Source organism: Anas acuta, chromosome 5 (genome assembly GCF_963932015.1).
Source record: "Anas acuta chromosome 5, bAnaAcu1.1, whole genome shotgun sequence".
NCBI classification, from domain to species: domain Eukaryota; kingdom Metazoa; phylum Chordata; class Aves; order Anseriformes; family Anatidae; genus Anas; species Anas acuta.
Genome location: NC_088983.1, coordinates 3,876,407 through 3,984,546, shown reverse-complemented (window position 1 = coordinate 3,984,546; position 108,140 = coordinate 3,876,407). Strand labels below are relative to the sequence as shown.

The following is a 108,140-nucleotide window of genomic DNA, read 5'->3' as shown; positions in this document are numbered from 1 at the left end:
CCCATTCAAGCTACATACACAAATCCCATATAGCTCCCGCTCTACAACAGGAGCAGGTAGACACAACTGGACCCACAAAGCATCTCAAGTCCTTTTAGGCTCATTTAAGTGGGAGGAAACATCCAAAGTCAACTCCCACGAGAGTTTTCTGGCTGGTTTCAGAGAGCTGGGTGTTTGCAATCATGCCTCTCTTCTGAACAAACACACCAAAGTTCTCTTTTCAGGGAGACTCCTGGATTTAGTGGACGAATTCATGGAAATAACTGAGAGGACGTCAGGCTCCAGTTGCAAGTCCCCAGCTCCTGTTTGCTTTTCTCCTGGCTGATTTTTTGCTGTATAATGTTTGTGGGTTTCATCAGACCTAATGTCCACGGCCTGGGGGTCATAGTCTGGGTCTCGCTGCTGTCCATACATCTGCTTAGAGTCAGCAAAACTGCTTCCCACATCTGAGCTGGAATCTTCCCTCTGGGGGCTGCCTGCCCCACTCGGAGCTGGGTGCCTGGAGGTGGTGGCTCAGCATAGCAGGGAAGAAGGGACCTCCATCCTCATCCCTTAGAGCTGTTCTCTGCTCAGAGCAGCCCCGTGGAGCCCCACACTGCTGCAGGTCTGAGCTGTGTCAGAGAACAGGGCTTGGGAGCCCTGTCCTCTGTCTGCTGGATTTCTGATGCTATGAAAGATAGCCGGGGGCTATTGGCACTTGCTTGAAAGAATTAAAAAAAAAAAAGAGATTTTTTTTATTTTGGGGTGAAGACAGCTGCCCTTCTTACCATCCCTTTTTCCACCCTGCAAAACAGCAAAATGGTGGAGAGACGCCAAGTTGAGCAGCCTTTGTAGCAGTGACGTTTAATTACTAAGCAGTTGCTGCTGTCCACAGCAATAAAATTAACAGCCAACAGCAGCCCCCATCTGTCTCCATGCCCCAGCGCGGCTGCTGTTGCCTCTCTTCCCTCGCAGATGCGGTCTGCTCCATTACCCAGCTGCGGGCAGGGCTGCAAATAGACCCCCGTCACCTGGAGACTTCCACGCGGCTGCACCGTGCCAAATGGAGCAGGGCAGGCTCATCCTCACAGCACTGAGGCACTAGGACTTCATCAGACTTCATCATCCTTCTGCTTCCACCTGAGCAGGAGCCGGAACCCCCCAGAAAATGTGGAATGGATTTTAATGAAAGCTGTTAAATCTCAACTAGCTGCTTTTCTGTAAAGATGCTCCCCGGAGATGTTTAATGCAATTGCGCTGGAATCTTCAGAAATGCCCGTTGGTCCTGAATTTGTTCTTTCCAATTAAAAAGGAGGTTATTTAGAAAAAAAAAAAACAGCCTGGGAATTATGGCAATGCACCTGCCTGCTGCTGTTTCTTCCTCCTTTTGCTCAGAAAGCCAGACATTTGTGCGCCTGGCCCCGAGGCAGGGTTGGACCACAGAAACACCCAACCTTTGCTGCGGGTCCTTTCCCAGTGGGTCCCCATCTGCTGACCCCCCCGAGGCCGTGGTGTGATGGGAAGTGCTGCTGCATCTCAGCCCTGCTCCCCTGCCCAGCTACTGCAGCTCCTTTCCAAACCCCAGGAGCACAAAACATCTTCTCTTCCTCACTCCCTGCTTCTGCGTCTGCTGCATTCTTCCGTTTCACTGAATAATGTGACCTTAAATGAAAGCCTTTTCCCATGCACTTTTTCTGGAGGAAAACAAAATCATCCAAAAATAGCAGATGGAAGTGGATAGCAGGTGATGGAGGCTGCGGAAGAGAACATTGGTGAATATTGCCCGGCTACCTCTCTGCTCATCCCACACCAAAACCTGATTCACATATTGTGTTTGGGGCTTTGTAGGGTCGCAGTTGTGTTTCAGCAGAGCCAATTCATGCAACAAGCTGCCCTCACTCCATGTCTAACCCAGGGCTGCTCCTGGCTGGAAAGATGTGACTACTAAAAACCAGCAAAAAAGACCCAAAACAACATGTAGAGTCTGTTAGCCTTTTGGGGGGATATAATTCAAAGCAGCAAGCGTCCACCTCCCTTGTTCTGTAGCTGTGAGAGCATGTCAAGCCCTTTATCTGAGAAAAATATCTGTAAATGGACTACTTGGCGTGCTGGAGTACTGCGATCCTGTTTGACTTCAGAGGGAGTGCCGGACTCGCAGGAAGCTAGACATTTATTCAGAGAAAGAACATTTGTACTAGACATAAATAAAATGTGTGCTCACCTCCTAGAGAATATTTTCTTTGGCTTTGCAAGCACTTGCTCCGTAATATAATTCTGCTACAAAGGAAAACAACTGCACACCACCACCCAGCCACGCCGCCTTGACTGCTGCACGATAAAAACCCGACAAAATCGGCCTCTGTGTGCCAGCAGGAGCTCAGCCTGGAGGAGGATGGCCTTACAGAGCCACTCACCTCGGTGCTGCAGCTGGGCTCCAGCAAGGAGCAGAAATAGAGGTGTGTGTACTCTATTTTTTATTTATTTTTATTTTTTTCATGGCATGTAATGCCAAAATCCTGAACAAAATGATAAAAATAAAGATCATCCCTGCTATTCCCATCTCTGCTAAATCACAAATCTGTGTTGTTTCGGATTTGGAGAGTTTTCAGCAAATTTATCTCTTAAATATACTTCTTCCTTTTACTTTGTTTAAATCGCAGCCACTGCCGAGGGTGCTGGCTGCGCATGGGACAAGGCACAAAGCAGCAGCTGATTTCAAGTCAGTGCTCTAAAACGCATCGCTGGCTTTTGTACGAGGAGTTTTACCTTTTTGTTTTCCTGTTTTTTTTTTTTTTTTTTTTTTTTTTTTTTTTTTTTTTTCTGTTTTATGTGGTGGTTTGGATTACAAGGCCCACTTGCAGCGCAGTTTAGGACAAGTTTCTCTCTAACACTTGATGCTGGAGTGTGCTCACAAATGTTTTGGGGCAGTGCGATTCTACCTGAGGTACTCATCTCCAACAGGGACAAAAAACATCTCCTCTTTGCTCCCTGAGATGTGTGGAGCTCCCATGTCCTCAGTCCCTGCTGGTGACCTGATGTGTCCTCGGGTTTGTCCTGCTGGTGTTGGGAGCCAGAACCCCCCGGGGCTCCTGCTTCACCCCTCACCAAGAATTTCACCCACCTACAGCAAACTTCCCCTGGCTCATCTGTCACTGGCTCAGAAACCCATTAGAAACCAGTAGAAACCATTAGTAGATCCCTCATTAGAAACCCAGTACCTGTCGACTATGACTTCTCCTTCCCCCTTTGCTGTGGCAGCAGTGAGCAATGCACTCAGACTCGTACCACAATTTCCTTCCCAAACCTGACCTAAGTCACTTCATGGACATAGTGCTCCAGCCCTGGTTTTGGGTGGGAAAGCCAAGAAAACTCAACTATCATGGATGCCTGGGTGGAGCTGGGCACAGGACAGACTATGCTTGGAGGAACTTTCCCTCTTAGGCACTTTCTATCTTCAAAATTCACCTCAGCTTCTCTCTGGTGGGTGTTACAGTGCCTGTGGTGGAGCAGCTCAGAGAGAGGCCTAGAGAAAGGCCGGGGCCCTCCCCGAGCGCTGTCGTAGAAATACCACGCTAATTTATTTATTTACAGGCAGGCCAGACGCTAATATCTACCCAAAAGAGCCCCTCGATGGGATGTGAACGGCCAGGAAATTTGGGTGAATAGTTTCGAGCCGCGTGTTGCCAGGGAACAGCCCGGGCTGCAAATCGTGTTATTGATCTCGGGGATATAATGCCGAGAAGCAATTGAGCAGAGAGGTGCGGGGCCACGGCTGCTGTCCCACTTTGCTCAGGAATCGAAACCCATCCTCGGGTCAGAAGTGGGCTGGAGGGACCCAGAGATCCCCAGGGTGTCGCTCAGCTCCTGACCGGGTCATTGGAGCAAGAAATGGGGCACATCCCAGAGCTGTTAATTACAGGTTAATTCTGTTTTGACTTGAACCTGCCTTCTGTGGCCGCAGCCCATCTCCTCTGTGGGTTTTGGGGAGCTAAGGATGGAGGAGCCTCTGGGTGCGGGATGCTCTGTGCCCAAAAGTGTTCAAGAAAAGCTGGGACGGGGCAAAACTGCTTTTTTGCTCCATTTTCAGCTCTAAAACTTGAGACCTGACCAGATCAGTTAAAACAGAGAAAGTCCCCCTGTGGAAATCCTCTCAGACCTCAGGGATCTGCTGTCCCCACAGAGGAACCAATCCCTCTGGGAGAGAGGTTAGGATCTTAGGAGCCTGTAATCAATTTTGCTTGTTATTCCGGGTAAACCGAATTAAATTGCTTGTGATTCACTGCTTAAACTGACGCACTTGTGATTCCAGCGGCCGATAAACCTGTGCTTACAGGGCCCAGGACGGATGTCAGCAGGCCGTGGCGCTGTGTGGATGCGTGTAGATCCCGTTGTTTGAGGATCACGCTCGGGCTTGCTGTTATTAGCAGTATCGATTTGCATCTCTCTTCTCCTGCCTGAGCGGCTAATGATACGCTGGGTCAACACAAACTGCTGCGGATGGTTTGAGAGGGTGGAATTTGTCAGTTCTTAATCTCTGAGCCTGGTCCCAAACACTCCCACTTTATGGGCAAGGGAGGAAAAGCAGACGTCTTTGGTGTGTGATTTATCTCAGCCGGTGCTTCGCTCATTCTGGATGTATTCAGATACAGCACAGAAAAATTTATTTGGGAAGGCTGCATGAAAGCATGGGGTGTAATTTGTAGGGGACTGTTAAAAAAAAACTTAGCACGAGATACTTAAAAATAACAAGCTTTGGTGCTGCTGCTGTCCGGCTGGAAATGGAGCTGTAACACATCCTGGCCCGTATCTAAATGACCTAGAACAGAAAACTCGGTGCTTGCAAATGCTGTTAGCAAACCTGCTGCCCTCGGCTCCTGTGTGTGACCTCTGCTCTCACCCACCCCTAAAACTGGTTGTCTGCAGGTCCACAGGGTGCTCACAGCAGCAATAAAGGAGTAACTGCCCCTCTCTTCCTGCACACAGGGGAAAAATTACTGCCGACTTGCTAAATTTAGACCATTATAAAGTTCGGCCGACTGTAGATACCTTATCTGCCGGTTTTTCTAAATGAATCAGTGAAGCACAGCCCAGGGAGTGCCGCTCCCTCGATACCCTTTGCTAACCCTTTTTCCATACGTCCCATTACGTCTCGGCAGCTCGTAGTTCCTAAGAAATCCACCCTTTGCACCGTGCAGGTCAAATTCGTGCAGTCACCGAATTTGCTGACTGCTTCTGGCACGTTTCTGGCAGGGGAGCCAACACAGCTCACGTGGAGAATTCGGATACCAATGAAGGGGTGCGGGGCGGTCAGAGGTGCCCAGCTGCAGCCCCGGGGTTGTTTGGGGAGGAAAAGGGAATGGGGATGGGGGCTTCCAGCCCCACTGCCCGCTGCTCCCGCAGGCCAGCACCTTCCCAGTGATTTCACCTGAGTCATTCTTTCTTCCGGTAAAACCTGTGGTCGGAAGCCAAAAGATAAGCGTGGAGTGCCTTATTGCCGCTGGGGTTGTGTTTTTTTTTTTTTTTTTCCTATGCACGACAGGGAGGATTTTTCCCCGCTGCCTTCCGGATGGACCTGCACGTGGGAACAGGGCTTTCTGCCCGGGTGATGCGATCCTGAGGATCTCAAGCATTTATTTTGAAAATTATGAGGAAAGTAGTGCTTACCCCTGAACTGTGAGCCTCCCTTTCCACCCTATATAAAACCCCAGAAAAGCCTCAGCGGGGGAACTTTGCTTCCCACTACCCAGCCGTGTAGGTCTTTGCCAACCCTCAGACCCACCAAACTTTCCCCATTTCTTGGTGTTTTTCCCCCCTTTTTACCCAACCTTATCCCACCAGCACCTGCCAGGGCAGCCATGCTGCCTGGTCCCAATCACGGTCCCAATCCCTGTCGCGATCCTGATCCCAATCCCTATCCTGGTCCTGATCCTTGTCCGATCCTGGTCCTGACCTGAGTCCCTGTCCTCGTCCCAGTCCCCGTCCTGATCTGGATCCCAACCCTGGTCCCAATCCCTATCCCAATCCCAATTCCAGTTGCGATCGCTATCCCAGTCTTGATCCCCATCCCAATCCCAGTCCCAAACCCAGTCCTGATCTCTGTCCCAATCCTTATTCCAGTCCCAATCCCAATCCTGATTCTAATCCCAGTCCCGATCCATTATGCCAATCCCAATCCTGATCCCAATCCCAATCCTTATCCCCAATCCCAATCCCCGATCCCAATCCTTGATCCCCAACCCTGATCCCAATCCCAATCCTGATCCCAGTCCTGATCCCAATCCTAATTCCAATCCCGCTCCCGGTCCCTTATGCCAATCCTGATCCTGATCCTTGTCACTATCCCAATCCCAATCCCCAATCCCAATCCTTGATTCCCAACCCCGATCTCAGTCCCAATCCTGATCCCAGTCTTGATCCCAATCCTAATTCCAATTCCAATTCCGGTACTGGTCCCTTATGCCAATCCTGATCCCAATCCCAATATCCAATCCCAATCCTTGATCCCCAACCCCAATCCCAATCCCAATCCTGATCCCAGTCCTGATCCCAATCCGGATTCCAATCACGGTCCCTTATGCCAAACCCAATCCCAATCCCAATCCCTGTCACAACCCCAATCCCAAACCCCAATCCCCAGTCCCAACCCCAATCCTGATTCTAATCCCAGTCCCGGTCCCTTATGCCAATCCCAATCCTGATCCTGATCTTGATCTTGATCCCAACCCCAACCCCAACCCGCGGCGCTCCGAGTCCGGCGGGCTCATGGCAGGGACTTCTGATGACGTCGCGGCGGCTCCAGCCAATGGCAGCGGCGCGGGCGGTATAAAGCGGGCGGCTGAGGCGGCGGCTCCTGAGTCCTGAGGCAGCGCCGGGCGGGCGGGATCCGCGTCAGGGCGGGGGGGACAGTGCCGGGTGCCGGCACTTGGGGAGGGTCCTGAGCCCTCAGGGGGGTGCCGAGCCCCACCGCAGCGCCCTGCCCGCACCGCTCGGGGCCCGATCCATCCCCTGATGGCGGCTGCACGGAGCTACAACGGGTACCCGCGGCAGGACGTGCCGCCCTCCCCGCCGCTGGGCTCGGACCCCAAGCCTCGCGTCCCCTCCTTGCCCGGCGGCGGTGGTGGCGGTGAGGGCTGGAGGGGAGAGCGGCCCCGCAGCGAGGAGGACAACGAGCTGAGCCTGCCCGGCCTGGCGGCTGCCTACACCTCCATCCTGCGCTCCCTGGGCGAGGACCCGCAGCGCCAGGGGCTGCTGAAGACGCCCTGGAGGGCGGCCACCGCCATGCAGTTCTTCACCAAGGGCTACCAGGAGACCATCTCCGGTAGGAGCCCGGGGGGTGGAAAGGGGAGAAAAGGTGTTTTTTTGGGGGGATTTGTGTTCCTATGGGGTCGGCTGTGGGCTGGTAGCGTCTCTTTTGGCACCTTCAGGTGGTTTTTGGGGTGAGGTGTGAGGAGATAGGGTTCAGTGGTTTTGTGCTCCTCCTGCCCTTTCCTGTAAGGACAGCACCCGGCACAAACTAATAAAAGCTTTGGGGCACCAGGGAATTCCCCCTTCTGCTTCCTCTTACGGTGAGAGGCAGGTTCCTGGTGCTGGCACGGGGCTGGCTGCGGGTCAGGAGGGTGCTGAGCATCCCCAGAGCACTGCTCATGTGTGAGCCTACCCCAAAACCGCACCGTGTCCCTGAATGAAAGGGCTGAGCTGCCAACCCATCCTTCTGTGTGCTCTGCTTCACCTCAGAGGCTGGCTTCCTCGTCTACTTTCTCTTTCACTTCTCAAAATCGCTGCCTTCTCTGAAATCCCATTGCATACAACTTCCAGCGTTAACTTACTCACGGCTGGCGGTATTTGTGCCAACGTCATGCCCTGGCTCCCCCCAGGAGCAGCACTTCTGCCTTGACCTTTGTCTTTCTTTATGGCTAAACCTGGTTTTCAGGCTTGTGTCTAGCTCAGGGCTGTGCTGGCTGTCATCCCCCTCCTGTTTAGCCTTGCTGCATGGGGTGTTTGGGATGAAGCTTTGGGGTCTCACAGGGTGATCCTCTGTCTGCTGGGAAAAAGTTCCTGCACTTGAGGACTGCACTTGTTGCTTTATCTTGTTGCTTTATTGCTGTGAAACATGGGATGTGTCATAGTCAGGAGGCTTTTTGGTGATAATCTCTGAATTTCTGTGCTGAGTTTGCTGCCTACCTGAAGTCCTCTCAACCTTGCTATGGGTCTCATGTACAGGGAGAGTTGAACCAAACTGATTCCTTAATTTTCCAGTAGCTTATTTCTTCTCCAGTGGGTACTTTGGGACCCTGGTTAATCTGTCCCAGTCTCATGCATTTCATTGAGCAGAGTAGTTCTGGACAGTCCCCTGCCCTGAATGCTCATCATGGGGGAGCTGTGTTGTACTGGAGAATAGAAAGTGTTAGTGCCACTGCTAGGTGCTGTACTCCTGAACTGCTTTTTTGCTCCTTTCCTAGCAATTCAAAGGAAGCTGTGATGCTAGCATCCCTTCCTGTGTCAGATCCTTTTACTTGTCAGCTACTCATCTCCTTACACAATGCTTAGCTTCCAGTCCTCCTACTCTTAATAGTGTAATGGGGAGGGGAAACGAGCTGTAGTTGAAGGACAAACTAGGAAATAGTTTGGGAATGGTGGTAGTTGTGGGGCTGTTGCTCCTGTTGCTTGTCCCTGCTGCAGCATCTGTTTGTGCTGTCACTTGGTTGTACTCATACAGCTGGCTGCCTAGCCAGGCTGTGAAATGGACCAGCAACTAGATTGTAAAAAGAGGAAAGAGGGGACAAATGTCCTTTTTCTGCTTTATTTTGAAGCTTTTGTTCCCTCACATGGAACTACCTGGCTATACATATGTTAAAACAGTGGTTTGTGGGATATTGAGGTGTGGGTTCAAGTCTATTCCCCAGCAAGGAGAAAACAAGATGTGAAAAAGACTTACTGTTACAAAATCTCTGAAATAAATACAAAGTTTCTGAAATAAAATCTCTGTGGTGGTGATTATACAGAGGGCTAGAAGCAAGGTGTGCTGCAACAGGTACGTGGCCCCAGCTGAGCTCCCAGCCTGTGTGAATGGGGCTTGGCTGTGCAGCCAGGAGAGTGGCAACAAGAAATTGGGGAAGGGAGTAAGGTTGGTACAGCTACAGGCTTTACAATCAGCATCCTGTCTGCTTGGGTGTCTACCCTGGGTAGGCAGGGGAAAAAGCAACTCACTTCCGATGACATTTTAACTTATTGCATCACTTCTGTGTTCCTGTGTGGGAAATGTATTCCCAATTTACGAAATCTCTTGAAGGCTGGACGGTGTGAAGCTGAAAGTATGCCAGAGGAGGTCTGTGGTGTTCGGTGAGCTTGGCCACAAGCTTTGCTTGAGGGAGGTGAGAACGTAGGGGTGATGGGATTGGTCCCAAAACTAAGCTGCCTGACTGCCTCAAGTGCTGCCTGCTGCTCTTAGAGGTTTGTGATGAGTGGTGTCGTGCTCTCGCTTGTCACTGAATGTTTCTGGGTGCAGTCAGGATGCCTGAAGCTTTAGGTATGGTGAGGGATGATGGCCTCACCTGCCCTGCAGCAGTCTGTCCTGCGGTGGCCTTGGAGGTGGAGAACTGATGGTACCTGTAGAGAATCGGATATGAGGAACTCTGAGTGCTTTGGGAAGCTGCTGAGCTGATGTTTGCTGACTTCTGTGCAAGCCACACAGGTATTGCTTTTCCTTCTGAGCATTAATTTACTCTTAAGAACAAAACTCCTACTTTTTTTTGTTAGGGTGTCTGAGAACATCAATACTTTTGGGGTTTGTTAGGGTGTCTGAGAACATCAATACTTTTGGGGTATGCATAAATATGCTGGGTGTCTGGTCTCCCTTCCTGGGTGATGTCACTCTGCTTCGGTGCCAGCTGCTCACATTTGTATTTCTGTACTCCCCTAACTTAAAGTAGTGCCGTAGGGAAGATGGCATCTGAGTTCTGTCCCCTCTCTCCCCTGGGATTTCTGTGAGCAGCAGAGAACCAGACTGTGTTACTTCCTAGCTTGTTTTTGACAGCGCAGAGTAAGTGTTCCTGCTTTACCTTCATTCATCTTTGCTATCGGTGTTCTGCAGCTGGCCAGTGTTGTTTCAGAGCCATTCGTAGAGTTTACTTGCTAAATATCTAAATCACTCTTACTGTTCTTTCTGGATGCGTTCTATTAATCCTGGCTTTACAAAAGGCTTCTGCCCTTAGCTCTTTCCTTGACAAAATGTATTCACATGTATTGATCTCATTGCCCATGGAAGCTGTGGATGCCCCATCCCTGGAGGTGTTCAAGACCAGGTTAGATGAGGCCCTGGGCAACCTGATTTAGTGGGTGGTGTCCCTGCCCATGGCAGGGGGTTGGAACTGGGTGGTCTCCAAGGTCTCTTCCAACCCCAGCCCTACTGTGATTCTCATTCTATAGTCCTAATAATCAAACTCTGGTTCTCATTCTGTACTGCTAATCATCAAACTTTCTTTGGAGGTGTGAGAATGCCTCTAGGGATTTAAAGTAAAATCCCTCCTGGAGAGCTGACCTAAAAATGCTGGCAGTTCACACCAGGACATGTAGTAGCCACTACAGGATACCAGAAGTTTTACTCTTCAATTTCATGCAGTGCTTCTGCATCAGCATTCAAGACCATCTTTTTTTCCTGAGCCAGGGTCAGATTTATTGACTTCTTAACTCTGGGAATAAATTATAATAAAATAGTAACCTGTTCTCTTGGGTAACAAAAGTAGTCTGCTGTTATTAGCAGGCTGCCTTGAACACTCTTACAGCTTTCAGACAACTGCCTGCCACGCAAAGATGAAACCTTGGGAGATCTGTCCTTCCACCAGTGAAGTCCTCATGTCACACTTGGAGGTGCAGTCTGTGGGACTATAAATGCTACACAGGTGTGTGCAAATGCAGTGAGTGAATTTGTGGAAATAAAAGGCTGAGGACTGCGCCAGCTTGTAACTGGAGCTGAAGACTCGATCTTGCTAAGTGGTGAGTTCCAGAGGCACTGAAAGTCAAGGATGCTGGCTTCAAAAACTAAACTCCAAAGGAGTTCGGATTGTGCAGTCCTGTAGGAGACATCAGGCACCAAGCTGAGCAAGCTTCCTGTGCCTGCAGAAGGAAGCTGACTTGTTCTCATTGTACCCAAGTCCTTCAAGCAGAATGGCACAAGAATTAAATGTTGGTTGTTACATGAATAAAAGCTGAAAGACCTCACTGGTCACTGTGCTGGCTTCCAAGCAAGCTGGGAGGTTCACTGTCCTTTCAACATAATAGGGAAATGACAATTAGAAACACTAGAGGATAACTTTGCTTTCTGAACCTGTGTGGTTTGAAAGGCTGCATGTGTTTTATTTGCCTTAAAGCTAACTGATACTACTATGCAGCTTTTTGTTTTAAAGCAAACAACACCTGAAGCCTAATACCAGTAGGTTAACACCTGCTGCAATGCGTATTTCACTGCCTCTCATTAGTTTGTGCCCTCTTATGGTGGAAGGTGAATAAATGCAACCCTAATACTTCACCTTCTTCCCTCTGTGGTTTTATTTTCATAGATGCAGCAATAGAACAAGCTTACAAGTTTTCCAAGCCTACTCAGTTTGCTGTGGGTGAGAGGTGCTAAGCATCCCTACGTAATAGACAGGCAGCTCCTTAAACAAACAAGGCTGTTTGATCAGCAGCACTGCCCTTTGCTGAGAGCTGGTGAGTTGTTTCTTTCGTTTCTGTTAGTGGAAGCAAGATGCTGCTCTTCTCTTCCTTCATATAGGTGTGATAGTCTAATGTATAACTTAAATATCTGCCTTATTGGTAGCATGGCCATGGCTTGTTTCTTCCAAACTGGAGGGTGGGAGAGACAGGATTGTTCACAGTAAGGTTCTTGGGGGTTTCTTTCCTCTACCCCGACCCCTTGTGTGGGTGAAGCCTACTGTGAACTTACCAGGATGGTCTCCCTGACCATTAATATTCAAGCAACACCAAACTTGATAAGCTTGTTTGGGTTTTGTCAAGAGTTTATTAAATATCTTAACCTCTTGGATCGTACGCTATCGAAGAGGTCTGATCTTTTCACGTTGCTTTTTCAAAGCATTGTTTTGTCTTCTGATTTTTCATTTGTTTTGATTACAGAAAGGAGTGTGGATGGGGAACTTCCAGCACCTTCTGTGACATGAGATAGTGAAGTAGTTATTGAAATCCTGATGCATTTTAATGAGCATCTCCATAACCCTGCTTTCCCTCGTATTAATAAATCTGTTGGTAAAGGAAACAGATTAGAGCCTAATCTGAGTTTCATCTGAGAGTCTGCAATAACTGATCTCTTAGGAATAGACTTAAATCTCACTGCAACGTGGAAAGTGTCTTAAAGTAAACGAATCAGTAAAGATGATGGCCAAAATTAGTTGAATATCAATGCTGCATTTCCTCTATTTGCCTCTACAAAATGAGCTGTAAAAGAGCTGGACCAGATGCATGATTTCTGGTGGCTGAAGAATGACGTTTTGCTGCAGAAAATGTTCCTTTCTGGAGTGGGTTGTCTATTTCCAGCCCTCGGGTGTGGCAGTGATGAAATCTGAACCATTAGTCATCAACTTGTAACTTCTTACAAGGGGGAATGGGCTCAAGTTGCGCTAGGGGAGTTTTAGGTTGGATGTTAGGAAGAACTTCTTTACCGAAAGGGTTGTTAGACATTGGAACAGGCTGCCCAGGGAGGTGGTGGAGTCACCATCCCTGGAAGTCTTTAAAAGACGTTTAGATGTAGAGCTTAGGGATATGGTTTAGTGGGGACTGTTAGCGTTAGGTTAGAGGTTGGACTTGATGATCTTGAGGTCTCTTCCAACCTAGAAATTCTGTGATTCTGTGTGTGATTCTTCTGTCTGGTGTCCCTTCCTTCCTGGTAGGAAGGTACACGATGGTGAGGAAGCCACGTGGTGCTAATGCCTCAATTTTTCTCTGCAGCTTTTGAACTCTCCTGCCTGTTCAGGGTCATGCTGCGGCTTAGGCTGTGTCTCCTTCCAGAGTGCTTCAAGGCTTCCTGAAGTAAGTGCTAATTCTGTTGTGAATTGGCACACCCAGACCATCCCGAAGCCATTAGCTTCCTGCGGGACTACAGACTCTGTATGAATATTTGTAGCCTGAGTCTCCTCCCTGTATGTGTAATAAATTCCAGTACCTTTCTAGTGCAGTAAGTCTCTTGTTGCTTGTCTGCACCATTTTTTCCAACTACAGTTCCGTAGTATCAACACACAAATAAATGCAAAGCTTCAGTTTTGATTCTGTCTTAATATTTGGCAACAACTGAGAGCTTTTCTAGCAGTTTTCTTCCAGATTTGGTTCAGACCCTGTAGCCTCCTGGCTTCCCTGCCACACATTTGGCTGTTAGCTCAGGCTTCCTGCTCTGTTACATCTCTCCTTGGATGAAGAGGAACTTCTTCCCAAGCAAGCCAGCCAAAGGTATCTGGCAGTGTACCTGAGCTGAGTTTTCCACCTCAGCAAGCAGTTGCTCTGGTCTCTGGCTCATCACACTGCAGTTTTGGAGCACCCTCCTGCTCCCTGCCTGTTCCTAGGTCACACCAGGTGTTGTGCAGGCTGTTTTCTGCTCCTGGCAGAGCAGAAGGAACCTGAGCTCTGCCTGTAGTCTGTTTTTCTCATGTCCCCATCAGGATGGGTGAGCTCATGGGACAATATCAGTGCATGTGAGAGTGACTCCATCCTCTTGACAGCAAACAACCCTCGATCTGTCTCTTTTCTAGAGAGAAGCAGCTCATCATGAGAACAACCTGCGAGCATCTCAGTCTTTTTGTCTCAGAGCCAGAAGCAGACACCAGGTGCCGTGAAGCCGAAGCAGTGCTGCTCTGCGGAGCGCTGTCATCCCTCATTCCCTTCACCTCCCGAGCCAGCTGCGGGGTGGGCTCTCTCTGGTTGCCAGAGGTGCTTCTGCTTTCCTGTGTCACATTAAAGCCATGCAAATAGTTTCTATAGCAACAGGTCTTTTTTGCTTAGCTCTGACGCAAAATACCGAAAGGTCTTTCTCGTTCTGTCTTCATCCAATTCCGATTTCTGCTTTTATCAACTCGTTTTGAAGATAAAGGAGGAAAACTAATTCCGGTTTGTTTCAGGAGTTAACTTGCAGTAGAAGCGACTGTTTAGTTCTTAACAGCCTGCTGAAGTTTCTGCAACAGGACTTGAACTCTGGGCTGAAAGAAACCTCAGCTGGGACAATCTAGAGATCATCCCCAACTAAACATTTAATGTTTGTTCGTGTTCCCTTCCTCCCAGCCATGTGTTTTTATCCAGATCTTAGCATTTCCTTAACATGGTGTGTCTAGGCTTAGGCAGCAAGCTCCCTTAGTTTTTCTGGGGTGGCAGGGAGCACAAGCAGTGTCATTTAGCTTACAGGGAGGTTGCTTTGTGCCTCCCCTTGCTCAGAGGGTGAGAGGCTCTGAACAGGCCAATGCTGCAAGCAGAGGGGATGTGAGTCCTGTCCTCTCACTGCAGAACATGTGGGTCCTGGCAACAGTGGCTAGGAAAAGTCTGGGGCTGGAGGAAAAGTTTCTAGGGGCTCCAAATGAGGAAGCCAAGAGGAAGCTGAAATCCAGCTGCTGAAGGAGGTGCTGTGGCCTAGGTAGAATGAAAGAACAGGCAAAGAGTACAAAATTGTTCCCAGCTTTGCTTCTGGAGTGGTTAATCCGAGGCCCTGTTTCCCCTTTTGCCCTGTGAGCTCTGTTACACTCTGGAACATGTGCTGCAGGCTCTGGGCTGAGCTCATTGAGGCCTTGTTTGATGCTACTGCAAATTGAATGACTGGAGAAAATAAAAGGCGAAGTTAGACAAAATGGCATTGCCTCTCTGCAAAGCGTTTGAGTCTTTGCCAAGCAAGTCTCTCCCGGGTAATTACTGCAGGCAAGTGCTGCAGCAGGACCTAGCACGGCGTCTTGTCACAGCTACTGCTGCCTCGCTTGCTGGTGATTCAAGGCTTGGATATGAAAGGGTTTCACGTTGGGGTGGGGATGGGAGAAGATACAGACACAGGCTTTGTGCTCTGCTTATTTTTCAGGAGGAGAAGCTTGCAAAGTGTGAGCAGGACTCGAGCAGGATAGGGTGACTGGAGCTGTGTCCTAACATCATAGCCAAGTAGTCAGGTACCCGCCTTCTGTCCCAGCCCTCGCTTTGCCCTTGTCTCCCTGTATGGCCTGGCAGCTGTGAAGGGGTAGTGGAAGGCCAGCACTAAGCTCCTTTCTTCCTTTATGGGTTCCCACCTTCCCAAGCTGTTAATAACTGCTGCTGACTGTTAAAATCAGCACAGCTTGCTGTGGGCACAACTGCAGACATTCTGCAGCTGAGCAGGTATCCTCCACCTAGCTGCTACTTGCTACTAATTTCCCAAAAATCTGGGGTGTAAAATTGTTAAGATGTGCATAAATAAGTGTGAAATACCCCACAGCTCTGTGCTCCTGTTCTTGACAAAGATCTAATTGCCTCCATGCTTCTAAAACTTCCTTTGAGAGGAGGCATTACCCAAACTGCTGTGGCTAAGAGAAGCTACAGAGAAGATAGGCAACAGGATGGGTGGCCTTTGTGTTCCTGGTTAGTTGTTTTAGCCATGGGAGGGATGCATTTTGTTCCTGAAGTTGTTTGTGGGATACTTCACAGGTCTCAACCTTCTTTTCCCATCTCAACCTTCTTAATAGGGCTTCTATAATAGGGCTACCAGCTGTCTCCATAATAAAACATGGCTCTTCAGCACAGTAGATTGTGGTTCCTTAGATGAAGTCTGTAAGGATCCATTCACATATTTTATAGATGAGTGTGTAAATGCACATGTATAAATGCATGTGTGTATATATATGAGGCTCTTCCATGTTGAAATACCTTCTGCTGAGGCTTTGACCTTCTGCTGCCACGCGTTCCTGTGGCTTGCAACAAGAATGTGGCTACTTCTGATTCTCCACGAGTGTGCTGATGTAATTCTGTATCTAGCATCGGGCTCTGATATGCTGCTGGTGATCTAATAACAGCAGCAGTCGCTCTAGAGACTCTTCTCGGGTCTGTTTGGATTTTGTTTTAATAATGCGGGGCGTAGTAGCAGGCTTTGTGAAACCACTGTTTGCCTTTCAGCTCTGGAAATGGCACACCTGCGGAGTGCTGCGTGGAGGAGCCGAGAACCTCGACTGCTGCTCTGTCTCCCCCGTGTCCTGCTCTGTTCCAAATTCTGGCTCTTTCTGGCTGAATTCGTAGTAATACAACTGCACGGTGCTTCCCACGTAATCAAAAATCTCTCCAGCAGTGTCTGGTGCAAGCTGGACCCTAAAATTTAAAGGACAAAATCGTGTGCCTTCACAGCCTTGTTTCCTGGCCCCTTTCATGCCCTCCGTCCCTGTTCTCTGACCTGATCGAAAACCTTCTGGGGTTCAGCCTCGTTGTTTTGCAGGTTGCCAGCCCTTCTCGGGAAAGGACGTGCGTTGCAGGCAGAACATCTTGCGCACAGTTTCCAGGGTTACCTGTGTAGTGCTGATAGCAAGCAGGAAATTAAAATGCTCCGCGATGATGATACGTTATCGGCAACAGATGGTGGCCATTAGGTGTACGTACATGTCAGGGGGAGGCATCGAGGCACGGAGAGCAGACACAACTATTAGGTTTGTGTAATCATCACTGCAGGTGCCGGGCTGCACGGTACATGAAGCCGGGCAGTCCCTGAGCACCTCATCGGGCCGTGGTGTACCCTGCTGTGGTTCCTGGAAGTACCTCCAAGCAGTCTGCGTGGCTTCAAGCGAACTTCCTCGCAGAGTTTCACGTGCTGCTGTCAGCCCTTCTGCCCAGCTAGTTCTCTCTTGCTGTTCTTTTTCTCTCCGTATCATCTCTTCTTTATAGCTGTTCCCTCTCGTCCTTCAAAAGGCTCCCTCTCTTACCTTGTTCTGCTTTTAAGTTCTCCAAATGTGGTCCAGCTTGCTCTAGTTTTTTGTGGAGACCACAGTAATCTGCTCTACCCTGCATCAGGATTGCCTCGGGACACGTCAGGGGGCTGCTAAATACAGAAAATCAACCAAGGGGCTGTTTTGCTGAGCTCTGGGACTAGCAGAGTCCCATGCTATACGGTCCTTTTCTTACTGAGCTGTCTCTTCCTCTTATCTTTATGGGTTTTTCCACATTAATTCTGTTAAGTCTGAGACGCGGGATTCAGATGGGATGTACTTCTGCGTGCCTGTTTCAGTGTGAGACAGCAAATGTCTCTCTGATCTGTGGCTGCAGATCTCTGTACCAAACAGCCTAAACAGCTGCTGGTTGGTGTGCCTCAGGGTGAAACGCTTCCAGGGCACAGAGCTTCCTGGAAGAGAGTGGTGCTGATGTTGAAGTGTTTGAAAAAAAACACTGTGATAGCTAGCTATTACAAATTATAAGTTAAATAAAATATTATAGGCTGAGTTCTGGCATAACACATGGGTAGTCTGATATAGCACCGTGGCAATTGGGGTTGTATGCGCACCAAAGCGTGCTTGTGGTGTTACTCCTTACTTCCCTCATCGTAACCCTGAAATCCGTAGCTCTGGGAGAGCTATGCACTTGCCACAAGATTTGTCAGAACTATCTGGAGGAGCCTTCTGTGCTTGTGCGTGTAACTTTTTAATGCAAATGTTTAATTTCAGATGTTCTGAATGACGCCATCTTTGACGAAGACCACGATGAGATGGTAATTGTGAAGGACATAGACATGTTCTCATTGTGTGAGCATCACCTCGTTCCATTTGTTGGAAAGGTAACTCTTCCTTACAAAGCAAACATGGGGAATACATGATAAAAGACCTGAAGTACATGTAAAAGACTTTGTAGCTAGAACTACAAAGCTTTTAAAGCTGTAAGTATTTACTGCTTACGGCTATGATTCTAGAAGTTAATCTCTAGAGAATACAAATAAGTAAGACCTCCTTAATGTGAGTTTTATTTGGATTTAAAGCTCCTAAAATATAATGCTCAACCTTTCCTGGTCTAAGTAATCTAATGGTTTCTGACATTTCATATCAAAGCTCTTCTTCGTGAAGCAGCAGCAAGCCTTGGGGGCAGACATCTTGATATTAAACCAGCTCACCCTGCACGCTGTCTCTGTCACGGATTTAGCTGCTGGCTCAGAGCTATCTGGTGCACATTCATCTCGGGAGCCCCCGTGAACAGAGTGAAATTCTGTTTAGCAGCCCTGTTTTAATTTGGCTAGCAGGAGACCGCATAGGTTGGGACTCCTGTGAAAGGGGCTGGTGTTTCAGATGCTGTTGAAATCAGGGTGCCAATAGCTTAATTCTTCCCCTGCCATCCCCAACAATGAAAAGCACAACAAAAAACAACAAAGCTCCACTTAACATCTGTAAATTCAAAGAGTTCAAAATTGGTAGCTGTTTCTGCAAGCCTTAGCCTCTTCATTCTCATATCAGCAGAGGAGGATGGAGCTTAGTCTAATCCATATGTTCTACTATTAAGTACTCGCAGGGCAGAGTAGCAGGTGCTTTTGTTTTCTATAAAATCTTATCAGTACCACATATGTTCCAAGTAAACTGTCTCCCAAGAAATAAAATACCCGAACAGAAACCAGCTGCTTCTTCAGTTGAGTCAACTCATCTGCTTTCTTTTCTCAATGTTGGTTTTATACCAGAGAACGAGGTAACTTCTTTTACTGTGGAAGCTTTCTGTTTCTATTACACATGCTGTGTCTATTCTCTTCGTGACTTCTGTGGCAATGTATGCATTCTTTTTACGTCCAGCTGTTTAGCCTGTGTGGTTTGGAGAAATCTGCAAACACCGAATCGGTCCTGCTTCATATAATGGTCTGCTAAATGACTTGGTATGCCTCTATATATTCTCAGGCTAACCATTCCCCTGTTGGGTACATCAAACAGGCTGCAAATACTGAGCAGTAGGTCTTGTGTTTGCAGTTCTATCTTGAATAAAATCAAGATTTTTCACAAAGAAAGTACGGGGAACAAGATTCAATACTTATTTTTAGTTATGTCTCTTAATTTACCTAAAATGTTTCATGTCTTTTCAGGTGTCAGTGGGTTGATTACCCAAGAGAAGTGATAGGAATGAGCAAGTTAGCCAGGTAATTAGGTGCACTGTGGTACCTTTAACTGCAGGTACAGCAATACAGGATTCTGAGATGGGGCCTCTAGACAAAGCACCGAGACACAATCCTATACTGATACTCCCCTGCTGTATCTTGGCTAATTTTTCAAGTCTCTGGTACAGTGACATAAAATGCTGGTTTATAATCTGTTACAATTGTAAACCCACTTGATTTCAGTAGCCCATGTTGCTTTTTAAATATCAGGAAGCTAAGTGCCTTTCCCTTGCTTGTCAGATCTGAGCACTTTTCTGATCTGTAACTTATTTTAAACTAGTACAGTTACCCATTTTTATGAATGTTCAGCAAATCCATATTCAAGCAGAGTAGAAGTCAATTTATTCATACAGTGATCTATGGTATTACCAATAACACGTGAGGTGGCATTAAAAATAGTAAAAAATCAGTACGTGCAGCCTGATTTTGGTGGCAAGGTACTTGCCATCAGAACTTCTACCTGAAGTACAGTCCCTCTCCCTCCCTTTTCCTGAATCTGCTTTAGGTCTTGAAAGAAAAGTGTGTATTCTAGAGAAACAGTGCTGTGCTGAGTAATAAAGCCTTCTTTTTGTATCCAAATGTAATAGTGTTCTGGGGCATTCCTGAGACTTGGAACATAAGCCTTGACTCATGAGGAGTTGTGATTTTTCTCTCCCCTTAACCTATTCTGCACACGGACACTGACCTCACCAGGCATTCAGTCTTGGTTAACTCCACAGTTTTTCAGGCTTGCATGGTGGCATGTTCCTCCCACATGCTAAGACTCCTGGACTGTTCCAGAGTTAGTTCTGGGGCAGGTGTGCATCTCATTCTCTGTGCATGAGTTTCACGTGTGTTTTAAAGTCTGTTTTTGGTTCTGCTAATGGCTTGTTCTCCTCTGCCTAGGTACATATTGGCTATCTTCCTAACAAACAAGTACTTGGCCTCAGCAAGCTTGCTAGGTAAGTGTTAATGTAATGAAAGTGATGCTAATTTGTAAAAAGGATTCCAAGCTGTGCTAACTGTGTTAATCTTTCTAATCTGGTCCCCCTGTAAAGCTCAACACACTTTGTGTCCTGGATTTGGATTTAGACCAATCCTCAGCATTGTTTTTTGTGTGGAGAGGACAGACAAGTATTAGAGCTCTGTTAATTCACGTTACAGTTGACTGTAGGAGAGAGCCATAAACTTCTGTGCATTCATCCAAAGCTCTGGTGTCTCAAGGGACTACAGAAGAAAGAACAAGTGGGGAATCTTGGTCATGTTTTAAGGCAGGCCACCAAAATCAGCAGGGACCTCTAGCTGTTACTTCTTTGTTTGTAAATTTACTGATAAGAACAAAAATCCCAAACTGTAAATGAACACATTGTCTGGATAGAAATTGAATCTAAATCTGTTAGCTGACTTCAGGATAAATTTGACATTTCTTTCTTTCACTCCAGGCCTGCTGAGAAAGCTGTGGGGCAGATTCTATAGATAAGGCTCAGCCTTACAAACAAAGTAATTAGGATACACTTGAAAAATCCATTTGTTATGTAAAATAGCTTTTTCCTGAGCCCTTGGATCAGTTGTTGCACTGAATCGTGTTATAAAGTGATAATCCCTAGCTCTGGTGAGGAAGGGGATGGCAGATCCCTTAAATAGATGGATGATTGGGCAGCAGAGTGGAAGGGGTGTCTTTCAACAATCTTGAATCTTGGAAAAAAAAGCTGTCTGTAGTTCAGAAAGACCACATAGGACTTACACTTTCCCTGACACATCTGTTAATCTTTCTGTAGTTCCAATAATGCTAATGAGAATTAGCCTTGTAAATCTGCACGCCTGCTGGGTTTTCTTAGTGGTTAAGAAATGTGCAGGATATGACACTAGCGTGCTTTGAAATCAGTCAGCTCTGTTCTGTGCTCTTTTTGCACAACAATGAATTTGGTTTGGAAGCAGAAGGGCCCAGGTCGCATCTTGGTTAATGTAACCTCATGTTGCAGGGAGACCATCTTCTAGCAGTGCTTGCAAGAGTGAAATTTGCTCTGATTAAAAGTCTGAAGCCATTAAACACTTAATTTTTTTGTAAACGTCTACTGTGACTGCAGTCAACTGTCTCCTGATATTGTAGGATGAGATTCGAACAGTCAGCACTGCTGCTGCTGGGTGGAAGATTGCCTTTTGTAGCTGCTTATGGTTAGGAACACCCTGATGTGTGGCAGTTCAGGGCTCGTGTTGTGTGTTGGCTGGTACTTGTGTGGCTGCAACTTTATAAGTGGTGAGTTTTTAAGGATTTTTTTGAAGCTGGGGTTCTGGAGGTGGCCATCGTTCCTGAAGGGATTATGCCTTCGTTTCTGAAGGGCTTTAGGATCACAGTTGAAACACACATCAGTTGATTTGTGCTTGCTCTGGTCTGCAATTACCTCTCAATTGCTGGTTTAGAAAGGAGCTCAAAACTGTCTTGAATGCTTCTTAATGCAGCTGGCAACGTGGCGCTAAAAGCGTACAATTTTCCCACTCTTTATTCTCAGTATAGGAGTATGCTTGGATATGTGCAAGGCTTCCTGCGTTGTGCTTTAAAGGTTAAATCTTGCCTCTCCGTTCAGGCTAGAGTAAAACTCCCATACGCTACAATAATGAAAAGATTAGATTCTTGTATAACAAAATGTTCTCAGTCCGTGCTTGCTTTTGAGTGCTTACCATGAAGAGATTGGGGGGCCAAATAGTGCTTCTCTTTCTTGCCCTATATAATGCAACTAGTGTTCGAACAAAGATTTGTGAGGCTGTTGGTACTGTGCGCCTAATCTTTCGTAATAGGATTAGTCTAATGTGGTGTGTTTCTGGAGTTGTCATGACCTGTATTCAGTAAACAAACATTTTTCCTTGGATTTTAAGCTCAGGCTTGAAAATATTAATGCTGTTTTTACACAAGCACGCTTATGGGACTTGTAATGTATAATAACAATCTAAAAAAACCCTCAGCATCAACTTTTTCCTATCCATATATTTAATCTAAATATTGGATTGCTTTGTTTAAAATAGCTATAACACAACCATTTGATTTCTGGAGAGGAGTTTCTGCATATAATTCTCTCTCCAAAACAGCAGGCAAGCCTCATTGTCAGAAATGTTTCTTGTAACTAATGCCTCAGGCTGCCAGCCAGCATCTGTTTTTTGTCTAGTCTGACCAGATGGGTATTGAAGCTTTCTATAGCAACTTCTTAACATGGCCACTTGATGTGTAATTAAGCATTTTAGGTCTGCACGAATAACCCACTGAGTTACAGCTATAGGACATTTTCTTAAATGTGTGAATTTCAGTACTGTGGTGACAGATGATCAAAACCATCACTTGAATTGCTCCACAAATGGTTTGAATTTGAGGTCACCTTAGAGAAGGGCACTATGGTGATCCTTTGCACTGAAATGTGAAGGTTTGTTAGATATGTGGGTGGAGAGTATCTTTTGCATAAAAACAGTCATTTCTCATTGTTAAATCTGTGGTTAAATGCAAGAATCTAGAATGTTTCTTGCTTCAGTAGCCTTCTGGGAATTTGAGTATCTGAACTGTCCTTAAAGCAGCATTTGGTTTAAACTGAAGCAAAAGAAGGTAATCTGACCTCAGTTCAAGGATGAGCTTTCAGGGAGTCAGTGGGGATGGGTTCCCTTGGAAGTGTGTGGTCCAGGTAGGTCATGCTACAAATACTCCAAAAGTAACAGCCAAACAGCAGAAGCTCTGAGAAGTGACAGGGTTGCCCCTAAAACAGCTTGTGAGGTGGCAGATATGGGGCACCTGTCACTAAAAACAGTGATGTGGTAAGGGAAGCCCTGGAGCCGTGCCAACCATCACCTGGACTTCCAGGAAGGATGGGGATCAATACAGCGGTCTTGCTTGGTAGTGCAAAGTAATCGTGAAGGTCAGGCCATGGTCATATAGGAATAACTAAAACAAATTGTCTTTTTCCTTTCTCTTCTAGGATTGTGGAAATATACAGTAGAAGATTACAAGGTAAACAGTTGAATCTGGATTTTTTTTGTTGCTTGTACAGTCCTTTTCTAGCTAGCTTAAGGTACCTGTAATTATAGGTGGACTAGAGCTGTATCAATTCTTAAGTGCGTGAAGAAAAACTGTTCTTGAAAAGGTGTTTCTCATCTGTCAACTTATTTTGCCTCTGCATTTCCCTTGAGGGGTAAAACGTGCCTATGAAAATGGATGGAGGCAGTAACTGGTTCAGAGAATAAATGTGCTGTAAGATAGAGCTGCCAGGGATAACTGAACTAGCTGGATGCTGCTGGATATGAACTCCTCCACAGATAATTTGAGATGCCTTCCTGCTCTGAGGAGATGAGCCGACAGCAGGCAGCCCATAATATGGCAGCTGTCCCCTGAGACGCAGAGGAAGCTGCAGGAGTTGCTCCATGCCCTGGGTCAGGCTCAGCCTGCTCTCGTTGTCCTGCAGTTAAATTTGGTCTGCTCATGGCAACAGAAGTCCCAGTGACCATTAGGTGTGAGACTGGGAAATAGCTGCAGGAAGTAAAGCTCTGGAGGACAATAGATTCCCTTAATTTGCTCTTTTTTATCTCAATTACCTTTCCTCAAAAATAAATTTTGTGCATAGGGAATGGATAATGCAGCGGTAAAGCTAGTGAATAAATATGTAAAAAATGAAAGAATAGAGGAAAGCAAGAAACTCTAACCACATAATGAGAAATGCAAGACCTATTATAACAAGTCACGGTAATGCAAATTCCTGCAAACATGTGTAATGGAAAACTCCCAGTATAAACAAGCAAATCAAAGGTCTGTTTCAGGATACAAAATATAAGCTAGGGTTTGTTGCTAACAAAACTAATTTAGGAAGACCAGATCTTGGGCAGGAAGCGGAGGGAACAGGCACACTTGGAAATGAGGATGCTGTATTTTGATGCCATCCTTTCTGTGATGTGTAGTTGTTGATGCATTTAAGTTAGTCAGATTTAACAGTGGTTCTGAACTCCCTGCTCTCCTTCCAGTCCAGGAGCGCCTTACCAAACAAATCGCAATAGCCATCACAGAAGCCTTACAGCCCGCTGGAGTCGGAGTCGTTATCGAAGCTACGTAAGTTGCTCTGAGCTGTTCTGCTGCGATGTATGGGCTGGGGGAGATTCCAGCTGTGCTGCCTTTTGGCTCTCCAGCTGCTGCAGCTGTGTGCCGTGCTTCTCAGAGTGCAGGTAGGCAGGAGGGATCTCAGCCTGCTCGATGAAACGGCCTAGTGGGTTGGAGCTGGTTAAAGTGGGGGCTTGCCTTAAGCATTGTGGAGATGTGACAACTAGGAATGTGATCAGCTGTCCCAGTTGCACTGAATCCATGTCCTGCCTACAATGCATCCCCTACAGCAGAGCTTGAGTCTAGCAACAGGCACGTCCTTGTGATCACGCTGGAAAAATTGGGATTTTGCAAGGGTCTAAGGAGAGAAGGCAGTGCTCAGGAGCTGCAAACTTGATTTTCTCTAGGGAATAACTGAGATCCATTGATTTTTTGACAAATCACCATGCTGGATATGGAGTTTTTTACTTCCACCATATTTAATGTGACCCTGTAAGAATCATCTGTTGTCTTCGTGGCATGGCTTCTGCAGAGTATGTCTGATTTATTGACGTTCCTCTCGTTTCTTCTAGGCACATGTGTATGGTAATGCGTGGGGTACAGAAAATGAACAGTAAAACAGTAACCAGCACAATGTTGGGGGTATTCCGGGAAGATCCAAAGACCCGTGAAGAATTCTTGACACTCATCAGGAGCTGAAACTGTTTTTCTCTAAATGCACTCTGGAGATTGTTCTGTCCAGTGTCACTGTCTGTTCTTACTTGTTCCTACATCTCACTCTAAATTGTTGTGAATTGTTGTCATAGTCTTTGTTCAGTAAAAGACTTCTGATGGCAAATGAGAAGTGTAATGATGAGGTAGGCTCCTCCTGGATTTCCGATGATGCTGATATCACAGAATTACAGGCTACAAATAGGGTTTTGAAAATGCTTTTTCTCCATCTACAGAGCAGAATATACTGCTGTTAGGAGAAAAGCATGGTTTGGGAGTGAAATATGGATATTTATGAAATCGTTCTGTTAGTAGAATAAACACGGTGCAGCACAGGAAACAATTGCAAGGCTGTGGATCCTTGTAGGACCACTTACATGCTGCAGAGACTTTTATCTGTGCTGAAAAGGATGGTCCTGAATTGTCTCTGGCTATACTTTATTACAAGTCCTGCAGTGGCTGTTTCAGTATCTGGATATGTGTTTTACCTCTTTGAGATGTTACCTCTGGTGGTGTTTTATATTCTCGCTAGTATTAACCCTCTTTTTTTTGTTGTTGTTAAATTTGTTTGAGAATTTAAAACACACTTTTCCTACCCTCTTAACATGCAGGGAATTACCTCCTAAGTGATTTGGAACAGCGTTTTATCTCTATATTTATGCACCTTTTTCTCTGTGCCTCAGAAGGTCTCACCACTTGAACTGTCGGTTTCTTACTATTTTTTAAGCAAATTTTAATGGGGTGGGTGGGTGGGGAACCCAGAGTCTGTCTGCAAAGAGCTAAGATATCCAAAGAGTTTTTTAATATTTGTCTTGAGTTTTCCTTCTTGGATTTCCATGAGCTAGACTAAGAAACTAGATCTAGTCTGATCTGAAAATGAAGATTTTTTTTCAAGCATTTCAAGACTTGCATCTCTTCTACGTTGGACCAAAGGTGGGCACTGAAATCCTGGACACAGCACGTTGTACTTCTGCCTGTTGGCAGGTCATTCCAGGGCAAGGTAAACTGAAATGACAACGTATTTCATAAGAGCAATTGAGAAAAGCATTTCCATGGCCATCAAAATGAATTAAACCACAGTTTTCTGTCTATGTGGCAACCTCTGTATGTGGCAGCATTGGTACAAAAAGTTTCGGTCAGCTGGACTTGGCTGAACTTCTTCTACTTTGTTACAATTTTAATGGGAGTTTTGTAACTCTTAATTGGGAAAACATGATGCACAAATGGAAACCACCCTTCTCAAACCAAGCACAGGAGGCAAAACTTAACAAAGGAAATGTCAGCCAGGGTGTCAGATGCCCACAGCGCAGGTTCCCATAGTCACACTAGCTATGCTGAATATGAATCCAAGATGTTCTCTGTGCTAAACCTAAAAGGCAGCTCCTTGTCTGGCAAGCTGTGTCTTACCAACTTGTGTGCATTCCTGCCTGTCACACAACCCTTCTGGGGAAACAATGAAAATCAAGCCAGGTCGAATTTCCATTGAGCCTAAAGAACTTTAAAGAGCAGGAATCAGACAGGCTTAAAACAACAACACAAACACACCAGTTTATTACGGGAACTACCCTCTCTTCTTGCCAATAACCTCCTGTGTTTAATATAGTAGCTTTACCTTGGCCATCTTCACAGGGTTATTGGAAAAAATGTTTTATAATATTCTCTATCTTGGATTCTTTTGGGTTAGGTGCTACAGAAGCTTGTCTGCTAGCACGAACAAGTGTTGCACACTTATAAAATACACTAACTCTACAGCTTTAGTTCTCCTTAAATGATTGAGAGCAGTTATTGCCACTCTTCAGTCTTGGCTTCAAATATTCAGCTGAAAAGCCTTAAGTCCTTCTTGCCTGAAGTTCAGAGTAAAACTCCTTTTTAGCTCAACAGTTGGGAGGTGAATTTGAGGACCAAAGAGGTGCACACATCTGTTTCCCTCTGCTCGCTTTAGTTGCTTGAAAACTGAGTCTCTGTAAACCACGTTCTTACTCCTGAGGTAGTGAAAAGTTTGTGTTTTAACCACTTATCTCTATTCAGGATAAAGTTCATATTGCACCACCGCTGTTTTTTTTATTTCCACGTGACCTGTAGTCCTTAAAACATACCTCTCTACTCGTGGCCTTGGATTTTGTTCACATATTTGTTGTAAGACTTGGTGCATTTTTTGGGAACGTTAATATTGGTCAAACACATGAGCTTTAACTACAACTAGTGTGTATATATGTATAGTACGTACAGCCTACTCCTGTATCACATGTTTGTTGTCTCTAAAACATTAAAGCACAGTATTATCCTTTGGAGTGGTAGTGTCCTTGATGGCTCTGAAAGGTGATGGCATCGTGCGAGGAAGTGGGAGGGGGAGATTTCTGGGCTTGCACGTGCTCCAACCCTGTGATGAGATGCTTGGTTGCTCTTCTGAAGCAGCACTTGTCCCTGCTTGCTGGCAGGGCACCAAAAAAAAATAAATCTCCATCAAGATTGGTGCAACTTTTCTTGTTCTCATCTTCAATGTCATAGGAAGCAGCAAATATCTTGGAGGGGGGAATTAGGGGTTGCTCCCAAGTGTCCTTCTGAGGTCTCTTCATGCTTAACTCTTGCTTTTACATTGCCAGGCAGTTTCAAGGGGTGAGATGGTGTCTGCTGCAGTTGGAGCTGTGGCTGCACCGACATGTGAACATGTCCTAAAAGCTGGCTACCTCCAGAGGGGAACACTTCTTGGGCTCGTCTGCAGCCTGGATGAGAAAACGAGAGGCAGAAGAAATGAAATGGCTGTGTGAGTTAGCAGCCACTTTGCTAATCTCTTACCTATGGATCTGTGTCAAGGGACAAGATGAAACGGGCCAGGCTGGGGAAAAGGCAGCCAGAGAAGTTTTGGGGCTGCAGGCAGGGATGGGGAATGTGCTGGGCGCAGCACGCTGTGTGGGTGAGCTTCGTGGCAGTCACAAACGGAGGAGGAATAATGAATGGAAGCCCCCTCCGGTCTCGTGTGTGTTTTCTAAATGGGCAGTTCTGTTTGGACATGGCTCTCCTGGGAAGCCTCGGAGCACTTCTCTGAATTGTCTTTGTTGTAAAGCTGAGCTGCTTCTGCTTTTCTCACGGCTGTATGTTAAAGCTGGTGATTATGATGGGAAATATGGTGGGAAACAGCCTTTCTGCCAAAACAGATGCTTCTGCAAGAAGTCTTCTATTCCCTGCCTCTTTTTTTTTTTTTTTTTTAAGGTGTGGGATTTGAAAGGAACCTCCCTGGTTTTGTAATCATGTGAAAAATCTGTTTGAGGTGAAAAAATACTCAGCTTGGAAGTGTTTACAGCTCAAAAAACCTGGTGAGAGTGGATGAGACGGCTAAGAACCAAAACTGTAAAAGAACCGAGCTCTGTTAGGAGAATGACAAAACTCCTGTCCCTAAACCACCACGCCCCAGGAGATCCCATCTCTTTTAGCACAGGCTGCATTTATTTCCTGATAACCTTTAGTGCTAACCTTCAGGAAATGGTTGCTTCTCAGGTACTTTTTGATTGCCACCCATACAAGCAGCTCCTTTGTGTCTGCTCTTTCACCTTGATTTTCTTTCCAGTGTCTTCATTCATCTCTTCTGCACGTGACACAGCTGTGGCTCATCAGGGATTCACTGTCCCAGCTCCTGGGCACAGCTCCTGGGTCCTCTCACCTTGCCTTTTGCTTTCAGGTGCAGGTTTTTGCTGTGGTACAGGTAACTTTTCTCCTCCAGGAGGCAATCAGTCCCTCCAGCAAAGAGCTAGGAGCTCCTTGTCATGTCAGGGTGTCCTTACATATCCCAGCCTCCTGTCAAAATGCATCCTCTGGGTTCCAGTGCAGCTCGTGCCCAGCACTTTATGGGGCTGGGCCTCATGCTGCCTTCATGCTCTCAAGCCAACCATGCTTTGTAAGAGAAAATAGAAAATCTACAAGTCCAAATATTTCTTCCTCAAAGCATCCTCTTGTGTGCAACCAGCAGCTGCTGGTGACCAAGCTTGGTCATGCAGGTGGTGAGCACTGGATGCTGCTGCCTGTGGATGGGAGATGTGGAGCCAGAAGATGCTCTTCCTAGCCAAAAATCTCTCTTCCTAGTGATTGAGTGGCTGCAGTTGAGGGCCCTGATAACCCTGGAGGCTTTATGTAGCCATCGCAACCTTCCAGCAGCCCCGTGGTTGCTTAATGAGCTCAAATTGCTCATTACCTGGCCTCTGGTTTCTGCCCCCGCTGTCTCTATCGAGTTATCGGTGTTGGGAAAGACTCCGCAGTCAGCTCTGCCCTTTGAGCTTTAGCTAAGCCCTTCTGCTGAACTCTCGGAAATAACCTTTATGAGACGCTTGCCTTCCAGTTGTATTTAAAGTTGCAGTCATGGTTTGGTAATCAAGAGGATATAAAAGATTAAAGCCCTTTTTAATAAGCCTGGGCCTGGGCTGGGAAGAGGGACATCAAATAAATCATTGTGCGTGGTATTCAAACCAAATTTGGCTGAAATAACCCAAAGGATAGCATAGCAAGGATTATTTTTTTTAACAGCTTTTGCTGTGTGCTTGGTGATGGAGTGTTGCAGGGGAGGCAGAGCCTCACCTCTCTGCAGTGCTGCTCCAGTTGCAACAGGAAAGCAAAGGTTAAAACCCTGCTCTAAGAGTCCTCGAGCTCCACAGGCCTATTTATTAAATTATTTTAAAAGTGCTAAGACAAATTAGAGTCTTGCTTCTTTTCCCTGGGGTGTCCTAATGCCAGAGAGGCAGCGATTCCTGCGGGGCTTCACGAGTAAAGGAGCAGCAGGGCTGTCTGGCTTTGTCCCCTCTGCACCAGGGAGGCACCTGAGGTTGCCCAGAGGCTCTTCCCACCCTCCTCCCCATCACCCACGCACGTCCAAAACCCTTTCAGCCAGGGACTAAGGTCCTGGGGTGTTATCTTTACATTAAAACCAGTGGTACAAAGGACCTTTGGCTTTTACCTGCTGCGGGAGGCAGAGCTCAGCCATAGCACGCTCCTCCTGCTCTAGCCATAAAAATCACCAGTTTTGGGGTCTGTGGGTGTGCTAATTACCAGGAGACAAAAAATTTGCCTCAAACACCTGCCCTGTTGGTGTCACTGTTGTGGTTTACCCATGGGATGAATTTAGGGCCTGCAGGATCTCTATTTTTCAGGTTGTGCAGGGTCAGAGCCTTAGCCCTGTGTCAGCACTTCACATGGGAACCTGAATCGGAGCTCCATGGGGGTGTCAGCCGGGGGCTGTGCACACCTGAGGTCCCTGCACACCTGGCCGGGACCCTCCTGCTCCCATTGTCCCCAGTGCTTGTCACTGGGGGGGTGAAATCGGGGGGCAGTGACTGCTACTGTACGGGAGTAATGAGGATGGAAGGAAGAAGAAATGGAAGACAGGAAAGGGTTTTGTAGGAAAGCAGCAGCAGTGGGAACAAGAGCTGGTTGTAAAGATCCTATTCTTTGGCTCGGTGATGCTCCTGCCATGCCCATTTACACCCCGAGGAGCAACAGGGCAGGAGGACCTGGCTGGGTGGCAGCACCCCGGCACGCACAGTCTGTGGCTCCCTCTGCTGAGCCCGGCCTGGAGCTCTCGCAGGAGAGGAGTGAGAGCTTGCACGGGGCTGGAAGCACTTTTTGGGATGGCTGCGAGGCCTCGAGCTTGCCCGAAGCCAGTCAGGGGGACAGGGATGGGGGCACCCACCCCACCGTGGGGTGATGCTGCATCGGGAGCCCCTGCGCCGGGCTGGAGGTGGCAGTGGCTTCAAAAAAAGCAGGGGTTAAGTTGCCAGGATGATCTTTTATCTCATTAAAACTGGACAAAAAATTTGTTCTCTGTACAAAAGTGGGACATCTGTCTGAGCTGGACAAGTTGTCCTCCAAACGGGATAGAGCAGCAGGAGGTTTTTTTAGAGGAAAGAAGGGAAATGCTGCTTTGCTCCTGCAGGCACCCACCCTGTAAGCGCTGCCCGTGGGTGCAGCATCAGGCCCTGCTCTGTCTGCGCCTGGCTTTCGGCTCCTTCCTAAGCAGGGACAGAGCCGTGGGCATCTCCCACTGCTTGCTGCAGGGAGAGGGCTGCTCACCCCCAAATTAGACAGCGTGGGTCCATGATATACACTATAGGGGCTTCAAAGAGAAAGTGGGGAGCCAGGGAGGGCACAGAGCACCTCAACACACCTGAAATAATGCATGGCAGAGCCCTGGTTGTGTCAGGCACTGGTTTTTAGCATCAAACCCTAAATAAACCTTCCCCTGGCAGTCCCGCAGGCCACGTGCTGTGGGGTGCCGGGGTCCTGCAGCTGCCGGGAGGCTGCCCTGGGGCTCCAGTCCATGCCAGGACCCCAAAACTCAGGATGTGTGCAGGGATCCAAGGGCAGATCCAGAGCCTGAGGGTGCTGGTGCCAGCCTTACGTTACAGAGCTATTTGCAGAGCCCTTGGCTGGCAGGCAGGCAAATAAAAATAGCTCGGGGACACTGCTGAGCCCGGCGGTGAAGGCACTGCCAAACGTCTCCACCACCGCAGCTGGATGGGGCTGGGCTGCACGAAGCTGCAACCAGCCCCCTGCAACCCCCAGTTCGGGTGCTCCGTCCCCAGTGAGGTTTGGCATCGCTGTCCCATCACGAGGGGGTGACAGAGGCCACGATGAGCTTGCAAAACCCTAATGTCCCCGGCTGCGAGCCCCATGCTGCCGGAGAGATCAGGGATCTAATGGGTTTGGGGAGCGGGCTCCTTGCTTGAAGGCAGCCCCTTGTTATCCCCCAGCCAGACACCTTGGGGAATTAATTATTTCCTCTCCACCCAGATTAAACTTTTCTATAATGGGAAATCCCAGCCCTCCACCAGTGATTGTTCCCCTGGGTGGTAAATGGGAGCACTTTGCACCTGCACGGGGAGCCTGAGGTCAGGACATGCCAGGAGCAGGCTGCATCTCCTCCAGCCTCTCAGGCAGGCTCAAAAAAAAAAAAAAAAAAGAAAAAAAATGTCCCTATTATAAGAAAAAGGGGTGTGTGTGTGTCCCACACAGGTGACAGCACACTGCTGTGACACATGCCGGGGACACCGCACAGCCTGGGGCTCCCCACCAGCTCTGAGGGGCTGGGATGGGAGAAAGCTGCAAAACCACAGCCTGCGTGAGCCCGACTGCCCCAGCTCGCTGGCTGGAAGGGGCTCAAACGTGTCGTAATCGCCGAGCCCAGGCTGGTAAAGCTGGGATGGCTCCGCATCAACATCTCCTGACAGCATGGAAATGTTTCTTCCCCAGCCTTTCCTTTTTTAAGCCTGTTTCCAGTTAGCCCGTCAGCGGGCCCTGCGACTTTCCCTAACCGCACGGCTGCTGCAGACTTCCCTTGGAGCCCTTTCAGCCCGTCTAGCTCCAATTTTCCACCCTTTTTTTTTTTATTATTATTCTTATTTTTTTTCTCCTTTCCCTTTTCATTCAATATTAGCGCAACAAACACGTGCTTTGAAACCCAGACTGCAGACGCACGTACGTGGAAAGTCAAACTGTTTGTGGAAGGAAAGAGCATTTCGCTGGGTTTTAGGTGAGGCTTTTCTTAGCCGCCCTGTGAGGGAGAGGCACTGTGTGGTTGGAGGGTGCCGGTCCCTGTGTGCTGCTCTCCCAGACAGGGTAATTCGGGTGGGATCCAACACCTCCGTGAGGCACTGCCCAGGAGCATCTCTAAATGGAAGGAGCCTGAGGAGATGCTGCTGGGGGCTCGGCCTCCTGGTCGGGCTCAGCAGGGTTTTGCTGGGAGTTTCTTCCAAGGAGAAGCAGATGAGGCGCTCACACAACCTGAAGTAGGCTGTACGCACCTCCTGCTTGCAGGGGACAGGGACAGTGTATGAACATCCAGGGATGAGGCTTGGGTAGCCAAAATTCACGTGGATTTGGGTCTGGGGAGGGATGTGGGTATGTACGAGTCCCTGGGACCTGAGGGGAGGCACCCATGGCTGCAGGAGCACCCAATGGGGTAGGCCGCTCTTGGTAATCTCAGGAAGGTCACGGTGATCGGGGAGGTTTCTGAGGCCTAGAACAAAGCAAATGTTACTCCTTCCCTCATGGAGGAGGCACTGGGGAGCTTGAAGGTGCTGGAGGAGCTAATCCTGGGCACAATTTCGACACCTGAAGGACACAGAGGTGACGGGAGCAGTCAGCGGGGGCTCACAGAGGGACGTCGGGCCTGGCCGGCCTTTAATGACGAGGTGGCGGGCCCAGTGGTCGAGGGGCAAGGGCGGGTGTTTTATTTTGGCTTTAGTGAGCTTTTGGCTTTAGTGAACAACTCAGCTGTTGTCCTGGGCTCCCTAGTGCAGGAGAGGCATGAGCACTGTGATGGGCCACGAGGCTGATTTAGGACTCAGGGCGGTTGTCCTTATGGGAAGAGGCCGGAGGAGCTGGGGCTGAGAGCCTGAAGTGGAGGCTCAGGAGGTTCCTACTGATGTCTGTAAGCACCTGATGGGGGTAAAAAAGGCAGAGCCAGGCTCTTCTCAGAGACACAGGGGGCAATGGGCACAAGCTGAAGTCCAGGAAATTCCATTTACGTGCCAAAAAATGCTTCTTTTTTACTGTAAGGGTGGTCTAAGCCCAGAACAAGCTGCACAGCAAGGTTGTGAGGGTGCCACCCCTGGAGATGTCCCAAACCCCATCAGCTGAGGTCCCAAGGGCTGGGTGGGACGATGATGTGCTCATGCCATGTACTGAGCTCTGCCTCTCAGGGTTTAGTACAAGGTTTAGTGCTAAAACAAAAGTTGCTTCTGCCCAGAGAGGAGCTGTTGGGAACATGCCAGCCCTCGTAGACCCCACAAAAGCTGAGAAAATATGGGAAAACCAGAAGTCGTGGTCCTCACAGCGATTCAGCCCAGCCTTATGGCATAACCCAAATGCTGGGGCTCACTGAGAAACTGCTTCCCCCACGTGCAAGGGGAAATTCTGCTGGTGTCCCGATTCCTGGAGCCCCAATTCCTGCTGATTTCCAAAGAAATCTGCTATCAGCACAGCTGCCAGCGCGTGGGCAGCCCAAGGGGACAGATAAGAGGCTGCGTGGGGAATGCCGGGGATTTGTAAGCAGCAAACTCCTACCATGGGATTTATATAAAGCGAAAACAACCGCCCCACAGAGCTGAGCTACTCCTTTCCTCCCATCCTTTACCCCACCAGGCTGGCCATTTATTTTGTGTCTTTTCTTTCTTTTTTTTTTTTTTTTAAGCGACCATCTGCCAACCTGCCAAAAAGAGAGTAAATAAAGAGGCGACACACCCCAGTGTTACAAAACCTTGTATTAATCATCTCCCTTCACTTTCAATATAACGTTGATATGAAATATAGCCATGATTCCTAGTTACATGGGAGGAAATGAGTAATAAATACATTGGAGCAAGTTTAAATCACAAGGGTGTTTCACTGGTAACAACATTTGAAAACTGTACACTTGCAAAGACCAGCATCTCCAAACATTAGTATTTCTTTATATCAGGAAGCTTTTACATGTAACAAACATGCTATTTCCATATATGACAAAATTTAAAAAATATGCATTGCTTGGCAACATTAACTAGGCAAAAATATTTCTTTGTGCACTAACTTTGTACAGAAAAAACAGGACTAAATGCATGCATGTACAATAAAAGTCTGCCCGGAAACGGCATGCAACAGAAGAGAGTTCAAAGCTCTTTAAAGTAAGCTTACAATATGCATAAATACATAAGGGTTATATATTAATAAGGGAGGAAGTTTTCTGTTTAACATTATTAACATTCCTGTTTTTTGTGTTTTTTTTCTTTTTTTTTTTCTTCCTATTCCTCCCAGAGGAATACACATTCACCTTTAAGTAAAGATAAAGGAATACAAAAAATAAAACTCACTTTGCAAACTCTGATGACTTGTATAAAATCAACTTTAGTGTTCTATCGGAGCTGTGTGCAAATTATACGTCTGCAGGACCTACTTTTCCATCAGGCACATCCAGAAAGCCAACCCGGGAGGGGCGCATCCCCGCGCCCCGACATGGAGAAAGGTGACAACAGAAATCCTCGCGCTACGTGCTGACCCAACCCTGGCCCGTGGCGGACCCCCCCCAGCGATTTGTGTCACGAGCCGAGCACCCAAAGGTGCCGGCTCGCATCAAGCGCCCGCGCTCCTGGCTCGGCGAAGGCCTCGTCCTTTTCAGGGAAGGACGGCGACACCTCAAAAGAAAAGGGCTTTTCCTCAGCGTCGCGGCCCCGCGGGGCCATCCCGGATTGGGGTGCCGGGTTTGGGGCCGCGGGCATCAGCACCAGGAGCCGGTGGGAGCCGCCGGGGCCTCGCGCCCGACGTGGGGCGAGACCAAAAATTTGGTGAGCGCCGGCGGGCCGGGAGCCGCAGGGAACAGTTGCACGTGGGGTGAACGGGTGAATACAAAAAAGAAAGGCACTGCCGCTTTATTACTAAATATTTGACTTCACAGCCTCATTCATGCAACTGTTTTTTTTTTTTTTTCAGTTTTATTTTTTTATAAATAATTTTATTATTATTTTTTTTTAATCTTAGGATTTTATTTGCGTGTTTCTTTTTTTTTTTTTTAAACAGAGCTCTGTTACCTGCACTCAGCACAGGCCTCCCACAGAGCCAGGAAGGACTTCCAAAATGTAACTGAAGCCACTTTTTTTTTTTTGTTTTTTCTTTTTTTTTACTTAAAAACAAGGAACAGCAAACGCAACTAAGTAGTTATTAACCTATACACTGTCAATGGAAAATAAGCTTAAAAAAAAAAGAAAAAACAACAACAAAAAAAGAAAAAACAACAAAAAAGAAAAAAACAACGAATTATTTGGTGGTTGTTAATAACAGACATTATCATGGTTACCAGCCATAGCAAGTTCACAAGTAATATATCCAAAATAATCTCTCTAACAATCAGATAACCTCTGTTTCTATATTCAGCAAAGGAATAAATAGAATCTCAGCTTCGGGTCTTCCTTTCCAAAGCCTGGCGCCGCGGTGCTCGCGCTGGCCGCGGGTGCTGGGTGCCCCCCAGCCTCGCCGCGCCCCCTCCCCTGCCCCGCTCGTTTTCAGGCTCCTCGCAACACTTCCCAGCCCCTCCTGGGCTCTGGTTTTCCTCCTCCACTCTCCTCCCCCCGGTAAACATCACCTCAAGCCTTCCGGTAAACAGGAAACCAAGAAATAGCAAACATAAAACATTTGGCACTTCTTTTTTCATATATATATAAAACTACTTCAAAATGCTGCATCAAAAATGGGTTTCCAGATCTGCCAGCAGCCGCCCCCAGCCCTGCTCAGCCCTCAGCCCACTTTGGCAATGCCCCTGCCTAGGGCTTGGCCCCGAAACCCCGCTCCCAGCAGAGGTTTTTGGCCGAGCCCCTTCTGGCAACGGTGCCGTGACCCCGCTCGCAGCCTCCACTTAGCTCAGCCCGGGCTTACAGCAAAACCAACCCGCAGGAGACCACCCTCCTGCCTTGAGCAGTCCAGATTTCTTTAATTGTTATTAATTTCCTCCACCAAGGCTCTTAGAGGAGGTGGGCACGAACCACCGTGACCCACATCCCCTCCCTGGTGCGTTTCGTGCCCCAAACCGGGGCAGTTTTTTGGTGCTCGCTGCGCTCTCACTCGGTTATTTGTGCACGATAAATGTGTGCTCGCTCCCAAACCTCCCCTCACCTGGCGGCCAGGACCCCCCTGGCCATCCCAGGGCTGGAAAAGCCCCTTTTTAACGGTGTTTTAATGGGATTTAGGGGCGATTCGGGCAGGCTGGGCAGATGTGTAAAGCCAGGATGCAGCACCTTCCCGCTACCCACAAGACAGAGAAACGGACACTCACCGCACACAGCATCGCCCCCTCGCCAACATCCCCGGGCCCTTGGCCTCGCCGGCCACCACGAGGGCGGCCGGACAGACGGACAGACGGACGGGCAGACGGACACGACCCCCCCCTCCCCCAGCAGCGGGAGGGGAGCGCGCGCCCTTCCTTCGACACCGCTGCCGCGTAAGCAACAGGCAGGTCGCCATTTCGGTTGCAAAACTGAAAGGAAGGTTTGTTGGATTGTGTTTTTTTTTTTTATTATTTTTTTTTTTTTGTTTTATTTTTTGAATTTGCTCGCCCTTTTTTTTGGCTGCTGGTCCAGCCCCTGAACTCAGCCAAACGCGAGCCGGCGATGCCATGGGGCGTTTTTGCAAATGGCACCGGTGGGACAAGGCCAGGGACCGGGCAGGTGGCAGCACCCACGAGGTCCCCACCAACCCCAGCCCTTGCAAATCCTCCCCAAAAGGGCTTTGGGCACCCGCAGGTGCTACGGATTCGTTGCCTGGTTCAGAAACAGGGTCTGCCCACGGTGCGCTGGTGAAACCTCACTGTCAGCACCTTCCTGCCGCGTCCCCCCCCACCCTCCCCATGCTTTTTGTTTTTTTTTCCCATCATCGCCATTTATTTTTTTTTGCCGTTTCCCCCCCCTCTTAGCATGGATGTAATAAATGACAACACAAATTCCAAGTCTAGTGATATGTTCACAAGGACAATCTACACATTCACAAAATTAAAACAGGAGAGAGAGAGAGAGAGAGAGAGAGAGGAGAGAAAGAGAGAAAAGGATGCAAGCTGTCGCTGAGGCTCCCGCGCGCGCCCGGACCTCGCCGCTGGACCCGCAGCAGTTGTTCTCCCGGCCAGCGCCGCCGCCGTGCCGTCCTCTAGATCGTGGAGGTCCGGTCGACACCATCTGCAAGCAGGAAGGGAAAATTAGAAGGGTCCTGGGGGCTCACACTGCTCCGCTCCCCCCCCCAGAGATGCCCTGCAGTGAGATGGTAGCGGGGTTGTTCCCCTCCTTCCATCCTCGCAGTGGGGTGTGGGAGGGTTTTGGGGTGCTGGTGCTGCCCTCCCCGGTCCCTGTCCCAGCCCTGGATGTTTCTGCCCTGTCCCCAGGTCACTTTGTTCAGGAGCAGAGGGGGTTTGGGCAGCTTGGGCTTGTGGTGATGTGGGTGCGAGTTTGGGACCCCCCAAACTGTCCCAACTGCATGGAGACAGGGCTGGAGCTGGCCCCAGGGTGCTGCCTTGTCCCCATCCCAGCTAATCCAGCCCGGCAACGCCTGTGCTGCAGGGATGGACACACAAAAACCCCACAGGTCACTTCTGGCTACCCCCAGCCCCCAATCCCCGTCCCAGCAGGGCCGCATCCAGCCGCAGCCCAGAGCCCAGCAGTGAGGGATGCGCGACCCACCCCAAAACTGCACAAACGAACCTGCTGTGAGCACCTCCCTCCCCTCCTCCCCAGCGCACCGGGAGCTTTTACTGGGGCACAAAGCACACCCCGACCCCATTCCCAGCCCTCTGGGCCGGCTCCCACAGCACCAGCTGCTCCCCTGCAGGAGCCTGGGGAAGAACCCAAGAGCTCCTCGACACCCCCCAAAGACCCCATCCCAAACCCCCGGGGCGCACAGCGGTGCTGCCCTCTCCTCCGCCACCCTGCACAGTGCAGAAGGGGCTGGGATATGCTCGGGGGGGGGGCACACGGGGACAGGACACAGCGGGTTTTGTCACACCGCCCCGAGCACCGCCGCCGCCTCTCCTTCAGCTCGGCCGGGCGGAATTTCAGACTTGAAAACAAACAGGTTTGTTACTCTTTTTTTTTTTTTCCCCCAAAGGTTTATTATTAATATTATTATTATTATTATTATTTGCAGAGCTATTTATAGCACGACCGCTTCGGAGAGGCTTGGGGTATGCGATCTGGGAAAAAAAAATAACTCGGAGGAGCAGTACCCTGCGGAGGAACAACACAGTTAAGCCTCGCCTGGGCACACGCCGGAGGAACGCTTCGGGTGACAGCAGTGTCCTTGTTTTCACGGCCAGGGGTGCTGCCAGCACCCTGCTGCCTCGTACAGTCCTCGCTCCCACGTCTCTCTCTCTCTCTGTCTCTCTCCCCAGGACGGGCCGTGCCATCGCTGCAGGGAGCCGCGCCGGGGGCACCCGTCCTCCCCGAGGGCTCCCGTCCTCCACCGTCCGTCCGTCCGCGACTTTCAGGGCACGAGCTGGGAATTCGGGAGGGTCTGGGCGCCGCGGGCTGCTGAGCTCGTCCCATTTTTGCAGGCTGGGCTTGGGGATCCCGTGCTATCCGCGCTGGCAGGTCCGCTGCATCGGTCGGGGGTGCGTGCGGTGCCTCCCCGGGGGTCTCCTCGCCCATTTTCCCTGCCCCTGCTGCAGCCTGGCCCCCTCCTCCCTCCCCACACCTCGTCTCCACGGACATCCCGGGCTGCCAGCATCGCTGGCGCTGCGCCCACAACGGGACAGCTCCAGCCCCGGGGTGCCTCGGGGCTCCCGCATCCCCCAGCAAAGCGGGGCCAGGGCTGGCAGAGGGGTAAAATGCTCCAAAGCCTGTGAACCAGGTGGCGTTGCCGCTAACTAACAGCAGACTAGTGAGCTACCACTAATTACGGTTAGCAAGCTAATTAGTGGCTACGAAGCACGGGCTGTGCTAGTGCTGGCCGCGACCCCTGCCTTCGGTTTTACCCCTCTGCCCCGACGCGGGAGCAGCGTCCATCCCGGCCCCGTCCCTCAGAGCCACAGCCTGTCCCAGCCCTTGGGGGGCGCGGGGCAGCTCCCGGGGGGCTCGGTTGAGGCCGCTTGGACGTGCTGGAAGAGCCCGAGGAGGAGGGAGTGCTCACCGCTGAGCGCGTGCTCCGTCATGCTCAGGCACAGGGACTCCAGCCTGTTGTTGATGTCAGGTTCAGTCACCGGCACCTGGAACTCTGCAGGAGACAAGGACAGGAGATCCCGGTCAGGGGATGTGCTGGGGACCCTGCCCCGTGCTCCAAAGAGCACTTATGGGGTGGGAAATGCCCTTTTGGGTGGGTTTCTCCAACTCCAGGCAAGACCCACCCGCATCCCAAGGCCGTTGTTATTGGATTTGGCACTTCACTTTCTGATGCAATAACCTCAGGCAAGGGAAGTTTGCCAAAATCGTCATTTTCGCCCCATATTTGCTAGCAAGGAGGTGTAATTTGGGATTGTGACAGCAGATGAATGGACACGAGGGGTGGGGGGCTGCTGCCGAGCCCCTTGGCTTTTCCATAGGTGGCCAAAAGGCGCCGCTCCTTCCCTTCCCTAAATACCCCGCTGTAACCGATCCGCGGCCCCAGCCCGGGCAGTATTTCAGGGTCAAACGCGCCCCGGTGCAGGCTTTAAATAGCGCACACGTGTGAGGCTGCACTCGGTCCCCAACCCCAGCCAGCCCCGGGGGCTTGCAGGACCCCAGTGAGGATCCGCAGAGGTGCCCAGAGCCCATTGATCCACCCCCGAAGCGTGCCCTTGTCTTGGGGTTTGACCTACAGCCGAGAGCAGGCGCTGCTTTTGTCATACAGGACTTCTACTGCCAAAATCAGGCGGTTCAAACACCACGCTGCCCTGTCCCTCGCGATGAGCTGCTACGGGAAGAGCATCGTTAAGAAAAACCATGCTCAGAGGATGATGAAAAAGGGGACGCGCATCCCCATGGGAAGGACGGTCTCTTTATAGGGTCAGGCACTGTCCCCTCTTCGCTCCGCCCCGTGCTCTGACCAAGGGCACCCCGGTGGCTGCTTCCACGCCGCGGACACTCGTTCCTTTTGAGGTGTGGATAACAAAAAAAAAAAGGTTTGCTTCCTACCTGGCTGCTGGAACATCAGCATGGTCTGCGGGGAGGTGTGCACCGGCAGCGAGCGCGTCCTCTGCACCGAGCTGTGGCTGCGGCTGGGCATGCTGTTGCTGCCCCCGGGGTTGGCAAACCAGAGGTTCTGCGGGGGAAAAACAACGGGACAGCGTGAGGTGTGAAACAGCACGAGGTGTACGGTGATGTAAACGAGATGTAAAAGGTGTGAGATGTTCGACAGTGTCCATAGGGACATCGACTCCGCCATCCCCACGGGTCTGAGCCCCTTCGCCCCGCAGCCCTGTGTTTATTAATTGAGTTTATTCATGAGTTTCAGGCACCCCTACACAAAAACAGCACCCCCGTGGACTCATTTTCCCCCTCCAAGTGGCCGTGTGCCCCCCTCCATCCCTATCCCTTTTCCCTTTTCCCTGCCCCTCTGCAGGGAGGGGAGCGCCCGCAGGTAACCCCGCACCCTGCACACGCACGCCTTGGGCTTAAAAAGGGGGAATCCGGGCAAATTTGAGAAGGAAAAGCCAAGAAACCGTATCGAGCCGTGACCAACCTGCCTGCCTTGCTTGAGGATGGCGGGGCTGGCGGCGGGGCTGCGCTGGGGGGTGCCCAGCAGCCCACTGGGCCCCAGCAGCCCCAGGCGGGCGGTGGGGAGGTTGCGGGAGGGGATCTGGAACTGGCGGGGGTTTCGCCTGCCCAGCCCTGCCCCGGCGGATCCGGCGGTCGGCAAGGAGTTGGACTGGCCAAAGCCTCGGCTGCGGAGAGAAAAAACATCGGGGTGAGGCGGTGGGGGGTTGTTGTGGGGTCCCGCTGCGGACCCCAGCCCGCAGAGCGGTCCCGCAGCATCCTTCCTCCTGTGGGAGCCCCCCTCCCGCACTTCCCAGGTTAACATTCATTTTTTTTAGGGTTATTTTGCTGGTGCGAAGAGCAAAACGGCCCGGAGCTGAGCTCAGACCTCGTTTGGGCAGACCCCGAGCTCAGGACACGAAACTGCCTGAGCCCCCACGGGGTCGGCTGTGCCAGCATCCCTCCCCAGGGTGGTTTTGTGCATTTAAAAGCAAGGAGAGGAACAAGACAAAAACAACCGGATAATCCTCGGGAAGCCACGCAGCGGGTTTCCGACCGTGCTCAGAAGCCACGGGCGGGCTGGGATCCCAAAACTGGATCAAGCTGCTGGGCGGAAGCACGGCTGAGTTTCTTTAAACCTCGGCCAAAAAAACGCTCTTGCCATTCAGTCCACGAGCGCCGTGAGAAAGGCAGAATTGGCCGCGTGGTCTCGAGGCGTCCCAGGAGCAGGAGGCTCAGAAGAAACTCAAAGTGCAACCCACCAGCACCCGGAGGCAGCGAGGGAACCCAAGAGCAGCTCGAGAGCATCCCCCTGGCGGCTCTGCCAAAGGGACTGTGAGCATTTGGGGCTGGCACCTCCACCTTGTGCCAGGGGCCGGACCAAATGGGTCTGTGAAAACCTCTGTTCTTGTCTGTTCTGCTCCTGTGCCTCCTGTTAACACTAAAATTATTAGGATTTCCCATTCCAAAATGCTTCATTTCATTCCGCTGGGGAAAACTCCAGTTCTGCTTTCGTTGTTGTGGCGTCCCTGGATGTCCCAACACAGTTGGTTCTCCCCAGAATTTTTTTTTTTTTTGAGAAGGGAGAACTTGCACAAGCTTACAATTAAATACACTCAGCAGAACGAAACAAAAGGCTGACGTTATTGTTAAAACCGGGCTAAAAATATCCATTCTTGAAATAACCCAGCCGCTTTCTAGGATCACCCGTGTGGGCTCCCAATCTTTTTGCCATTTCAGGGCTTTTTGGTGAAACTCCAGCACTGACAAAACGAGTAAAGGACGGAAGGACAGGGAGGGAAGGACAGGGCAAGCACTGGAGGGTGCTCTCCTCTCTCTCAGCCCCTCACCGGCTGAGCTGCAATCTGTGAAATGGGCGCAGTCGTGCTTCCCTCCTGCTTTTTTGCCAGGTTTAATCCCTACAGTGCCTGGGAAAGGGGCAAGGCTGATGCTCGGCGCAGGGGTAGCACGAAGCAGCAGCATCCCTTGGAGCATCCTGGCCCCAAATGGGAGATTTGAGGCCGGGCACGGGGCCAGGCTCCGTCCCCAACCCCGCAGCCGCCCCCAGCGCCCGCGTACCTCCGCTGCTGCCGATAGCCCGACAGCTCCAGGAGGGATTTCCGAGGGAAAGACCTAAAGAGTTTTTGCACCTGCTGTTTCCATGACAACAGCCGTTTCTTCTGGATCTCTGTAAACGCCTGGCCAAAAAGAGAGAAAACGGGGAAACACGTGAATGTTTTCCTGAGCGGAACGGGGAGGGATGTCTATGTACGTGCGTGGAAAGAAGCAGGCAGCGGTGTGATCCAAACCCCACCAGCGGGTCCAGAAGCAAACCAAGCAAACCCTGGCCTCCCTCGGGGATTCACCCATCTCAGGACAAAGCTGCCACCCCCCTGGGCAGAGCAGGGCGTCCCCAAAACCCCCACTGTGTCCCCTCCCCATACTACCCCCGCATTGGACCCTGTTCCCATCTCTTTCTTGGGGCCAGGCTCTGCTCCTGACCCCAACACCCCCGGGGGGGTCACCTAGGGTGAGCCCCAAACCCTCGGGGCTCCCAGTAAAAGGTCACCCAGGCAGGGGACGGGACGGATCTGTCCCAAAACGGCCGCTGCTGCAGGCTGGTGGTGTGGGTTACGGGGGCACCCACGTGCCCGCCGCCTCTAACTTTAGACACCTCCGCGCCGCCAACGCAGAGGAGCAGAGGTCTCCGGAGGACAGCCTGCAGGCTAATTAGCACCTGGCTTGATTGCTCCGAGCCCACGGGGTGGCTGTACCTGAGCTGTCCCCTTCCACGGCCCCACACGGCTGTCCAAAAAGCCTCGGCACCGTTTCCAGGCCCTGATGCTCCCCAAAAAGCAAATAAGCTGCAGCACGATGCGCTCGCCCCTCCAGCTCCTTGCCCCTGCCCGTGTCTGTGCAAAGCACCAGGAAAAAAAACATCCCCGTGGGGCTGCCCCCTGCTCTTCCACTCTGTATTATGGGTTAGAAACCAGAGCGTTTCCATCAACAGGGATTTTGGGAACGGTTTCGGAGCGGTGAGAAGAGTTTGGTAGGATGTGCTGCCACTCACCTCGTGAATTAGACACTTGTCTATGAGCTGTAAATAGGAGCTTATGTTCTCTTCATCGGGTCGGGAAACTAAAAGCTGTGTGCATACTGCAAAAAAAAAGAGAGGAGAGAAATGGTAACGGGGCTACTGAGCTGGGAGCAGGGCTTCAGATGCTCCATTTCCCTTCATCAATGAGAAAAAAAATGCCCGTCCCCAATTCCTGCCGTGCCGTCCTATCTTTAGGGCCAGATTTTGTTCTCAGTTACGCTGGTGAGCGTCCAGACGGGCACCTTCTAAGTCCCCAAAATTAGACCCGGGCAAGCCAGGAGCGCAGGACCTGCCTGCCTTCCCCTCTCCCCATGACGACATGCGAAAGGCAGCGTCAGCAAGAAGATCTCCTGCTCCCAAAAGCTGCCCCCGCTGCGAACGGGCTCCCAGGGGTGACAGCAGGATTTCAACCTCTTTCTGAGTGCATGCTGTAAAAGCAAGCACAGAGGAATCCCCTGGGAAATTTTACACCAAGTTCCTAGATAGAAAATGTGTTTTTTTGCAGAAAGGGCCTGAAGCAGGGACAGGGCTGGGGTTTCCTTTGAATCCCTACAATTTCTTTCTGTTCCCCGTCTCCCGTGCGAGCCTGTGGATGGTCCCTGTCCCCCTCACCTCTGTGCAACCAGCACCGACACCTCAGATGGCACTGAGGGGAGGTAGGACACTTCTGAGACCGCACAAACCTGCTACAACAGCCCTGTGTATGGCACACGATGCTGCTCCCCACCTCACAAGTGTTAAGCCCAACGTGATGCCCCGCACCCTACACCCGGCGTGGAACAGCACCTGTGCATTTTGGTGTCCTGCATCCAAACCGGGGCTTAAAAAGGATCTCGGACCCAGCTTTTCTGCACTCAGGACGCCCAAAAAACCCCGCACCCACTCACCTTTCCCCATCACTCTGGTGAACTGGCCGGGCAGATCGCCTTCGGGCAAAGGGGCCCCCCCCGACTCGCCCTCGCAGCCCGGCAAGTGGTGCTGCTGCATGCCCCCCGCGGCAGAGTCCTTGCAGTCGGAGCCTTGGCTGTCCGAGCCCAGCAGGGACGGGGGGTGATGCGAGTCCGCGTCCCGGCCGTGCTCCTCCGGGCTCGAGGTTTGGGAACAGTAGGCTTTGATGGGGGTGAGGATCATTTGGTGTAGTTCCTGCAGCGGGACGCGCAGGTTGCCGCCTTCCAGGATGTCCTGCGGATTGAAGAGAGGAGAAAAGGATTTGTAGTGGCAACGGGGCATCGGTTGAGAACCAGACCGGCACCATTCATCCCAGGAAAACCTCCTGTGAAGCCAGCTCTTATGGTGGATGTCCCCATATACACTGGGCCAAACTGGGAGCATGGGTGCAGAGGTGGGAAAAGGTCAAGAGGAGCTGGGTGGGATGTGGTCGGAGACAGAAACGGAGACCAAAATGCTGCAGGTGAGCTGAAGTCCCTGTAGGAAAAGCGTTCAGCTTGGAGATACTGGGATCCCCTTCTCCCAAAGACCTGGAGTCAATCTGTTGGGCACTGCTTTCTGGGGAAAATTCCTGCTATGCTAACCAGCGGGGAGGGGTGGAGCGGCTCTTTCCAAGAAAGCAGCGATCTTTAGCAGCAAGACACTGCCCAAAAAAAAATCAAGTCACACACATGCTCTTGTTTAGCCTCAAAAAAAAAAGAAGAAAAAAAAAAATTGGATAGGAAGCCTGGAAAAACAGAGCCGTATCCTCCCAAATACACCGGGAGCTCACTGGCGGTGCTGAACCCCAGCCCAGCGTGGTACGGGGAAAACCCCCAGCCCAAATTTCCCCTGTGAGCACCCCAAAAGCAGCCCCTGGCACTTCTCTCCCTTGTTCTGCCGTGTGTGTGGCTGGCTGGGCCAGCTGGACCGGGCTGGTGCTCCCGCACCACGACGGGCAATCAATACCATATTTCAAAACCGAGGCGGAGAATGAGGAGAAGAGGCTGTGCAACTGCCTGGAAAACACATCACCGAGGCGAGCTCCATCCAGTGGGCTGTCTCTCTCTCTCGGATTTAATAGTTATTATTAATATACGGGGGTAAATACGGCTTTACCAGCTCCTGCGATACTGAGCACAGTCCCACGTTATAAATAAATAGTGAAGCAGTGAGCTAACGAAAATACCAATAAATAGCAACACACCACAGAAGTATTTAAAAGCCCCTAGTGGGAGGCTGTGCGAGTTGCTGTTTGAGGATGGTGCAATTAAATATAATATAATATCGCAATAATAAATAGCGAGAGGCCAAGCGAGCTGCTCCCAGCAGGTCTGCTGTGCCGGCGCTCCTCTGCTTGACAAAAGCTGAGCGGACAAAGAAATTTCTCTTTGTTCTCCTCGGAAATTCAACGTGCTGTCCAGGCACCGTGATGCATGTTGGATGGTGCCCTCCGTCACCTGGGGTTTGGGTGTTTTTGAGCAGCTGGAGGCACAACTGCTCCTTTTCTCCCAAAATACAGAGGAAAAGGCGAGGCAGGCTGGCAGTCGCAGCTGGTAAGGCGGTAGCTGGGCTCGTGGCAGAGCTGCAGAGAACATCCATCACAGCTCCGTGAGTGCAAGAGACAGATTAGAGCCCACTCTGCAAAACGCAGCCCCCAGAAAAACCTGCATCTGGTACGGAATTGATGTGAGGCAGCGCTCAGATACGGGCAAGGCAACCACAGGTTTCTGCACAAAGGTCCCAGCAACAAGTGTGAGCAGGGAGTGCTGCACCCCAGCTAATCCGTGGCTATTGTTGCAATCAGAAAACAGGAAATATAAAAGTTGTTGTGATTACTTACCCTTTCTAAAGACTTGAGCAGGTTTTGTCTTTCTTTTAGCTTTTGGATACTGATGACTATTTTGTGTCTTGCGCCTTTGGTAACATTCTGCAAAAGCAGCAGAGAGCCTGGCATTAACACTTCCACGGGACAGCTGCATCAACCCAAAGCCCTTCTCCCTGCAGTGGAAGGGGCTGCTACAAATTAATCAAATCCCTGATTTGCAAGGGGGCATGGAAAATCACTTAGAAATTTGCTAGAGGTGCAGATTTCCAGCTAGCCCCTTCCCTGGTACATCTCAAACAGTGAGAGCAAAGGCCTTGAGCAGATCTCTTTATCTTAAAGATAAAGAGATCTGCTCAGGGGTAAATGAGGAAGGGGACATTTTCAAAGGTTAACAAGGAAACCAGCCATCAAAGTCCCGCTGCCTTCAAGGGGATCTAGGTACTGAAGACCCTAGAAATGCTCAGACTTGGTTTATCCAAATCAGACTTGGTTAATCCCAACCAGGCAAAACCCCAAGTGCAGCTCCAGCAGCTTGGAGGAGGATGGTAGTTTCACCCCCAGACTGCAGTTAGAAGTCCTGGACGTGGCCTTTTCCAGGTCCAACATCCTTTTTTCACCCTCCTAATGCTCAATTTTCCTTTTTCTGGTTGCTCCCCAGCCATTAGCGGGCTGAACACCTTCCAGGCAAAGCCATAAGAGGTGCCCAAGGTGAGCGTCGTGGTCCCGGGAGCGACAGAAGGGCCCCTGATGGTTTTAGGACCGACAGCAGACGTACCTGTGCCTCCAGCTGGCATTCGGTGAGGGCCATCATCTCCTCGTACGTCATCTGCGAGAAGAGCGCCGCGTACTTGTGCAGCCGGAGACTCTTCAGCCAGGCTGGAACATCTGCAGCACAACGACAAGAGGAGAGCTCCCTTTTAGTTTCTGCTCAGTGACGCACGGTAACGACAGGAGGAGTCTATCAGGGGCTGGGTTCCCCGTGCCCTCTGCTATCCTATAATCATTACGCTTGGAAAAGACCTCCAAGAGCACCTGGTCCAACCATTCCCTATCACCAATGTCACCCACTAGACCTTGTAGTACCACAAGTGCCTCATCCAACCTTCAGGCACCTTTACTGAACCTCGCGGGACCCTTCAGAGATGAACTGCTGTGGATACTGCTGGCTGAGAGGACCACCGACTGGATGAGGAGACATCCTCAGAGGTTGGGTTTTAGCCTCCTGGCTCTTGAAACCTCTCCAATCCATGCATTATTGCTTAAACCACGATAAAACCATTGAAATCTGCTGCAGCCAAGCATCACACTGAGCTTGGTGGACCTACCGCTACACACCGAGCCCCCTTTATCACCAAGGGCGTCACAAAACGACTTCAAAACCTGTCCAAAAGCTGCCTTGGCCACCTTGATGCCAACACCACCCTGCTGCAGACGGCGCGAGCTCGTGTCAGGAACACGGGAGCCGCAGGAGTGACCGGCGGGGCTGAGCCTGGGATGAGCAAACGGCTGTGCTGCAGACGGCGGGCATTGATTTATGGCGTGAGGGAAGCTGCTATGTGCTGAAAATTTAAACAGCCGCTTAAAGAGAAATAAAGAGGGTTTCATTATATACTTTTGAGTGCGGAGAAATGATGGGTTGTCAAAGGCGGCGCAACTCGCTGCAGTAGCTCCAGCCAGCCGGCAGCTACGCTGGGTCTCGCAGGCCTGGGGGACCCGTGAACACCCCCAAGGGATGCACCCAATGCGTGGTGATGCTTTTGTTCTGCATCCTAAAGGCTTCAAATGCTCTGGCAAATTGGGACCTGCTTCGTTTAGCACCAGAACCTGACAACAGCCCCGTCAGAGCCTAGCCCAAGCACTCTGCTGGCATCCCCGGCCATCACCTTCTCTGTTAGTCCTTATCCCCCCTGCCTTTTGCTCCCACTCTGTCCCCTGACACAGGTCGGTATTCGTGTTTCAATGAAATCCCTCAAATACTGTGTTTGAAGGAGACCAGCCCCTCACCAAACACGAGGCGTAGCAGTTGCCGAGCACAGACAAGCTCAAGAATGCCATTTCCCAAAAGTGTAACCATCCCCAAACCAACCATCAAAGGCTTCAAACCAATTTCTGCATTAAAAGTATAAAGAGAAAGCCCCCTTCCCAGTGCAGGTGGGGAGAGCAGGGACTGAACCTCAACTTCATTTTATGGAAAACGTGCTGTTACAGCGATGACATTAAAAACCTGCCCGTTCCTCTGTCCCCTGGGGACATTTGGCACACGTTTGTGTCAATGGGAAGCCCAACTGGACACTGTCAGGAGAGAGAGGCAACCTCACACACACATAAACCCAGCAGAAAATTCCCCTTTTACAGAGAAGAGGCAACCAGGAGGCTGTTCAAGGTGATTTCATGGCCCTTGGGAAGTCCAACTTCCCAACGATCCCCACGGAGCACTGAGCCAGCCGTCCGCGCACGGAGCTCCTCTTTAATCACCAATTACCAGGACCTAATTGCTAAGTCGTGGCACGAGTGCCAGAAACTCCAGGCCTGAGGCGAGCTTGACCAGCACACACATATCTGGGTGCTGGCATGGAAATCTGGAAGAAATTTCAAAGGATTTATCCTGCAGCCAACACATACACGGGTGCCTGCTGAAGTGTCCTTACAGCATCCCACAGCCCAGCCCGTTTCGAGCCGGCACAACCCCCCAGCTCTACCCAAACTCTCCCCCCGCCGTGCCCCTAGCTGTGCCTGGGGAGGAACGGCTGGATGGACGGACAGACACCGCGGGTCCCCATCCCAGAGGGTCGTCCCATGGTCTTGCCTCGCTGCAGCAGGTGGAGAAACCACGCGGAAAAAACCCAAGCTCGGGGAAGGTGCAGCCGAGATGAAACCACGCGGCGAGAGCCTGCAGGCGGCTTGGGGAGACGTGGCTGCAATTCAGAACGAACTTGGCACACCCAGAAAGCGGTCTGGATGAAATAAGACGCAATCCAATAAAAATGCACGAGGCTGTGCATTGATGCAGGAACAATAACCGGCACAAGCTGAGGGCAGGGAACGGGCAGTACTTTGTGCGGGGAAGATCTGGGGATACGGGGGGTCAGCCGCGGCCAGCGGTGTTGTGTTATTTGAGAACGATGAAGCTGCACAGCAACAGGAGCCCGGTCTGGATGGCAACCCGCTCATCCCTGCTCAGCCCTGATAACGGGTCCAGTTTTGGGCAGCAACGCCTTCAAAAAGATACAGGCTTGGTGGGGGGGAAAGGAGAGAAGCAAAAACGACCCCGAGTTTAGAAAACAACCATCTGGGGACGAACTGGATTGGTTCGGTCTGAAGGAAAAGCAGCCGAGGGGAGACGACACGACAGTCTTCAGGCACGAAAGCAGAGGCTGGAGACATCTGTTTCGCATGTCCCCGGGGAGCAGGACAAAAGCGGAGCGGCTGGCTCAGCACGGGGGGAATCGAGCGGTGGCAGCAGTGGCGAGGAGGGGACAAGAGACCAGGCTGGGGCAGGAGGGCTCCCTGGGCAACGGAGCCTTTGGGTGTCCCATTCGGTTCCCCCAAGGAAATGGGGTGAATTTGGCCCCAAATGGGTTAGGATGGGGGAATTTGTTACGTTTCTTTGGAAAATTTCTGCCCACCCTGGTCCCGGCACTGCGGTTTTGCGTCACCCGGAGCCAAGCGCGGCGCACGCGGTCCCTTCCCCAGCTCCCCCAGCAGAAACCTGGAGGAAGGCCACGTGAAGCAGACCCCTCCGTGCCGTGCTCTCCTGACGATGCTCTCCCCGATGACAAGCTCGTTAGCGAGCAGAGCCCGTTAGAAAACCCTCCTGTCACATCCACAGCCCGCGGCCGCTGCCCCAAGGCTACGTCCCGGTGCAAAGCCCAAGCAGGCAGCGGGCTCAGCACCAAGCATCTGCCTCGCAGGGCAAACCGAGGTGGTTTTCGTGCATTTCTTCCATGCAAATCACACAGAGACAGCCAGGGCCAGCTCGAACACAGCTCCGCGGCAGAGAGACCCGCACGTACCCAGATTTGTCTGATTTTGAATAAAATCAGCCCTTGTGGATATTTAAAAAAAAAACAGATTTTCTTATCACCGGGCTTCACGTGATGGAATTGCTTGGCATTAATAAAAATGTGCTATGTGCCACACACCTGACAGCAGCGGTTTAAATGCATCTCTGGTAGCTGCGGGTCCATTTTCAGTCATTTTCTCTTCTCACAAGAGCACCGGGGCTGTGTGTTCGCCCATTCTGTGCCGTTACCTCTATTTATTCCCCTCCAGCCTCCCGTTTGCTCTCCCTCCAGGACTGCAGCGATGGGGGTTTCGTTTCTGCCTTATTTGCTAACAGGATTACAAAGCTTTAGTGCTAAAAGTCGCGGTGAAAAGCAAGCACGAGGGGGGAAAACAACTGAAAGATGCAGGGTAAATTCAGTCCAAACAAGCATCCCGAGCCAAAGCTTCCCCAAATACTCGGTGGGTTCCTACTCACACCAAACACCACAATGATAAATCGCCCGTGCCTTTGCTAAACTTAACCGTTTTTCACTGTAATTAAAGAAAAAAAAGAGGAAGAGAGCACCACTCACAGCTACAATCCACAGGCTACAGAGAAAAATCAGCTTTTCGGGGAGGGAACACGCACCTCTAGAAGAAAACCTAACTCATCACCCTACACGGCGGTGGCGAGACCAACCCTGTCCCTGAGGCTCCAACCACGACCAAAGCCCGCGTTCCCCAAAACGGCCCCAAAGGGCCCAAAACGTCCAAGCCTCGATCCTGGGGCCAGGCGGGGGCAAGAGGGGGGGGGAGGCATCTCATTTGTCACTCACCTTTCATACCACTCCCTTCCTCCTGGAATGTGTTACGAGCGGAAGGCTGATCTTCTAAATGTTCACTCCCACCACTTCCCGAAGAGGCTACACTGCTTTGTGGAGACAGGGGGGCATGATCGGAAGGGATGCACTGGGGTCCTCTAGCTCGTAAGTCCTCATGAGACATCCATCCATGTCCTAGAGGCTGGTTTGGCACATTCATGGGTGGGGTAAGGGACACAGAGCGTTTCAAAGGGCTGTGGTGTGTCTGGCCTGAGAGAACTGAAAAAAAATAAAAATCAAACAGGTTATTCCCCCCTCGCGGCCCGGGATGCAGCAGAGTCCCCTGAAAAAATAATAATAATAATAATTAAAAAAAAATCAAAATGCGTGGTGGCTCGGCACGGTGCTGATGGTTTCACGGTGCCCAGGGCTGCTCGGATCCTACCCTGGGATGGAAAGGGGACGGGGGGATCTGCGAGAGGATGGGGTTACCCGAGCTTGCTGGGGTTGCTTAAGGAAGGGCGTTGTGTGGATTTCTCCCTAGCAAAAAAAAAAATAGGGGCTGACTGGCTGATGTCTGTCTTGCAGGGAAGCTGCGGATGTTATTTCGGGGGGGAATGGGAATTTTCAAGCAGCTACACCGAGCTCATTAAGGTCGCCAGGATAAAATCATCCGGACACGTATCCTGCCCCAGAACCAAACCTTTCTGGGAATGGCACAGAAATTCCCAGAACGGGGAAGCCACCACAAAGAGGCACGGGGGAAGCCTTTCTCTCCGAGTTAGGACTCGGCTTATGCCCTGAAGCACGAGCATTTCCTCATCCGCCTAAGGTAACCGTGGAGGTCCTTATTATCCAAATAACTGCCTCAGCCTCTTTTGAGTCCTAGCGAGCTCCTGCACGCAGTCAAGCTCGCGTCGGTAATGAGAGCATCCCCGCTCCCCAGCCCAGCAGGCGTGCTTTCATCTGCACGCCGCCTTTCAACCCTCCCGGAGAAGCAAACTGCAAAGCCATGGCACAAACACGGCAAAGAGGGGCGTCTGAGGCCCTCCAGAAGCCTCTTTGGAAGGCTTTGTATTTCTTTTTCCTCCCATTTTTTATGCACGCGTGTATTTCCCAGCTGAACTTTTAATACCACCAAGTTCAACTTGTTTTTAACAAATAATTTTGACAAGGCTAGGAAAAGAGCAATGCACTGACTCCTGCCATTTCACGTTATTTCTTGAGGATTTACAACAGGTAGGTATTTACTTGCCTCTCAGTCAAGTAGATGAGTATGTCTTAAGGCATTTTAAACTACCATCAAAACAAAATCTTAGATTTTCTCTATTTAGAGAAAAAGATGGCTATGGATGAATTAGTTATTTCCTGTAAATGAAAAACACAGGAAAAGTTCGGTCCGTTGGCATAGCAAAATTCAGATCCCATCGTTCACAAAGTCATTAAGAGTAGTCAATGCATTTCGATGTCCAGATTTAGGATAGGAAACGCTTATTTAATGCTTTACTGCAGTTCCACTCAATGAAATCAGACTTCCTGGGAGCTGTTCCCAGATAACCGAGACCCAAAAAATCCCTGGATTTGGTCACTGCTTCACTGTGCTGGTGGGATGGCACGAGCGCCCGAATGAAGAATCAGCTTTCTGAATGAAGGAGCATCGGGAAACGTCACCCAACTGCACATTTAGTGAGAAAATCTGCTGAAAGTCTGCCAAATGATCGCTTTGGGGCAAGAGCCAGGGCTCGCTGCCTGCTGGGGCAGCAGGGGCAGATCCTGAAACCCACGCTGCTTCGCATGGAGCCGAGGTGCTGCTGCTGTTTGCAGCGTGCCCGGGTGTAGATGTGCAGTTTGCATCAGGATGGCTACCAGAAAACATCTTGTGCTGCTCCGTTACAAGAGATTCACGTCTAGAGATTCGAGCAGATCTGCAGAACGACACCGATGTCTCAAAATTAGCAGCCGCAAGCTTCATTGCACGGAAGAAATGAAAAAGGAGATTTTCTGGCCCAGGGAAATCCAAGGGCACAGGGCGTTAAAACGACCTTTCAGCCCATATGGGACTGCAGTGAAAACTGTTCAATTCTTCCTTCAAAACCGATTTCCTTACACCTGTACAAAACCTCGGGGAAACGCATCATTCTTGTTGTTTTTCCCCCAAAAGCGCCGACGTGAAGCGCCTCCCTAACCACCTCGTTCCGCTGCTAGGAGCGCAGCAAAACCTCTCCGCGGGCTCGGCGCCTTATTTCCTAACACAAATGAGTCTTGGTGGAAAACTGGCAGCCAGGTGTAACGTGCCGCAGAACTTAAGCCAGGTTTCAATTCCCAGCTAATGCCCGGGGGGGAAAACACCATCAAAGCCATCTCCGCTGCCCAAAAGCGTAATGAAAACGAGCAGGTAGCTCGTTGACGAAAGGAGGGGAGAGAAAAAAAACCCAGAGCTCGTTTGCTTTTATTAGGCACCTGTAAAAAGCAGCCGGTGCCGCACGCAGCTGATGGATGAGGCTGAAACCCTGCAGATTTCTGCAACGTCTCCATCGCTCCTGCTTCTTTCCCCTCCAGGCACGTACCACGAATGTTGCGCAGCAGGAAGGGCTCACGCTAAAGAAATTGTTCCCTTTCCATTCAGCAACGACAGAAATGTCCTGCAGAAGCCTCCTGGGAGAAAAGGATGTCAGTGAGGACCTCGAATTGTTTTCAGAGCAGCGTTAAGTTTCCTAAAGTTGTGGCGTTTCCTGCCGGGAAAGGAGATATATTTAAGGTTTTCTTGGACGAGATATTTCAGCACTGACAGCTCAGCTGGGAGGGCAAACACCGCAGCTCCTGGCTTTGTGGTGGCGCTCCAAAAGTAGCACTGGCACGGGGCCCTGGAGATGTCACGTCGCCCTCCCAGGGGAAAAAAAGATCTAGCATTAAAAAAATGTTAAAAAATGGGGGGGAAATATGGGATGAAAATGGTAAATGAGCTGAAAAGCATCACCGGTGCTGGGCACTGGAGCTGCATCGTCCCTGCAGCGCCCAGGGGGCTGAAACCACCCCAAATTCTTGCGGGAGAAATTCTGGATGAGGAAATATCCATGCCCTTTGGGTGAAGGAGAGGTGCAGGAAAACGGGCACGGGCAGCTGGGCACCACTGCCTACGAGCTGGCAGGACAGGAGCTGTGTGTGGGGTGGCTATGGGATCGCTCACAGGACGTGTAGGGCTGCTCCATCGGCCCCGCATGACAGCTCTCACCCTGCTGCGCCTGCGCTGTCCTCGCCCCAACAAAACCTTCCAAACAAGAGGATGTTTTTGGCTTCAGTCCAGCCCGGATTCCTTCCTGAGCAGCAATACCCTTGCAAACTGCTGCTCGTCCATCTTCATTTTCCTTCCCCTAATTAGAAGCCGTTGTCGGCTGGTGGAGAAATAATGAACGCCGCAGGATGGTCAGGAACAATTAGAAATCACCCGGTGCAACCTGTGAGAATTAGTTCCACTTCTTTTTTCTGAGACAACGTGAAGCCAGAGTCCGGCAGGCTGTATTTCACGAAGCCATGAGCAGGTTTTCCAACCCCCACTCAATTCACACAGCTTCCCAGCGATGAGGTGGGGGCAATTCCTCTGACGAGGATGCTACGGGCACAGAAAGTCACCAGCGCTTTGAAAGCTCCCCGCCTGCTCTTGTTGCCATCAGCACCTGTGATGCACATTTTAGAATCTGACTTCTCAGTTGTGGTAAGAGAGCCTGGAGCCTGCAGGCGATGCTTTAAGGCAATCACTTCCTAAACAAGCCAGGAGCGTGACACATGCTTGCTGCTCGGTGCAGAGCACGGTGTCCCTGCCCCTTTATTGGCACCTTTACCAATCCTGCTGCTCGCACTCAATTCCTTTAAATAGCAGATGCAGCTAATGATCTTGAAAGTGTCAGCTCAGGGCAGTTCCTTCCCAGCTTTTGGAGCACTTTTTGGATGGTCCGGGGTGAAGCCAAGAGCTGAGCAGGGACAATTTGCTCCTTCAGCCTCTCACCCGAACAAATGCCCCGTGCACGCTTCAGCAGCAGCAGAGACAGGAATGCCTGCTTCATTTTCTCCTGCTCTGTCAAAATACGAAGCTCTAATTTAAATATCAAGCTGATGTGTTCTTCCAGGGCACGACCAGCTTCCACGGTGCAGCCGGAGGAACTCGAGCTGCGAACAAAGAGAGGAAACGCGCCGAGGGGTGGCCGTGGGGCCGAGCCGGCACACGCGAGTGCTGCAGTCCCCAAGCGTGTCCCACTGCAGGGCTGCGAAGGTTTTTCCTGCCTGCTTGTATCCGCACTGGAAAATTTGAAGGATGTGTGAGCAGATCTGTGCAGAGCAGATCTGTGCAGAGTGGAAAACCCAGCTCACCAGAGCGCTTCCGCGATTTTCTGCCGTTTCTCACCCGCCGGCGTATTTGGTTGGAGCCCCGTGCCACTCACTTTTGTCTCCTTCTGCCTTCGTTGACCCAAGAGAGAGCTGATAAATAAATCCGAAGCAGGGCACGACGAGTCCTACCTCCTCTTCTACATCACCACTGCACAGAGTGAATGTCCCACGAGAAGCAGCTCCACCTGGGGATCGCTGCGCTGCCCAGCCTGGCTCCTTCCACCCACTCCTAACAGCCCCTGCTCCACGTGGCAGCCCATTTTTGTGCAGATTGGCACCACCTGCTTGCACCTCAACCCCAGCTCTGAATGTCCATGGGTGCTCAGGCCACGCCAGGCCGTGTTTCCCTGCAAAGAAAGCCCCCCTGGCCCACCCAAATGCACCCGAACTGCGGCCGGCCACAACCTGGCAGTCACTACTAAATGTATGTCCTCTGAGATCAGCCTGAGACGTGTGGCATCCTGGGGAAAAAACGTAATAAATAGCCTGGAGCCAGCACGGAGAAATGCGAGGTGCTGCCGAGGTGCTCTTAGGTTTCCGACCGAGCCAAGCTTCAAATTTCCAGGGGACAAAAATAAAGGGGTAGGGATGGAGCCAGGGTTACGAGCGAGCGCTCCCGAGCGCGGCCGGAGGAGGATGCTGAGGATGCAGGAGAGACTTTGCTCTATCCCCGTGCCTCCCCAGGTAAAACCACCTTTCTCTCAGCCCGAACACTGGCCAGGTAGAAGCCACCACGAGGGATTTAGAGAAACTCAGGGGCTGCAGGGTGTGGGATTGTTTCCCCTACAAACCAGGCTCCATTCGGCCCCGGGCAGCTCCGGCTCTCGGGCAGCCGAGCCCGGGGTTTATTTTTTCTCTCTTCCTTTTTGAAGTGGTGTTGCCTATTTTGGTACACAAGGGCTAATTTCAAGAGTGTTTTTGTTCACCAAAGACCGCATGGAACAGCGTCAGACATTTGTGTTGTGGTTTCTCAGGGTTTCGGGCCAATTTCTCAGCCGGTGCCTCAGAAGGAAAAAGCCACCCAATTCCTGTAATTAGAGCAGAGGAACTGGGCTCTGCACTCAGACCTTCCTCCAAGCAGCTTGCGACAGCTGGAAGACACCCGCTTTCCCTCTGCCTGGTGTACCCGGTGCAAAATCTGGGTGAAAATGCTGCAAAATCTGGCTTTAAAAAATGAAAATGCTGCAAAAATGCCTTTGGAGCAATACACCAAGCTGCTGGTGGGAGTGTTTCCTCCGAGAGCAGCCTCACACCTACCCGGCAATGCCTTTCACTGGCTGGCAAAGCAGAATATTGTCCCTCTGTCACCGCTGAAAGAAAATAGTGCTGCGGGGTGCACATCCAGCTCCTTTGGAGATGAGTTTCTGGTTTGAGTCCAGGAACGGCACCTCCTGGCTGCAAAGCTTGTCCCGGTGCATCCCCAGACAGTGTCTGGTCGTGTACAACTCGCTTGCTGCTCTGCAGGTATCTGAAGCAGCAGCTCGACCCTGATGGATTTGCTGTATGAACGCGGATGTCCTTAATCCACCAAGGCTGGGCAGGGGCTGCCGTCCTCCTGCAACCCTCACAAAGCAGCCGGCAGCTTCAGGTGGGTGCTCTCCTCCTGCCTGCTGCCACCCCGGTTGGGAAGCATCCCCCAAAAAGCAGCCAAAAACCCCTCCCGTGCACCTCAAGCAGAATTGAAAGGAGCTTTTTTCAACACGATGAACCTGGGACTCTTTTCTTTGTGCGTTTTTTCCCTTTCAGCTTTTGTGGCTGTGAATTTAGCTTTGTGCCATGCCGGGTAAGCCTTTCCTCGCCTCTGAGCCATGGGCTGATATAAGCCACTGGGGAAGAAACGGTGCTAAGCGCAAGCTCTGTGAGTTAGGAGAAAAACCAAAATATAAGCACAGCACTGCCTGGAGCAGAGAAAAGAGGAAGAAGCCCGGACTGCCGAACACCACGTCATGCAAACTTTAAAAAGCAAACAAAAAAGACTTTTTAAAGCGCTGTTTCCTGCTCCAGAAGAGGACTGGACAGCGCAACAATACCCCGTTTGTTCGTGCCGCCGCCACTCTTTTCGAGCGGTGCGTGCGGGGCCCCATCCAGGCTCGGCCGGGGAAGGGGACACGTCTGATGGCTCCGGAGAGGGCTCTGCTCTGCGTGCAGGAATTGGGCTGAGCATTATTCACTCCTTCGCCTCGCAGCAGGAGCAGGGCCCCGGGATGCTCGGCGCGACCCGCCCCTGCGTGCCGCGGGCTGGGCGTGCACGCAGCCCCAGCTGCCGGCTGGAAATGCAGCTCGCTGCTGCTCCCCCGTCCCGTGTCTCTCATTTCTGGAGGAGAGCCCGGCTACGTCCCGTTGAGGAGCAGCAGCCCGGAGCTGCTGTTGAGGTTTTTGCGCGGGGTTTTCCCCAGCCCATCCGTCCGGGCTTGGATGTGCAGCACGAGGCCGGAGAGGGGAAGCGGCGCTGGGGTGGAGGAACGCTGCAGCGGGCTCTGCCCGGAGCCAGGGTGAACGAAACGCCCCCGATCTCCAGGCCAAGAAACGCGGTTTCTCTTCTACATTTACAGGCAAACCACAGAAAAACAGCGTTTGTCCCTGGGGAATCCCGGCCTGTTAATAACGACGCTGCTGTGCTGATCCGCGCCTCGCTCGTTAGCCCACAACTCACTGATTTCTGCTAGGGGCTCCCGGGGGAAATCCCTCCCCTGATCGCTCCCCAAGCCAGATAAATCGTGGTGTGACACCGAAGTTCTCCTTTCTGCTGTCCCCAAACTCCAAGAGATGCCCAAATCTGCTCTGCGGTCTGGCTCTGTCACCCCTCGGTGGCACCGAGGAGGTCGTGGGGGTGCTGCTGCCCTGTGCTGGGTGCTGTAGGGTCCCCAGGCTGAGAAGCACCTGCCTGATGAGACCACTGACAGCAGGAGCTGCTACGACACATTACCCTACAGATGGAGAACGCCTTCCTTCCACTAAATCACTTCTGGAGACCAAGCTGGAAGAGATAAGTCAGCAACGTGCCTCTGTGTAGCCATATGCAACCTGTAGGGTACGAAAAGAGGGACCCCGAGGCAGTGGAGTGGAAGGGGTGGAGGAATCGCCCTCTCGAAATGCCCCAGGACCGGTGCCCTAAAGGATCCACCCTGCAAAGGATCCAGCAATCCTAAAAGAGTCATTAAAAACACAGGACAATGTGTGGTTTATGTGATGTACATCACACCTGAAACACTTTTTTCATCTGAAAAGGACAGGACTGGTGGCTTCGCTGTCCCAAGCTTTGCCGTGCTCCCCAGCCAGCCCCAGCAGCAACGGGGCAGTCACCACCAAACACTTCTTCCCTAATTTTCCCCAACTTTTCCCCATTATTGCCCCAAATCGACCCAGCTCAGCTTTCTACCCCCCCCTGCAAACAGAGAGCTCGTGTGTGCCGCAGATCCGCCCTGCGAATATCCTCCGAAACATCCCCAATTCCTTAGGCAATGAGATATTCCCAGCTCCTCAGGCACCGAAACATTCCCAAATCCTCAGGCATTTCCTCAGCAGCCAGGGCAGGCTACAGCTACAAGCAAACAGCGAGCACCCAGCCTCCGGGAGGATTGCGTAACGAATGGGAACAGCAAATTTGAGGGGAGAAAAAAAAAAAAAAAAAAAAAAAAAACAGGCTCAGAGCTTCGAGGCTGCCAAAAATGAGCCATTGATTACAGCGCATTTGAGCCATTTGCATTCAGAGAGCTTTGCTTTGGAGCCGAGATGGAAACAGAGTCTTAATATAGCTGGAGAGAAAATATCCTCCTTGCACTCTCCTAACTGCACTTTGATAGGAAGCAGCCACAGAGCAGATGGTGCCTATATATAATCACTAGACCTATTATCCCAGCCTCTTTTAGTAATTTGAAGGATGTGATAACCACAAGGAGAACGGCAAATATTCCCCCTCCTTCCCTCCCTTCCCCCCGCTACGAAAAATACCCAAAAAAAGGAGCAGGAAGCTGTAATTATGGGAACGATTAAAAGAATTTCCAAATGAAGTAAATAACTATTTTGCACGCCGCTCCTTCAAGCCAGAAGTCAGAAGTTAATTAAATAGCAGCGTGTTACTGAGGCGGGATAGCGCGGCGAGTCCCAGCCGCAGCGCTGCCGTCGGGAGGAACTGGATTCACTCCGGATTAACACAAACCAGAGCCTCCCCCTCCCCGCTTCCAGCACGCGTGTGCACGCACCGCTGCTCTCCTGCAGTCCTCTGTAGCTGCTCTTTGCTGATCCTTCTCTTTTTATTTATCGGATCGGAGAGTTTTGGGGTTTCAAGAGGTGAGCGGTGGGGGTGTGATGCTCTCCAGGGCTTCCTGCCCCATGGGGATGCTCAGGAAAGCATCACAAAACTGATTGCTGTGATCTTGTGAGGGGAGGATGGGGAAATGGGGTGTCTGCAGGCTGTCGTGGAGGGGCAAAAAAGGGTTTTTTGGGGGGAATGTGCATGCCTTGGCCAGCACGGCCCCTTCCTGCATGGGTCCAACAATCCCAGCTGGCTACAGGGGCTGGAAAGCAGGGGTGGGAAGAGCCAAGCCTACTTGTGGGCAGCTGGAGGGATTATTCCTCAGATGCTTTAAGGGTCCAAGGCAGGAGCTGAGGTGCTGGGGAGCATCCCTGGGTATGGGGCTGGCGGCTGTGGCTCCTGGTGGTGTCGCTGACCGCAAATTGGGACCAAGGGTGCTGTGGGGCATCAGGAAAAGCAAATCCTCCCTTGAGGGAGAGACAAGCTCAGTGCAGGGAGTAACCACAGCTTACTGTCGCCTGTCCCAGCGTCCAGCAGGCACTAGAGCGGCTGGTAAAATACACCCAGGTCTGGGAGGGTCCGTCCATCATGAAAACCTCTGGGTTGAACGCCACGAGGAACAGCCGAGGGGGCTGCAAGAATTACCGGGGACGTCTGACTTCACTCCCCAGCTCAGCGAGCATCAATCAGCCCTGCTGGCATTTTCTGTGCTGCTCCGGAGTCAGAAGCGTGATTCACTGGTGACGGGACCACAGGATAACGCACAAAACCACTGCTGGATCCCACCCAGCCCCCCCCAGAGCCCACCCCTGGGGCTGCAGCGGTGCCAGACCCACCTGTACAGCAGCAGCTGGGATTGACCCTCCTCTGAGGAAGAGCAACACGACAGAAAGCCAGGACAGCAGTGTCCAGGGGCTGGCACTGGGCTTGCTCAGAGCAAGCAGCCGCCGTGGGATCTCCACGGGGCCTTGAAGTGCCCTGGCCCTACACCACGGGTGAGAACCCAGCAAAATCCCACCTTAAATCACCAGAAGAAGCAAGGCCGTTATCCCAGCTCCTATCCTGGGAGCAGAGGAGAGGAAAGCACGGGGTTAAGCAGCACTGTGCTTCCCCCTCCACAAAGCAGACCAGGCGTGCAGCCAGATCACCCCCAGGTGGAACCAATTACATGGGGAGAGAGAAGGGGTCCGAGCCGCCGGGCTGCAGCCTCCACCGCAGCCCCTTTGTCACAGATCTTTGAGCAAAGAGCCAAAGGCTCCTGCTGCTCTTATTAAACCACATTTTTAAGAAAATGCTGCAAGTGAAGACGTTCTGCAAGCCAGGCGTTTGGTAGCTGCTTTCTGTGCCGGACACGGCACCGGGGCTGCTTCACCCATCCCATTGCACCCGGGGCAGTTTTGCCTTTCTGCCTGCTTTCTGCATGCTCACACCTTGGCTAACATCAGATGCCATCAGAGAAAGCTAGAAATGAACTCCAAGCCTGAGCAGCCAGCAGAGAAAGCCGGAGCTGCTTGCACCATGCCAGCCGGGGTCTACATTGAGCCAAAGAGACGCAGACAAGGACAGCACAGGGCGAATTTTCATGTGAACATCAGCTACCCACGTTGAAACCCAAATTTAAGCCCTTCACCATAATATTGTTCCGTCTGATTGTGCCACCACGCCAGGCACAAGTACCTCGGCCAAGATCAGCACGCGGCTCCCCTGGGAAGGGCTTTGCCCCTGGAACCTGCAGCTGGGTGAAGCCCCTGCCCAGATCAACACCTCCAGGTGAGAGGAGAGCTCCAAAATAACAGCAAGGAAACCTAAACAAACAGCGAGGGCTTGAGGGCTTTGCTCTGGAATAAAGGGTTTGTGGACACATTGAGCGACTCAAGGGGCTGGGACAAAGGCTGCCCAGCCGTGTTTGTTTTTTGGCATCTATTTGTGGACTTACTGCGCTAGCGTCCAAGCAAATATTGCGTTAGGGAAGCTCCCGACCTAGCACACGGAGCGTGGTCTCTGGCTGATTTTTGAGAGGCGTCCTTTAAGGCCCGGTGCTTCTTGCGGAGCTTCAGCCACCATCAATGATTAACCTGCTGCACCTGGTGCGAGGCCCGTTTAGTCGCAGGCCCTTTTCCTGCAGGCCCCGTTTGGCGTCATTCAGGCCTTTCCCCTCTTAGGTAAACACCCCAAACCTCACTGACATCTCGGCTCTCGTCCTGTTGCGGAGCTGGTGTCAGCACAGCTCAATCCCAGCTCCTCAGCAGGGCTGGGAAGTCACCTTCACCCATCATCATCCTCCTCCGTGGATTATGCTTGGTCCTCCCTGCTTTTTGCTCACGACGCGAGGACCCAAATCCCTTCTGAATCCACCTGTTCTAATCCTTTCCTGGGGAGGAGAAGCCTCTGAACCACCAGGCATGCAAAAACCGTGAGGTGGGACCCCCCCGAAAAGCCCCCAGGAGGTCATTTTTCAAACCAAACCTCACACCACTGCACCTGCCAGCCCCATGCTGTCCGACTTTGCTCCAAAGCCACCTGTGCTGCTTGAGACATCCCGACCTACGCAGGGCCAGGAGAGGTGCACAGGAATATTGTTCAGAGCCTGTGGAGAAGCTGAGACACTTCTGCTAAATCCCTGGGTGACAAGGACGAGATCAGAGAGGCAGGGACGGGGCCGCTACGGCCATAAACCCAGAGCCACATCTCGTATCATCGTCGATTTGAAACGCCTCCTAAAAAAAGCACTTATTACAGGAAAGGAAAAAAACAACCAGAAGCCTTAAGTGAGCGTTTTAAAGCTTCCAGCTATTCAACTGTGGCTTTCCACATGCTGATAGAAAAGCCAGCGCCCTTGCCACAAGGAGCCTCTCCTCCCCGAAGCGCTCTCCGCATCCCTTACGGCATCGCCAGGGATAACGTTGTCCCAAGGACAGGTGGAAAGGGCAGGTTGAGAAGGCTGCACTAAAATGGGGGCAAAAAGCACGTTTTGGAGGAATGAAGCTTCCCAAAGCCCAGCATAGCCCATCAGGAGTGACCCAGAGATGTGTTATGAGAGCCAAGGGAGGTCTTTGGGCATTGGCCGTGTCTCCTCAGGACAAAGGACCCAACAGTCTCCACTCGAGTCCTCCTCAGAGAGCATGGGTGGGCAGAGGGGCTCCCGAGCCTCATTAGGAGGCCACGCTGCTCCTCTTCTCCCCAGGACAACTTGCAGGCACCAACAGCTGCTTTAAAAAGTCCTGGCTGCACCACATCTCCATGCACGACCACCGGTAAAGCTCCAACAGCAGCACCCCGCAGCATCGCCGAGTGTCCAAGCCTTGGGCTGGGCTCGGCACCATCCAAAGCCTGGCACTCCCCAAAGCCTGGCAGGGCCAGAGGAAGGGGAAGAGCTTCCCAACTCTCCACCTCCTGGAAAACGTGGAGGAATGTGCGTTTACATCCCCCGATCGCCATCAGCTTTGCACCTCTACGCACTGCAGATAAGGGGAGATTTTTTCAGATACACCCTGAAGATCCCAGATCCCAGCCCCTCTTCCCAGAACGATGCCTGTGCTTTGGGGCCCCAGTCCCGTTCCCTCAAGGGAGGCTCTCATGTCCCCAAATCACTTCTGGAAGCGAAGCATTAGCTCCCCGCTCGCTTTGGGAACTTTTGGAAAGTGAGCTGCAAACCTAGCTGGAGCTGCATGAAACAAAAGGGGCCGCCTTCCATAACGCGCGTTTTTGCTCTTACAGCTTCTTGGCTTGTTTTTCCCTCCTCTCCGGCTGCCAATTCTTTGAAAATCCCACAGGATTAGAGAAAAAGAAAAAAAAAAAAGGCAAAAATAAAAAAAGGCAGGAAATAAAAGTTAAAAAAAAAAGCAGGTAGGGAAAAAAAAAATAAAGGGGAGTTTTCTATGGCCCGGATGAAACTAGCCCCTTTGCTAAACAAGGCAAAGAAATGTTTTCTAGCGGGACGAGGGGGACCAGCTCCCCCGCTGCCGTCGGTACTTACTCGTGCTTGTGCTAGTGCCGATGGTGTTGATGGTGGTGGGGACGGAGGAGGAGGAGTAGAGGGGCAGATGGCCGTTCTCGCACGCCAGGTTTTTGTCCTGCCAGCTGGAAGCGCTGACGCTTATGCCCGAGTCTCGAGAGTTTTGCCATCCGTTGAGTTTATCGTCGGAGTTCTGTCTTTGGTGATAGTAGTGTGTCTGCCCGTAGTCCACCGAGTCCGACCGGCCCCGGCTCTGGCCGCCGAAGCTCCCCGACGTGCGGTCCTCCAGGTGGTTGAGCCACATGGCGAGGGCGCTCCTGTCCTCCAGCGAGGTGGCGGGGTGTATCAAGGCGTAGGACAGCAGCTGCCGGCTCTCCTCGATGTGTTGGTTGTGTTCGATCGAGTGGGCCAGGATTTTAGGCAAGAGTTTCATGTATTCGACTTTTGCTTCGATGTTTCCGGGCTTCAGTAAAGGCAGGTGGGTTAACAATAGGGAAATCACTTTATCCTTGGATTCCTGTTGCCATTGGTTAATGATTCCTGTCGAAGGAATTAATAAAAAAAAAAAGAGAGAATTGAGAAATCAGCAAACAGAGCAAATAAATAAATAAATAGACTCAAGCGGGGTAAATACACAACAAAGGGATCCCTGCACGCTTGATGCCACTGCACGAACGTCTCCTAGGCTCCACCAAACATGCCTCTCCCAGGTAGGAGGTCACTGCTCTCTGACAACCAAGTTCAAGGCAAAGTGTGCCAAATTCAGCCCTGAGAGCTACCGGGCACTTCTGAAATTCCCTGGCCATACCTGCCTCTGTGGCCACGCAGCTCTGCTGCTGCTCAGTGAAGTTGTCTTATTGTTAATCCAAGTTATAATTTGTCTCGATCCCAGGATCGCTGCAGACTACGCAAAATATTATGCCAAAACTTTTCATTGGTAAGCTTCACCTTTTAAAAGCACTGGTTAGGAAATAGAAAAGGAGCTGGCAAGAGCCCTAACAGAAAGCAGGTGTCCCGCAGGGGCATTGGGAGAGGGACGACAGCCGAGCCAAGGCGCTGGTCCGCTCACCGGCCCGGCGTGACGACCTGCCCCCGAGGAATTCAGGGAAGGGCTCAGTTGTAGCAACCGCAGAGCTGTTGCTGGTCTGTGAGCTCACGGCAGAGAGGAGAGGCTTTAGAAGACAAGCAGAAACAAATGCAGGATCTAGCTTTAAAAATATGCAAAGGGGGAAGCCAGGGAATTACAAACTGGTCACTTAACTCGAACTCGCGGAAAACTGATGGAACAAATAATGAAACAAGCTATTTGTAAGTACTCAGAAGATAACAAGATGATAAGTGACTGCTGACACAGATTTGTCAAGAACAATTTAATTTCCCTCTGCGACAGAGTAACTGGCCTGTGAATAGCTGGAGGAGCAGTAAGCGTCATATATCTTGATATTCATTAGACACTGCTGCACATGGCTTCCTCGCCAGCAAACCAGAGAAACACGCTCAGACGAAACTACTGTAATGTGGGCACACAACTCATCAGAAAACCATATGGGAAGAGTCGTTACTGGTGATTCATCGTCAGACGGGGAGGATGCGCTGAGCAAGGAGTCCTGTCCCGGGTGCGACACTACCCGGCGTTTCGTTGGTGATATGGGTGATGTGATAAATGCATTCAGCAGCGCGGGTATCGCACTGGGAGAAATGAAAACACTCCAGTAAACTAGATTAGAAGTCAAATAATCTTGAGACCCAGAGGCAATGCAGAAAAAAAGAGCAGCACTACATAGGGAGCACACTTGTGCGTGCAGGTGGGAAGGAACCGCTGCGCTGCAGCAGCCGGAGAACAGGCCCACGGGGAAGAGCCCGGGGTTGGGAAGTGTCACAGAGTGAACATCAGTCAAAATGCCACATTGTGCACAAAAAATGCAACAGCCAGGCTGTCATTTGACGGTGTGGGAGACGGACGCAGACAAGCTGCTCTCCGTGTCTCCCGAGGATGCCAGCAATAGGTTTGAATTGCAGCACGGGAGAATGCGGTCAGACAAGAAAATACTTCATATGGGGATGGGGACACCCAGGGAGAGATTGCCTAAGGATGTTGTAAATCTCCACCCTGAGGTCTTTCTGGACAGTTTATAAAATAACAGCCTGGGACAGCTCAGGATCTCCCTCGAAGGCCCTGCTGAGCCTTGTCAGCCCATCTCACGCAGCCCACCAAAGCCCTCTGTGGAGCCCTTTTCTGTCCCTGTAGCAGGTCACGCCTGAGGGTGCCTCTGAAAAATTATTTCCTTCTGTTTCCTTTAAACGTCCTGACCCCAAATTTTACCAAGTGAAATGCTGAGTTCACGCTATAAAAAAAAAACACCACAGAAATGCAGACTTTCCTCTGCGCGTTCTCTGTCTCTGCCAGACATCTCCTACCCGTACTGTAGAGGAAGCTGCCCTAAATCTTTGACTATGTATTTCTGAGGTAACCGAACCCCCTCCCATGAAATGAAGCTCTGGATATTCACCTGTAGGTTCTCTCCTGGGAAGTCCCAAGCACAGCAGCAGCAGCTAACCCTACACTCCCAACACCCATTCACACCATGACCCTAAAAAGGGCCGCCGCTTCGCATTTGGCCACCACAGCTGGGGCCAAACCCTGCAGGCCGGCCCTGCAATGGCACTCTCTCCACTTCACATTCCTGTTTCGAGGCGTGCAACTGTTTTAATAGCAAGCCACTAGATGGCTTGCTGGAAACGCCAGTGGCTCCCGCTGGAACTTTCTGTGGCAGTCGCCCTGTATTTCTCCACAGCCCCGGCCTCCTCCCGGCCGCTCGCCGGGCTGGTAGGGAAGGGACCATGGTGTTTGTGGCAGGACAGAAACATCAGAGCCTGTGGAGATGCTGTGGATTCACACCCTGTTTGCTGTTGTTTTAGTGTCTCATAACTGGATTTGGAAAAATGAGCTTGAACTAAGCGAGCTTGTGAAGAACACAGAGGTGTAGTGGGACTCCGGCTCCTCTCTGCGATGGGCACGCCACACACACAGTTTATGAGGCAATACAAAGAGAATTGTATCTTGGGTCTTAACTCACCATCCTGAGCTCAGCCAGCTTGCCACCCGCTGGGGGATCCACACACAACCCCTCTGACCTGAGCTGGCCACCGAGTGTGGGGTATTTTGACAGGATTGCCCTCAAAACACCTTGGTGCAGCTCCGCTGTTTCACAGAGTAACTAAACACACATAAAGGCCAGGAAAGCAGCCTCAGTGCTGAAGACCCTTTGCTTTCGGAAATGGCTAGGTGGGATGCAGCACCTCAGGCCTTCCACAGGACTCGCTGTCACCTCCCTGCCACCCCTACCTGCCACCATTCACCCACTGATGGGGGTCCCACAGAGGGACAAGGCTGCAGGCAGAGAAGCATCACCCAACGCCTTCAGGCATCTTTGCAGTGAGGAGGGTCCCATCCCTGCTTTCCCTTCTACCCTTGCTGGTGGGAATTTGGGATAACTTCCTCTGCGCGAGCAGCCTGTGCAGCTTTTCTCCGCCTGAAGCACTCGGTCTTGGCCGCAGACCAGTCTCATTACTATTACTCGTTGCTCTCGCTATTTTTCCCATCGGTTCCAGAGTGTGCATAAGTCCACACGAGTCTGAAGCATTATTTTACAAAGCTGACGAAGGCAGATTTGTGCTGCAAGGACGACAGGATGACTGCAAACAGCAGTGGCTGCAGCTCAACACGAGCCCCTTCCCACCACCCCTCCTGTGACCACCTCCGAGCCCCCACTGCTAGCACCAGGAAACCAAACACAGGCACGACACGGTGCCTTTTATCACCTCCTGTGGACGAAGGCAATTGCTTGGCCAGGTTGCTCCATTTTTAAGAGCAACTGGTTGTGCACGACACCTTCTGCCCATGCTACGTGCTTTTCAGACCTGCAGCAGGATGAATCTCTGGTGCAAGAAACCCAGCTTGTTTTCTCCCATCCTCCTACAGAAGGATTTCAGGTCTCTCCTACCATCCCCACATGTCTCACGGCTGTCAGGTCAACTTGGCGGCCCTTTTAGGCAGGCACTGCCGGCCCCTGGCATGGCACAGCCTGCAGGATTCTGCAGCAGCACGAATTAGCTGAGAAATACAAAAATCACTAAAAAAAGGCATGCAACACACTGCTAAGGGAAGTCAGTGCATAGGAACTACAGATGTAGCAAAACCTGTAGGAAAAGCAGAGCCCAGTGCAATTCCTTGCAGAGGGGGAGGAGGATGGGGGGGATGAAGGTGGCCCTGATCGGGCTCCTCTTCCCTGCACAGGGGCTGAGTCTGAAGACACCACTGGAGAGACCCCAGACAGTGCCAGAACCACTGCCTGGGAAACTTGCTTTGGACCTCCGAGAGATACAGGGGGTTTAATAACAACCCCCAAAAGATGGAGAGCTTATCCAAAAGCCCGCTGTGGACGAGGGGCGGGCGTCTTTCCCGGCCCCGGCAGGAGCCGTGCTCCTTTTCAGCCAGCAGCAGGATGTGCACAATTAAACAAAAATGAAAAATAATTAGATCCGAAAGAGGTTTGGCTCTCTCCGAGACAGGGCGGAAGGTCAGGCGTAATCCTATCTGCCAGAAATCAGGGGATCTGGAGAGGGCAGCACAGGGTGGGCAGCTGGGGCTGCCTCTGTGGGGGGCAGAGGGGCTGACGACCCCCAAAACCTCCCCCCCATTGCCTGCTGCAGCTCCCTGCCTGTTGTCACACATGCCCAGACCCTGCAATGCCTCTTCCTTCACCGCTAAAATCAGCCCCCCACGGTCGGATGGGGCTAAGACACATCCCAGCCTCTGGCTCCCACGGTCCCTGCACACTACCTGCGGTGTTCACGGGGTCGCAGGTGTGGACACTAATGAGGTAAGAGCCTCATTAGTTCCTCTGGTTGCTGCTTCAAGGATGCCTGATGCTGTCACAAAGAAAAAAAAAACACCAAAAACACAAACCAAACCAAAAAAAAACCACCTTTTGCTGCACTAAGGGATGGCAGGGCTGTGACTATTTGCAGCAGCCCGATGAATCTGAGCATAGGGGAAACCCCAAAGTTAAAAAACGCGAACCACATATGGCGGTATGTGAAACCACACCAGGTGGTTTGTGAAACCGCCCTCTAATTTATCATTACTTAGCCAACGTGATATCTTTGCCATACAGCACAGCCCGTGCACGAGGAGGGTGCTGGTGAATAACCACAGCACCCGACGGCGCTGGGACCTCCTCCCCAGGCTGAAGCTCGTGCTGCCCTATAGTGACAGCAGGACACGGGTGCTGTGATGTTTCCTGCCACGCTGTCCCTGAGAAAAGTGACTTCTGGCTTGAGCAAGAGGTGACGTTTGTCCACCTACTAAGCATTCATCCAATTCCCCTTTCACAACCCCGCTTATCATCACTTCTGGATGCACGCAAGCTGCTAATGCCCTCAGCATCCCGTGGCGGGGGATTCCACACTTTCCTTGACTCTGAACCTGTCTCCTGCTGGATGACTCAGTTATTTCAGCCTCAAGAAGCTCCCGGAGCCATTAAAGACGTGCAGGGAAGACACAGGAGCAGTCTGCAGAGGGTAAAGCCAGTCTGGGTGGACAGACACACAGAGATGCACGGTCCACAGTCGCTGTGGATGGGTGCAGAAACCAACACGGGCAGCACAGCACGCTGGTGCAGGGGCCTGCATTTGGAAACCTCGAGGTGTGTAAACACCTATTTTTTTTTTTTTTCCTCTGGTTTTGATTTTTGCACACAGATCTCTCTGGCTCCTGCTCCGAAAACAGAGACCCTGCACAGAGGGATGGGCGAGCGGAGCTGCCAGCGCACGCACGGGGACGCATTTGTCTCATCAGGCGAGGTGTCTCCAAGGAACAAAGGAGAGGCACGGTATCTCTCAAGTGCTTAAAATTAAAAGCAAAACACCACCACCCTCAGCAAGACAAACCCTTTCATTCTGAAAGCAGAGCAGAGAGCGCTGCGGCAGAAACTGGGTTACCCCATTGTCATATCGGAGTTAGCGCATCTCACAAGTGAAGCAGACAAATAAGTCAGCTGGGGCTTTGACAAGGCGGGTGATATGAATGATGTGTGATTTCTCAGCCAGACAACAGCCCATAATGAGTAACAAGGACAACAATTAAAGACTGGAAGTGTTTTAAAAACTGCCCAAGGATTTTCGGAGTGACAAAGAGTGTGTTTAAATAGCAGGCTCGGTATCATCGCTCCACAATGGTAAGTCAGTGCATTCAAGGGCTCCAGTTGCCAGCAAATTGCTCTTAAATTACTGTTTTATTATACCCTTGTTTTCAGTTTAACAACATTTTCCATAAAAAGTTCTCAAAAGCGCATTCAGATAATTTATTCAAGCAAGAAATGACTAAGAGGTAGCTGCGCGTATCTGAAGGGCACTGACTAAGCAGTTACCTCGGCACAACGGCACTCCCTGATGTACCCAAGAAGTAAAAAAAACAGAGTTTGTACCAAAAATTGAGGCTGGATCTTGCAAGGGATGGACTACACAGAGCAGTGAACCCTAAGAAGAAATTCACTCTGTGTTTATGCCACTGCAACAACCTCACACGAGCCCGTAGTCGGCCACCCTGGTGCAGGCGATGGTTATTTCGGGATGTGCAGGAAGGGTAAAAATGCCCGTGAAGGGGAGCCCTTCCTCGGCGGCGCTCCCAGAAGAGCTGCCCATTGTTTGTGGCTTCCTGAATTGCCGATGCGGCACCGGCACCGGTGCGGGGCAGAACTAAGCTGAGGCACCCACCCGCTCTTCTCTGCATACAAATTAGCACTTGGACTCCTGCTTCACGAAGCTCGGGGCAAAAGGGATCAAGAAACCTCACCCTGTCTATTGCCGCAGCCCTACAACCTCTGCTTGGCCAAAAAGTCATCCTCCAGGGACGTGCCACCAACCAAGAGACAATCCCCATCCCTACGCTTACTGGCCGTTTGTTCCCAACCACTTCAGTCTGCCTTGATTTCCAGTGGGATTTAGGTGATTTAAGCTTGAATTTATCTGGTTTTAGCTTCGGGATAAATTGCAGGCTGATTTAAGGAGAGCTCTGATGTCCTGCATCTTCCCGAGCAGTGGCACTTGGGAATCTGCCCTCCTCCGGTCTCCTTCCACTCCTGTTTCTGATAATGTCACTAGAAGCTAAATGTTGTGTCCCAGGAAGGTTGTGGCTCTGTGTTTGTTAATCCCGAGCCCCTTACAACACTTCTGCTGCCTCCTGTCATCTCCAGTCAGATGTTACTCAGCTGGGTGGAAATCTGAGTGGTGCGGGGTGACCGTACCCAGCCCCACGCAGCATGTTTTGGGGCAAAGTTACACCAAAAGAGCAACAAATAGCCACATTTCAGACTGAATTTGGTCTGATCAAGGACTTGGCAGGACTTATTGGGTCCGCAAGGTGGTCTGAGCCCACGTCACCCACCCCACAGGTCTCCTCCTCCCGCTGGGGATGCGGTGCCCGCGCTCTGACCTGAGGGTGCAGCGTGCTTCCAGAGGCAGGGATTTCAATTATTGTTTGCGGTAATTAGCACCTGCACGCAGAACCGCTTGCAGCACTTTGTTTGGGTGAATTTACATCATTCTCTCCCTAAATCACTCCCAATCAAAAGAGCAACATTCAGGCAAACAGAGCGAGAACCCTGCTGGAAACCTTCTCTGTACCCCATCCAGAACACATCAATACCCCCGCCGCCGAAAACTGGCAGCCTTCCCCTCCACGAGAGGCCAATAATAAGCATTTCAGCATGTGCCTTTTCTTTATGGCAACCGACGCTAATTAAAAAAAAACCTATCTCAACGACAAAGATTTTTGCAGCCTTGCCAATGGCAGCAGACAGATGCAAGCTGTGAGCGTGGCTATTGCGGGAGCGCTGCTGGAGCCCAATCCTGCTCCTCTTCTCACCAAAACCGATGCAAAACCGTGGCTAGGACAGGTGAGACAACACCAGTTCCCCCTGCTGTGTTCCAAGGGGTTGAATTTATTCCTGCTCAGCAGCAGGACCTCATCCTGTACGTCTGAAGCATGTGGGAGAGGTGCCAGGCAGCACTCGAGCCTGCTGGAGCCAGCTCTGCACCCTGGGGACTGCTCATCCCAGGGGGTGATGGGGAACTCGACAGGGAAAAAAAGCCAAGGAAACCTCCCAGCTTGCTTTCTGCTCCCTCTCCTTCCCATGCAGGTCCTGGGGAGACATTTGGGAAGCAGTGGCTGTGATTTTTTCCCATAACAAGTGGTGGGTAAGAGCTGGGGAAAGGCAGGAGGTCTTAAAATGAGGATGGGACACCAGGAGGGTTTGTGCTCTGCTCTCCACAGCCATCTGGAGATCCCCTCCTGGAGAACCCACCCCATCACCTACAGACCCAGGGGTCCCACGTCACCCCAGGGCAGGGTCTGACACAGAGGGAGCCGGCCGCAGGGGTGAGGTGGATGGGGAGAAGCATCGCAGAGCTGGCTGCTGCTTCTCCAGCGCACTTGGCTTTTGAAAACAAGCCAAGTTCTCGCAATTCTCCTTTGGAAGCCAGGCTACGGCGCTGGTGACCATATGACACGCAGCTTGTGACAAAAAAAACCACAACACAACAGCAGCAACGGCAGCAAAACAAAGAGCAAGAGGACGAGACACGAGCCCTGCTCGGCTCTTTGCCCTTTTGAAGGCAGCTCTCCCCGGGCACCACCTTCAGCTGTGCAGCACTGGCAGCTCCAGAACTCTCCAAAACTTCTCCACAGCCCCGTCAAGGGTCCATTTTGTCGTGTATGGGTCCCCTCGTTGGGGTAAATAAAGAGATCGGTGCAAAGGATGCTCCGGTGTCTCGAGCTCTGGTGGCACTCCTTGATCTCACAGCAGCTTAGGGACAACGTCACCAAAAAGGTGACACCGAGGCACTGCGGTGACCTCCAAAACTCCCCAACCCCGTTAGATCTCCTCGTCCTGCCACCCCCTGCAGCCCAACAAAGCCCCAACCACACCAGCAGGCACAGAGCAGGGCAGGGAGCTCAGCGCTCCCCGTGCAAGTTGTAAGCTCAGAAGGGAGCAAAACGCCGATTATTTTGCTCAGAAGCAGAATGAACTGGGAGGTCCCTGCACAAAAACATCCCTTAATTCGTGTGGAGCTGCAAGGACAGAAGAGCCTGGCTCTATTGTGCTGCAGAACGAGTAAAAGGGGGGAAAAAAATCGCTTTTTTTTTCACACTATTTTCCCCCTACACCCGGCGAGCTTGCCAGAGCTCCAGTTATTGTGAGGCCGTCCGTACGCACCCAGAGGCGATGTATTTTTAGCGCTGGAGAATCGCATGGCACAATCATTAAGTGTGCAGACGGCAACGAGAGCAGGGATTTTTCCTTTTCTAAACCCGCTGCAGCCACTACAGCTTGCAGCCCAAAGCAGATTTCCAGGAAATTCAGGAGCGGGAGTCTTTTTTCCATGACATATTTACCAGCGAGCAGAAGCACGCTCTGTTTTCATACCATGCATCGGGTGGGAAGTTTTATGGGTTTGTTTTCTCGCCCCTCTCCGCTGCACACTTTTGCTGGAGAGCAGAGTACCAAGTATTACCATAACACTCCCTAGCAACGTGCCTTTGAATTCGGTGCAGAGCTTTGCGAGGCTGAGAGCATCTCACTGAGTCACAGCAAAGCTGACGCGCTGGGGAACCTCAGCAAAAGCCCCACGGGTGCCACGGGGACCTGCACAACGCCGGTGCACGATGGCATCAAGGTGAGGTTCATGCACGGAGGACACCTGGGGAGGATGACTTCGTGTCCCCAAATTTAGCAGCACGGCCTCGTCGAGCAATGACTCCACGGAGGGAAGCGGTGCCAACGGGTGTGCAACAGGGCCACTGGGTGGAAATCCCAAAGGTTCTGCCTGAGCTTGGGCAGAAAAATGTGGGAAAAGGGATCAGCATCAGAAACGGGAGCCCGGAGCCAGCTGAGGGACGAGAGCTACGGCAGCAGAAACCACACCACAGCTGCCTCGGGGCTGGCTGCTGCTCGCGGGTCAGAGGAGGAGGAGAGGAAGGGAATGGGAATCCATCGCATCCTGCGCATGCGGCACGGAGACAGAAATACCGAGCCGGCCGTCCCTCCCTCAGGACAAAGATATCCCCGCGAGGGTTCGGGCCAGATGCCTTTTGCTGGCTGCTGGGCAAAGTTTCACAGGCAGAGGCAGCCTGGCCCGCGGCGGTGCCCATCTCCTCTGGGAGCCGGGAGCTCAGCAGCAGCAAAATGTCACCGCTTTTGGTGCTTTTGGGGAGCTGGGGTAGGTGTGGGAGGTGGGCTCGGTGCCTGCTCCCCCTTGTCTTGGGGTGGCATCGCTCGCGTGGCGCCGTGCGCCTTCCAGTCCACATTTTGAGGAGAATTCCCCAGGGCGCAGGAAGGCACCAAACAGCACCAAAACGTGTGATTTCTGCAGCTCTCCTGCAAGCCTCACCCGTCAAAAAGCCCAGCTCCTCCCCGCTTTCGCTGCTCATTACAGGCACAAGCACACGCGCTGAGGAAATACTCCTCTGACTTCTGAATCTCAATCGGGAAAAGCCTTTTAGCCAAAGCTCGACTGAAACGCAGAGAGGTTTCTTCAAAAGGCTAAAAGAGGAAAAAAAAAATCATCTGATTGTCATAACTGTGTTGCCTAACATGGCTAAAGGATTTAGGAGGGGGGAAAAAAATAATACTAAAAATAAGTTATGAAGGGTATGCAAGGTATTGATATACAGCACATGGTTGAAACTGTTAATCATTGAACAGATTCCAGTACAAAAATAAAGAGACTGAAGCTGCACATAATGGAGGAGTTGCTCTATTTATAAACTTCCCTGTGCAAAGGGCAGGCGAGGGCCGGGGCGAGCAGGCAGCGAAGGCAGAGGGCTGCTGCTACCGAGCCTATATTTTGAGGGAAAATAAACAGATTCTTCTTTTTTTTTTTTTCTTTTTTTTTTTTTTTTTTCAGCATTGTCAACAAAACCGAAGCGAGTTGTACAAGCGGCTGCGTGCTGCGGCCGTGTGACCAGCAGCATTTGCAGCTCCTGCATGTGACAGCTCTCCCGATTTAGCCAGCAACTGACTCCCTCTGACCTGTAATAACACCACTCCCAAATTAGAGCCCTCAATTTGACTTGGCTTCGGTCCTTCCCTGGGAGCGACATAAAGCATCCTTTTTCTGCCTCCCCCCGCCTCGAGCATTCATAATCCCGGCCTTTCGCACTGCCAGCTCGAAGCCCAGCTCGAGTCACTTTTAGCCTTTTCCTCCTTTTTTTTTTTTATTTTTTTTTTCTCTTTTTTTTTTTTGTGCGGGGGCGAAGGGAGCGAGGGGCAGCGGTGGAAAAACACCAAGAGACAAAAAACAAAATCAGACGCAAAATTCCAAGTTGGTGACATTCAGCTGGAAAAGCTCAGTGACTCACATGCAAATAAAACCTGCCGAAAAAATTCACTGCTGCATGACGCAGGCCACTGGCTTCGACATAAAAAAAAAAAAAAAAAAAAAAAAAAGGCCGGGATGAAATCATCCGCAATTAAATCCCAGCTTGGAAGGCTGCAAAAGCAGCCGCATCAGCGCGGCTCCCCGGGCTTAATAGGAAACACAAAGGAAGGAAGCTCGGCGGAGTGGGAACATCCCCGTTTTCCCCTCCTTCCCACCGGCACCTCGCGCCATCCGTCATCCCCAGCCGTCCGCGTCGCAACGCCGGCGCTCGGCTGCCAGCTTTTAATGGGCTTTCCTGGAACACTGGCTCCAAAGGAAAAGCCAAAGAAATGTGGCTACGTAGGAAGGCAACCCCCCCGCTCCTCAGCGGCTTCTGCCCGAGGTTCCTGCCCCCTCTCCTTGTTGCGCAGCGCGGCGATCCCAGGGAATTAACGGGATCGTTATCCAGGCCCTGCCAACATCATCCCATGCACGAGGAGGGTGAGAGGGATGTAAATTTTAGCTCTCAGGTGTTTTCTTGCACTGTAGAGGAGCTTTGAAATGCATTTTTCCAGGGTGCTCCTGGCGTGGGGCGCATGGGGCTGTGCACCCCAAGCCCTCTGTGGGGCTGTGCCACGGAGCATCCAGCTAAAAATAACAGCAGGAAGGGGGGCCAATAAACTCCAAAAGGTCATTTTAACCTGGGTCGGGCTGCTGATGCTCAAGGCTTTTGCTGCTCCAGCTGAGAAGGGGAAGCAGCTCTTTAAACAAGCTCCTCTGCACCCCAAAGCTCTGCTCCGGGGAACAGCCAGCGCGCATCCACGTGGGACGCAGGAGGACAGAGCCCGAGCACCCAGCGTGGCCACAAACCGTGGCTCCCTGTGCTTCGTTTTGGCTGGGATATCCATTTGGCACCCCAGCTCATGCACCGGGCAGCCAGGTGTGAGCCTCTGTAGGGTTTTTCCCGGAGCAGAGCACCCGGGCGCTGCCGGCAGGTCCCAGCCCGCAGCGGGGTGATGAAGGGCCATAAAAGGGAACCGGGAGAAGCCAGCCTCCTGCCAGCGAGCCTGCATTTGCTCCGCAGGAATCCGCACCTCCCCTGGAGGAAGAAAAAATATAAATACCCGGAGGTCTGCGAGCGGGGAAAGGTTGAAAACACCCTGCACGGGGCCGCACGGGTGGCCGAGCCGGGGCCAGCTGGTCACCCCCACGCCACGGGACGCTGCCCGACCCTCGCCACCAGATGCTAATTCCTTTCATCCCCGTCCCGAGTCATTTTATGCCCGTTAATAGGCCCATCTGCCGGGGAGATGCTCGGTTATTTTTGGTGGAGCCCTCCCCTCTTGCTGCTCCCTTCTTAAGGGAAATCCAAATTTCTCTCGTCCCGTCCCCTAATCGCCACGCGTTAACAAGCTCTCCGCAGCGCGCACCCCAACGCCGGCACTCCTAAAATAAAGCCAGGCTGTCATTATCTTCAAAGCATTTTGCAAACACTTTTTTTTTAATTTTTTTTGGGTGCCTCCCCACATTACGATTACCGCAAAGCGGCGATTATTCAATTCCCTCTGACTCCGGTGGGCTCGGTCCGGCGTCCTGGAGCGTGGCCAAGACGCGCTCAGCAGAATTCAGCGCGGCCAAAAGGAAAGATAAAACAACCCGGCTCCTATCTTGGGATGCTACGGGCCGCCACTGTTGCTTCATGTCACACAGCAGACATGGAAACGTTAAAAATAAAACGAGTGCTGGAACCACGCTGCCCCATAATGTAATTTCCACGTACTAAGAGGAAAAGCAATGCCTGGAGGAAAAAAAGGAGTTTTAAGGCAAGTTTTCCTTGCCTGCACACCCAAGTGCTGCTAACAGAAGGCACCAGCGCAATCTCCTGCTCGAAAATGCTGCACAACATTCTTGGGACTGAGCTGCCCTCAGCCCTGGGGGCTCCCCTGCGGAAAGAGGAGACCTGGAGCTGTTGAAGGTTTGTGCCACGCCGTGCCCACACCTGCTGGCACTCTGCTTCTTGCACCCCTATCCAACCCGGGGTCCCCGCTGTGCCAGGGTTCAGGACGGACACCAGGTCCCCATCCCTATCCCAGCATCTGGGACCACCCAGGGGGACCGTACATGGCACAGGCCGAACTAAAATAATGATTTTCCCTTCTTCGTTAGCATTTTCGCAAGCTTCTGGACCGGGTGGGGAAGCGTCCCTGCCCGCCAGGTGACCCTTCTACGACAAACTCCTTGCGCAAAACCCGCTTGCGCAAAGATTGCGCAGCTCTCCCGGGACTTTTTCTTTTTTTTTCCATTTAAAAAGATGAGAAAGGTTGCGATTCAGCCTGAGGTTTGGCTAGATTCTCAGTTCTGAATTGACTTATCGTGCTGGAAAGCAGCAGTATGCGGCACAGGTGTGCCGGGAGCACCTCGTGCTGCGCGCACCCTGATGCGCCTTACTGCCCTCGGGACCCTGCTGGAGCCTGCTCTGCTGGATGAAGGCATTCCCTGTGGAAAACAGAGCTGGGGTTTAAAAAAAAAAGAAAAAAAAAAACATTTCTGTACAGCGCTCGAGGTGTAGATTTCACTGCCCTGCAGGAGGTGTGGGGAAACGGCTCGACTGCTCATTGCTTCACGCTGCGCGGGGAAAAAAAAAGCAATTAGGGCCGAGCTGCCCGTGCATCGATCCGATCGGATCCGAGATCCGACAACATTTCCTGCCTGGGTAACGAGCTGCGCGCTCGGCTTGGGCTCTGCACGGGTGATGAAGGGAAAATGATGCTGGCCAAGGCCAGCCGAGAGACGGAGGAGAAGGAGTTGGGCAACGCGGGCATCCCTCCCTCCCTCCCACGGGCATCCTTCCCTCCTGGTGCTGAGTCACGGCACAGGCAGTGGGGGCAGCCCTCCTGCCACCCCCTCCATCGTGCCCTGAAGTGACAGCGTGGAAGAGGAGGGAAGGGAGAGATGGGGCTGAGTCAGAGAGGACACGGGGAGAAATCTGTGCGTCTGCTGCAGAGGAGGAATTAACGGAGCGGGATGGGGCTCCTCTTTTTTAGGATAACCCTCGCTAACGGCTCTGAAAGACAAAAAACTGAAATGTGCACGGAAAGCTGAGCACGATCAGTTTGTAGCTTGTACCAGAGCAGTGCTCCCTGCATCTTTCCCAGATTTCTTTCACTCCCAAGGTGGAGACAGGGCCGAAAAGGCGCCCCTCACCACTGGCGGCTGGCACGCTGGAGCCCTTCCCGCCCAGCACTTTCACATTCTGCTCCTTGCAGACCCACGAAACGCTGCAGGACCTCCAAACAAAGAGCAATATTGTTCCTCTGGAGTAAAACTGCTGCTCGCCAGGTTTTGATTTCTGTTTCATGAAAGCATCCCCGGAGCTGCATGGCTTGGTTTGGGGATGGGGGGTGCAAGGATCCGGCAGCGCCGCTGGCACAGGGGAGGTTTCCTGGTGCTCTGCACCCCAGGAGCACACCACAACACACAGGGGTCAGCACGGACATTGAGCTTAACGAAAACCAGCATGGCGATGCCCTTGTAAATTAATTACACCTTTAGGGAGCTAAAGCCAAGACCGTCCTTCAACACCTGCTGAAACAAGGCTCCAGCGGGGCAAGATTTTCTGTAGGGTGGTAAAATCTCCATTTAAAAGCACTTTTTGAGCCCGAAGACTAAACACAGAAAAGCACCTGCTCTGTTCGCTCTTACCAATGGAGATTTCAACACTTCTCAGTGCCTGAAACCTGCCAAGCTCCTTCCAGTTAATGAAATCCTTCCTCCTCCTCCCCTGCCATAGGTTTGTTTTTTTCAACTACCAAGAAACCGCAAGAAGAAGGATTTCAGTTTTCATTTTCTCGACCGAATTACGTCGTATTTGGGAAGAAACTTCCAACAAAAAGGGAGCCAGGTGCTTTTGAGGAGGGAGAGGGAGGCACAAACCTTCCTGCAGAGGAAAATCTCCTCCCGGGCATCCTGTTGCTCTCCCCTGGGCAGCAGCAAGGTGTTGCAAAAACCCGCATGGAAAGAAAACAGCCCACGCTGCTGTGCACAAGTGACGACCACAGCCCCAGGGCAACACGGTGAGGAGCACAGAGAAACCTGGTACATCAGGAGAGCAGCGAAATGGGGTTTTGCAATGGGTAAATCCGGCCGTGCATCTCCCACGGGTGACTGGAAGCTGCGTCTGAGATGCCCAAAGCCCTGATCGTGTCTCTGCAAGCAGAGCGCAGGACGTGATCAGAGAGAAAGAAAATGTGTGAATGCTAAAAAATGGGAAAAAAAAATTAAAAAAAAGAACTGGGAGGCTGACAGCACTTCTGCCACTTGCTTTTGTTTGAGGTGTTTTCTGGGCAAACCCATGGAAATCGGAGGCACCCCATAAGCCCGGCAGCATCTTGTGCAATTCTCCCCTTCGGAGGAGCTCCCTCTGCCCCTGCTTTTGCAAGGAAACGCCGGTTTCTCCAGCCTGGCCAAGCAGCTTCCCCGCTCTGAAATGCAACCCGCTTCCAGCCCCCCGAGCTCGAGGGATTACGGGGTTACAGCGACGTGGCCTCGCCACACAGCCCAGCTTCCTGCAGACTCGCGCCGCAGCCCCTGAATTCTGTTGTGGTCTGCGCTGCACGGGCTGCTTGTCATATTTCCTGATGCATGCAAGCCCCAGAAGTTCTCTTTAACTCTTCTCCTGCAGATTTTCCGGGTGGCAGGACGGGCACAAGGCACGGTGTGAAGGCTACAGAGGAGGCTCACGGAGGGCTGCGGGGCACGGCTGGCTCCTTCTGCTGACCTCTGCTCCTAAGGATGGGATGGGCTGCCTCAAAATGCCTTTTTTTTCCTTATTTTTGGCCGTGTAAGACAAAGCAAAGTTACTTTTCATTATGCAAACACGTCTATTATGAAAATAATTCACGGCCTGGCGTTACTCACCGAGATTAATGAAGCATCCTTGCTGCTGAAGATGAAGCAGCTCCCCAGATGCTTCCTCTAGCAATATTGCTTATTCAGACTTTGTACATTATTCATCCTTAACGTCCTCGTAATGGCTCGCCATCAGCAGCACCCTCCACGAGCAGCGGGGACGCTGCAGGATGGGGACAGGAGACCTGGGCCCAAACCCTCCTCATCTATGGGGCAGCAGAAGTCCTCTGGGATTCTCCAGGTGAGCGGGGCTGGGGCTTCTCTGTGGCATTTCTTTGGAGAAGTCTCCTAGCCTTTGACTTTGGGGGTATCTTCAACCTCCTCCTGAAGGATTTCTGAGGGAAAACCATACTGGTAAGGACTCCCATCGGATCAGCCAGCGCGGGAGGATGTCTGTCATTTCTTCCTGGCCTTTGTGCAGGCTTTGTGGCCACTGTTATACCCCTGGCACCTTCACGGCACACAGGGAGAGGCCTTAAAGGTAAAAAAAAGGTTTTGGGAACGTGATTGCAGCCAGATCAGAGCTGTTGGCACCAATTTCCTCCACACTTCAACGCCAAGAAGCAAGAAGGCCTCACCTAAGAGCCAACACCACAAAAGCCAGCCTTGCTGTGGGCTTGGTGTAGAGAGCCCCAGTGCTGCAAAACACTGGGAAATTTTGGTTTTCTAGTGCTGTGCCCAACAAATTAACATGGGGAGACCGGACAGGGCAGATTATTACTTCAGGAACATCCACGCCAGCCCCACAAGCGGTCAGTGGGGTGGGAATAAGGGAACAAGGCGCACGCTCTGTGTGAAAACACACAAAGCCTGGTGCAGCTCTTGGACGAAACCCATCTTTCATAAACAAACTCTAGCCTGGGGGACAAAGCGGGTAATTAAACAGCTCAACCTGTTACTGGATTTCTCAGAAGCAGCAGGTTCACTGTGTCAGCCCCAACCCCTGCTCCTCCTCCCCAGCTACCACCAGCTGAAGGCGTTTGCTCACAAAAAGGGGACTAAAACCAACGTTTCCTGAATTCCTATCACAAAAATATACACTACAGAGCACAACGAGGCCTTCAGCAGCAGCGTGAGCCCCTGCATTGCTGGAGCAAGCCAACACCTTTGCCCTGGCCAGGAGCTCCCCATGGTGTGTGTGTTATCACACGGGATGCAAAGATAACGCTGGTCCCAAGGCGAACACGTCTCAGCAGAGCTCCTCATGATGCTGAGGAGCAGCAGTGGAAGACGTCACCTCTGTCAACCACCATCCAGAGCACCAAAAACGCTCCCAGGGAGCTCCCACGGAGCTATTTCCAGCTGAGATGCTGTAAATTCCCTCTCCCATCTGCAGATGACACCTGCCAGAAAGACAGACGGACATCTCCAGGCTCCTTCCAGTAATCCACACAGGAGTTATCTCCAGTAGCTTCACGTGGACAGCAAAATATTCAATCAGAAAAAAAAAAAATCACATTAAGGGGTGGACGGGGCAGCTGCTCTGCCTCAGGACCCCGCACACATCACCCCATTTCCCCCCGCAGAGCAGGGCAGGGCTGCACGCCTTCACCTGCATCTTCTGCAGGGTCAAAATTAAAGCCTGCTCCACTCAGAGATGCACGGATCCTCTTGGCTGAGCCCGACGATCAGCTCCGGCCCCTTCAGCAGGAGCGGGGTGATTTCCACCTGCTGAGACAGTTCCTCACCGCCGGCAGCAAAAACTGCCCAGTCGGTCAGATGCCTGCCATCAACAAGTTTCTCCGTCTCCTTTGCACTTCAGCAGAATCGTTCTGCAGATCCTTTGTCTGCAGCGAGGGCGACGTTTACCTCAAAATAAATATTTAGAACAAAAAGCGCTTTTTCCTGCGCTTCGCTGAGACACGCGGGTTTGATTAGAAGGCAGAGGGCTGGTGGGGAGGGAAGTCTCGCTGATCAAATACAGTAGGTGATAGGACTGAACATCTGAAAGGCTGGAAAAATTGCTTTAGAAAGCATTAGCTCCCACACTTCCATGTAATCAGATCCGATGCTAGCCAACAAAACCCGGGTTTTAATGGCCAATCCAAGTTTTGCTTGGCTGGCAGACAAGATTTGCTTTCTGTTTTTTAACTCCAGCATAAGTCACTCTTGAGAAACAGATTTTGCCTGCGTCGTATTTTAAACAAGTCAATAAAAATGTAATCCAGAGGAGTCGCTATTAAAGGGTTGGGGTGAGGTTTTTCCATTTCTTACTCCCGAGCAAACGGTGTGCTCCCATCTCTCTGTCTGCCCTGCACAAAGCCTGTCTGGAGCAGCTCCTCGGGAGCATGTGCCGTGCTCTGGGGACTTGTGAATGATTTTCCATCTCGTGGAGTGGATATGTTCGGGTTCGTAGCTATCCTGTCAACATGCTTTGTACCACGCTGCCCTTTTTTTGAAGATCTTCATGCCTGCAGAGGTGAGGCAGCAGCTTATAGGGGAGAGGAAAGGGCGTCCGTCCTGCCAGCCTCCTCGTGTTGAATGGGAAAGAAATTCGAGCTCCTGCCATCAGCATCTTTCCAAAAACCCCTGCTTCCAGGGCACAGGCAGGAAAGGGACACCCAGCACCTGATTATTTTTATCTGATAAACAGGGTTTTGGGGAAGGAATCTGCAAGGAGCAGAAGTAAGCAGGCAAGATCCCCATGACTAGAAGAGGTCAGACAAAAAAGCTCGGAGCAGCACCGACTATACGTACATGTATGTGTGTATATGTGTGTTTGGACAGTTACACAAGTTTCCTAAGAAAAGATGATGCTAAACATCAAAAACCAGAGCACGTTTGTGCTGCAGTGTGTTTCACAATACATCAGTACGGGCTGCGTCGCCAGAAATGGGATTTTTTGTCTTCGCAGGTCATTGAAAAACCCAGCAGGCTGCTTGGAGCCCCGCAGGGCTTTTTTTTTAGCTGTGGCTTCCAGGGAAAAGCCCCCTAGGGCTGGCCACCGGATCCATGGCAAACACAACCTAAAAATGTGCTCCTGGTATCGTGGCAGAGCCAGAACAGCTGGGGCAGTGAGCCTGATACCGCTGGGCTTCTTAATTTTTTTGCTTGGCTCCTTGCAGCATCCAGCATCTGGGGCATGGGGTGAGTGATGGCACCACTACCTGGGCTCATTTTGGCTCTTTCTGCATGAAAATGAGAGCTGGAATTCGTGCTGTGACATGCTGAACAGCTCTTCTTGGGCTGAGGCTCTCACATCCCCCCCTCATCATCTCTGTGAGCACCCCAGACCTGCTCCCTGCCCTGGTTCCCCTCTGGGAGATGGGAGCCGGCAGGGATGGACGCGGTGGCGGCACGTGGAGAGAGAAGATGAAGGAGATGAAGGCAGGGATGAAGGAGAAGCACAGAGCTGCGGCCACACCAGGGACCGGTGCTCCATCCGTGCCCCCAGGTGCCGACGGGATGGGCACGGCACAGGGCTAGGCTCTGTTTTTTCTCCCCCCTCCTCCTTCTCCTTCTTCTTCTTCTTTAAGAGCTGTAAGTGCCTGAAAATAGAACATTTCGCGATGGCAAAAAAAATAAATAATAAAAAATCCAATAAGAACTAGGTCAATCAGATAATAGGCGTGATTTAAGAGAAAAATCGCAGCGTTCGTAATGGGCTAAAAACGGCGCTGATGCGTTGCCGAGAAGGAATATAATTAAGAGTATTTTTAAAGCGGCGCTTCCCCGCCCCAGTCACAGAAATCACAGCTCACACTACCAGGATTGCTTCCACCTCATGGAGCAGGAATGTGCTGGCATGCCGCAAGCTGGCCGAAGAATGTGGAGTTTCCGTAGGACGCGAGAAGATCCCGGCCGACAGCGGTTAGCTGCATTCTTTCACTGGTACATCACTGCGAGCCATTTGTGCAGCACGGCGGCGGAAATCGGCTCCGGGGGGGTCGATCCGATGCTTTAATTCCTCCGGTGGTTAATGAGGAGGGGGAGAGGTCGGAAAGGCGCAGGTGAAAGTGAAGAAAATGGGAGTTGGGGATAAATCGGATGGGCGATGGGGAATCTCTCGCTCGAGGCTCTCCGGTGATGGTTTGGGGTCGGCCACGGCGCTGCCTCGGGGCAGGAGCTCACCTTTCAGCAGCGTTCATTGAAAAGGAGCCCCTTGGAAGCAGGCTCTGCCCTAATTAGGTGCACATGGCCCAATTCAAACACGCCCGGGACATGACTCAGGAATTACCGAGTGGAAGGCTCCAGCCCCGCGTTATGCAAGAGGTCACGCCAGACAAACCCTCTGGCTCCCTTCGGAGCGAAAATACCAAAACTGCGGGGGGTGGGAAGAGGACGACGGGCTTTTTCCTCGCTTCTCCCGGGGCTGCAGAGAGCACGGGGCAATCCTGTGCCGAGCAAAGGCGAGAGCATCCTCAGGCAGCCCCAGGGATGCCGGGCAGATGGCTCGGGCGAAGCCTTCGCCCCGCGTCCAAGGACACCGTCAGACGTGGGAAGCATCTCTGGGGACATTCCCACCCACTGCGCTCTCAGCGCTGCCAGAGAGGAGCAAAGGGGATGAGTCAGGCCCAGAAAGTTCATTCCTTCGACTCCTGCTCCTTGCTATAATTAGCTTTCGGGGGTCATTAGATAAGCAGCCCTTCCCCTCGTCTCGCCACGGTGAACTCGCACGCGGCACCATCCCGCCGGAGCTGCTGCCACCCTCCAGCCTCCCCATCACCCGGTGCAAACACCAAGCTGCTGGGGACCAGCAGACCAAACTCTGATCATTTTGAGGAGCTTCCATCCCTACAACGTCAGGTTAAAGCCCCCAGACCCACCTCTGAGCCACCCCACCACCCCCTGGGTGCCCCAAAAAGCAGCCGGCGCATTGCTGCCTGCCCCCATCCCACCAGTGCTCCTCTCTCTCCCCTACAGGCACGCACAGGGAAAGGGAGGGAGAAAAAAAACACAAGCAAATGTTCCGGTGCATTATTTTCCCTCGTCAGACTTTCATACTTGAAACTTGAATTGGTTTTTAAGAAAAAAACAACAAAAGGAAGAAGAAAACGTCCTGCCCCTATGCCCAAGGCAGCTCCAGGGGATGCGCGGCTCTCGCTCCGGGGATGCCCCGCGGCCGCCCGGCGCTAACTCCTCCAGCAGAGCTTAAATTAATTGGAAAATAATTAAACGTTACTGGCAAATTTAACTTTTTTTTTTTTTTTTTTTGCATGGAAAAACTAATCACGGCACACGATGCACACTGGGAAACCTCCAAGGCTTTGACCTTTAAATTAGCAGCGAGGACAAACAGCCAAGTGTGCGTGACAGCTCCGTGTACACGCAGCACCCGGGAGCCCCGGAGGGTTCCTCAGCCCTACCCGAGCAGCCACACACCTTGTTTTAAGTAAAGAGAAATCAGTTTTCTTCTCGACTCTCACGTTTGGGAAGGCAGATGCTCAAGCCAGCGTTAAGCACTGCGTTACCCAGCCCTGAGCTGCACCGAGGAGGATTTTATTTCGCGTGCAGCCTGAGCTGGACAGGAGGAACGAGCACTCCCCCCTGATTTAAGGAAGGAAAGAGACAAGAAAAATGAAGGGCTAGATTCCTAATTACTCCAAGGAGCTTTTACGTTGCTCTGACAATGAGAGCGAGCATAGGAAAGCAGGCAGAAGAAATCCATTCATCTTCCGAGGTCCTCCGCTCAGCCAAAATGAAATGATTTGGCTTGAAACACAAATCCTTGGGACCGAAGGGACAAACAAGCCCCACTCTGCTGCCATACGATGCGGGGGGGCTCAAACCTTATCTCTGGAAAATCGGTATCAGAGGCAACCCGGCTCGGTTCGAACGTTTCCACCCCGCCTCACGTCTGGTAGCTGCGGCCGCACGATGTTTCCAGCGCTTTTGGAAAAACAGTTTCAGAGGCAGCAGGACCTATCTTGGCACCTAAAACAAGTTTCCATTAGTTAAATGCTGAGGGATGATTTCACTTCAGGGCCGGCCGAGATGTGGAAACCAGCAAAATGAGTAAGATGCAGCTAAACAGCCACTTGTGCCTTCCCTTAAGCCGGCAGCACCGAGGCACGGGGCTCCAGCAGCTTTTTGGGGTGGGCTCCTCACCCTATATGCACAGGGAGCTGCCTCCGAGGTGGGTTTCTGAGCAAAGGCAGCGCTTTTGGGGGGATCCCTGGTGGGGATCATACCCCATGTCTGTGTCCTGAGGGCGTAGGGGTGCTCCAGGACCCCCCAAAACCCTGATCCCACAGCACTGGTGCAGGGCTGAGCAGAAATTCAAGGGGGGTTCCAGGTGGGCTGGAGGCAGGTGAAGGCATTGGGATGCTGAACATTGGGTGCAAATAATTCTTCTATAAATAACACCGCCGATCGTGCTTCTTGAGCAAAACGCATCTTTGGGGGAGCTCGGAGAGGTGGGAGGAAATCCCACAGGTGGGGGATATTCCAGCGCAGAACAAGATCCATTTTTCTTGCTTTTACGTAAAACTTGGCATCTCAGAGATGCGAAGACCCAACTGCTTCTCCTCCTATTCTGTAGCTACGACTGCACGTGGGATCCCAAACGCCCGAATGTCTGAGTCCCGCTGACGTGCAACAGGTGGCAGACGTGAAGTTATTTAAAGCACTTCTCCAAAATTAATTGGCATTTTCTTTACAGAAGGTAAAAAAAAAAAAGGGAAGAGACAGCGATAGGACCCCCAGGGACCCAGGCGATCCAATTTCAGGCACCTAATTAAAATTAAATTTCAATTAATTTCCAATTACTTTTATTTTAAACTTATTTTTTATATATTTCCTTTTTTTTTTTTTTTTGGTTGGGTGCCTAAAAACGAGCGCGTCCCTTTGGTTGCTCTCCCATTAAATATCACCTCGACACTAAAATCAGCGCTTCTCTTTGCGAACTCGGAGGTTATTCAGAATCCCTCCACGTTTCATTCCAGGACGTGCAGCGCTTAACAGGCATCCCCACCTCCCCTTTTCACTCCGGCAGGAAGGATGAATCACCGTATTTACTACGGGATCACTCAGGGATGTGTTACACCTCACTCAAGTGGAAACCCAAGCGCTGAGCGACAAGGTGACTTCGGCACCGTGAAACACGTGCGGGAAAAGTAAGCGGAGTGAAGCTCACTACCTGCTTTTGTTATTTTTTTCTTATTTTTTTTAATTATTTTTTAACAGGTGATCTTCCTGGTCGGAGTCTGGAGGTTTCAGGAGGAACCGATCTCACCTCTTCTTAATTTTCACCTGCCCCGCTGTGTATTTCCATCCCGCCTTTTGCCTGCACTCTCCAGCGCCACGCCGAGAATCCGACAAAACCCGCGGGCGTCTCGAGCCTCCTCACCTCCGAAAGACCGAAGATTTGGTTCAAAAATTGGCCAAAACATCATTCTGCAGAAGGCCAAATCACAGATGGATGCAGTTGGGCCCAGACACTGCCTGGGAAAGCACACGGGGACGTGGCAGCGGAGGGGCAGCAGCTCCCTTTAAAATTTTATTTTTTGCTGAAGGCATCCCTGACACATCATGCAGTTCTTCTCTGCCTCTTGGCTTTTTCTCCTCCAAACTACAGAGGTCTTGTTTAAATCTGACCTTTATTATTGTTATTAATACTACTACTGCAAGCAGGCATTTCTTAGCCACATTTGGAATCTCTCCTCCTCCCTTGGCACCTTACTGTCACCACTCCAGGGTCATAGCAGGTACAGTTGGAGCAAAAACTGAATATCCACTAAAAAATGGAGCACAACGACTCTTGCGTGCTGATGCATCTTTTATTATTCATTGCCTGTGCTTGGGTTTGCCCCCAGGGAAGCGTTGCTGGTACCTGGTGGAGCCCGGCCAGCTTTGCAGAGAGCTGGGAAGCCCTCGATGCCCCGTTTGTGCCTGGCAGCTTGTTCTGGAGCCAGCAGCCCTGTAAGCAGCCTGGAGGGATGCTTGGGGGCTGGAAAAGGTGAGCTGGATGCAGGATGTAGGGCTGTTTGGTTTTTATTTTTTAAGGGAGAGAAGTTTTTTAATCTTCCCTGTGCTCATCACAGAGCGACCCAGCCTGATTAACATCACCTCTCACGCTTTGGTTGAGCCTGCTCTGATAGAGATGGGCGCAGAAGGGAACACAAATCTTCCAGGAGCACAGGAGCAGGTCTTGGGGTTTTGGGGAACCAGGCGAGGGAGAGCACAGCCCCAAACAGGCTCGAAAACCCGTGGCAGAGCCAAGAAGTTGGCGCTGCCTTCAGGTCCTTAACACAGCCTGAGGAATAACGTCAGCAAAAGTGCAAAGAGAAGGTGATTTTTCTTCTTAAACCAGTCGTTCTTAAAAAGTCAGCTTTTCCCCAGTGGTGTTTTCATTTTGAAATCTGCCAGCCTGAATCACTTCTCCGGTCCGGGCGAGGGCTTTGCGATCCTCCACCCCTAAAAAAAAAAAGGCTTTTTGCTCCCAACGCCTTTAGAAAGGAAGAAAAAAATCTTTATGTTCTCTCGCTCTGTCCTCACAGAGACTGTTTGATTCCCGATGCTGCGGCGTATTTCTGTCTCTTGCCGTACTTCGAGGCTATTTTCTCGCTGCCAAAACATGCACTGAGAAGCACCACGAGCCCGGCGGCTCTGGGGGAAGGGCTCGCCTGCGGCTCTTGTTATCTTTGGACGGGAAGGCAGAGACAGGCAGACACGGTTAACGCCTCGGATATTTCTAGATCCTACCGCTGTCCTACCAAGGAAGTCAGAATGCCGTCGGAAGCATCACACGGAGCATTTAAAACAACAGCATGGAAGTCTGATCGGATTTATTGTCAGCATCCGCAGCCTCTCGGACGTCGCCCACTTGAAGACTGCACCGCTTGTGCAGCTCGTGGGTCGCTCTTGATGAATTGAGACAGGAAACCTGGGAGCTGAGCAGCACCGAAGCTTCTCCGGGAGGGTCACGGCTTCAAAGCAAGCCTCTGGCATCAAAGGTGTCACGGAGCCAAATGTTTCCTCGCCTCTGCGCTGTGATGGAGCAGCGCATCAAGGCAGAGGGTGAGCAAGCCCTAGGGTCTGCATCGCTCCCCTACAATTCACAATTTGGTCCATATGGCTGATGCTAAACAGCTCACAGCCATGGGATGCTTTGTGGATGCTCCATCCGACCGTCCCCGTCCCCTGCCCACCGCAGCCCCCACTAACAGAAGGTGCTGAGCACTGCCAGCATCACCCCAACTGCTGCAAGGCACCAAGCCTGACACCACAGGTGCTCCTCACTGCCAATACCTCCAAAATGGGGCATCTGTCTTAATTGCTGGGCTGAAAAGTCAGAGACAGCACGCCAAGCTCCAAGGACTTGTTGACTTCCCCCAGAACGAGACCGAAGTCCTTCGGTCTGTTTTCCATTAGAAGAGTCCATAAGAATTCCCCCAGAAATGCAGATTTTTGGAAAACGAGGGTTTAAACCAGAAAGACATCACTTTACAGGCTGTGCTACTACTACTATTTCCTACGTGTCTGCTAGTGGCTGCCGAGGGCACGACACTGCTGTTATCAGCGGGGCTGGCCACGTGCCCTGTCCTGAGGGGACGACCCCAGCCCAGATGTGGCATCAGGGCTGGGTGACACAGCACCAAGCAGGCTGCAGGATGCTCCCACATAGGTGCAGCTCCTGTTATCTTCCTGGATTTCCATCCCAAGGGTGCCAGGAGCACCCATCGGGGCGCTGGGCTAATAACCCGTGTCGTTTGCTGCTCGCCCTGCACATCACCAGCTCCAGCAGGATGCAAATCCAGACCCCAGGACAAAGCAATTCCTTCCAAGATGAAGAAATTTCCCCCCTAGGAAGGCTGGTGACACCGTCTCCCCTTTCACAGACGGCAACACCGAGCCTGGCCGGGGTCAGCCAGGGGCAGGACTCGCGTTGCTGGTGGAACTGGCACAGGAGGGAGGGAAGGAAGCCTCTCCGCCTGCTCACAGATGTCCCTCCAAGCACTTCGCTAATTGAATTGACACCTCCACGCTCAGTTACACATATGGCTTTTGTACCAGCGCTGCTTTCACGTTAATAGTCCTACAAGGTGCTTTAAACCACTGAACTACCATTAGAGACCCTTTCATGAGGAGAAGAAAAAAAAAAGGCGTTAGGGTAGCCGATTTCTCAGCATCACAGCAGGGTCTGGGTGTGAGCCCTGGCCCAGGTGCCTGTCCCCAGGATATGCCACCCCGTGCTTCCAGGGCCACGGTGCCCACGTCCAGCTGGAAGAGGGCCAGGGAGCTCTAATTAACCAAACCGCTCGCTTATATGTACAGAGCCGCTCTTCCAGCGGGCTCCAGAGCTCGTGGAAGTGCTGCTTTAAAGCAGCCTGAGCCCTGTGCTGGTTTGGGGACAGCCAGGGGGACAAACGGGAGAGGTGACAGGTGACGGGAGCGCGAAAGCTGGCCGAGTCCCCATGAGCTCCACCAAATGGCACACGCGACAGTCCACGGATGCATCCTCCTTCAGGCCCAGGTTTAACTGCACACAAACTCAGCTCCTAGCAAAATACACTTGGATGTATGAAAAAACACCAGCAGGATCCAGCCAAGGCTGATCCAGCTCTGCTGGGAGCAGGGGGCCACCAAGGCGCTGCTCCCCAGGGACACGGATTTGCCTTTGCTAACAGCAACGCTGTTGGCTCACAGGGTTTAGCTGAGTTTTGGGAGAGGGTGGATAACAGGGTGGGCATGGACAGAGGGAAGGAGGGGGTATACTTAATGAAAATAAATAAATAAGAGCAAAAGGCAGGAGAGTGGTACCAAAAAAGAAGCCCCCATTAGGAGCGAGGCGGAGCTGATTTTCAGGGCTCCGGGCCTTGCATTTTCTGGCCTTATTTATGAAACACAAATAATCCAGCCTTCTCCGTAAGCAGCCAGATCCGGTGGAATTACATGTCTGAATACTCTGTAAACAGACTGAAAGCTGTGGAAACATAGCTCGAGGCAAAACCCGCCTTAACAAGGGGGCCTTTATCGTTCGACCTGGCGAGAGAAAAGCCGCCGGGCCCGGCCGAAGCAGGCGGGCCTGCCGCGAGCCTGCTCGGGATAGGGACACCCAAGGGACGGGGAGAACTGGTGCTGAGATCCATCCCTGTCCCCTCCTGGGATGGGATGGGGTGGGATGAGCCCCGGTGTGGTGTTCCTGGAGCAGGAGCTGCCATGCCCTGAGGTGCAGAGCTGCTAAAGGCCTGTGTGCTGCTGAGGGGGGCACCGCTGGTGAGGCGAGGATGAGGTCCTGGCCAGAGGAGAGCAGTGCCCACCACAGAGAGATGATTCCTGGTTTATAAAGCTGACGGGAAATGCTGAAATAAAGCACAGCTCCCACAAAACGTGGGAGTTTGGCTGCGTTTGGGGTAAAATCGTGAGGAGGAAATGGAGGAAAGCCCTGCTCAGGGGCACGGAGGGGCTGTGGAGCCCCTTCCCCTGCACTCAGCAGCTACGTGTTGATGAGGAACCACGACAAGAAGCAATGCTTCTTGCAGGCTGGAGAAACCGAGGGTCCTGTGAGATTTTTGGCCAGAATGTGTATGGCCAGCACCAGGCAGAACCACCCGTCGCCATTTCTTACACCCTTCACCTAGGGGGCCTATGGGAAAGCTCAGGAGGGATTCTGTCAGGGAGCATACTGACAGCACAAATGGGGATGGTTTTACACTAAAAAAGGCAGTATTACATTAGATATGAGGAAGAAATTCTTCACAGTGAGGGTGGTGAGGCCCTGGTGCAGGCTGCCCCGAGGAGCTGTGGATGCCCCATCCCTGGGGGTGCCCAAGGCCAGGCTGGATGGGGCTGGGGGCAGCCTGGGCTGGGGGCAGGGGTCTCTGCCCATGGCAGGGGCTGGGATTAGATGGGCTGTGAGCTCCCTGACAGTCCAAACCACCCTGTGAGTCTGTGACCGACCTGCAGAAGAAATGCACGAAGTGCCACAGCCCAGCAAAGCTACTGCAGCCCCCTGCTTCCACGTGGTGATTGAAATAAGTTCCTCTATGCTACTCAGGCACCTCAGTCCTTATTTTTTGGACCATTTCTTCTAAGCTATTCTTACAAAAAAAATAAATAAAAGGAAATTCAGGTGGGCACCTTCTTTTTTCCCCCTGCCCACAGAGGCCGATAAGCAGTGCTCCAGGCGCCCATCCCCAACAGGGCTGCAGCACCCGGCAGGGACACAAGCACAAAACGAAAGGAAAAAGCCAGCCCTGCTTCGGAAGTGGAGGTCAGAAAGAGCAACGCTGGGCTCATTATTCTTCCTCTATTTACCCTTGCGACGGCACAGGCGATTTTTAAGGCTCCACTGAAAGGTCTCAGCACATTTGTGTGCGTACGTTAGCGCGCTGCATCTGAGCCCCGTACAGCACCGTGCCTACACCCCCACTTTGTGCTTACTGCAGCGCTTTCTATCTAAAGACCTCAGCGTGAATTCATTTAGCTTCCCAGCACCCTTGCCAGGTAGATTATCTGCCTCTTACGAACAGATAAGGAGGAGAGGACTAGGAAGCAAAGTCGAAACCAGCCACAACCCAAGTCCACAAACTGCGGACCCGATTTTATTCCTCATCAGGACAAAACCACCCAGGGGTGACAACCACCGAGTGCCCCATCCTACAGTGGTCTCAGCAGTCCCACACGAGGGCAGGAGGGGATCTGATGGTATATCAGAGCAAGGAGCCGTGGTCCCAGCCCGGGCTCCCACATGGATGCCCCAGGAGGTGGCAGAGAGCTGCCAGCGGGTCCCTGGGCATGATTTATAGGCTGAGCACAACCCGGGGACATCTGCACCATGGGACACGGGGATGCTGGAGCATGAAGCTCAAAATCCTGCAAGAGCAGCTCTCGGCACTGCTTCTCTTCCCCGGTGTGATAGATTTGGGTGGTGGAAGGCAGCGGGCTCAGCAGCACCTGCTGTTGCAGATGCCTGCTCCTGCTCCACGGCACAGCCACTGGCCCCAGCCGCCCGCATGCTCCGGCTCCTAAATTTAAAACAGAGAGAGGAGCTTTGAAACAAGAGCCAAACCCAGAGCTGGGTGGAAGGAGGGAGGGAATCCGTCCCCGTGCTCCCCTTCGTCTAGCTCGACATCTCCACAGCCTCTCCTTGCTCCAGCAGTGTGAGACAGAGTAAGACTTTCCCTTCTTTTTTCTCCTCTCTGCCGCATACCTGCAGCCAAAGGGGCATCCCAAAAGCAATGAGATGTTTCCTTTAGACTTGGGGACAGTGCCAGAGAGCCGGGCGGCACCGGGGGGAAGGCAGGAGGGAAAAGCACTGCACGTGGCCCCCAGCTCCGGGAGCTTTTTCTAACTGTTAAAACACAGAAATCCTCAGCGCCGAAAATCCCTGAGCAAAATTTAGCCAAACACGTCAACAATTTTTGTGCTGTAACCCTGGCACATGTGTTCTCCTCGCTAGGAGGAGAGGCATTTTTAGAAACCTTCTTTTGCAGGAACTGTTGGTGTTGGTGGGCCTTTTGTTTTCCTTCCTAGCACTAAGTCTTCACAAGCATCCTGGAAACTAAAAAAAGACCATTTTTAGACTAGCACGCGCCCAGAAGATGGAGAGGGTGTCACCACGTGGCTGAGCTACATGTGAAATTCTCAGAAAACCATATGCTGGAGGATGCTATCACCACAGAGACGTGCAGTGGGAAAGGGAAGCCTCATGTTCAAGCACTGGGGAGTCGCTGCATGATTAGAAATGAGCTCACTGTCCATCTCTAATAGAAAGGGTTTAAAAGGACAGGGTTCCTCCTTCATGTGAAGGCAGTGAACAGCTATTTGTTATTTAATTATTCATTCAGATTTAAAAAAAAAGAGCAAATCTTGTTGTCTTTGGGAGTGACAAGAGGGGATTGCGGGGAGAAGGGTCAAACATTGCCCCCAGGACTGCAAATATACCCCAGGGGTTTCCCACCTGAAGCCTGCTCCTGCTGGGCCGGTGAATTTTGGGTCATGGATTTACTGGTGGACTGAGGCAGCATATCCCCAAGGCATTTAACGATGAGATATGGAAAAGATGAACCCCCCAAAAAAAGGAAAGATAACGTGCAGGATGAGACTCGGATATCGATAAACCAACGCCAGGCATGAGCTGCTGGTTCTTTGCCTCGGATCTGACCCCAGTGCCCCAGGGCTATTTGTGGCGCCTTGCAGCACCCTAAATATATCCATGCCGAAATTACATTTTGCTGTGGAGGCAGGAAGCTCCCGTCTGCCACCGAGCCCCTCGGTGAAGGAAGTCGGGCCGAGGAATCCCACCAATGCTTCCTCGCGCATAAATCTTCCCCGATCATCTCCCAGCAACTGCAGCCGGGAGCCCCGCTCGACCCGGCTGCCCTTCATCCCCAGCCTCCTCTTCCCAAAGTTTCTTTCCCAAAGCTTCGCTGTCAGGCAGAAGTTGTTCCCCAGCTGCCTCTCGTTAAGCACACCCCGTATTTCCTCCCTGCAAAACCCAAAGTTGGGGCCACGTGGGACAACACGAGGGATGAAGCTCGAGCACATCTCCCCAAGAGACAACGTTCCTCTAGTGGCTGTGTGCCAGTGAAACGCAGCCGCCTGGGGGATTCACGTAAAATAAGACCAGAATGACCAATTTCTGGGGTATTCCTCAGAGAAAGGCAACAGGGGAATTTGTGTGAGCAGGCAGAGTAAGGAACACAACAGCCGTGCACACCCTAACGCCTTCCCCTCCTATCCACAGGATCAACGCGTGCACAAATTTGCAAGGGGCTGACACCAACCCCAACGGTCACCACGCCACGCACAAAACCCCAGCTCACCCCCCAAAAAAAATCCGAGATGCTTTTTCAGGGCAGAAAGCACTGAAAACAAAATGAAGGGGGGTATTTGGGTACCCGAGCTTCCCTCGGAGAACCCAGTCCTCTCCCACGGCTGCTTCCAGCACCGGGAGTTTTTATTAAGCAGAGCGCCGAGAATCAAACAGTTTGTGCTCGGGTCGTGGTTTATCACCAAAAAAATCCATCTTTGGCAAAACCAGAGGGTTTGTTGCAGGGTTGGATGCACTTATCACCGAGTCGTGCCGTTATCTGGTTTCACCATCCAGTTCCTCCGCGCTGCGGCGATAAATCGTGAGGGCATCCTCCCAGGCATCGCTTCTACGAAATAGCCATCTTGGACAAGAAAGCAAGCCCACAGCAGGAAAAGCAGTTGAAAATTTTAAAAAAGAGGAAAAAAAAAAAAAAAAACAACATTTCCTTTGCAGGATTTATTTTTAAATGCCGGTTGCCTGAGCCTGCTCGGGGAGCTGGTATGTCAGGAGCTGCTCCCGTGCAAGGGGCTGAATGGTGACTCAGCAGGTAAAAGCTGTCAAAAACGTGTCCAAAATTGGAAGGATAAGAATCAGAAGGGAAAACTATAAATACCGCAAGCAGCTCTGCTTTGTGCGCTGGCTGGGTGCCTGTCACTGCTGAAGATGCTCTGCAGGGCGAGCGGGGGATCCCGTCCCCAGCCCGTCCCCAAACCCACGGGGGGATTCCTGCCCCCAATGGGTCCCGGGGCGCTGCAGAGCCCCCTCCTGAACCCCAAACTCATCCCCAGCAGCTGCCAGCGCAGCTTTTTAAGGCATATCCAGAAAAATGCCTCTTTTTGCACTGGCTTCTTCTTTTTTTTTTTTTTAAATACAAGTCAAAAAGCCCAGCCAACATGAAAGGCTGGGTAAACACTCCTCCTTTCCCCAGAAGAAATTACAAAAATGCCTTTGAATTTGTTTTGGCAAGAAACAATGTTTTTTATGAAAGAGCTTCATTGAAAAGTCACAATTTGGAGGGTAGGCATCTCTTCTGCATTTTTAAAGTTTTAATTACCACCTTAGCAGTATTTTGACACAGTTTATGGGTTGTTAGCTCGCGCTATGTGCTCCAAATGCCAAGCGCACCTTTTGGAAGCGTCTTATTACCGCGCTGATGCTAACTGCCGAGGTTGTGCTGCCGAGCCTTGTTTCGCTAATTTAAAAGTAATAAATTAATTCCATTTGGAGAAACGCTGCCATTTATAAGCCAGCAATTAAGAACAGATTTAATTCCAGATATTGCCGCATTCTTCAGCTTATTGAGTTATTGGGGACTAAAACCGGTGCCGTCGGTAAGGACGCGCTCGATTCCTAAAAGCAAAACCCCAAGGCACTTTCTCGCTGCCCAAATTAGTGCCAACAGCAAGCAAAAGCTGGGGCTGCCTTCGTGTCCCCCGGGAGCAGCAGCACACGGCCTTGCTGCCAAGCAAAGCGCGCAGGCACCGAGCTCAGGCTGGGATTTCCACCCCAAGGGGACGCTCCCAGCCAGCGCGCCCCAAAAGCCCAGCCACTGCGAGAAGCTCTCAGGACCCTGCTCCCATCCCTCCTGGGTGAAAAACACAATAAAGTGAGCAAAACGAAGCATAACCTGGGCTTCTGCAGGGTTCCTCCTTTTGCTCTCCCCAAAAAAAGGAAAGAAAAAATCCCCAGGCGTGTGTTTTTATTTACAGAGATCCCAGAGATCCGCTTCCTGCAAGGGCCTTCTCGGAGGCAGGATCGTTTCCCTAATTGTAAGCCTGTTGAGAAGCAGGCTGCCCTCCGCTTTCAAGCTGGAATTAGTTACGCTCAGTCTGACCCTGCATTATTTTGAGGCACAGCAACATTAAGAGAAAATTAGAGCGACTTGTTAAATCCTGTAAAAGGTAACGCAGCCCTGTTACTCCAGGTTCACACGCCAAAAAAAAAAAATAAAATAAAAAATTAGGCTCTTAGCAAATCACGACTACTGCTTTAATGTGGCAGCATTTAGTCATCTTTTAAATTCATTCATTTCTCATTTGCTTGAACAATCAGGCTGGCTTTAACGAGCCCTCCCTGCGAACCCGGCAACAACAAAGGATGAGCGCTGCTTACATTACAGGGCTCCGCACACCTAGAAAGGAAATCCTAAAACGCAGCCAGATCACCGCTTTGTAACCCTCTCTGCCAGCCATGTTTGTAATCTTGTAGGGTGTAATAAAGCCAATCGGAGTAACGGTGCCTGTGTAAACCACTTTTTGCGAGGCAAACCACGGGTTTTTAGGGAGTCGGTGTGGGTGGCAGCACAGATCCAGCTGGGGCCAAGCTTCTGCACGTCCTCCTCGCGTGCACCGAGCACAAACAGCCCACGAGCAGCGTGCCCAGGCCGGGAAGGAGCACTTGCCACGCTGCACAGGCCTGGGGCGAGGAGCCCGGAGCCTTTTGCCAGCAGAGTTACTAATTAACTCGAGCACAAGGATTTAGGGAAAGGTTTTCACCCAGAGGGTGGCCAGGCACCGGGACAGGCTCCCAGGGCAGTGGGCACGGCCCTGAGCCTGTCCTGGAGGCTGAAAAGCGTTTGGACACCGCTCTCAGACATAGGGTTTGGTTTTTGGGTGGTCCTGTGGGGAGCCAGGAGTTGGACTCGATGCTCCTCGTGGGTCCCTTCCCACTCGGGATATTCAGCGAGAGCATCGCTGACTTCAGCAGGGCCGTGCTCGGCCACCAGACCACGTCCTCGCAGAAGAACACGGTCTGATCCTATAAATGGTGGGACCAAACCCACCAAAATGACAGCGTGACATCAGGAAGGAGCTGGATCACCCAGATCCTCGGACATCGGGAGGCACCGAGGCCCCAGCAGCACCACAGGCATCCGCACGGAGAGCCCCGACTGCTCAGGGTTGGGGGGCAGAAACGGGCAGTTTCTATTTTAACACCCCAGAAAACAACTGAGCATCGGTGCAAACACCCAGTCGGGCTTTAGGAGGGATTTAAAGAACTCGGCTCCTTGGCTCTCTAATCCCACACGATGCTTCCCCGCTAGCCGCCAGTATCGACTTCTAACAATGCAGAAGCATCTGCCCACATTTTTGCAATTATTTCAGACCCGGCAAAGAGCACCCTCGCCTTTCTGTAGGGTTAATCTAAAGAACAGTTGCCAAAACGCTGAGAACACAGCCGAACAATAGCTGCTCTGATGAAATTCCTCCGTTCCATAGAGAAACCAGTATCCTCCAGCTGCTGCGGCTCGTCCAGAGAGATCTCCGAGCGCTCACCCGCTCCCGTTTAAAAAAAATAATTAAAAAAAAAAAAAAGGAATAAAATAAAGATTCAAGCACAGCTTGCAAAAATATCAATGCGGCCTCTTGCACTGCAGCACAGAAGTTTTATTAATGCAACATTTGCTGTGCCTGAACCACAAACCCTGGGTGCAGGGCGGCAGTGCCGGCCACCTGTCCCGGCCGGGGAGGCTCGCTCCTTAGCGCAGAGACCACTTTTAGGAACCCAACCTCTTTAAATACCCCTTCTCGGTGGAATCTCTGCTCAGTCATTTATAAAAACTGGCTAGCTGAGGCGGACAGCTGAATTACAGCAGCTCTTATCCACGTCCGCCTGAATGCAGCAGCCACCTTTATTTATAAAGGCTCTCCGGCTGACCGAGATTTGACATCGGCTACAAAGAGCGTTCAGCCTCCAACTGGCTGCTTCGGGATAATGCGATGAAAGGTTGGCGAGTGCAGCCCAAGAAGACACCTTTACGCCACGCTACGAGCTATCGTTCAACGAAGCCGTGCTGCTCTGACGACTCTTTTAACCAGCCGGGCTTCAGTAATTGATTTCCCGAGCACGCTGAGCCGCACGCCTTTGCCTCTTTGGCTGATAGGTATTCAAAGTGGGTTTATATAAATATATTTTAAGACCTTGTTCTAAAATATTTTGGGTATTTTCTGCCATATCAGGCCTATGCCTTCTCCTTCCAGATCTCCAGGGTCTCTGCCCTTTGCTGCTGGTTGCCCGGTCACCTTCTGGCTCAGCCTCGCCTGGGCACCACGAGGACGGACGGACACCTTCACGACACACAGACACCACCTACACATGGGCAACGCAAAAGCAAGGGGATGGGGGAAGGCAGAAAGCAGGTGGCAGGAAAAAACAATGGCTCCCAGATGGTTTTCTGCTGCTCCATCCACCACAGCAGCCACCGGCGACAACAGAACGTGACCACCTTTGCTGGCAGACGTGTGAATCCTGCTTAAAATTGCCAGCACCCCCAGGATGGGCACATGCAAACACACAAAGCAGGGCTCAAAGGAAGGCTTCAGGTCCGTGCACGCTCCCACCAGGTTCCCAGCACCCTTGGAGCAGCCCCGAGTTTGGGGGCTCCATCCTCGTACCCACAGGGAGGACCCCAAACAGCATCCTCCAAAGCACCCCCCAGCATCCTCCCCTCACACCCACCACACTCACCAGCACAGGGCCGAGCCCGGCACCACTCCAACCCCAATTTGCTGTAGACGGGGAAAAATTTGGGGGCTGGCACCGATGGAAACAGCCCCACGAGCTGGGGGTGTCGCTGGCGGCACCGACCCCGAGCTCCGGGGAGGTTTTGCAGCTCCCTGGGATCCTGACGGAGACACCCTCGAGACGCCAGCGCCCGCCTCTGTCTCCGAGTCCGTTGTTATGGTTACTGAAGGGTGTTTTCTTTCCTTTTTTTTTTTTTCTCCTTCTTTTAAAAAGATTTCTTATCAGTTTAACATAATACCGGTGCTCAATAACAATTCTTATCTTAAAAGGTCACTCAGGTGGTTATAACCCAGCACCGCATCCACGCTCACACTATCTGGAGGGAAACAGCCTGGGGACTTTTTTCTTTTTCCTTTTAAAAATAACCCACCTCTTTTGAACTGCAAGATTTCTTTAAAAAATAAAAATAAAAACACAAAAAACACGAGCTGACCCCACGGGGGATTGGAGCTCACAGGGGAACAGACAAAAAGAGGGAGAAAAAGGAAAACACGCTGGCTGCGAGAGAAGCAAAAGGAATATCCCAACAGAAAAAAAAAAAAAAAACACAAAACTACAAAACCCGGGGAAATGCATGAATGTAGAGTCCAGCTGCTGCAGAAACACTATGTTCTGCTTGCACGAGCGTGACTAGCCAAGTTTCCCCACACCAACCGAGGTCGTGGTTTTTCTTATTCCACATCACCCCCCCCCCCCAGTTAGTGAGAGGGACAAAAGAGCAGGGACGCAAAAACCAGGGTGAGGACAACTGATCCATGATGGCTGGGGTTTGCTCTTGGCAAACACAGGAATAAAAATGCAGTAGGGAAAGGGGATTTTAGGGTGTTTCACTGTGCTAAACCCGGTCAATTACTTCTTACAAGAAAGCCACCAAAGGTAACTCCGGCCCCTCTGTCCCATCCGGCAGCGACGCGAGGAGCAGGAGAACTAACAGGTTAAAAGCCAGGCAGGTTTGTGGTTTGTCTGAACGAAGTTTCATCCAAAAAGAAAAAAAAAAAAAAAAAAAGGAAAGCAAAAGCAATCTGGAAGCAATTACTGGTGGGGATCAGGCACAGAGGAGCTTTGCAGCGCCCTGTGCTTCCCCCCCAGGGCTGCCTCTCGCTCCAGAGCACAGAGCGAAGCTGCCGAGCCCTGCAGACACCGCTTGCAGTATGAACGCTGCTCTACGCACAGTAACATCTCCAGGCGTGCCAGCTCGAGGCGCTGGGCCCCATCCAGCTCCTGCAAATGTCAGGAGAGGCTCGCAGGGACGGCGGCAGAGGCTGGCTTGGCCCCGGGTGCCACACACCCCAACCATCCCGGCGATAGCTCACACGTAAAATGTCCGTGAGTTCGTCCGAGCACATTAACGCGCCCAGCAGGAGGTTTTTTTCCTGCCCTGGGGGTTTTTAGTCGTGTGTAACACGAGCTGCACCGTGCCCCAGCAATGGGTATGCCCAGAAAGGGCCGCAAAGGGCAGAGGAATTAATAACAGCAGAGCCGTGGCTGTCGCCCAGGCGAGGGCCTGCAGGTGAGAGGAGCCTTCAATCGCCACAGACAGGGGCCACGAGCCTGGAAAGACCCAGGCCAGGTGCTGTGCTGCAAGCTGGATCAGAAAAATCAAAAAAAAAATGCTACAAGTGTGGCAACTTTGTCAAAATCTTCAACACAGCCCTAGCGTGCAATGGGGTCGCCACACACAGGCAGGGCTGGGAGGCAGGCAGCTGATGGGAGCCTGTGCTGATAAACCCTTCATTTACAGCTGCTTATTCGCCTCCTGCATGGGAAGGGTAAGAAATGCCCACACACCTGTGGCCAACAGCTACCCTGCCAGTTATAGGGACATAAAAAGGACAGGGATCTCCCAAAAAGAGTCCAGCAGAGGGCCACGAAGATGGTACGGGGCCTGGAGCTTCTCCCCCGTGAGGAGAGGCTGAGAGGCCTGGGGCTGTTCGGCCTGGAGAAGAGAAGACTGAGAGGAAATCTCATTAATGTGAACATAAATCTCATAAATACCTGAGGTGTGGGGTACAGAGGGGTCTGGCCAACCTCTTTTTGGATGGTTTGTGGGGACAGGACAAGGGGCAATGGCCACAAAATGGCGCACGCAAGTTCTGCACCAAAATGAGGAAGAATTTCCTCACGGTGAGGGTGACGGAGCACTGGGCCAGGCTGCCCAGGGAGGCTGTGGGGTCTCCTTCTCTGGAGATATTCAAGGCCTGTCTGGACGCCCACCTGGGCAGCCTGCTCTGAGGAACCTGCTTTGGCATGGGGTTGGACCCGATGATCTCTCCATGTCCCTCTTCCAGCACCTCTCAGGGCCCTTGGGCAGCTCTCGGGAAAGCGAGAGTTAACGGCAAAGCAAAGCTCTTGTTTATCCACTGAAAATAGAAGGAGAAAACGCGAGGGGCGATGCACACTCAGCCGCACACGCATGCACACATGATTCATGCAAGGCTTCGTCCCAGCTGCAGCCCGCGGTGCCGAGCCCTGCTCCCATGCACCGAGGGTTTCACACACCGCCGTGCTCAGCCCCGGCCTCCCGAATTCATGCAAGAAGTGGGGTGGCCGGGTGGGAACCCCAAAATATTGCCTGGTGGCTGCTGCAATCCCACAGCACCTGCACCCCGGTGGAGCCGAGCCCCACGGAGCTCCCGGCTCCGAGCCCTGCAGCTCGGGGCGCCGGCGGCGCGAGGGGTGCCCTTTCCCTCACGGTTATCTGCCGTAACATTAGACCCGAGCACGAAGCCCGAGAGCTGAGGCACTGACGAATGTATCTTAAAATAAAGCAAGTGTTCACGCTAATTACTATTTCAGTGAGTCACACTGATTGCAAACATAACTCCCAGCCTGGAAAAAATTGCGTCCATGGGCTACAAATTAAATTAATAATGGTGGTTGGGTTTTTCTTGTTGTTTTTGTTTTCTTTTGTTATTTATTTTTTTTTTTTGATGGGAGATTACAAGAAGGAAGAGCAGGGCCTGAGGAACCGCAGGAAGCTGGGGACTCATGCCACGATCAGCTCGGTCCCCAGAAACCATCACCGACCGCGTCAGGGTGCGCAAAACTTTGCAAGGAAAAAAAAAAAAAAGAGGAATAACCTAGGTGGTGGAAAGCCAATTCCTCCTCCTGCAGCAGCTACAGGTCAGTTGCACCCTGGAAAGAAAAAGGCCAGTGGTCCTGTCACCGCCTGCTAGCTCAGCACCTTCACTTTCCACCCACAGATTGGGGTCTCGAAGCAGAGCCCTCCACCAAACGGGTGCATCGTGACAGTGGTTTGGTCCCGAAGGGTCTTAGGTGGCTGACTGGGGCACCAAACATTTTAAAAACAAGTGACCTGAGCAAAAAGATGGACAAAATGAGCAGCCAGAGCAGCACACAGCATCGGTCACACGGCAAAGACCATGAAAACCAGCACCCACCAGCACCGGCTGAGAGGCTTCCCCGCTCCCCCACGTAATCCCATTTGAGGATAAATGCATTTGCCAATTTGATTATTTGGACTTATGGCTGCACAGTTTGTCCTTATTCAGCTCCCCATGTAAAGCCATCTCCCATCCACCCACCAGAAAGCCTCAGAAGATGCCCGGCACAGCTTCTCCTCGCCCTCCTGCACCCACCTCTTGGGGGACAGCCCTTCTCCATCCAAGCACGAGCACAAGGTACATGCACAGGAGGCTGCTTTTGGGTAGAGATCAGACAGGATTCTCTGACTCTGCTCCGCAATGATGCCCAAAACACTTCGCCAAGCAGCCCAGGAGATTAAAAGCCAAGAGATTAAAACGCAGAAGGGTTAAGCACGAGTCCAGGAGTGCCTCCTCTAGGTCCCATCAACTCGTGGGAGGGAAGAGCAAAGAGGGCTCCAGCTCACAGCGTGCTGCCCACCCACCACCAGCCAAGTGCTTCCCACAGCTCCTCTGGCGCTTGGAAAAGCACCTTTAAAGAATCAAAACCCCAAATAATTCCAAAGAATACTGCAAGTGCAGACCACGATCTGTAAGGACATCCTCCCCACACAGACACAAGGGTGCGGGGGGCACAGGAGACGCCACCTCCCACCCCATCCAGTGCAGTGCTTCCACCCAGGCTATCCCAAGAGCACTCAAACCGGAGCCCAGCACCACAGCAAAGCCAAGAAAAAACCCCAAAGCTGTGCCCCGGGGTGGTTTTCCACGGGTGGGGGCCGCTGTGGGGACACCACGGTGTTTGCCTCCGATGGGAGCCCGCAGCCAGGGGAGCAGCAGCAGCCGCAGGGCTGGTGCCGCAGCCACCTAAAGGTACCCGAGGTCTGCAGGAACATGTAATGCCTTTTATTAGAGCAGCTGGAAAAAAAATAAACCACACAAGCCCTCCTTTGAGCTTCTGCACCTTCCCGCTTGGCCATTTTTTCCAGCTGCATCACTTGGTCTAATTAAAGGCATTACCCCTGCCTCTTCCTCCGGCCGGCCCTCGCCGGGACGAGGAATCTGGGGCGTTTTGGTGCTCTCACTGCGGCCCTCGACAGCCTGCTGAAAGGAAATCAAGATTGTGGCCTTAACGTGCGGGGGAGCTGGAATCTGGTGGAAAGAAAGCTCAGCGCCCTTCCGACCGAGGGCTGGGGGATGCAGACGGGTGTTTGGGTGCTTTGGGGCACCTCCAGCAGGAATTACAGGAGCTGAGAGGCCACAGCAGCTCCAGCGCTGCCTCCAGTGGGGCTGGCTGCACGATGCCCAAACCCCACAGGTGTTTTTTTGGGGCAGGAGCAGCCCCTGTGCTACAGAACACCTGCGGCTCCTATTTCTGCGCATCGGTGCCACGGTTTCCGTACCCCTGCAGAGCATTCACACTCAAACCGAATCAACAGCAACCCACAGCGTGCACCAGGTGAACCACAAAACCTCGGCGAGGCCACAAGCTGCACATTTCCCCTCCTGCATCCGTTCCTTACTCCCCTTTTACCTTCGCAGCCCCGAATTTTAACGCACCGGGGTTTCAGGTGGCCGTGCGCTGCGCTGCCACATCTCAGGGACACTCAGGGATCCTACAAGACGCCTCTCCTCGGAGGCAGACACGCGGTAGCACCTCCCCAGTGGTACAAACCAACCCCCTTCCCGCACCAAACCCGCTTTTGAAGCCAATTTGGACGCTTGGTCCACTAAATCAGATCCACACGGCGCGCTCCGAGCGGCACCGCTTGGCTCAGGGTGATGCCGCTTATAAAGGCACCCATGGGTGCTGAGCTCCTGCACCCATCCCACCACACGTGGCCCCATCCCATCACACATCACCGCGTCCCCAACGCCCAGGACAGCTCGGTGGGAGCCACCACAGCCCCTACAAGAGGACCACCAGCAAGATTTGGGATCTCCGCAAACCATCCCCGGGGAACCTCGGGGACGTGGCTCCATCCAAAATAAAATCGGAACGATAAAAACACGATGCAGATGAAGGAGGAAGGTGCAGGGAGGGCTGGAGGCCCGGCAGGCAGCAGCAGCAGGGCTCTCCATCCCCAGCCCAGCGGCCGAGCTGCGGCCCTTGGGCTGTTTGCGAGCAGCAGCAGTGCCCGAAACGCGCCCCGCGGCATTCCTGCCTCATTCCCCAGAGCTATATAAGGCAACACGGCCAATTCCAGCTCCTCTCCCTCCTCGCCCCGGGGTGGTTTCCTGCTCCCTGCTCCCCTCCGGGGACCTCGTCATCAAACACAGCGGGGCCAGCTCCAACCACCTCAAAAAAAGCCCTAAAAAAGCCCCAAAACGCCTCGCTGGCCACTCACACTCCACACACGCAGCAGCACGGGGGCTGCCGGCCCCACGAGGGGATTTGACCAGCGGGAATGCTTTGCAGCAAGGCTCTTTTTTCCCTTTTTCCTTTATTTTTTAGGTGTTGGGGAACAGCCACCCAACACCCAGGCAGGTTTCACCCTCCCCTCCTCCTCCTCCACGTTTCAGAAACTCGTGTTTAAAGCAACTCCCATCTCGGCGCAGACACCGCCAAGGAGCACGGCTGGCCCGGGATATCCCACACCCCAAAACACGAGATCAACCCGTAGGATTTGGGGGGCGTTTTCAGCCCTCTGCAGCCCCCCTTTCCGTGCGCCAAAGGCGCTGCTGTAAGCACGCAGCTCGCTGCGCAGCAGCCAGCAGTCGCCTCGGATTTTCTCAAACACAAGGGGGGTATTGAGAGCCGCAGGAAAAAGGAAAAAAATAAATAAATAAATAAAATGCGTCCAAACAGGATCCGAGTGATGAAATCGAAATCGCCGCATTTCCAAAAAAAAAATAATAAAATAATGAAAATAAATAAATAAAATCGAGGAGAACCCAGGGCTTGCGAAAATACCACTTGGGCTGAGGTGGCGCCGGGGCCGCTGCTCCGTGGTGCAGGGAGCCGAGCGAGCCACGTTGGCCAAAAGAAGCCGAGAAAATCCAGACTCTACGTGACCTGACTTGGTTATTGCACAGGAAACTGCATGGAAGGAGGAAGGGGGGTTGGAAAAAAAAAAAAAAAAGAAAAACACAGAAAAAAAAAAAAAAAGAGAAAAAAAAAAAAAAGCAAAGGCACCAATCATTCATGCTACCGTAGTTCCACCACGCAATAGCCTGGAGTAGTTCGCAGCGCGGAGCCCAGCCGAAAGGAGCCGTGGTGGGTTTGAATATTAAAACGTAAGAGAGGAAAAAGCCCTGGGTGCAGTCATGGTGGGGAGCCCTGGCTCCAAAACCTCTTTTTTTTTTTTTAAGGCAGCGTTACAACACCGAGCGGAGACCGAGGCAGCGTCGGAAAAGGGGGGAAATAAATAAGGAAAGGCGTAAAAAGGGGGATTTATTTTTTTCGGAGCGAGGACTCACCGGGGTTGTTGGCCTCCCCTTCGAGGATGTGCAGCTCGGTGCAGTCTGCCAGGGAGTGCTCGAGGCAGAGCTGCAGGAAGCGGGCTTGGGTCCGGCTCACGCGTTTGAGCAGGGAGAGCAGCGCAACAGTCTGCTCGCACTCGTTCCAGCCCTTGAACCAGCCGGCCAGCACGCCGACCTGGTCTCGAAACATCATGGTGAGAGGGGCAGGGGGGAGAGGAGAAATAAAGGGGGGAGCCTCCGGCCCCCCAGCCCCTTCCTCGGATCTCGGCGCCGGGCTCGGAGGCGGAAAAATCTCGGCGGCGGAGCGAGGGTGGGCCGGTGGCGGGGGGTTGCGGGGTTTTTGGCGTGGGTTTTTTTTTTTTTTTCCACCTTCTTCTGGCTGGGGAGCGGCGGTGGGGTGTCCCCGAGGTGGTTTAGGGGTTGGGGGGGGGTGGAAATGGTCAAAAAGTGGGGGGGGGGATGGAAAAAATAAAAAAAAGGAGGAGGCCGGCGGAGGCTGCGTGAGCGGAGGTGGCCCTTGGCTGGGCGGCGAGGAGTGGGCAAGGCACGGAGCGGGGCTGGAGCTGCGGCGGGGGGCTTCAAACCTGGAACAGAAATGGGGGGGGTCAGCAAGGGGGGGGGGAGGAAGAAGAGGAGGAAGAGGAGGAGGAGGAGGAGGAGGAAGGCCCGCAGCAGCCCAGGCACCGCAGCCTCCTGCTCCTCCAGCCCTGCTTTGTGCCCCCCCAGCAGGACAACCCCATTTTGTGCCCCCCCCCAGGACCCCCTCATTTTGTTTCCCACCCCCGGGACCCCCAAAATTTGCGCCCCCCCCCCCTATTTTGTGCCCCCCCCCCCCAGGGCACCCCCTCCCCACACTCCCCACGGCAGGGTGGGGGGGTGCCTAAACCCCCCTCCCTTTCCTTTTAGCGGGGAGGGCGACCACACCAAACCACGTCACCTCCCTAAAACCCCCAAATTAACCAAAATAACGCTTTTTTTAAGAAAAAAAGTTGCCCCCCCCAAAAAAAAAAAATAAACAACACTCACCTCGCTCAACGCGGGGCCGGGGCCGGGGAGGGGGGGGGGCGGCGCGGGGGGGGCCGAGCCATGGTTTGGGGGGGGGGGGGGGTTGGGAGGGAGGAGGAGGAGGAGGAGGAGGAGGAGGAGGAGGAAGGCCGGGGGGGGGGAGGGGGGCGCGGGGCGCGAGCGGCGGCGGCTCCGCGGCGCGAGACTGAGGCCGGCGGCGCGCCGGGCCCCCGCTCCCCACATGCCGCTCATTTGCATACCGGTGACGTCATAGAGCGAGGGGGCGTGGCCTCTGCGGGGGGCGCGCCTTTTTTCTGCCCCCCCCCCCCCCCCAATTCCGCGCGCAATTTCCCCCCCCCCCCATCCCCTACTCCCCGGGGGAGTTCCCCCCCCCCAAAAAAAAAAATAATTAAAAAATGCTAAAAAATGAGAAACGAACCCAAAGTCGCCCCCACCCCCCCCCCAAGCTGGATTGTGGCCCCCCCCCCCCTTCCTCCCAGCCTCCACGCGTCCAGGAGGCTGGAGGAAGCCTCCATCTAGCGGAGAGCGGGGGAACGGCGGCGGATTTTTGGGGGGTTTTGGGGGTTTTTTGTTTTTTTTTGGGGTGGAGGAGAGCAGCCCTGCTTCGTCTCGCAAGGAAGGGTGTTTTTTTTTCCCCATATATTTATTTTTTTTAATTTTTTTAAGGCCGCTTTGTACGCCCGGGGTGCAGCCGATGGGGGGGTTGTAGGGGCAGGGGGTGGGTTTGGGGCTTTGCCCTGTGGCTTCCATCTTTTTGGTGTGCATGGGGTGAGTGGTACGGATACGGCTAGGAAGGAGGAAAAAGGGAAACAAGCACCCGCAGGGAGCTGGCAGATGTGGGGCAGGGTTTGGATAACGCCCCGCAAAGTCAGGGTGCTGAGTGGGGGTCTTTGGGGTCACGGGGAAAGGAGGTCAGAGCCTTGATCCATGCCCAGCTTGGGGACAAGGGACACGGGTACCTGGCCACCATCCCATACCCCTGTTGCTTTAGGGGCCCTCCAGTATCAGGAGTTGC

General features: G+C 52.0%; 2 protein-coding genes across 6 annotated transcripts; one reads left to right on the top strand and one right to left on the bottom strand.

Annotated features, from left to right (window-relative positions):
• The first annotated feature begins 6,824 nt into the window (after nucleotides 1–6,824).
• Nucleotides 6,825–27,127, top strand: GCH1 (GTP cyclohydrolase 1). Its single transcript, XM_068682325.1, has 6 exons — nucleotides 6,825–7,297; nucleotides 17,622–17,731; nucleotides 19,967–20,022; nucleotides 23,017–23,048; nucleotides 24,053–24,137; nucleotides 24,698–27,127. The coding sequence occupies exons 1-6, from the start codon at nucleotides 6,988–6,990 to the stop codon at nucleotides 24,822–24,824; spliced, it is 720 nt and encodes a 239-aa protein (XP_068538426.1). The 5' UTR covers nucleotides 6,825–6,987; the 3' UTR covers nucleotides 24,825–27,127.
• An 8,205-nt stretch (nucleotides 27,128–35,332) lies between these two features.
• SAMD4A (sterile alpha motif domain containing 4A) lies at nucleotides 35,333–107,145 on the bottom strand. 5 transcript variants are annotated; one of them, XR_011096720.1, is made up of 13 exons: nucleotides 107,126–107,143; nucleotides 106,097–106,683; nucleotides 63,764–64,282; nucleotides 51,165–51,428; nucleotides 47,120–47,229; nucleotides 46,360–46,446; nucleotides 44,477–44,771; nucleotides 43,563–43,648; nucleotides 42,572–42,690; nucleotides 40,980–41,181; nucleotides 40,433–40,559; nucleotides 38,551–39,536; nucleotides 35,333–37,510 (listed from the first exon to the last, which is right to left on the bottom strand). XR_011096720.1 is itself a non-coding variant. In XM_068682320.1 (13 exons), exons 2-13 carry the CDS (start codon nucleotides 106,290–106,292, stop codon nucleotides 37,482–37,484), a joined length of 2,118 nt encoding a protein of 705 aa, XP_068538421.1. In that variant the 5' UTR covers nucleotides 106,293–106,683; nucleotides 107,126–107,142; the 3' UTR covers nucleotides 35,333–37,481. The 5 variants fall into 5 exon arrangements, 4 of the variants coding, with proteins under 4 accessions (XP_068538421.1, XP_068538423.1, XP_068538422.1 ...); XM_068682320.1 differs by having other exon boundaries at nucleotides 39,453–39,536; nucleotides 107,126–107,142; XM_068682322.1 differs by lacking the exon at nucleotides 51,165–51,428 and having other exon boundaries at nucleotides 39,453–39,536; nucleotides 107,126–107,144.
• Between the last annotated feature and the right edge of the window lie 995 nt (nucleotides 107,146–108,140).

Bases quoted from the DNA above. Each gene is read 5' to 3' on its own strand.
- GCH1 (XM_068682325.1), top strand. From the start codon at position 6,988: ATGGCGGCTGCACGGAGCTACAACGGGTACCCGCGGCAGGACGTGCCG. The intron at 23,049-24,052 runs GTAAACAGTTGA...CTCTCCTTCCAG, and splicing joins ATACAGTAGAAGATTACAAG to TCCAGGAGCGCCTTACCAAA. The intron at 24,138-24,697 runs GTAAGTTGCTCT...CGTTTCTTCTAG, and splicing joins GGAGTCGTTATCGAAGCTAC to GCACATGTGTATGGTAATGC.
- SAMD4A (XM_068682318.1), bottom strand. From the start codon at position 106,292: ATGATGTTTCGAGACCAGGTCGGCGTGCTGGCCGGCTGGTTCAAGGGC. The intron at 44,772-46,359 runs GTAAGTAATCAC...TTCAATCCGCAG, and splicing joins TGCTCAAGTCTTTAGAAAGG to GACATCCTGGAAGGCGGCAA. The intron at 39,537-40,432 runs GTAGGAAGCAAA...TGTCTCCTGCAG, and splicing joins GCTGATGTTCCAGCAGCCAG to AGTTCCAGGTGCCGGTGACT.